The sequence below is a fragment of the Spermophilus citellus genome, assembly GCF_964194105.1.
Source record: "Spermophilus citellus genome assembly, chromosome: 13".
Lineage (NCBI taxonomy): Eukaryota > Metazoa > Chordata > Mammalia > Rodentia > Sciuridae > Spermophilus > Spermophilus citellus.
In genome coordinates this window covers 109,499,610-109,643,788 of record NC_138193.1, presented here as the reverse complement: position 1 = coordinate 109,643,788, position 144,179 = coordinate 109,499,610, and the positions used below count along the sequence as shown (strand labels likewise).

Genomic DNA, 144,179 nt, shown 5'->3' with positions numbered 1-144,179 from the left:
TGAGCCACCTCTCTACCCCCCACTCTTTATTTTTAGTACTGGGGATTGAACTCTGGGGCACTCAACCACTGAGCCACATCCCCAGCCCTATTTTGCATTTTCTTTACCGACAGGGTCTCACTGAGTCTGAGTTGACTTAGCATCTTTCCGTTGCTGAGCTGGCTTTAAACTCGGGATCTTTCGGCCTCAGCCTCCAGAGGTGCTGGGATTATAGGTGTGGGCTACTGCCACCGAGCTCGGCTGCCCACTTCTCTTTAAAGGACACTTTCTAAAGGTTTCGCACACTACCTCTGACTTACAGAACTTTGGGCAGAAGTTGCCTCAGGGCCCCACTTGCAGCAAGGAATTCTAGCAATGTAGTCTCTATTCCTACAGCCGGGAGTCAGCCATGGCCCAATCACCATCCACTGACAGACACCTAGGCTGGTTGCACAGGCTGGCTACTGGGAATTGTGCTGCTGTAAACATGGGTGTGCACTGTAGCACGATGACTTTGCTTCAGGATAAATACGGAGGAGTGGGATAGCTGGTCACACGGTGGCTCCATGCCTAGTCTTTTGAGGAAACTCCTTACTGATTTCCATAGTGGTTAGTGGTTGTGCTAACTTACAATCCCCAAAAGAGTCTAAAAGTGGTCCTTTTCCCCCACATTCTTTCCAGCATTTACTATTGTTTTATTCTTGCTGACTGTCATTCTAACCTGAGTGAGATAAAATCTCAGTGTAGTTTTAATTTGCATTTCTCTGATTGCTAAAGATGTCGAACATTTTTTTCATGTATTTGTTAGCCACTTGTATTTCTTCTTTAGAGAAGCATTTCTTTAGTTCATTTGCCCATTTATTGATCAGATTGTTTATTTGTTGTTGTTGGTCAGGTTTTTGAGTACTGGATAGTAACCCTCTGTCAGAAGAGTAGCTCACAAAGATTTCCCCACATTCTGTAGGTTCTCTCTTCACGTTCTTAATCGTTTCTTTTCCGGTGCAGAAGCTCTTTTTAATTTGATGCCTTCCCAGGTATTAACTCTTGGCATTATTTCTTAAGTTTTAGGGGTCCTATTGAGAAAGTTGCTGCCTGTGCCTCTTTGTTGGAGCGTTGACCCTGCATTTTCTTCTAGGAGTTTCATACTTCCTGGTCTAATTCCTAGGTCTTTAATTCATTTTGAGAGGTAAGGGTCTAGTTTCATTTCTTCTGTGCATGAATAACCAGTTTCCCAGCACTGTTAGTTTAAAAGGCTGTCTTTTCTCCACCTATGTTTTTGATACTTTTGACTAAGACCCTATGACTGTATCTGTGTGGGTTTGTCTCCGACTTCTCTTCTGCACCGTTGGTCTATGTGTTTGTTTTTATGCGACTACCATGCGGCTTTTGTTACTATAGCTCTATAGTATCATTTGAAGTTGAGTCATGTGATGACTCCAGCATTTTCCCCCCTTGGAATTGCCTTGGCTATTCTGGGTCTTTTATTCTTCCACATTTTAAGAATTTTAAGACTTTTTTTTTTTTTTTTTTTTAGTTTGGTGAAGAATTGTTGGGGATTGCATCGAATCTGTAGCTTGCCTTTGATATTATGGCCAGCCATTCTATCCATGAACATGAGAGTTCTTTCCATCTTTTAGTATTTTCTTCAAGTTTTTTCTTCAGTGTTCTATAATTTTCATTGTAGAGGACTTTCACTTTCTTGGTTATATTTCCATTTATTCCTAATTTTTTTTTGAGGCTATTGTGAATGGGATTGCCTTCCTGATTGTTTCTCAGCAGATTCATTATCCGTATATAGAAAAGCCATTGACTTTTGTATGTTGATTTTGTATCCTAAATTTTTGAAAATGTTTATCAATGTAGGAAAATCCAGATCATATCATAATCAGTTTAAACAAACGAACCGAATCTAAAAGACAATAGGCCATAAAACACCTGCTATGACTGCTCAGATGTGTGGTTGTGAGTGTATTATTGCCTTCTTCCTACTCTTTTTGATTTCCCAAATTTCTCATGAGCATAGACTACTTTCATAATCTTAAAATTGATGTAAATGATAAACACATATTAACTCAGGGACCAGCAGCCAGGGAGGCCCTGGTTGGCAGGGGTGGGGCCAGAGACCTGTATCCTTTGTCCTGGGCTGACTTTCAGGTTAGGGACAAACCCCTGGGGAGTCAACTGTGCCTCCTGCCAGTTGGAAAAGAACACAGGAGGTCACAGGAGGCCAGGACTGGATGGGGAGCCTGTGTGGTGCCAGGTTCTCGGAGTGTCCTGGGTGTGGGGCTGAGCCAGCCGACATTTGAAATGAGCCATTGCAAAGTGAACCTGGCTGCTGCTGCTGCAGGGCCTCTGCTCTGCCTGCCCCAGGGATGGGGGAGGGGGCTCCTGTGTTCTTCCCACAGGGCCTGGGGGCAGAGCCTGGAGGGAAGGATTCAGAAGGCTGGGTTCTGGTCCCAGCCCTGGGCCTCAGTCTCCCCACTTGTGCACTGGAGACTGTGTCTGCAAGGGGCCAGGACTGCAAGAGCTCACGCTGTTGTGCTCAGAACACGGATGAGCTGTGCCTGGTTCCCTCTGGGGCAACTGCTGGCCTCCCTTTAACCAGCACCACTGCCGTCCTAACCTCTGTACCTTCTTAGGGTGGTGAGCCCCCTTCCCATAGCAAATCCTCAGCCTCTCCAAGTCCCCTCCAACCCTCCTCACCTCACCCAGGCGCCCAGCAGTGGCTGGGCTGGGGAGTGGAGGAACATGTGGAGAACTAGGGTGGGCAAGATGGGGAGACAGATGTCGACAGCCCAGGTGCCAGCCTGCAGGGCCACCATCTCTGGGAATTGGTGAGGCCCCTCCTCAGGCAGTGGAGCCCCTGACCTCCGCCTGGGCGTAGCGAGTGAAGGAGCATTTTGCCTGCCCTGTCCCTGGCCCTGGGACTGGTCCCCGGCTCTCCCCGGCTCTCTGGCCTAGGGAGGCATCAGCCCGCTGTGTGCTGAACACTGGGGCCAGTCCCCAGGCTGCCCCATGCCCCATCCTCGGTGCAGTAGAGTGGTCACTGCCCGTCGTAACCCGGTGGCTGAGGCGCTGGACCCCTGGTTAGAACAGGCCGGGCTCAGGCTCCCGGTCCCTACCTGGGTCTTGCCTCCGGCCTCTCCCCTCCCACCCAGGGTCTGTCCTCGGGCGTCTCCCCCACCCCTCAGTCCCGCCCCGACCCTCCCACCTCCCACCCTGTCAGTGGGTCTCTCGGACCGACCCCTCCCGCCGACGCCCCGTGGAATTCCACTCTTGGGGCGGGAGCCCTGCGCCCCGGCCCGCCCCGGCCTCGGCGGGCGGCCCTTTACCGGCTGCATCTTTCATCCTCCCCGCGCGGCCAGGAACCAGCCCTACGATCCTGCCGACATGGTCTCCTGTCCCCACTCGCTGCCTCCCCACGGCCGGCCCCGGCGCAGCCTTCCGGGCCCTGCGCTCCCGCGGCCGCCGCCGGTCCTCGCCCCGTCCGCGCCCGCCCCCCGCTCGCCGGCTCAGGGCAGCCCGCGCCCTCTTCTCTCTGAAGGGCTCCTGACCCGTCCAGGCGGACGTCCGAGGAACCTAATGAGGCCAGCGCTTCGGTGCTCGGAATTGTGTGTTCATTTTTAAAATAGGGATCCCCAGATTCAGTAAGCCTCGGTCCCGGAAAACCTGGGACCCTTCTGTCTCCTAGGACGCGAGCAGCTGTCATGAAGCAGGCCTGGAACCGGTTCCCTGACCAGCATTTCGGTTCAACTCCAGTGTCCCACGTCCTCGCTAAGACCTGGAGGCTCTGACAGGCCGGACACCAGGCCCAGTCTCAGTCCGTGCTTTCTGCTCCCCTCCTCTCTCTCTCTCCCTGCCCCACCTTCTCTCCAAATAGAGGGTTTAGGCCCATGTGACAATCAGCCCATCTTCCTTATGTCCCCACCCCAACACACACAGAAGTCCCCCTCCCTGCCTGTGCATGTGTCTTCCCCTAGGAAGCTCTTGCTTGCATCTTTTCCTAATTGCAAAAGGACAGACTTCCTTGTTGCTGGACAGGCGCTTGTGCAGGCTTAAAACAGAGTATTCCAGGGTGTTGGCTTGGCTGCCTGGTTTCTGGGTCAACCAGGAACAAATTTGGATGTTCCTTTCACCAAACCATTGAGAACCTTCAGGTGTGTGCCACTGGGCGCCCCCACACACTGAAAAGACACCCCTTGCCCAACGTTCCTCAAGGCTGGACCTGAGGGCTAGACCTAGGGTGCTGCAGGAGGCCAGCCCTGGCAGTGGTCATGCAGAGCAGCTGTCCTTCCACGAAGCCCAGACTTTTCTTCCTCAGTTCACTGGTGCTCTGGACCAGATTGTGTCCAGTCCAAAGGATACACAAAGGTCCTAACCTTGTGCCTCAAAATATGACCTTATTTATAAAGAGGGTTGCTGTAGAATTACTTAGGATGAGGTCACTGGAGTAGGGTGGGCCTCCTACCCAATAAGACACATGTCCTTTTAAGAAGAGGGGAAGAGACGCAGACTCAGAGGGAGAAGGCTATGAGAAGACAGAGGCCAAGGCCAGAGGGATGAGCTCAAGCCAAGGAACACTCTACAACACCCAGAGGCTGGGAGAGGGAAGGAAGGGTCTCCCCGACCTGTTTCAGAGGGAGCATGACACTGCCAACACTTTGATCTTGAGCTTTGAGCCTCCAGAGCTGTGTGCATTTCTGTTTAAGCTGCCTGGTTTGTGGTATTTTGTTACAGCAGCCCTTGTGAACTAATACAGCTAGCCACAGGGTCTCTCACCGGAACACAGGGTCCGACCTAGTAAGAAATGACAGTGCATCAAGAGAAAGAGTCACCTACCATTCTACTCCCTGTGCCTTCGGGACCTCCTTCTGCCCAGCCACATACACCACCTCCCTGGATGACTGCTGCCAGTCACACCCAACCGCAGCTCAGCCCCCTGGCTCCCAGGACACTCATGTTCACGGTTACCTGGCATTTCCCATGTCTGACGTTCAGTCTAGAATCTGTTTCTGAAATGGAGACTAGTTACTTGCTGGTGAGAGCATGGCTCTCCTCTGTCCCTCTGGGCACTGTGCTACGGTTCCTTCTTGGGCTTTGCCTCAGGCTCTCCATCACCTTCTGGACTGGTGCAGACAGATGGAGTACCCGTGGCTCTGCTGGGCTCCCTGCAGAGGCTTGAACCAGGTAGAAGCCTTCTCTTGCTCTGGCCACAAAACTGAGAGCCTTGGACATGGCTGTTCAGTAAGTGGGACAGAAGAGTCACATGGAAATGTGGTATTCACTGTCTCCGAAATCCATAAGGACTCAATTCACTCTTTCTCCTTCTCAGGGTAGGATGCAAAGCTCTGTGTCTTGTCTCTCGTTTTGGGTGGGTATCCCAACGAGCTCCAGAACTGGCTCTGCCAGGAGGTCTCCTGCGGATCTATCATATCCTCTGTTTCTCATGTGTTTCCTCAAAGCATCTTCATGATGCTGGAACTTCCTGCCCCCAGGTCCAGGCAGTGGTCAGCGTGGTGCCCTCAGGGAGCTGCTCACAGCCCTGTGGACTCAATTATAGCGGGGAGCCAGAAAGCAGCCCTGAGGTGAAGGAAAGCTGCAGATCCCATGGGGTGAAGCAACGGCCCCAGAGCCCTCCATGGATGGGTGCAGGGACAGTGCCTCTCCAGGCCAGCCACTGCCCACCGGTGCCACAGCCAGGTAAGTTCACTCCAGAAGAGACCACAGTGGAACAGTGCTGCAGGTGAGCGGCCACCAGAATATGACTGAGCTTGAACAAATCCACCAAATCAAACTCACCTCCGCACGTTGAGTCTGTGATGATGAAAACAGATCTCTCCAATTCCACAGCAGGATGGTGCAGCTTTGGGCACCTTTTATAAGGAAAGGAGTTTTGGAGGCATCCACTTGGCCCTTCCCTCTGCAGCTGTCCTCCTGGGGTGAGTCAGGAAGCCAGTGTGGGAGTTCTGTCTGGGCTCATGTGCTCCACTGCACACCAGGAAATTAACCACAGAACGAGCTTCTGGGTCCATAGCCCTCACATGACGGCATTTGTAAAAACATGTGTTGTCATTTGACCCCTCATAAGCCAGGATTCTGACTGGGGGACCTAGGCACTTGTCCTCGCTATCTCTCCTTCAGTCGTCAGAATGCAGAACCGCCCCAAGTCTGTTTGCTCTTGCCCCCCCACCCCATAGCGAGTGCTGTCCACAGGCCCCCCTGGGAACAGTAAAGGTTAGCAGTGTTCACTTGTGGGGTTTTCTAGGAGAACTTCCTCCTATAATTCCAGCAGCTCCACAGTCTGGGGCAGGCATGAAGCCCTGTGACTCCTCATGGTGATATCTCGAGCCAGGTTTTTGCCTGTCAGGACCCTGGGGGTCCCATCACCAGCCAGTGCCAAAGGCTCTCTCAGGCCAGCTCTTATCGCCCCCTGAGGCCCGCCTCAGGCACATGCCCACATTTCTCTTTGGTAGCAGCCCATCTCGGTGACAGCAACCCCACAGCTGGCCTGGCCAGAGTGGAGTGGCCACGCAGCAGGGGAGAAGGGACTCCTCTGTGTCCTTGGGGCCCACCCCACCATTCATTCTCCCTGAGCGTCTGAATTCTTTGCTCTACCTCAGCAGAAGCAAATGCTGGAAGCTTGACTTCCTTTGCCACAGGCCAACCCTGAGTCCAGGGGTCAGTCAACCTCTAGGCCAAGCGAAAAACAGGCAGCTCCCTGACCTAGTCCTGGGAACACAGAATTCTGCTAAAATCACACCATATATTGCACAATTTTTGCTGTAGTTGTGCTACATTAAATAAATCATCCAATCTAAAATTATGTATCCTGCTAGTCTAACATTCTCAAATTCTTCACATATATTCTCTAAGTTTTGAGATAATGAATTGGAAACTATTGTTTCTTTCTTTTTTCTAAATTATTTTTTATTTTTGTGGAGCAGAGACACACCCATGCTTTTCCTGGAGGAGTGCCTGTCCTTATCTCCTGCATCATAGCTGGAGACAGGGGTCCCCAGGCGACAACCCACCGTGCTGCGCACAGGCTCTGGACCCCCTCGGAGGGGATGGAGCGGCTGCTTTCGTGTGCAAGCTCTGAGGGCTGCAGGAAATCAGGGTGGATTCCCTGAGGTCCCTCAGAGGATTCCCTCATGGGATTCCCAGGTTCCCTGACTTTTCTGGCAGTACCCTGAGGCTGGACGCAGCAGTGTGGAAACCAGCCTCCTCTGGTTCTAGGCCACTCTCTGCTGAGTGCCCTGGTTTTGTAACTATGCCTGGAGCTGAGGTTTCCTCTTTTAAACTCCCATGTAATCACACCTGGCCCCAGCCCCACCCCCCACAGCTTCTAGTGGGGCTCCTGTTTCCAGAGAGGCACAGCCACCACTGCCACTGTTGCATGGGAACTCCAGCTTCAGACGCCTGGCCCTCCACAGGGCAGGGGTGTCCCACTCCCCCCAGGCTCGGGACCTCCAGGCCTCCTGTCCTTCCGTCTGCTGCAATCCTCCAGTCCACAGGAGCCACAGTTCCTCCAGGATCCAGGCCTGACCATCGCCCCCTCCTCAGGGACTGTCCAGGAGAACGAAGATTTCTGATTCAGCAACATGTTAGCAGCTCGAGCCTCCAGTGCAGGCCGGGTGCGTGGGTAGGTGGGCCCAGGACCTCTGTTCATGGCCACCACATGAGAGCCTTCTTCTCTCTCCATGTTTGGGCCAACCCTCCGCTTAGAAATCGTTCTTTTTGTTGGTCCCACGTGGCTTTTGCCATTGACACCTGCAAACACACTCAGGTCCCTGCTGCGTCACTCTCTCCCTTGGCCAGAAGCCTGGAGAGTGTGCCCACCTCCTCCACTTGGGTCCTTCCAGTTGTGGGCACCAGACCGTCAGGTTGGGTCCTGAACACATGGGACAACAGAGCCAACTGGCTCCACACCACACTGCGAAGTGGCTTCTGCCATGCGGCCTGGTCCTGAGGGCGCCCTGAAGGGTAGGGCATGTCTTGGTTGTTGGTTTGAGTTAAGCCCTCCATTAAGTCAGCAGATGTTCGTTCTCAACAGTCCAGGGAGACCCTGAAGGCAGAGCTCTACCCCAGCTGACACTGGGGAACTCAAGGCCCAGAGAGCTCCAGGGATCTGTCAAGGCCAGGCTGGTCGGAACACAGCGCCCGTTGGGTGGTGGCCTCAGTTGCGGTACAGGCACTGCAGAGCCTGAGAGGCACCCTGGGCCAGGCCTCCCCAGTGGGCCGCGCTGGGTCAGTCTTTTCTTTGGGCTTGCATCTGTCATTTTTTCTTTAAAGCTCCCCAAAGTGGTTCTGGGGCCCAACCACAGCTCAGGCCTGACCATTCCCACCGGGAGGAGGAAGAGGGTGAATTAGATTTCAACCAGAATTACCCACAATCGTGACAATTCAAGAACCAATTTGCTCATGGAGGACACCTCAGGGCCAGGATCACTTGGGTACAGGCCAAGATCAGATCAACACAGGAAAAGCCGAGCAAGACCAGGCACGAGTGTAATCAGGGACTTTGACAAAGACGGAAGAAATGAAATATTTACACAAGAACAACCAAAAAAAAAAAAAAAACCCAGAATGCGTCATGGAGACTGTGTGTTTTGGCTTCAAGGCCAGTCGTGGGAGATTCTTGCTTCCATTCCTTCCGAGGGCCTCTGCTTTCAGTGTTCCGTTGCTGATTTTCGGTGGCAATGTTCTGGAGCCAGTCCTCCTGGGCCTGTGCTGTGCCGGTGTGCTCTGTCTGTGTCTTTCTCCTACAATGAATTCTGGTCAAACCCAGTGGTGGGTCTGGGGGTCCAGGCTGCCTGCCCAGCCCTGTTACTAGCAGCCTCCCTCCCTGGGCCCAACAGTGGGAGCCCCCAGCATTGGCCCTGCCCACACCCAGGCCCCTGCTGTATTTCATGGGAAAAAACCTGAGGCTGAGTTGATGGCCCTGCCCACACCCAGGCCCCTGCTGTATTTCATGGGAAAAAACCTGAGGCTGAGTTGATGGGTTGCCCTGCGTCCTGGAGCTGCTCCCAGCTGGCCAACCTCTGCCCAGGTCACTGCTCTCAATTCCTTCCACCCCAATCTCTTGCCTCTCTGGGATGGACAAGTTGTGTCCACCAGCCCCAGCTTCCTAAAGGAACGACTCATGTCGCGGTGCTCTGCTCAAGCCGGAGAACCCTGAAAAGCAGCTCCCCTCTGCAAAGCTACCTCGGGGCACAGCCCAGGCTGGACGTGCCCAGGGAGTCAGCGAGACTGGAGCTGGCACTTGTGGCCTCCTCTGGCGGGCTGGGCCACAGAGCCGCTAGGCCTCAAGGGCCTCGGGGCCACTTCCTCTCAGACTTTTGTCCTCAAAGGTCTGTTTTGCAGCTATTCAAAGGGTGGTACTTGGGCACCCTCCCTCTGGCTCCTAGAGACCTGGCCACTGCCACCTGTTGCTCCATAAACGCAGCTGATCTCCCTTGGCCGGTACGTGGAGCTTCTCTCCACTTCTGCAAAATGACGATGACCCCTAGATACAGGGCAACCACGAGATCTGGGTGTGAAGACATCTTGTGAAGGCAGAAGATGGCCATCCATCCTCAGCTCAGTGCTTCCGTTCCCAGCAGGACCAGACCCAGGCCCAAGCCAGCATCTTGGGTGACCCGAGGTTCTGATAGTTCCCCTGACTCTCCATGTTGGCCTAAGACACACATTTTCATTTCCATCATGTGACTTCAGAAAGTCAGGCGACACCCTGAGCCTCAACTCCCGCGGCCGTAAAACCAGGACAGCATCTCTGCCTCCACAGACTGTTGCAAAGCATGAATCAGGCAGAGCAGGTCAAGCACACGGGGAACCAACACACAGCCCTGAAATATCGAATGAGCACCAACCCCTTAAAGTGGCCCAGGGAGCTGCACTCGGCTCTGAGGATGCCTTGCTCCCGCTGCCGGTGTTTCCAGAGCCGCTTGAATATCTGCAGCCCCAGCAACCTGTGCCTTTTCTGGAAGGGGCTTTAAACTTATGGGAATATCACAATGATGAATGGCGTGGGTGATCCCCCTAAGGCCCAGTTCTGGGGGTGATTCTCTGGGGGTGATTCTCTCTCCAAAGGGACCACTGAAGAGGCAGCTGTTTCTGTCAGCACGGCCTGTTGCACAGGGGCCGCCACCTGTGCCCAGGGAGGAGAGGCGCCTCATCAGGACCCTGCCTCTCTCCTGGCCGCCTTCTGGGTTTCCTCCCGGATGGTTGTTAAGTGAGAGAGCAGAACAGTGAATCACCCAGTGAACTTCAAGGAGACTCCGTGGTCAGTCAACTCCCTGTATTTGACCAGTTTTATTTGTGCATAAGGAACCCCATGTTCATGGAGACTGCCCGCCAGTTCCTGGAGGTGGGAGGCTTCGGGTGGAAGGACACTTGATCTGCTCCCAGGGCAGCTGGGCCGGGCCTCTGAAAAGCACAGGGAGCCACTCATGTTTTTGTTCCCACAAGAACTGAACACAGCCACACAGACACTTGCACATGCCTGTCCCCAGCAGCATCTTCACAATGACCAAAACAGTGGGAACAGCTCAAATGCCAACTGGAAAAACAAAATGTGGTCTGCGGATCCCATGGAATAGCACTCAGCCAAGCCAGGAACACAGCACCGATACATAACCAGCTTGGGCAACGTGGGCGCCTCAGAAATACGACGCTCAGCAAAGCAGGGCAGACACAAAGGCCACAGCCTGTGTGATTCCATTTATACCAGTGTCCAGAGCAGGCAATCTGTAACAGGAAGTAGATTAGGGGTCACCTGAGGCTGGTGGGGAGAGTGAGACTTTGTCTGCTAAGGAATAATTTTTATTTATTTATTTATTTATTTTTTTTGGTACTGGGAATTGAACCCAGGAGCAATCAGACATGGAGCCACACCCCCAGTTCTTTTTGTATTTTATTTAGAATCAGAGTCTCCCTGAGTTATTAAATTGCCGAGGCCACCCTTGAACTTCTGCCTCATCCGCCCGAGCTGCTGGGATTATAGGCATGCACCAACGTGCCCTGCCAGGGATGAGCGTTTTTTCTAGAATTAAATAAAGATAAAAATATTCTGAAGATGGATGGTGCCGATGGATGTACTGCTCCATGAATATACTAAAAACCAGGGCAGTGTGGTGCCTGAGCTCTATCTCGACAGGGCTGCTTTTTAAAAAAGTGCAGTGAAGCCTTTTCTTCCACTACAACCAGGAACTGTGGCCGCCATGTGGCTGTCCCTGTGGGTAGCACGGATACCGAGTTGCAATTTGCCCAAGTGCCCCTTTCTCAGACCACTGACCTGCTCCCTTGCCCCTGCCAAGAGAGGGAGATTGGAATCGGAGCTGCCACAGAGCCTGGGGTGCCCAGTCAGCAGCAAGCAGAGGTCCCCTTCTGGCTTAGAGTCCTTGACCCAGCCAACATCGAACTCCAGGAAAGCAGAGCTGGCCGGGTCTGGGCAGGCATCCATTCATTCATCTGCCCCAAGTTTAGACCTAGATGTGGGGCCACAAAATGCACTTGAAAAAATAAACATGATTTGATTTGACCTTGCTCTTGTGACGGCTCCTTTCTCTTAGAAAAAGCTACAATTTGTTCTTTTGGGTTTTTTTGCATCACTGCTCAAATAAAAAAATCAAAAGTTTTGTTACATGATAAGCATTTCCAAAAGCAAAGATAAAGTCTGGAAGAGGAGCTAGGCAGGGGAAAGCTTGCAGCCAGACAACACGCAGAGTTATGGAGCCTACTAAGTGCCTCACAAGGCTCCACTCACCAGCCTGCTACCAACATCAGCTCGGAGGGTGACACCATCTCATGGTGACAGGAGATGTTGCCATCTGGTGAGCTGAGAAAGGCGCTGTGTGCTGCTCGTGAAATTTTTGGAGTCTATAATACTGTGAAAATAAGAAGTTGTGAATAACAGTACTCGATAAAATATCAAAAATAATTATTAATGATTGATTATCCCTTTTAGATAATGAAGGATTATTCCAATCTCAATTACAGGTACCACCGTATTTGAGCCTGTTATGATAAAGATGTATTGTTTGTGTAATCAGAATTTCAAGTGAATAAAGAAGTGAGGATGTGGACATAGATAAGGCACATCCCAGGTGGCTCTATGCTAGTTATGTCCTCCTGGATGCGTACTTGATTTCTCTGAGACTCAGTTTCCTCATCTGTTGATTTAGTCAACTCTTCATGGCTGTGACCCAAAGACCGGAAAAAGAACAACTTAGAGCAGAAAAAAAACAGTTTATTTTTGCTCAGGTTTCAAGGTTCAGTTTATGGTCAGTTGATTCCACAGCTCTAGGCCCAAGGTGAGTGTGAAGATGGCCTTAGGCCTGAGCCTAAGCAACTCCATTTTAAAACTCCAGTTGGAAACCTGCAGTCTCACCAGGCACACCCACAAAGCCCTCCAGTCTGGCCTCAAACAGGTTACTTCCCCTCGCCCTGAAAAACAGAGTGACGCCCCTGGCAGGCTGTGCTCGCCTGATAAGGGAAAGGAAAGAAGATCAGGGTGGGGACCACCAAACCAGATGTCCTGACCCCAGGGTAAATGATGTCACTGAGAAATCCAGTGGTAGCTGATGAGGATTGGAAGGGGGGTCAAAAGCCCCCGAATTTAGTATAAATAATAGAGCAAAGGAACAGGGATCAGCCAGTGGAAACAAGGATGCACTCGGGCTGGAGAGCCTGAGGGGACCTGACATCCCACCACTTGTCATCGTTCCTGAGTCTCTGCGTGATCCTCACCACTCTCCAACTCTACCGCCTCATCTGGACCTTGGTGAGAGCCACAACTCCTCCCTACGACCCCCCCCCAACCGGTCGTCCACTCCACGCCAGGAAAAGCCTGCCTTGGTTCCGGACCTGGTCACTGCGGTCTGAGTGAGTGTGCACCTGCTGGACACAAAGCCTAAGGCTTTTGAACTTAGCCTGCAGGGGGATGTCTGTCCTGAGCCATCATGATTAAGTGTGTTTGCAGTCCTTAGAATTAACCTAGAATAGTGTGCTGAGGATGGATTATGTCTATCGCAGTGCCTAGCATTAAGGACTGTCTTTTTCTTGATTAAGAACCTGTAGAGTGAAACTGTATTGAGTAATTTGAGTGAATAAAGCATTGAAGGGGGCAGAAGCGCATGGACATTCTTTATTTCTCCTCTCGTCTGCATACTTCGCAATTTTGCCCCCTCTCGACAGTAAGGCAGAACCTCATGGGGGAAAGGAGTGACCAAGGGAAGCGACCGGACAACCGGGAAGGAGAGCCGCTTACTAGGAATGAAATGTCAGCCCCGAGGGCATGGCGCCAGCGACCCACCTCCTCCAGCCACGCCATACCCGCTAATCCACAGAGTACATTGATTCACTGATTGGGTAAAGCTCATGTGATTTCATCATTTTCTTCCAAACCTTGGGTTACCTCACACATCCTCTCTGGGGGGACTCCTCATGTCTGAACCATAGCATCAAGGAATGCACGACTGCAGATTCTATAAGGTGTCATGCCCCGTGTACGGAAGATGTCAGGCCCCAGCAGGCACTCGATGTGATATCTAATAACACCATCTTTATAGAAAAATGCATTTCCTGAGGGCTAATTTGTTCTGGGTGTGATGGTGGTTATATTTTAAGACAGAAGACTTATCTCTGGAGATGCACATTGGAATGTTCACAAATAAAACAACATGACAGATGGAATTTGCTCCTAAACCTTCAAGGGCGTTCGGGTGGCTGTGGGGTGGGAAGCGTGGGAGAGGACAAAGGAGACCAGCCCTGAGCTGGTGATCTCATTAACCAGGTCACGGGTGTGGTTCTTCACTTTTGTATATTCCTGAAGTTTTTTAAAACAAGAGGATTTCTATAAATGTGTCAGAGCTCAGGACCTGAGGTCCAATGTATGGCACTTGGCTTGCCCAGAACTTTGAGCTTGGAAGGCCTCAGAGCCAAGGTCTCTCACTTTGACCTCTCCCTGCCTCTTCCCTCATTCTACCCCAAGGCAGGCCTTAGAACCCGCCACCGTTGGCCAACCAGGCGGCACGTGCCTGTGATCTCAGTAAGTCAAGAGGCTGAGGCGGGAGAATCCCAAGTTTGAGGCCAGCCTCAGTAACTTAGTGAGACCTGCCTCAAAATTAAAAAAAAATAAAAAGGGCTGGGGATGTGGCTCAATGGTAGGGAGCCCTGGGTTTAATCCCCAGCATGGAAGAAAGAAAGAAAGGAAATAAGGGAGGGAGGGAGGGAGGAAAGATGAAAGGACCAAAGTGAGCCATAGAAATCAGAACCCCTCTCCCCAAAGCTAGCCATAGACCTGAAAATATCACTCTGACCTTCTCCTACCTTTCTCTATAGGAGCTGGCCATAGGAAAATTCTGGCCTATTCTTCTGATAACTGACCATATCACCTTCATTTCAGAAGGGAACTGCCCCATACTGTGGAGGAAGGAATGGTACACAGAGAGGTCAAGAAGAGCTGCAAGAGACAGGCTCCCTGGTCCCCTCCCAGCCTATGACCAGCAGGCCACACCCTCTTTGGGACCACACACGTCTATAGGTAAGACACTGAGAAACCCGGTGTCAGGAAGAGGGACCAGGATGGGATCTACACGGCCACAGCCCCATGTGGGGTCAGGGCTCTGCTGCTGACCTCTTGAAATTTTTTTTAAAATATTTATTTTTTAGTTTTCGGTGGACACAACATCTTTATTTTATTTTATGTGGTGCTGAGGATCGAACCCAGCGCCCCGTGCAGCCAGGTGAGCACGCTACCGCTTGAGCCACGTCCCTAGCCCCTTTTGAAATTTATAAAACTTTAAAACACGATCCTCACGATTTTATTTTGTAATGGGCTTTGCAAATTCTGTAGCTGATCCTAACTGAGGTGGCGATTTGGGGCATCATTGAATCTGGAGAACATAGAAGATTCCTGGAGAAGGTTGAGGGGACCGGGATACACCACCTCAAATGGGTTTTCTGGGCATACGGATGACCTTGAGCTAAAGGCCACTGAGAACCAGCAGGAAAAGCTTTAAAAACCAGGCACAGGGCTGGGGTTGTGGCTCAGTGGTAGAGCGCTCGCCTAGCACATCTGAGGCCCTGGGTTCGATCCTCAGCACCACATAAAAATAAAATAAAGATATTGTGTCCAACTACGGCTAAAAAATATAAACAAATAAATAAATGGGCACCACAGGAACGCAGGACTAACGTTCTCCCTTGGCTCCTCCTCTGGACAGTCAACACAGGGGAGCGCATGGCTCAGGAGGAAACAGGAACCTTGAAGGAGTTGTACTTTTGGTCTTGCTTCTTAAAAACCTTCAGAGAAAAGTGCTGTTTCTTCCGTTTTGGATTTTCTCTGGTCTGAGACTTCAAACTGGGGCCTGCTTTGGTAAGTGACCTGGCCGCTGCCCCTGTGTCCCTAGGATGCAGTAGGAAGGAGAGGATGGGGAGCCAGAGGGTACTGGCATTCAGATGCGCCCCCTTTGCATTTTGGCTTAAAGCTATCGATGCACTTTTTTTCCCCCCAATAATAAGTGTGTGACTAAAGTATGTTATTAAAACTTTCTCAGGGGTTGTGGCTCAGTGGTAGAGCACTCGCCTAGCATGCGTGAGACACTGGGTTCGATCCCTGGCACCACATAAAAATTAAAACAAATAAAATAAAGGTGTTGTGTCTGACTGTTGTAGGGACAAACGAGGCCAGGCACCGAAGACAGCAGGAAACAGTTTTATTTGGCTGCAGCCAGGTGCAGAGGGCACAGCTTTTGCTGTGATCAATCAATCCCCTGAACCCTGAGTTCAGGGAGTTTCAGGGTTTTATACCCAGCATGTAAGGGGAGGGGCTCAGAAGTTCACAGTCTGCAGAAGTTCACATAAAAGCAGCTTTTACTTTCACTGTTCTGGGCAAGTTAACCCTTCAAGGACAACACCTGAGAAGGGGAGAGCTTCTTCTCCCCTTTCTTTCCTCCCCTGCCAGCTGTTACCATGGGCCCATTTGTAACTTAAGAATGTAGACATCTCTGTGAAGCCCAGCTCAGGGCCAGAGGCCTTGTTTGCACATTTCTTCAAAGTACTACACAGGATACGTTTGTGAAAACTAGTAAGGGGGTGTCCAGCACCTGGAGTACGGTATCTTCTTGGCCAGTGGCCAAGTAAACAGGGCGACACGAAAATAAGAAGTTTATCTACATTGGACTCTTTTGCAGAGACTCTTTTGCTGACAGTCCTAAAATCAGCCATGGTGAAGAGGGCTTTTCTGTGGAGAAAGGGGGTGCCACTTCATGACTACAACTAAAAAAAAAAAAGTCAGACCCGTCAGGATCCCCAGGCTCTGCATCCTCTGTGAGGAGGAGAGAGGAGTCCTGTGCTTCTGACAAACACTCCGCCCCCCTTACTGACCCTGCAGATCCAACCAGGGCCTCCTGCTGCCTGCATGGGGCTCACTGTCCTCTTCTTGGGAGTGTCCCAGGAAGATCTGATACCACTTCAGACTACCAGGTCTCAGGCAGCCCTTGTGTGTGAGTGTGGAGTGACTCAGCCAGAGGGAACGGAACGCAGGGGCACCCGCCCCCGCCTCCCGGTCACCTGGACCCCCACATGGCTGACTCTCGGCACATCTCTTTTTACATTACGTAAATTCTCAGTCCACCTGTTGTTCAGATGGTAGGCACCATTGTATCTGAGATTCTTGTCACTACTGTGTGATCAATAAGATTCCTCTAAAGACACCACTTTTTATAAAACATAACACGTGGCTGGGGCTGTGGCTCAGCGGTAGAGCACTCGCCTAGCACGTGGGAGGCTCTGGGTTTGATCCTCAGAACCACATAAAAATAATAAAATAAAGGTATTGTGTCCATCTGCAACTAAAAAATAAATAAAAAAACATAACACACCGAGAGGGTGACTTTTATTCTAGGATCTTTAAAACAAGTATGTTTTTAATGTTTTTAATATGTTTAATAAAGGCATATGTAACAAAAGAAAATAGGGCAAAAATTTCTTTTGTAAAGAGAATTTACATTTATAAAAGGTGTCTCTCTCCCACCTTTTATAAAGTCTGATTATTTTATTTTACTTTAGCTGGGGATGAAGCCCAGGGCCTGGCCCAAGCTCAGCTTGAGCTCTCCCACCAAGGTGCACCGCTCCACAGTCCCAAGAGGTCTCTTAACAATGGAGAAGGCTCAGGTGTAAATCTGCAGAACAACTCTCACTAAACACCCTTGTTTACTGTACTCTTCCTGGTTACCTTCCCTTAATCCAGGCCGCCCTCCCTTTGGTTTAGCCTGAGGTGGTATATAAACCCAAATCTGCCCGCCCTTGCAGTTACTCATCTCGGGCACTCCCTGTGTACTCCCAACATTCTTGTAAACTTCTGTTTGTTTTCTCTGGTTAGTCCATCTCTGCCCACGTAATTTGCAGGGCTGCAGGTAGAGAACCTAAGACAGGTAGAGGAAGAAGGTTCTTCCTGCCCTACAAAGTTGTATTCAAATACTGAAGTGCCCGCAGGAAAAAGTAGAATCCAGGTTCTTCAAAGCAGCCCAGGCCAGCAACACCAAGGCTGGTGGCCTGGTGGCAAGGAGAGCAGGATTGATGGGACCCCAGAGCAACTCACTGACACGAGGCACCTCGCTCCCCACCACTGGGTGTGCAACTAGAGGCTGAGGACTTCTGGTGACAGATGCCAGTTGTCACCAGGACTGGATACCTGGGACATCCCCGTGAGCCATCTGGTGAGGGCTAGAGAGATGGCCTCCTGAGCACCCACAGCTGGCAAGGGCATGCCAGGTCTCCTGAGCCATTCAGAGCCACCCACTCAGTGCCTGGCTTCATAAACAGAAAGTCTGACCAGCCACCTTCCGTTTTTTGGGACCGTCACCCTCCTCATACCCTTCCTTGCGTGGGAAACTGGCAGGCTCCCTGGCAGGCTCCCAGCGTGCCCTCTGGCCCTGTCACCAGCTGTGCTCGTTGTTTTATATGTAGCCTTGCTAGGCCCTGGGACTCAGCTAGGTTGGCGCCTCCTGTCTGACTGCTTGGCTATTAAAATCGGGCGGCCACCCTCCCCAGGTGGGCTCTGCTGGCTGCTGGTCTGTCCTGTTTGCAGGGCTGAGACGAGCCTGGCAGGCCAGAGACTTCCAAAGGGGACACAAACCAACAGCCTGGTTGTTCTGGAGCTCCTGGGAACCTTTCTTTAGGTCTTGAAGTAGCTAGGTCTGCAGGCCCTTCTAGCTCGCTCAGTGCATCTGGAGCAAAGAGGACTTAAGAGTAAGCCAGAGTCTGGGGAGGGAGACCCCAGAATGAAGAGTGGCACTCTTCCCTCATTTCTCAGGAGCTACTGTCCCAGGTTTCCCAGGCCCATCTTGGATCTGTCACTAAAAGTCCCACATTGTGAAAACCTTTCCGTTGCCCTAGCTCTATGACCTGGAGTGGGTGTGGGGCTCTGGGGGAGGGAGGGCTTGTCCTTAAAATATGCCCCCCACCACGCACAGAGTTTAGTTTGGCTTCCTACACACAGTGCACTGCAACCTAACTCTGTGTGTAAATGCACCGTAGCAGAATTTCCCTCGGAGCTGTGTTAAAAGACAAGACTGCAGATCTAGTGTTTTTAGATCTTAGTTTACTTGAGATTGTAAAATCCGCAGCAGTCCAGTTCAGAAGGTTCCCCCACCTCATGGGCAGGTTGTCCAGAGCCAGAGAAAAGGAAGTGATTCAAAGAAAAAAGGAAGTGCTTGAGGAGGGAGCCCTTGGTTACAGCCCGGGCGTCTTGTTTGAACCTGGTTTGAACAGTTGACTGAAACCTGTAGCAACAGCCCCACAGCCAATAGTGGTGCCAGGAGCAACAGGCTCCGCCTCCCAGGAGCCTGTGCCCTGTCCCCAGGGGGAGATCCCTCCAGACACCCCTCCCACATACCCTCCACCTCCCCAGGGTGAAATGAAGAGGTCTCCACAGACGGGGCCTGTGCTCCCTGCTCGCACTTTCTTTTCAGAAGCGATTTCCCTGAGGCCCTTCTGGCCCTGCGCTGGCTTAAGTCAATAGGATGTTACATTCCTTGACAAACAACCTGTACCCTTAGTGCCATTTTCCAGGTGAGGGATGTAAGACTCCTTCCTCCTGGTCAGAACACAGACTGTCCTGGAAGGGGGCTCTTGTGGCTTTTACCCAGACCAAAGATTCCAAGACCCAGGAACCCAGGATCGTTAAAAGCAAAGCCCACCAACATGAAATCTATACAAACAAGGGCCCATTAGAACCAGTCAGCACAGGTCACTTCGCATCTCAGTTCAATCTCACTGTGATGGCAAACGCCACCCGACACCTGGGTTCCACTTGGATACCTGTGGAAAAAACAGAGGCAGGAGGGACTTGAAAATCTGATGCCACCCTACTGTCACTCAAAAGTTGAGAGGTGGTACCTGGGCAAAACCCTCTAGAAACTTCCCTAAGACTCCACCAAACTGGGGAATGTCAGGTCCCTCTCCTCTTTGAGACAAACCTCCTCTCCTTGAGGGGTCCTTCCTTTCTCTCTAACAGACCTTGCTGTACTTTACTACATTTAACACCTTGCCTGACATTTTCTCCAAGGGACACACTCGAGCTGTGGATTCCCAAGATCACCAAGCAACAACTCCACACGCCCCACCCAAGCTCCTGAACCGTGAGGCATCTGGCTGGCCTATGTCCACAGAGGAGGGGCTCTGACCTTGGGAAGCCCCCGGGCAACACAGAAGTCCCTGTTATTCGTGGTGGGCCCTGACCACACCTGGATTACTAGGAGGCCACTCATGGAGGTCCCTTGGTAGATGTGCTGACCTGACAAGACAATAACTCAGGGTGGGACTTGTCACTCCAGAAAGGAAAACCGGTCATTGGATGTTGTGGGGCTTTGGCCACAATGTCGACCCCACTTAGCGGGAGGGACGAGCAGTGAGTTCAACCACATGGCCAGTGAGCCATCATTCATGAATATACAAGGAAACCCCAACACACCTGGGCTTCGAGGCTCAGGCAAACGTCCCTGCCTGGCACCACTCCATAGCGTCGCACTTCAATTCAGAGAGGGTGGTGAGACCTCAGGGAATACAGCAGCTTTGCCTTGGAACCGCCCAGGTGTCACCTTCTTTACCTCTTTCTTTGCCTAGTTCTGATTTGTGTCCTTTGCTATTAAAAAAAAAAAAAAATGCAGAACTATGACCCTTAAGTATGGCACTTTCTTGAGTTCTGAGTCATTCTAGGGGATTGTTGGAGGTGAGGGGCAGGTATGGGGACCCCTGAAGGTATAGCCAGTTAGCCTAAAGCAAGGGTGGCCTGGGATCCCTGAACGGGCATCTTGTGAGCTCCCTGTGTGGGGGACAGGCCTGTAACCTTGAGTTAGTGCTCCAGGTAGCTCCCCTTCTTGAGGACTCATCCTCTGTCCTACTTCGCAGTGACATTGACCCCTCGCTGGCTTCATGCCTTCTGCCTCCTCCCCCGGGCATCCTCCTCCAACCTGTAGTGAGAAAGGTCTCCTAAAAACTCAGATGTGGCCCACCCCCTCCCTTCTTCAGCCCCTCCTCAGCCATTTGCCCCTGAGTGACATCAAGACTCCCCAGCTCCTCACACACAGACTGGGGACTTGGCCTCTCGCTGACCTCTCTTCCTCCTGACCCCAACTAGGGACCTTCCCTCTGGCTACACTGTTGTCCTGGTGGCCTCCTGAACTTGTGGGCCTCACATAGGTCACAACTCACTCTGACCTTCAGAATTCAGCCAGCAGCGCACTTCCTCCTGGAAGTTTATCTATAGTGACCCTTTTCCCATGACTCACGGCCCCGTCTAGAGCCCCTGCCCTGCTGTCGGCACCCCCACCCCTTGATGTGATGAGCTGGGACAGGACTTTGGTGCCCTCTGGACTGATGGCCAAGCTGTGGGAGTCTCAAGGCCGAGGACTGGCTCACATCTGCCCTGTGGTTTCAGATGCTCTCGCATCAGCTCTGGAACCCAGTAAGCTCCCAGTGCACGTGTGTGGGATGAAGGACCGACAAGTCACTCCACCTCAGGGACTCTCCATACCTCCGTTTCTTAATACAAATATTTATCACTCAGATTGACAGCAGTCTCCATTTGGGCTATGAGTCAAGCTACGGCCACGCACAGAACCCTGGGGAACTAGCTCTCACCCATGTCTGTCCCTTCTTACTGTCCTGTGACATTTACGCATCACTTGTCCTCAGATGAGAGGACTGACTATGGATAGATGGATTATACTACTGGATTTTAACTTAGGTAATTGTTTTAAAATGAAGTGGCTTTGAAACAATCCATCAGGGGCGTGGAGTTCAGGGGTAGAGCACTTAACCTCATGTGTGCCAGTCCCAGGCATGGGTCCCGCACCCCACAAACAAAACAAAATGACCTGGGGGAAAAGATCCCCAAATTGAAAATAATCCTAATATCCAAGCCCATGTGAACAATAGGTGTGTTTAAAAAAAACAACTTTAAATTAAAATAAATATATATTTTTTATCTTTACCACCAGTTCCTCACACAGTTCTATTAAAACCTTTGAACTCTTCTGGGTAATGGGTCTTTTGATGCCAGTGAATGAGTCATGGGGTAGAAGGGGACACCTAGACAGCTTCAGAGAGGGAGCTGGTCACCAGAAAGACTAAGCCATGATTAGGGGGTTGGAACTTTCAGCCCCTGCCCCCAACCTTCAGGGAGAGGAGAGGGGCTGGAGCTGGAGTTGATCCTCAGAGGCCAACGATTTCATCAACTGAGTCTCTGCCTGAAGTCTCCATAAGAACCCCGAGTTAGGGGGCTTGCTAGTCTGTGAACACGTGCCCGGGCCAGGAGAACGCCACCTCCATCTCCACGGGGACAGACACTCCAGCTCTGGACCCTTCCAGACCCCGCCCCACACCTCCCATCTGGCTTTTCAGTGTCTCCTTTGTAATATAACTTTGACCAGAAGCAGCCCCTCTCCTGAGTTCTGAGTCTTCTGCAGAGTTACTCTACCAAACCTGAGGGGTGGGTGTGAGCTCGTGACTTTATCGTCAGCTGGGCAGAAATGTGGGTGGCCTGGGGACCCCGTTGGTGGCTGGCATCTAAATTGGGAGAAGTCTCATAATTTGGGAGTCTGACCCAACTCCAGGCAGACAGTATCAGAACTGAATTCAACTGCTGATCATCAAGTTGGTGTTGGAGAACTGGTTGTTGGTGGGGAAACCCACCACACACGAGCTGACGGAGCTGGCAAACGCAGGCCAGCACGACGGGGATCTCATCGGATAGGACAAGCCAGGCGTTTCCATTGAGGTGGGTTTGTATGTAGGGCAATTGCTACGAAGCAGCCTCCCTCTCTGCTCTGCGTCGGGGTAGCTCAAGACTGCAGGAGGCCACTTCCCTCAGCAACACACTGGAACTAAGCACCCAGAACCCAGGACCAGCCTCAGCCCTGAGCGTGGTGTGTAAAGTGTCCTCAAACCGGTTCTTCTTTTCTTTTCTTTTTCTTTCTTTCTTTCTTTTTTTTTTTTTTAAGTAAATGAGGGGCAGCATTTATTTCATAGGTTTGTCCCCAGAGTCAGCACAATATCTGGACATAGGACATGTTCAATGATCATTGTTTCTGTGCCCTCACAGTGACCCCTGATTGTCAAAAAACTTCATCCCAGTGACCCTCTGCCCTTTATTTTTTTATTTTATTTGTCAGAGCTGACAAGTAAAGGCCATCTCTCCACAGACGGAGAGAGGCCCTCTCCCCTGTAAGAGCTCCCTCTCTCAGTCTTCTCCTCACCCCATTTCCATTTCTTGGGGTGGTATATTACTCAGCTCTTTTTGCTGCTGTAACCCAGAGTCCTGACAAGAACAATTTTAGAGGAGATTTTATTTGGCTCTCAGGGTTTCAGAGGTCTCAGTCCATAGGCGGCTGGCTCCATTCCTCGGGGCCCAAGATGGGGCAGAACGTCACGGCGGAGGAGTGAGGTGGAGGGAAGCAGCTCAGGACATGGCACTGGGAAGCAGAGGGAGACTAAGCTTCGCTCACCAAGGACAAAATATACACCCCAAGGCCCCCCATGACTCCTCTAGCCATACCAGACCTGCCTACGTTACCACCCAGGTGTCCATTTGACTGGATGAGTGCACTGGTTGGGTTGAGGGTCTCATGACCAATCATCATTTCACCTCTAAACGTTCCTGCATTGTCAGACACAGGAGCTTTTGCAGGGGGACAGCTCATATCGAAACCATAACAGGTGGAGATCACTGATCACTGTCAATGCAGTTCTTTTTTTTTTTTTAAAGAGAGAGTGAGAGAGGAGAGAGAGAGAGAGAGAGAGAGAGAGAGAGAGAGAGAGAGAATTTTCATATTTATTTATTTATTTTTTAGTTCTCGGCGGACACAACATCTTTGTTGGTATGTGGTGCTGAGGATCGAACCCGGGTCGCACGCATTCCAGGCGAGCGCGCTGCTGCTTGAGCCACATCCCCAGCCCTGTCAATGCAGTTCTTGACAAAACTTTTTTTTTGTAGTGCTGGGAATCGTCTTGTGCATGGTGGGCAAGCGCTGTACCCCAGCTCCACTCAGCCCCAGGCTTTACGAACTCTCAACAACTTAGTGGAAAATGTTTAGGAACTCCTTTGGAGGTTTTTTTTTTTTTTTTTTTTTTTTCAACAACAACAAAAAGTGTCTAAGAGGCAGTATCAGTGGGCAAATGCTTATATGGAGTAAATAATGGAATACGAGATGGTAAGATACCAAAATGCACTCCTTTGTCACAAATACTGCTGGAAATGCCCAGAAAATACTCACAAACATTTGGCTGTTCATTAGAAAAAATTTTCAGTGGGAAGTTTCTCGACTGGATAAAACTACAGATGCTGTTATGTGTCCAAAAGGTCAGGTATCAAGGTTGAAGTCCATGAAGAACTGCTTTTCTTATGAGCCACTAAGGAATGACAACCAGAGGAGTTCTTTCTCTTCTGTAAATGATCTCTTCAGGTAAAACAATGTGTTATTGAAAAACTCAAAGCTGCTGGAGCTACATTTGACTTGGAATTAAAAAAAAAGGGGGGGAATTCAGGATTGGGCTACCAAGGTAATTCAGACTGGGAGTTCACTACCTGCACCCCCAAAGCAGGGAAAGGATAAGTCGGAAGTGCAGCCCACAGGAAGTGGTTAGCTTGATTAAAAAGCAAACAACGAAACAAAAAACTGGACTTTTAAACAGACAAGGATCTTTTCAATGTTTTGCAAGGAATGAAGAAAGTCTTTTGTTCCAGAAATTCAGTGGATCATGTGACAGACATTTAAAAGACCCATTGAGTTTAAACAAATAGACCTAGAACGAGTGTCCCAAATCTGCTGGCCCTTTGTCCACAGCAAGTGGTTCTTGGCACAGCTGTTGGCTCCCCAGCAAATTCTTAAAAGCGTGAGCATAAACGTACGTACGTATGTGCGCACTTGCGTACACACATACACACACACACACACACACACACACACATACACGCACATTCTGACACTTCAGGGAAAAGTGACATGCTCATCATCCTAAGAAAGTAACTGCTTTATCATATGCAATGGACCATTTCCAAAAACCTGTTAGGAAATGTTACATTGTTGCATGGGATTTTAAGGGAGTGAGCAGCTAATAATGTGTCAATTAAAAACTCTTTCATATCTGCACACTTTAAACAACAACAACAAACTTGGAACAGAGTCTCTAATCTAGAAATCATCCCAGAGAGAGAAGTGGTGGATTTTGAAGACATTATTAAAAATACTTTGCAAAAGTAGCAGTTAACAGCACAAATAATGGAAAGTTATTCATCATATTTTGAAAACAAACAAAAATCTTTGTATAACTGGTGAATTTAAAAGAGAAAGATAATTTTCTGTGGGTGAAAAAGAGACCCCTCTGCCTTCTGGCTCCCATATTGGGCTGTGTATTCTTCAGCTATGATGCTCATCAAGTCCAAATATTAAAATAAGGAATATATAAAAGCAACCTCAGCTCACTAAGCCTATTATTATAGCAGGATTATTTTAAAAAGAAGAATGAACCATACTCAATTGCATTATTTTCACCAACAAAATTTGATCATTGACATATTTGAGAGAAAAGCTTTTGTACCCATATTGAGAACAAAAATTAAAATCATTTCAAAATGTTGCTAACTGTATAGTAAGTCTGTCTAGTTCCATTTTTGTGCAAGTTTTATAAATGCATAATGGGTCAGAACAATAATGCATGAGTATAATTTACAAATAAAGTAACATGTTTGGCATAGTGGTGCAGACCCTGATCCCAGCTACTCTGGATGCTGAAGCCAAGGCGGAAAGTTGCAAATTCAAGTCCAGACTGGGCAACTTAGCGAGACCTGTCTCAAAATAAAAAATAAAAAAAGCTGGGGATGTGGCTCAGTGGTGGGATGCTTGACTAGTCTATGCGAAGCCTTAGGTTTAATCCCCGCCAGGAAGGCAGCATATACACATATAAAAGTTGCTCCGAGGACCTGGGGTTCTGGCTGGGTGGCAGAGTTGCTGCCTAGCATGTGCAAAGCCCTTAGTTTGATTCAAGCACCAAAAAAGCAAACTTTTTAAAAAAGTTGGTCCAAGACTTTTTCTGGCCAACAATCCCTCTCTCTTTACCCGTCCTTTGCAGAGTGACCTGGCCTCTCTCTCCTTAAGAGGCAGGCTTTTTCCTTCCCTCTGAACTTGGATCAATAGAATGGGTGGCACTAAGGCTCTGCGGTTTCTGAGGTTCGTCTGTAAGAGTTATGCAGTTCCTGCTGTGATTGCTTGGGAAGCTCCTGCTTGGGGCCCGTCCACCACGTTACTGTAGGGAGAAAAAGAGAGGTCCTGTCTCCCATGCATCCCTGCGATTGCCAGACCAGAGTGAAACCATCTTGAACATCCCAGGCCTAGCTACCACCTGGCAGCAATGACTCGGGAGACCCAAGCCACTTCCACATGGAGCTAAAGAGTTCCTCAGCGTGGCCCCTGGTCCCTGGCCCACAGAACTGGGAGCAGAGGAGTTGGTGGCTGCTGGTGGCCGCCAGGGTCAGAGGTCTTGACCGCACAGCAATAGAAGGCTGAGGGGTGAAGTCCACACTCCGCAGCATGTGGCATTTACTCCTTCAAAAGATGTCCGCTCCTTCCAATCTTCTAAAAAGTTTTTATTTATTTAAGAAATGGTGGTAAATTACACACAACAGAAAACCTGCCCTTTTACCCTTTCAGGTGCGGGCTCGGTGCCTTGGGTACTTCTTGGTGCAGCCATCCCAACACCGTGTCCAGAACTTCCTCAAACTGACGGCCACTAAGCGCCCCCTCCGCCCCCGCCGCCAGGCCCCAGGACCACCACTCCACCTTCCATCTTTATGACTCCCACACCTGGGGACTGCGTGCCAGGGGCCTGGGGCGTTTCCTTTGTGTCTGGCTTAGTGGGCTTGGCCTGGTGTCCCCAAGGTGTGCTCATGTGGAGCAGGAGTCCGAATTTCCCTCCTTTTAAAGACCGAATCAATTCTATTTGTACTTTCCCAGCTTCCCTCCTCTGGCCCCGTCACCACCTTTGCTGTTCCAGACAAACTCATCTGCTGTCCCCAAAGCGCCTCCCACACGTCTGCCTCGGAGCCTCCACTTCCCTCTGGGCTGCTCCTCTGTTCGTAGCCTTCTCAAGCCCTGTTCATGCCTCAGAGCTCATCCGACCCCACCTTCCTGCAGGGAATAGTCCCCCCCACTCCTGGGCTCCCACACACTTACCAGGTGCACCCGCAAAACTCCCGCGCCCCTGCCTGCCAGCCCATGCCAGCTCTCGGGGGGCCCTGGCATTGTTCCTCTTACGCCTCGAGGAGGTCAGTGCCAGGCCTTGCGCTCAGCAGATGCCGGGAAGTAAATGCAAATGTAGGGAAACAGGGAAACTCATCTCCAGTGGCCCCGGAGCTCCATCCACCCCGCAGCACACACTGTGCTGCCAGCCATTCCGCCGGCCCAGCCAGCTCCGAGTAGACACCGTGCAGATCGGAGGACCGACAGCACAAGGTCAAATTCCAACGGGGCCACTCTGGGGCTGCAGGACCTTGGTCAGCTTCGTTTTACTCCCTGAGGAATGAACAGATACCGTGGGATTCCGGGGTTGGCTGTGCAGTCGGCTGTGGGAGGCCACGTAGGGAGCGATTCACAGTCTGCAGCTTTGGAGTCGCATGGCACACATTGGGGTTATGGGACAGTTAATTTTATGTGTCAACTTGACTGAGCAAAGGGACACTCAGCTGGTAAAATACAAACTCTGGATGTGACTTTGAAGGGGTGTCCAGAAGAGGCGAGCATTTGAATCAGTAGACAGACTAGGGAAACCTCAGCTCCCGGGTGTGGGGGTCTCATCCCATCCACGAGAGCAGAGGACAGTGAGGCAGAGGGAGGGCGGAGCCACTCTCTGCTTCAGTTGGGACGTCTGTCTTCTCCTGCCCTGTGACATCAGTGGTCCTGGGCCTGGGGTCTTCAGACTCAGACCAGGATGGACACCTCGGCTTTCCTGCCCCTGCACCTTACAGACAGAGAACACGGGGCGTCTCCGTCATCACAGACTAATCACATCAGATCAATCTTTTTCTGCATTTTTCATATATTCTGTTTGTCCTGCTTCTCTGGGGAACCCTGGCACTGAAGGGAGGTCCCTAGATCTGTCACCTGGTGGAGGGCAGGCTGCCCCACCACCCTGTTTTGACATTTTCGCCCAAAGCCAGGTCCTTGTAACAATTGGAATTCCCAATGTCTTTCTCACCAGGGACCCCTTTTCTGATAAGCCACATGGTTGTAAACAAGTCCCATTCCCAGAGAAGGCAAAGGGCAGACGTCCCTTGCCCTTTTATTTTATTTTTTAATATTTATTTTTTAGTTATAGGTGGACACAATATCTTTTTTTTTATTTTACATAGTGCTGAGCATCGAACCCAGTGCCTCTCACATGCTAGGCGGGCGCTCTACCTCTGAGCCACAACCCCAGCCCGGGGTTTTATTTTTATTCATTCTATAATCATTTATCTATTTCCTGTCTCTCTCTTGCTCTCTCTTTTTATTTTTATTTTAATAATTATTTTTAGTTGTCAATGGATCTTTTGTTTTTTTTTTATTTATTTCTATGTGGCGCTGAGGTTAGAACCAGGGTGTCACGCATGCCAAGCAAGTGCTCCACCATGGAGCCACAACCCCAGCCTCTCTCTCTCTTTAATCTCCTTCCTTCCTTTTTTCTTTTTGGTGCTGGGGATTGAACCCAAGGATGCTCTACCATTGAGCTACATTCCAAGCTCTTTTTATTTCTTACTAAGTTGTCCAGGCTGGCCTCAAAGTTGTGGTCCTCCTGCCTCAGCCTCCCGCATTGCTGGGATTGCCAAGTATGTCCCTGCACCCAGCTCTTTTTTCTTTATCAGAATTTTGGTTTCTATTTAAGTGACAGAAGTAAGCAAATACATTTTGAAAAAACATAAACAATACAGATAACAGAGCTATGTATCCAGAAAAATATAAAATATCCCCTTTTCCCGACCTCTTAGGGAAAAGAGGAAACCCAGGGCTGGGGATGTGGCTCAAGCGGTAGCGCGCTCGCCTGGCATGCGTGCGGCCCGGGTTCGACACTCAGCACCACATACCAACAAAGATATTGTGTCCGCCGAGAACTAAAAAATAAATATTAAAAATTCTCTCTCTCTCTCTCTCTTTAAAAAAAAAAAAAGAAAAGAGGAAACCCAGGGAGAAAACCCAGGCCAGGGAGAGATTGTTGCTATAGGTAGCACAGGACACCACCCTCCCCTTGAAAATCCCACATAAGAGGGCCGCCCGTGGCTCCGGAGTTACTGCCCTACCTGTCCCTGCCCCAGAGTTTCCTCAGCAAGGGCAGGTTCTGACTGCTTTGCTTCCTTGCCCCGCCCTTTCTGGGCGCTGGCAGCCTGACTCTCTGCGTCTACCAGAGGACCCTGTCCAGGGTCACGGTCCCGCAGCGGAAGGCTGCCTCCCCACCTGGGCTGCATCTGCCGGCTGACCGGCCCTTCCTTCCTGGAAGCCCTTCCTCTCGGCGACTCTGACCCCACACGTGGCCTGGCTCGGACGCTCTGTTGACGTGCAAGGAGCTGCCCAGAGTGGCCTTTGGGGTGACTTCTCATCTCAGAGGTTTGACCTAAGAAGTGATATAATCCAGACCAAGATCAACAGAAATCGGGCCAAATTGAGCATGGCCTCCCTCAAACAGCCCTGTCTGGAATGTCTAAGAGGTTGTTTTCAGGAGAGACAAAGGCCAGGGCGGTGAGACAGCAGGAAGCCGGGTGCTGTATAAAGCCGGGTGCTGTATAGAACTCCCCCGGGCAGCAGGATTTTACAAGTTTAAATCAGATCAAATTGCTTACTATGTGCCACATCCTGAAAGGCGCACAAAGAAAAGTAAGGCAGTGTTTCCCTTTAAGGAAAATCACAGCTACACATTTCTGTCATTTGGATATATTAGCTATTAGATCTGTCATTCATAAGGTGGAAAAATCCAGAGTGGTGTCCTCTCACTTCCGCGCACACTGAGCCAAGTGCCGTGGCTCACATCTGTAATGCCAGCTACTTGGAAGACCAAGGCCAGGGCCATCTCAAGTTCAAGTTCAGCATGGGCAACTTAGCAAGAACTTGTCTCAAAATAGAAAATACAAAAGGCTGCGGATGTAGCTGAATGGTAGAGTACCCAGGACCAAAGCGAGGGGTTGGGCTCCTCCTGCTTTAAGTGCCTTCTCCTTGGCCCAACATGGCTGCTGGAACTTGGGCCATTACATTGACATTCCAGCCTCTGGAGAGGAGAAAGGGGATTGGAAGGCACATTCTCTCCTTAAAGGAACATGACTCCCAGAAGTGGCACACGTTACTTCTGCTGTGTCTCCTCGTCCATAACAGAGAGACTTGGTTGCATCCAGCTGGAGGGGCATGTGCTTAGGTGTGGGGTGTGTGTTGGAGAAGGGAGGGAGAGGCATGGGGCATGACAAGCACTGAGAAGTGACACTTGGGGCGCGGCGCTACAATTGCTGGAGCCATGGCTGCGTGGAGGCAGCTGGCATGGGAGAGGCTGGGCAGGGCAGGGTCCCAGGCTGCTTGTCCCCACTCCCGTCTTCAGACGGACTCATCCAGGGTACTGGTTCCGGCCTGTCTGGACAGTGGCGGTTCTCGGCCTCCACCCATAATAATTACACGCAGCAGCCTCAGGTCTGTTCTGCGCCAGGCTGAACGGGGGTGACGGCGACAGATTCTCCATTAGTACTTTAGAGGGTGACAGATGGCAGGTAGGTCCTGCACCCATGGGGAGCACCCAAGCCCTGCTGCAGCTTGAGGGAGGGGCGAGCTGTGCGCCGAGGGGCAGGGGCCTGGAGGAGCACCCTCAGGTGCACATTGCTGCAGGCAGTGGGGCCCCTGCAGCCCTGAGTGATGTGCACTTTGTCCTCGTGGACTCCACAGATCCCCAGGTTCTCCTGCCTCGATGGGGGGCCAGGCTGCAGAGAGAGGCCCCTGGAAGGGGGACCTGGGACCACTCCTGGCCCTGCAGGGCAGGCCACGTTCCGGGAGTGGCTACACCTCTGGGGGCGCGGGCAGCCCGCCCCACTTGCGGCTTTTTCCATATTTGCCCTGAACTTTCCTTCAAACAATGAAGAGGAAATGCTCTCAACCCAGATGGCCAGGATACACGTGTCCGAGGCTATTCGCGGGGAGGGAGCTGCCGTGCCAGGGCTGCTGCCCCGGGAAGGAAGCCGGACCCACGAGATCCAGGAAGCAATAATCCAGCACCCGCAGCCCTGGCTGCAGGCCGGTCACCTTCAGGCCACAACAGGCTGGGCGGCCTCCCTCCTCAAGCCCTGGGGTTGCCCTTCTCCATCAGACAAGCTCCACGGAGCTGGTCTGGGGTCCAGGGGTCAGGCTCTACGGCATGGATGTCCCTGACCACGCCTGGGCTCCCTCCCTCCCTGACCTGGGCGGATCTGGATCCCCCTTGCAGGACCCTCCCTTGCTACCCTGACTTACAGGACCAGGCTCGATGGGCTTCACAGGATTGCTCCTTCCACCACCCCAAATAGGGACACAAAATGCTACGGAGACCGGAAATTTGTCACTGTGGAGACCCCCTGGCCCAGATCAGGGATGGGCAGAGCAGAAATCCCCTGCTCTGGGGTCCCAAGCTCTCCCTGAACAAACCAAGTGGCTGTCACGAGGGTCACCAGGTGTGCGGGAACGCGGAACTCACACTGGGTGGCCTAGACCACAGGGCGGCGTCAGCTCCTGGCTCTGGAAGCCAGGCAGCTAGGAAGGGTGGGCTGGCTCCCGGGGCTGCCAGGGCAAACCTGTCCCAGGCCCGTCCCAGCGTGGGGCATTTTGCTGGCATCTTGGACACCCTTGGTGTGTCGACTGACCCTGGTCTCCACCCTCGTGTTCACATGGGCTCTCCCTGTGGGTGTGTCTGTGTCCTCAGTTTCCCTTTTAATGAGGACATAAGTCATATTACTTTGTCACCCACACCTTAATGACCAGATTTTAATTGGATTACCTCTGTAAAGACCCCATCTCCAATTAAAGTCACACTCAGAAGGACTGGGGGTTAGAACTCCAACATACAGCCAGGCGGGGTGGCCACACCTATGACCCCAGACCTCGGGTGGCTGAGGCAGGAGGATCTCGAGTTAAAGCCAGCCTCAGCAATTTAGTGAGGTGCTAAGCAACTCAGCAAAACCCTGTCTCTAAATAAAATATAAAAAGAGCTGGGGATGTGGCTCAGTGGTTTAGCACCCCTGGGTTTAATCCCTGGTACCATACAAATTCTGGGGGCAACACAATTCAGCTCTGTCACATGTGGGAGTCCCATGCAGTCATTGGGACATACTTTTAATAATTTATTGTTTGTCTGAAATTCAGACTCAACTGGGCATCTATATTTTTTTAAACTGGCAGCCCTGCTTTGAGCAACACCCACCTGTGAAAACAGCTATTCCCAACAGAACAGCAGAGATGGCTTTTGCTTTATGAAGTGATTAATCATAGGATGTCCTTAAATAGCAAATTCCTCCAGAGGCATCAAAGCAACAGAGTAAGGACCAGGCCACACTGCTGGAGGCGGAAAGCCCGTGTGTGTTCTAAATTTAGGACGGCAGTTGAGGGTCAGTTTACAGAGGATGAGCTTCAGGATTCCCCGCTGCTCCTGGGCCGGGGATGAGAGGGGCTCACATCAGGGATGAGCTGGTGCCCCAAGCCCAGCCAGTGCTTTCTGGGGGATAGGCCCATCTTGCCGGCCACTGCCCTCTTTCAGGTTGGTGTCCTCCTCTCTTGAGTCTCTGTGGCAGGGTTGTGTGCACCTAAGTCCTTCCTCGTTACCCCATGGCAGGGTAGCAGCTTCCAGGTCCTGAGTTTCAGAGTCAGGGGCATTTGACATCCTAGAGTTAGAGCAAGAAGGAATCTGAGTCTGGCAGAAGCCACTGCAGGGTGACAGGGAGAGGCCATGGGTGGCAGAGACAGGCAAGTGTGGTGGGAGGTGCAGGCAGGAAGGGCGGCCGCTGGAGAGGGCTCATGTCCCCTCCCTCTTGAAGACAGAGGCTGAGGACCCAGACCCACAGGCCACGAGGCTGAAAGTCCAGAAGCTGAGCAGCCCAGGCCTCGCTCTGGCCAGAAGGCAAGGCGTGCCCACTGCAGGCCTGGTGCCCACTCTGTCCCTGCAGGCCTGGCTGGCCTCCCCCACACCCAGTGGTTCCACATCAGGAAGGCAGAGCTGGCCGGCCGGGGCCCTGCTGACGATAGAGCTTGTCTGTGAGAGAGCCTGAGGACATGTCCATGGAGACAGGTTCAGTCTTCTTCGACTCCAGAAACCACTGTGGCCCACATCCCACTGGGAATAATGGCAAGCAGGTGACTCAGAGAGATAGCATCAGATGCGGTTAGAATTCGCCCACAGCTGGGGGATTAGCTGTGGTGTCTAATGGGCCTTCTGCAGTGGGACTTGGCAGCAATTAGACCAGGGCCAATTAGCAGGACCAAGCAGAAGCTTATGGGAGAACAGGGTCCTGGCACCTGCACCTGGAGCCGGGCCATCTCAGCTGTCCTGCTCTGCACTTGGGCTGACCAGGGAGACGGACAGCGTTCCTGCCACGCAGCCACAGAGGCCTGTGTGACCTGTGTGCTGGGCCAGCATGGCTGTGTCATCCTCTCACAGAGGGCTCACTCTCTCCCCTGCCACGCTCCTGCGAGTCACCCCACCCAGGAAGAGCTTAAATCCCAACAATGACAACCAAGGTCAAAATCCCTGGAACTCAACTCTGGTGGCAAAGATCCATTCAGTGAGAGGTTGGGATGTTTGTGCACTTGGGAGTTGGGCGTGACTGGCGTGGGTAAACCTGGGGTGTCCTCCAGATACACCACATGTGTGTGCGAATGCTCCTGTGGACGCCGCCCCCCTTTCACATCATCTGGCGTCCACACTCATTGCTTCCTTGAGTGAAATAACTCACAGAGACAAAACCTCGCAGACAAAATTCCTGCTCCTAGAGGTGACGGGTGTAGATGGTGATGGTGTAGATGATGTAGGTGATGGTGAGCATTCAGGAAGGGGCTGACTCAGGTGGGCAGCAGCAGGCAGTGGGGGGCTGGGGTGCTCACCAGGGTGGTGTGAGGGCAGGAGCCTGATGCAGGAACACCGGATCGGAGCGAGGTCTCCAGAGAGGTGGGACGGTGGCTTCCCTTCCTCTGCAGGCTGCTGAACCACCACACAAGCCCACGGATTCAGCACTCAAGGGCTCTCAAGCCATAGAGAAAAGACTGAGGAGCCTAGTCCAATGATGAGGGTGTCCAGGGTCTTCCCGAATGTTCCCTGGGGAATGAAGGAAGAGGGGGGCTCTTCAGAGGCTGGCTTTGATGTTTTTGTTTCTAGGCTGCACAGAAGGCCTCGTGTTGTTCAGACACCCTGCAGCCAGCCTTCCGCAGCACAGCACAGGGCGTCGGTTCCTGCCCAGGGGAAGCTGAAGGTTCTCGGGAGAAGGCGGCTGGCAACCAACAAAGCGCATGTCAGAACGGCAGCTCCAGAAGTCCCAGCAGCAAGGCTCCGCAGCAGGGGCCCCAGCACCCCGATCTTAGCCACTGCCTGCACGTCCTAAGCCAGGGAAATGCCTCCTGCCACCAGGCCCTGCGTCAGGGCACCCCCTGGAGACTGCCTGCTGAGCAAGTAGGTCCTGGAGGACTCAGCCCATCCTCCTTAGGGACCAAGGAGACAATTCCCCACAGGGGCCTCTGCCAACATGGGACAGCGGCTCTGAGCACTGGGGCAGGCAGCTGTCCTCAGTGTCCATTGGGAGTCAAGTTCAATGACTCATGGCTCAGAGTCAGAGCCCAGGGCCAGCCACACCCGGGCCATCTTGTCCCAGACGCACTTACCACAGTGGGCGGAGGAGCTCCGGCTTCTCAGACGTTGCTAGGACGAGGAAGGCCAGCCTCAGGCTGGAGTGCTGCTCCGGGGACCACGTTCCCACACGCCTGGTGGGGCCCGGAGCCCCTACAAGAATGTCAGCTTCACATACGCTTGTCACTGAAGCTACCGGCAAAGTGAGGAGCGAGAGGACTGGAAATACTGTGGCCTGAAGAAAGAGCCTTTTGTTTCTCTCACATAATGGTCTGGAAGGAAGCAGCCCGAGCTGTGGGGTGGCTCCAGGAAGCTGCTTGGGGACCCACATTCTTTCAACCCGTGGTTCTTCCCTGTCCTACAGAGATGTCCCAGTCTGCAGGGCTGAAACGGCATCACTCCATTTTGGTGGAGATCTCAGAGGGGAGAAAGAGGGAGGGTACCCAAGTCATCGCCCGTCAATCCAGTTACATGGTCTCTGTCACATCATATTGGCACTAGAGTGAGTCAACTTTTCGTCACTGTGACCAAAGTGCCCAACAGGAACAAATTAGAGGAGGAAAAGTTTATTTTGGCTCACAGTTTCAGAGGCTCAGTCCACGCTGGGCCGACTCCATTGCTCTGGGCCTGGGGTGAGGCAGAACTTCAGGGTGGAAGGGCTGGGGGGAAGCTGCTCTGCTCACGGCAGCCAGGGCCACGGGGTGGGGGGTCGGGAAGGGGCTGCAGGACAGATGCTCCTTCCAGTGACCCCCTCCTCCACTCACCTCCCACTGCCTAGTCCCTGCCCTGACAGTCCATTCACTGCCGCAGTCTTGGCTGGGCACAGAGCCACCACACAGCTTTGTAGATTCAAACAGCAATTCTTTATTCCCGAACTCACACCGGCCTCCACACACGTTCTGGGGCAATCCCAGTTCTGCTGCCACCCAATTCAACTCCTCCACGAGGCTTTCTTCCCAAAATGCTCTCTGAATCTCACGAGAACTCAATGGGAGCTCAGGCAGCAGGAACGCCCTAATTCCAGCAGCAATAATCCTCAACATCGAACTTCCCTAAAATCCAAGGTCTTAAACTGGGAACGCCCTTAACCCAAGGACCGGGATACTTCCTCAAACCTGATCAGCTCTAAACCCGGATCTGCCTTGGTCTTTGAGCAAGGTCACCTTACATGCAATGTCAACAGCGAAATCATTAACATGGGGTACGCTAGCAAGGAAATTTTGATGCGTCATTTCTACTTGGTAATGGCCCTCAGCAATTCACCTCTGAATATTCCTGCATTAACACAGGAGACTTGGGGGACACCTCAAAGCCACTCCCCAGGCAGCCTGGGCCATGCTGTGTGCCAAGCTAAAACAGGGGGCTCTTATATCCATGGAATAAGGAGAGAAAGGGCTCTGGACAGTTAGCTGTCTCGCCCCAGGTGGAGACCCCGACCACTGGCCTGGTCCCCAGCCCACCACGGGCCCTAACTCCACTGACAACCGAACAACTAGCCCCTGAGCTTCCACTTTTGCAGAATGGCATGCTGGCATCTGCCTCCAGTCCCCGGGGTTCCACACTGCCAGGGCTGGAATATTCTAGGCTCTCCGTAGTGTCGAGGAGAGCTACCAAGCCTAGTGTTTACCCTCTTGACCTCCCACACGGTCTGGTCAGGCCAGGAGAACTAAGGTGGCTGCACGCAGCGCTCCAGAGACCACCGCGGCTGCGCCAGTGCCCTCACCTGTCGACACGATGACCTGTTCACCAGGTTGTTCCTCTCTTTAGAGACACTGAAAGGGCTCCACAGGATTGTGCCACTGCCCCACGGTGGAGAGCTCATCTGACTCCTGTCCCATGCCCCGTCCCATGCCCCCACCCCCCGCCCACCGCCTGCTGCCCCCTAAGCCCAAACCCAAATGTGTCAGATCTGAGGTGAGGCGGCACATCATGGAGGAAGGACAAGACAAGGAAAGCTGTTCTGATGGCGGCAGCCAGGAGCAGAGAGAAACGGGAGGGTCCTCATGCACAAAGGGAGCCTTTCTGGCACCTCAAGTCCAGCACCGTCTTGTTACCAGGAAGACCCTTGAGCAGACTTTCCTCGGCTGGTGTGAAGGGTGGCAAGGTCCCAGCCCAGGGCTCTGCTAGTCTGAGTGCACACGCAGTTGCCTTTGGCAATACTCGGAGCCTGTTGCTGGAGACTCCGAAGGAGGCTGGCTCTCCAGGAGGCCCTGGCCCTGTAGGCTTACCTGTCCCTGAAGATACCTCCAGATGGTGCTTTGCAGAGATCAGCCTTTCCAGAGATGTGAGACCATGGCTGGAGTCTCCCACCTGTCTGGCCTCTGACTTCATTCTCCACATTCCAACTAATCTTTGGGCCACCCAGTTAACAGATGCCCTTCCTGGAACATGGAGTGGCCAAGACCCGGTTCCAGCCCACTCCCCAGCATGTGAATTTCTGCTCCCAGGTATATGTGCATGGACAGGTACAAACCAAACAGCAGAATAGGAGATGAAGGTCCTGAGTATATAAATAACTCCTAGAACTCAACAGTGACAACAATTTAAAAAATTTTAAATGGACAAAGGACTTGAAGAGACAATTGTTCAAAGAGGATAAACAAGTGGTCAGTACACACATGAAAGTATGGCCATGCTCATTAGGGAAACGTAAACCAAAACCACCAGGAGAAAGCACCTCGGACCCACCAGGATGCTACCGTCAAAACAATAATTATTAACATTAGTGATAATTAATAAAAACAGAACAAGAGGTGTTTGGGAGCGGTTGGAACCCAGGTGTCACTGGTGGGAATGTAAGTGGTGCAGCTACTGTGGACAAGGGTTCAGCTGTTCCCCAAACTCTAGTCCAGGCTGCCACACAGGTGAACCCTGAGGACAAGGTCAGGCGGAGTTAGCCAGATGCTGAAGGACCCAGCTGTGCAGCAGCACTTCCTGATGTGCTCACACCAGGCAAACTCAGGTGGGGTGGCGGCTGCCACACTGGGAGGAGGGAATAGGAAATCAGTGTTGAATGGGTGCAGTTCCAGCTGGGAAGATGGAAATGCTCTGTGGTGGACGGTGGTGACAGTGGCACAACACTATGAATGTTCCATGCTCACTGACAAATTGCACTTAAAAATGGCTAAAATAGCAGCGACACCCTCGGCCCCCAGGAAGGGACAGGCTATTTTTTTTGTCACATGAGTGGCAACATGAAGGGCTGGGTATGCGGCTGGCCCGCCAGGCGCTGGAGCAGGAATCAGAGACGTAGCCCAGCTCTCCCGCGCCTGCGGTCTCCCCAAGGCTGGCTTCACGCATGGAAACCACATTAGTGTAGGGAGGAAAACTCCGGTTGAGTCATTTGCAGGATGTGGGAGTCCAGGCAGGACTTCCAAACTTGGCAGCCTGGGAGGAAATGATTTGATATTTTATCCTCCCCTGTCACCTAGGTGCTCAGCGGGGACGACTCTGCTTCCTATCTTAAGACGTTTCCAAACAGCCATGCTCCTGAGCACCTCCACAAACGCACGTCCGGGAAGGAACAGGCTGCCCCGGCCCCGGGCCCTCGGCCTCAAGTACTCTCACAGGAAGCAGGCGCGTGATCTCCGGGCTGCGATTGGGCGCTGACCTCACGATGAACAGCAGTCAAAACAGGAGGCCGGGAGGCCACGGGGGTCACCCGCAGCGCTGGCTCGGGCTGGGTGTCTCTCCATGGCAGCCCTCTCACCCGGCCCACACAGGGGCCCCAGAACCAGAGCCACAGCCCAGCCTCCCCACTTTCAGCCCGTCGACCCTTCTCACTACCCAATTCTCTCTTGTCCCCCCCTTTTTTTGTGGCATTTCCAAGGCCACAGATGCCACAGAGCTGACTGACCAGGGACCTGGCAGGAAGGATGAGGACCATTTACAGATGGGACACTCAATTCCTCTGTCCTGAAATATCCACTCATCTCCTTTGTCCCCCCTCGGGCTCGGAAGGCCAGCTGGGCCCTCCCTCTGGGGTCCCTGGGTGTGCACATTTGGAGTCCAGGCCTGAGTCATGCTGAGACCAGGCTGTGGGCCTCCTGTCCCACAACAAACGTCTCACTGTTTGCCTATGCATGTCTTTATTTTTTTAAGTGGACTTTATTTTTTTATTTTTTTTAATATTTATTTATTTTTTTTAGTTATTGGCAGACACAACATCTTTGTTTGTGGTGCTGAGGATCGAACCCGGGCCGCACGCATGCCAGGTGAGTGCGCTACCACTTGAGCCACATCCCCAGCCCCTTAAGTGGACTTTAATTTGCTCCAACAGTTTTAGATTTACAGACAGAATTGAGATGACGGCACAGTTTCTGTGTGCATCCCACACCCAGCTTCCCCCGTTTCAACATCCCACCTTGATATGGAACACTCGTCACCTTAATAAGCCGGTATCGGTGCAGTACATTAAGTCTATAGTTTGCTCCGATTTCCTTAGGTTTTACCCAAAGTTCTTCTTCTGTCCCAAGGTCCCCTGCAGGGTACCACATCCCACCAAGTCTTCTTAAGCTCCACAAGGCTGTGGTGGTCTCTTGTGTCCTCTCTCTGGAAGCTTCTTAAGGGTGACGTAGTCTCCCACGCTCTGCCCTTGCGTCTCCTCACAGTGCCTAGCTGGACAGCTCCTGGGCTGAGTTACCCAGGTTGTGGACACTTTGTCCAGAGGGAGGACACAATGAGGCCAGGAGCTATCCTGATCTAATTCAGTGCAACCCGGGGAGCTGGAGGAAGAAACTCCCAGCCACCTGGTTTCCACAGTAGCAGGGCCTTGCCACTCACGTGTGGAGCCTGCTCCCTGACATAGGGCCTGGGACCTCCTTGGAAGCAGAGTCTCCACTGTGGTAGCATCTCGTCACAGTTTGATGACTGTCCTTGTGGACAGAATCCACTAGAACACATTCCTGCTGTCCTCACAGCTACGGTTAAGCTGGGTCTGCCCTGGACCAAAGCATTGGCGAGGCTGGGCAGAGCGGCAGGTGAGCACCCAGCCAGAGCACACCTGTGCCAGCACCACCAGGCCCTTCACCCACTTTATCTCATCCAGTGCCCCTGAACCGTCTGAAGGTAGAACAATGACGTCCACTTGACAAAGAAACCAGAGATGGTAACGCTGGCACGTTTCAGATACTCTCAGAGGCACATGGCTTCAGAGCTGTTCATCTCGCCTGAGCTGTGTGCTGTCTGGGCCTCCGTGGTCACCAGGCTCCCAGGAGCCTGAGGTGGGGCCCTGGTGGTGGGCAGAGGTCTGTGGGCCATAGGGTTTCTGTGGCTGCTGGGAACCAGACTGGAGCCCTCTCCCACACATTTGGAGACATTCATCAAGACCTGCAGGGCCCTGGGGCTGGGACTCAGGACCTCCTGGTCCTGCTAGGGCAGGAGTGGCTAATTTGAGATGGGAGGGCCGGCCCATGTTCTCAAGCAGCGCCCGGTGCCTGCCCCCTGTCCCCAGCAGCAGCTGCCTTCCCTGAGCAGCTCCCCTCCACTACGTGAAAGGTGATGACCCTGTTTGCTAGGCCAAGCCCCGAGGGGAAAAAATGACTTTCCAGCAGAAATGTCTTAAATGACTCCTCAAAGCTTCTCCTGGTCCCTCTCATGGGTGAAGAGAAGGCCCCAGGTCTGGAATAACACACCGTTAGTGGGAGCTGCCCCTCAGCAGGCCTGCCAGCAGGCACCGTAAGTGACCAGGAGGAGGGGTGGGGGCAGCTCCCAGCTCATTGTGCCCAGGGCTGGTGGTGGGCAGGCCGGCCCAGCCGCGTGTCACACTTGTGCCTGTGCGTCTCGCGCTGAGGTTTCTTCTCATCTGCAAAGAAGTCCCTGGCGTGAGACCCCAGTCCCTTGTCGCCCGTCCAGCTCTCCTTCCAGCTCAGTTCCTCTTGATGAGGTGGCCCAACTCCCTTTGGTCCCCAGCTGCCACTGCGAGGCCCGATATTCGAGGACTTCTGGTTGGCCTCACTGCCTTCAAATTCTGGCTCTGCCTCCCACCATGCAGGTCTTCACCCCTCGGCCCGGGGCTTCTTTGGCATACCCCCATCATAGGTGGGCGTCAGGGCCCATGAAACCAGATTTGAGCTTAGCGCCCAGCTGCCTCGCCCTGTTATCCTGGACCTTCCCCTCAGTCCTCCAGCACCCTCCCCTTGAGTTAGTGGTGCAAAGCCTGAGTCTCCTAAGTCTGCTCCAACCCACCTTCTCAAACAGATACTGAGGGGCAACTCCTCATGGCTGCCACTGAAGGTGGCCGGAGGGCTCCCTAGCTGGGAACGGCTACAGCAGTTGCCTCTCCACCTGGATTTTCCGACTTCCTTGTGCTCATGATTCCATGAATACCACTGAATATGGGTGCTCATGCTCCTCCTTCTGCTGGGGTGCCTGTGAGTACTGTCATAGTGACTGGGCAGGGATGTCAGCCCTAAGTACTGAGACAGGCACTCACCCAGCACTACTGGGCCCAGGGAATCTGCCACCTGGTGGCAGGACAACAGGACCCATGGATCAAGGTTTGTGAAGGAGCCATGGACCTTGGGCGGGGCTCTGAATACTACCTGTGAAAAGAGGATAACGAGGTTCACCAGACTTGGATGCCTTGTGTGGGGGTCCTGTTGTTGACGTTATCGGTGGGGTAGGGACTATTATCACTCCCATCCTACAGATGAGAAGACTGAGGACCAGGGGGGAAGAACTGTGCCTTGGGTCAATGAGCTAGTAACCAGAGGAGCTCAATCCAAACCTAAGAATCAGATGAGATAACACAGCATTTAGGACCAGCTTCTCAAGTCGCATCATCGGAGTATAGTACATGTTGTTGGGATGGTTAATTCTGGGCCAGCTTGACTAGGTCATGTCCACAGACTGAGCAAAGCAGAGAGCTCCTCCCAGTGCGTGCAGGTCTTACCTAACTCCTCGGGGGTCTGAACAGAAGGCGAGGTAGAGTAAGGGGGAGTCTGCTGTCTCTGCCTGACACTGAAGCTGGGACACTGGCCTTTTCCTACCTTCAGATTTGGTCTGAGACATTAGGCCTTCAGCCTGGTATGGTAGGAGCAGAACCTAACTGTTGGCTCTGCTGGGTCTCCAGCTTGTGTCTTGGGACTTCTCAGCCTCCATAATTTTGAGTTCATTCCTTACAATAAATTTCTTCCTATACATATGTCTCCTGTTGGTTCTTTGGAGCACAATCAGCAGCAATACCAGGACTGCCTTCATGCCAGGCAGCCCAGAGTCACCCTGAGCCTACAGAGTAAATTCACTGGTTCGACAATGTTTACAATGTGCTCAGGAGAGTGACCACAGGTCCTGCCCCTGCAGGGTGCAGAGACAGAAGTTAGCAGCCAGAAGCAACAGCTAGCTTTCGCCATGTGACAACTAGTAAGGGACGATGTGGCTCCCAATTAAGAGAAACCAGTGAAATTCACCTATTATGGCGAGATTTATGGCCATGCCTTTTAAACATGCATTTTTCAAACAAACGTGTCGTCATGGTAACCCTCTTAAAACAAGATGTGACCTGGCTTGGAGAACCTGAGAGCTAATTATAACAGAGCTTTGTATTTAGCTACACCTTTCTTCTGAGCTTAATGGGCCTCACTCATTAAGCTCACAAACATCCTCTGAAGTCCTTAGGGGACAGATACTATTAAACCCATTTTACAGATGCAGACACCAAGAAACGGGTGAGTTAAGTGACTTTGCCACTAACTGGCAGATCAGCCATGAGCAAGTCCAGGCCAGACCTAAGTCTCCTCTGTTTCCTTCTGTTTTTACGAATCAGACTCCATCCTGAATTTTGAAAGTCCTCCATCATTAAAGGATTAGTGTTTCCCAGGGTTGGGGATCAGCCATGGCTGGGGATCCCAGACTGTGCGGTCATCTGTGTGCGAAGGCTGCCGGGTCAGGAGCTGTCGAGGGAGCAGAGGTGGCAGGACCAAGACTGCAGAGCCCTGCAGAGGCCCAGGAGGCCAGCACGTACCCTTGTATTTCATGGGACAAGAAACTGAAACCCAGCTGCACCTGCCCCTGCCCCTCCTATGAATTCTCCACCTGTGCCACCCAGAGTGGCCAAAGCCCATTCCTTAGCATAGGTACACCTCGTCTTGGGCCTCTGCTGCAGCCTCATGGCCCTCAGGAGGCGGACCTGGGCCAGCCATACTGTGCTTGACGTTAGACATTCTCATTCTTTAGACCTACCTCAGACCCACTGAGCCAGAACCATATTCCACAAGCCCTTGAGGGCTTCTGAGCAGCTCTAGTTTTCTGCCTAGAACATTCTCCTTGGCCTTGTGGCCACCACGTTTTGCCTCCAGCCCATCCTGGTGGCAGCACGATTCATTCAGGCCCATGGCAGCTCTCCTCACCCGCAGCACCCATCGGCCCTGCGACGACAGGACATGTCTGTCTCCCTGTGCAGAGGGAAGCTCCAGGAGAGCAGGGCCCTCTGCCCAGCCACCCGACAGTGCCTAAATGAACCGTGCCTTTTGCCTCAGGTCATTGGGGGCCAGGAAGACAATGAGTCTGGAAGGTGAGTGGCAGGAAGACTTGTTCTGAGGACACTGAGATGGAGATGCCACCGGCCACATCTGGTAGGTGGAACACTGGAGAGGTGACCCCAGGAGGATGAAAGGCCTAAGGAAGAAATCCTGGAGCACAACCAGCTGGGGGAGTGAGGAGCCACAGACGCCGGACGGGAACCGAGGACAGACAAGCGAGCAGACAAGAGTCCAGTGCTGTGGAGGAGGAGACCAGGCAACCCTGCTCTGAGAGCTGGGGTGGACGCCTGGGGACTCAAGGTGGGCTACCAACAGGGATGGAGCGGCCACCGGGAGCAAACGTGTCCGTGGAACCCTGAGGGGTGGGAGGAAGGGAGATAAGGTATGAGGAGAATTCCTGTGAAGGTTTCTGGTCACCTGGGGAGTGTAAGCAGAAATGGAGTCCAAGAGTTACAGTCAGTCTATTTGGGTAGTAAGCAGTGATCCTCAACTTGGGTTTGGAGCCATTTGTGATTGGGGTCTCCTTTTTAGCTATTCTCTTTTGGAACTGGGGATTGAACCCAGGGCTTCCTGTATGTGAGGTAAGCATTTTGCCATGGAGCTACATCCCAGCCTTTAAAGCCATTTGTGGGATGTGAAATCAATTTAATGGGTGAACTTGGTGGTGGTGGGGAAGTGGGCAAAGGATTTAGAACAGGGAAGAGTCAGAACCTTGAGTCAGAACCATCCAGCTAAGCTGCTCCTCAGCTCCTGACCCACTGACCCTGTTACTGCAATCTGAAGCCACTATGTTCTGGGTTGATTTGTTATGCAGAATATATAACCATTTGTGGGTGTCACTAAAGGAACTGTCCTCACTCACTCTGGTCTTCACCTTCTCCTTCCCTGGATCATTCCCAGTGGGTATGAGCATGCTGGAATTTCTCTCATCTTAAAAATGCTCTTTGGACCTCAAGTCCTCTTTTCTGTCCCCATGTATCTAAAACTCCTCTTGATCATTTCTGGTTCCTTTCCCCCATCCCTTAACTATGTCAATTTAGGCTCTTTAGCACTGCAGCCTCTCTGAAACAGCTCTCAAGTGAGAATTGACTCTTTGGAATAAAATTTAATACCTCTCTGGTATTAAATCCCCTAAGGACCAATTCAATCCTTAGTCCTCTTTTAACTTACCTGAGTTATTCACTTAGTAAATATTCACTAAGGAGCTACTAGGTGCCAGGCATTGTTTTAGACATCAGATATCCAACACTGATTAGAACAGACCCCAAATCCCTCCCCACCCTTGCAGAGGATCCAAAGAGAAACAAGAGACCTCTGCAAATACTCATGGCGAGATCACTGATGTCTGAGACCAAATAAGTCAAAGTGATGGGCAGTGGGGGGAATAAAGAGGAAATAGATCAGCCGTGAACTACTGACACTGGCGCCGGGGACAGGGAAGCCATTAAACTCTTCTCTACCTTGGGTATGCGTTTGACATTCTCCCTAGAAAGTTTTTTTTTAAGCACTGTTATGTCAGGCATCATTTGCAATCCAGGCAATGGTGCATGCTGGCAGTGTGGTGTGGCCGCTAAAATAGGGTGGTCCTGGCCTGAGGCGGGTCAGAGAGCCACACGAGACAGATGGGGAGGAAGAGCACTCCAGGCAGAGGGAATTGTAACCACAAAGGCTCTGGCTTAATGCCCAGAATGTTCTAGAAATAGCAAGGTCAGGACCCTGACTGCCAGCAGGCAGAGGAGAGCCCAGTAAGGGGCTGGATTCTGCCGTACCCTGGGGAATTCTGGAAAGACAGACACGCTCTGACTCAATCTCTACCAAGAATCCCTCCTTACCCCCAACCCCCGCAGCCTGCTTCTGCCAGGGCTTCCCAGGTCGCCGAGGGCAGCTCCCTGTCCCTGTTAAGGCCATGCAGTCACGCCTGACTCTTCTTCCTTCCTGCATCCTCCACATTCATGCCACAGCAAATCCTGGAAGGCCACCTTCCCTCCCCACAGGGCCTGCACCGGCTCCCCCAGCCAGGCCGCCTCCGCTCCACTGGGCCTTCCTACACTGCATCCCCCATGGCCCATTCTTCTCTGGGCCTCGAGAATAAATGCTGTGGGCCATTCACAAGAGATGGGGAAACCCAGACAACTGTCTTAGGAACCTCAATAAATTCACTGCAGGCAAAACAAAACACCCCATAAATGCTACTTAGATGTTATTAAGATTAGCTCAAGTATGTTACAAAATTCTGTTTCTGCTCTTATAACAAATGATGGATGAAAAAGAAGCCAAATAACGGAAATTCTCTCTAAAATCTCACGTACAAAGGGGAAAGAAAATGAAAAATGAAATGACATTTTCATTGTTTTACCACATACTGATGTTTTCTAAAGTTACTATGTTCATTTTTAAAAAAATAAGTTTTACTCATTATACAAGGGATTTTTAAAAGGTCTTTTCTTTACATTTTTTAGGGTGAATCATAAGCAGGCAGAGTTAAATTACAGTTCAGTCATATAGTGAAACACCCTGAAGCTCATAGAGAAGACTGAGGCAGGTTTCCCAATATAGGTTCCAACTTGGGAAAATGTATATTAGTTACAAAATCAAGTTGCAGAACAGCACTCATAAGGTGACACCATGTACATTATTAAAACAGATGTGTGTCCTGTTGTCTACAGAATGTATCTTATTACCATGTTACAAGTTACCTCTGGGGAGGGGGATGAATTTATGATGGGTACATGTCACTTTGATAAAAATAATTCATTTTCAATGACACTTTCTAATTTAAGTACAAGGTGCACGTTGTAGAGAAAGGCCTGCGAGTCCAGAGCATACCTCGAGGGTCTGAGACTGCCAACTGCAGGGAGATCAGAACTAACCTGGGTCCTCATGTCCCGCCACGCCCTTTCCACCATCTTCCCCTCTCCCAAAGTCAACAACTGGGGTAAATAAAGAGACTCAGGTTCCAGGTGTGTGGCGTCAGAGTCAGCCATGGCTCTGAGGCAGAAACAAGAGTGCCACTTAGAACCCCAGCATGGTGCTAACACAGGAACCAGCCCCTGCGCCCCCAGGTTTAAGGCCGAGCTTCTCCTGCTACTTCATGAACACCCCTGGGGACACCTTGCTGACACAGACCCAGGAGAAACAAGGCCATTTTCTGAGGCTGGCAACTAATGTATCACAGGCATAGAAAAATGATGGAGCAGGGTACAAAATGTGCCTAACAATTTTAGAACAGGAAACGTCAAAGGCCTGTGGATTGCCAGCCACTGCAGGGATCATCCTGAGGAGGAGGTCTGTTTTAAGGGATCAATAGGTAGAAAAATCAGGGCAATAAGCGGGAGCAGTGGGGCCTGGAAGGCGTATTTATGGGACTGCTGGTCAGCAAGTTCTCAATTGTCCACCACAGACTCGGCTCAGTCCCTCCAGCTGCCCTTCAGGGATTCCCCAGAACCAAAGCAGAGAGGAACTTCTGCTCTTGAAAACCCAGGTTTTAAAGACCGTTGGGGGCTGGGTTGTGGCTCAGGGGCAGAGCGCTTGCCCAGCACGTGCGAAGCCCTGGGTTTGATCCTCAGCACCATATAAAAACAAATAAATAAAAATACTGAGTCCAACTACAACTAAAAAAAAAAAAAAAAAAAAAAAAAAAAAGACAGTTGGGCTTAGAGGTGCATGTGTGGCCTGAGGTAGGTGGAGGGTGTGGGAGGTGCTTCTGGGGCTGGAGCACCGTGGGCTGTACAGGGTGCTCCCTTTGCGGCCGGAAGGCCTCTAGCCTCATCTCCTCTGGGGTCAGGGGGCCTTCACAGGTGCAGAGGTGACTGAAAGAGCATCCTTAACAAAGCTGGTTCAACCCTGGTCAGTGGGGCCAAATCCCAGCCTTGCCCATGTCACCAGCCTCCAGGTCCAGAATCAGTCCCTGAACTCTGCTGCTCGTCTGTCCCTGATTCACAGGAGCCTCTTGAACGGAGTGGACGCATGCCCTCTGCTAAGTGCAGCACAGCTCCTGGACCTGTCACCAGAGAACAAGGAGGTCCCCAAGGAAGGAGGGAAGAGGGCCTGGGAGGAGCCTGGGCTCGGGAACTGAACCTGCAGCACCATCCCACCCTGTGACTCCCTCTCCAAGGTCTTCTAAGCTCCCACCCCTGGAGGAAGCCGTGCGGGAAACTGAGGAGAACTGGAGGCCGAGGTCCTGACCTCTGGGGTGGAGCGTGGATAGGAGCTCCAGGGGAAGATGATGGACAGGAAAGCAGTGGCTGCAGGGACTGAAATAGCCAGAGGACTCCAGAACTGCAGCTTGGGCGGGTGGTCTGGTGACTGCGCCTGTCCACACCCCCACTGTGCCAGACAGCACTTCACAGGCCATAGAAGTGGACATGTGACCCACATGTCCTCTGCCTGGGGAGCCTGCAGCAGCAGCAGAGATAACGGAGAGGAAAGAGAAACAGCAGAGAACCACACTGACTGACGAGGAAGGAAAGACGGGGAGAGGGCTGACTGAGTCCTACAGCCTGCCCGAGGGGCTCCTGAAGCCATGCGTCCCAGAGCATGGGGACAGGCACGAACCCTGCCCTCATGGCCCACGCCATTTCAAGGAGAACTCTATCCACGATAGTCCAAAGACTCACACAATTTTGCTTGTACATAAGAACAAAAACAAAAACAAAACCTCCATAAAAACATCTTTAAGACCACAACATGTGAAGAACTACAGAACCAAAGTTAGTTTCAAATTAATTTAAGGAATGGGTCTTTTTCTAAAAGAAGGTATCTGAACGAAAATATTTTATTTATTTTATTCTGGTTCTGAGGATTGACCCCAGGGATTCTCTACTACCAAGAGACGTCCTTAGCCCTTTTTATTTACTTGTTTGTTTTTGGGTTGCTGGGGATGAAACCCAGGGCCTCAAGCACGCTGGGTAAGCACTCTACTGTTGAGCTATGCCACAGTCTTCTTTTTCTTTTTTATTTTGAGACAGGGTCTTACTAAGTCTCCCAGGCTGGCTTCGAACTTGTAATCCTCTTGCCTCAGCCTCCTGAGCTGCTTATTTCAGATATGCTTATTTTTTGACATGTTTCCTCCAGCAAGCTTATCTCTAATTGTATGGGGGCTCAGGGTGGGGCGGGGAACCTACTCAATCTTGTATCAAGTTAAAAGAATAACCAGTAGCTTCCATTTCTTTTTTATTATTATTAAAATTAATTTATGCTGTTGGTATAAAAATAGTTTTAAAATATCCCAAACTAATATATAAGCCAGAAAATGACCTGTCAATACCAACTTATCAACTCAAACAGGGTCAATACACAGGCACCAGGTAACATGGGAACAATCCTTTCCAGGTGGCTAACTGGAGAATGGCAGTAGACAGGATGAGGAAAAATCCCCTAGAACATGATAAATCTTTTTTTCTGCACAGGAAAACTGTTCATTTCATGACACACCTTTAAAAACATTAAAAACAACCACCTGGTTTACTTGATTAAGCGTGAAAAGAACAATATTAGAAAACTTAGAAAAAGCACCCTGGGGGCTACTGAGTGGCGGAATGGCAGACCTGGCATCAAACTTTGACCAGCGCACACCAGTCCTGATGTGAGGCTTGAGCACTTGCGCTCCCTCATCTGACTTCATGTCCTCAAGAGGATCAGTTAGGAAGACCCTCCGAATCACATGCAGGCCATTTCCACGCTCAATGCCGCGACCGACCTCTTCTGGGTTTGGACCGCAAGTGACCGGCAGAACGACGGAGTTTCTTCCTCTCTAGTCGATGCAGCTTCTCAGCCTCCTGCTGCTGCTTCTGCTGTTCTGACTAAATGGAGAAAATAAGATGAGTGGAGGAAAAAAAAAGGCCAGTGCCTCTTCTGTGACCTCAGAATGCAATAGCAGAACCCCAGGGCAAGGGCCTGCCTCCCAGCTAAGGCTGCCCAGCCACTTGGTGTGGCTGCTGGACCTGGTTCCAACAAGTGCTGGAGCTGACTTTGCAGACAGGAGTGGCAGGACAAAGTCCAACTTCTCACTATGTTTTTTTTTTCTTTGCTGGGGGTGGGGCCTGGGGGGCATGTGCTGGGGAATGAACCCAGGGCCTTGCACACTGCAGCCAACCATCTTCCAGTGTCACTTTGAAAGCAGAAATTTTAAATGCCAGGCAAGAAGAGAAGGGCCCCATCACACTAATCTGATGAACCCACATGAACATTCTTGGTGTGCTTTAAAAAGGCCCCAAGAGCTATTAGAAGAAGGTACATTGCTTCTCACAGGCCTCCTCTCCCAGAAGCCTTCTGCTAGAAGTTAGAGCAATGAGCTCATACATAGCCCCACATCTTTTCTTTTTAAATATTTATTTTTTAGTTGAGTTGGATACAATAACTTTATTTTATTTATTTGTGGTGCTGAGGATCGAACCCAGGGCCACACATGGGCTAGATGAACGCTCCACCGCTGAGCCCCAGCCCAGCCCCACAGCCTCACATTTGATGGGGCTGGGGATGCAGTTCAGGAACAGAGGATGTAGCTTGCATGCACGAGGCCCTGGGCTCAGTCCCAGAGCTGCCTCACATTTGACGGCTCAGATGACACAGACCCTGCATGGGAGCCCAGCTAACCCAGGCAGCTGGTGGAAGTGTGTGTCTCTGCCTGAGGAGGCTCTGCCGCATTGAGGGTGCAGGGGAAAAGGCTGTCCCGCAGTCACGGGAAACCTGCACACCTACCTAGCTGCTCTCTCTTCTTCTATCCTGACCACCTTCCTGCTGTGCAATACAAAACGATCCCAATTCAACTTGGAGGTCATTTTAAGAAATTCTTAGGATTTAAGAGCCATCTTATTTTAAAAGTGACAATCACCCCAGTACCTTCCAATTTAAAAACAGGAGGAGACGCTTAGTCTCCTCCCTCCTGAAAGCAGCTGTCCCTCCCTCAGCACAGCCCAGCAGGGCTGCAGTGCTTCTCCTGCGCACTCCCACTCGACTTCTCCCACTCGACTTGGCTGAACCGAAAAGGAATTAGGAATGTTCAATGGCACTGAGAGAGTTTACATGAAACTTGGAACAGGCACCAAGAGTCACACTGAATGCAGTCCTGGCTTCAGGGATAAAAATTTGAGTAAACTGAAGAGGTTCTTGACTGAGAAGAAAAAGCTTTTATCACTTGGCCAGCCTTCTGGCTGCAGGCAGGGAAAGCTCCATAGATGAATGGATGAAGGACAGGGAGACGTACAAATGGCTGCTGAACATGAGACGAGACACTCAAAATCTGAGTCATTAGGGAACTGCAAAACAAAACCATAGCGGGATGCCACTTGCCCTGTGGAATGGCTATTGGAATAGATAAGAAAATAACAAGTACTGGTGAGGATTTGGGAAAAAGTCTGTTTCTCAAAAAGTTAAATAGTTAACCACATGAACCAGCCATTTTACTCTTTCTTAGGTATGTATCCGAGAGAATGAAAAATGTTCATCTAAAAACTTACACAGAATTTTCATAGTAGCATTATTCGTGATAGAAAAAAAGGGAAAACATCCCAAGTGTGTGTCAATGGATGAACAGAAAACCAAAATGTGGCATATACATACAATGGAGTATTACTCAGCCACAAAAAGGATATAAGTTCTGACTCATGACACACCACGAATAGACCTTGAAAACACTGTGCTAAGAAGCCAACTGCAAAAGAAAACACTGTATAGCCGAGCGCAGTGGTGCGTGCCTGTAACCCCAGTGTCTCGGGCAGCTGAGACAGAAGGATAGTGAGTTCAAAGCCAGCTTCAGCAAAAGTGAGGCGCTAAGCAACTGTCTCTAAATAAAATATACAATAAGACTGGGATGTGGCTCAGTGGTCAAGTGCCCCTGAGTTCAATCCCTGGTACAAAAAAAAAAAAAAAAAAAAAAAAAGGAAAGAAAACACTGTATGATTTTATATGTGAAGTGTCCAGAACAGGAAAATCTACAGAGATAGGAAGTAGGTCAGCAGTCACAACCAGGGGTTGGTGGGATGGGAGTATAGGGCTGCTGCTAAAGAGTACCTGGTTTCTTGTTCAGGTCATGAACATTGTCTAGAATCAGTGTGATGGTTACACAATGTAATGAGTCTATTAAAAATTAGTGACCTTTAGAAGAGTGTCTTTGGTATATAAATTGTATTTTAGGGGCTGGGGATGTGGCTCAAGCGGTAGCGCGCTCGCCTGGCATGCGTGCGGCCCGGGTTCGATCCTCAGCACCACATACCAACAAAGATGTTGTGTCCGCCGAGAACTAAAAAAAATAAATATTAAAAATTCTCTCTCTCTCTCTCTCACTCTCTCTCCTCTCTCACTCTCTCTTTAAAAAAAAAAAAAAAAAAATTGTATTTTAATGAGAGGTAGAAACTCATTCTTCTCTACTTGGTGCCTATATTTAGGACAGAGTATGAATGAGAAAATTTTTCAGAGAAATAAAACCATGTCATTTCACCCATCAGATAACAGAAAAGTATCTGAGAAGCTTATTTCTCCCACAGTTCGTAACAGGCCTTCCTACAGCCGGTTAAAGACCTCCATCTAGAAACAACCCAGAACAGGATCACCAGTGGCAAGAACTCACCTTGGGAAGCCAGGGTGCCCTAGTGAGCAAATGGGTCAGAACTAGCTGCTTCCTGGTCTTCTCTGAAGTTCACCAGAGTGTCAGGTGGTTCATACCCTTAGGCGGTTAGGACTTCTGCTTTATAAGGACATACCTCAGGCCCCCAGTTACCGGGAACACAAGATGGCTGGCTTGGCACCAGCACAGCCACTCTGGGTCACTAAGGCCTGCCTGCCTCAGGCCACCGGTAATTTCCCAGCACTGCTTCTCCTGGCTGTCGACCAGCAGGGGCTCTGGCTGTAGGGAAAATTCTAGAAAAGGCAAAATATAGCTTCCTCCTTGGGGAAAGCCTGGGAAGGCAGGCCTGAGGACAGAGCACACAGGACACTACTGGAGGCTGCTCCTTTGTAAATTAAAAATAAACAAACAAAAATGATCACAAAACTCAAAACTCACCCTCTTTAATGTGAATGTCAACTGTTTGCTGCCAACAGTGGTGTCTGATACATTCAATGTCCCATTTTTGGCTTCGAGTTTCAAACGATCTTCAAGGGTTTTGCTGTAGAAAGTTTAAAAGAATGTAGAAAGTTTAAAAGAATAAGCATAGTGAGGAGGACCACTCGCCTTCTGGCCCCTCCTGCTTCTCCAGCCCAGACTCCAAAAAATTGTAAGTGGCAGTACCAAAGATTTCAATGATTGCTACTTATCTTACTAAAACATATTTGTGAGGCCAAATAAATGCAAGGAGCAATCTATTTCTGAAGCCTGTAACTTACTGTAATGGTTGGTGGCGTGCTGATTCCAAGCATTTTTACTTAGGCCATGCACAATGGAGGTATTTGAATATTCTGGCAACTTGCCAGCTTTCTACAACGGAATGAATGCAATCTTAGGCCTCCTGGTCAAGCCGCCGTGAAGAGCTATGGTCCTTCTGACTTCCCCTTCACTCAGCCCTGACAAGTCATCGTCTCATATGGAGAGCAGCTCAGACACGGCACGCCGACTACACAGAGAAAACGGAGCAACCACGCTCCGGACAGACGCTACCTGATCCTGCTGTGCTCGCTGCTGGCTCTCTAGTGTCTTTTAACTTGAATTATTCATCCCGACATACTTTATCCTAGAGTTAAATAACACTTCATTTCTTGGTCATGTTTTCCAGACTCTTCTGGGCCACTTCAGACAACCCATGCCTGTAACTGTCTGTTGTGCCCTTCAGTTCATGATCACTAGAGTAACCGAGGAGGACTGCACTTTCTAATAAAGATGTTAAATTTGAATGTCAAACCAGTTATACCATATGCCATTGCATGCTGTTATAATAATGCTTAATTATGAATCAGAACTTTGGCCTTTTTGTTAACTTCCTTGAGAGGAGAAGAAACCTGAATGAAGCCTAACAATTAGACAGCTGATTCTTCTAGACTAGCTAAAGCGACACATGCCCATCCCTGTGATGAGACTGGGAGAGGACAGGAAAGAAAAGGGGGAAGAATGTAATTTTCTTTTCTATGTCCTCTTCAGACAAACACTTCCCCTTCGTCCCTACTCCCCCCTTGTGCCAATCCAAGCTGAATGAGCCTTTCAGTGTCGGGAATAAACACTAAAAAACTTGATGGAATTTAAAAAAGGGCTGATTTGTATGAAATGGTTGTCTTTTCCCTGAAATATGACTTTCCTAACTAGTAACTGAGTAGAACACAGCTCCTAGAGGATCCATGGGACAAAGCAATGCTCCTTTGAAATTCTGAAACTCATGTTTGATGTTCACACCATGAGAAATTTATTTCTAGTTTATAACTACGAGTAATGTACTAAACACATACCTTCTTTATGTAATTTGAGACATAAAGTGGTTAGCATAAAAGTGGCACTCTTTTCTAAGCAATAATGTTATTAAGAAGCACTTTTAAAGCACTTTTCATCTTCAAAGTTCTTTACAGACAAACTAATTAATCCTTTCAACATCCCTGAGACAGAAGTATTTATCCTTTATAGATGGAAAAAGGGAGGTAAAATGTGAAATGACTCGCCCCAGGCCATGCAAGGATCCAGATTCTAAAACCAGGTTCCAATGGCAGGACCTCTCCTTCCCAGTACTGTCAGACCATACTTGATTTATAAAGTTCTGTTCAGGAAACTTGTCCACTAAGTGTTCTAAATGACAAGTTTCCACATGACTAACAGAACAAAATTAAGATTTAATGCAGCCTTTTTTTTTTTTAAACAAGAATTCAAAAGTGACGTGCTGGGCTGCCCGCAGCGCGCGGGTGCACTGTCAGCCTCAGCAAATTCCTCAGCCCGCTCATCTCATTTTTGTTCTTTCCTTTAACAGCTATAAACTCTGAGCTTCAAAGCTAACAGGGATCCTGAACAGCTATGGAGCCACTGAGACAAAGTGGGACACAGAGAACACTAATTTGGGAAGAAAAAGACTTTTCAAGTAAATTGTGGGAAATTACTACTCTTTTAAGAATGACCTTATTTCCTCCATGATAGAGCATATAAATTCTCGTTTTCGCTCAATGTGCTTGCGACGTGCACTTGTAAAAACTTGTTCTGTCTAGGCTGCCTGGAGAGACAAGCGAGTGTTAGAATGAGCCATGGCAGGAGATCAGACGCAGACGGGGACTGTGTGGAGATTTCTACATAGGAAAGTTCTACTTCCTCCCTTTCAAAGTCGGTTTGCTGAATATGGCTTCTACCCAGTGGCTCAGCGCTTTCTGCTTGAGTGGCTCTGGTACAGCTGACTTAAGAGGGAGACAGACACCTCTTCAGAACCCCCAGGGGAGCACAGTGAGGAGGACTGCATGCCTCCGGCCCTCCTCCTGTCTCCTCCACTCAGGCTGCAGGTCAGCAGGCACGTGGGCACTCTCTACTTGATGGTAAAGTATGTTAGGGAAAAACGTAATCGGCACAAGGTGGGTGACAACAAAACCCCTTCAGATTGATGGTGACACACTAAGTAAACAGATCTGGGTTTAAAAGGCTGCAGGTGAAGTAAGATTACTTAGTACCCAACGGAGAGGGCTTCCCGGGCGTAGGGCTATCTTAAAATAATAAGGAAAAATGGGCATCAACTACAAGGGGAAAAAAGTCAAACCAGATACTAGATGCCCCAGGAAAGCTGAGGGACTTACTTCTTTGAGGTTTTAAAATACACACTCTATAATGTCTTCAATTAGAAATATTTAATTAAAAATTATGTTCCTCAACGACGTTTTTAATCACTTTGCAGGGAAGAGGAAGCAGAGGAGCAGGAGACAACATAAAAGTACATTCTTCAGAATTCAGGGGACTTAAGTGGAGAAATGAAACCCACGTTTTAAAAATTTAACCTTAAGTAGAAAAATCTTTCCCTATGCTATAAAGGCTGTTCAAAACTCTTTTCTTTTTTTAAAATTTTTTATTAAATATATATTTTTTTAAGTTCTAGTTGGACACAATACCTTTATTTATTTATTTTTATGTGGTGCTGAGAATGGAACCCAGTGCCTCCCCCATGCTAGAGCGCTCTACCGCTGAGCCACAACCTCAGCCCCCAAAACTCTATTTCAATGCCTTCAGTCTGCACAGGTACTTCAAAGGCTCTACTGAAGAGATGTAAACTCAAGCAACCATGCAATCTGACCCTCACCTCTGAGCATAACTAAAATTTGCCAGGGCTGCTAATGCCCACTGCTGGGAGGAGGGGATGCTGCACTCTGCTGGGAGTGCACAGGGCACGAGCCCCGTTGGAGGGTGACTGGCGGTGTCACACCCCCCTTTTGATCCAGCTAAGTCCATCACTGGAATAGACTGCAAAGAAATACGCTGTGAATTCATAACTGTGAAAAAGGTAAGAGAAATACGAGAAGCAGCCTGACTACTGCAGCTAGGGGAATATCACCTCAGTGGGGGCACACCCCCCATGGAGTCTGTGCAGACGCAGCAGACCTCATTGAAAAAGCTTGCCACCGAAAAAGACATCCAAATCTTTTTTCTGTGCGTGGTTCTGGGATTTTCTGTGTGTGGACCCTGGGATTGAACCCAGGGTCTTATGCGTGAGAGGCAAGCACTCTACCAACTGAGCTAGTCTCCAGCCCTAAGTCATACTTTAAATGAAAAGGGCACGTTAAACGATATGATAACCTGATGCATTCGTCATAAGAAAGAAAAGCCACAAGTACACGTAGGTGGGTGGGGATCTGCGTGGCAGTGCAGCAGCTGACAGGCTGGGAGAGTGGCCACACACGGCAAGGACCCGGGAGAGCTCACCTCAGCACACAGGCCGACTGCTGACAGAGCACTGTCCACACTAACTTGACACAAGATTCTCTTTTTTTAAACATTTAAAGTTTTGAATTAAATTATTTTCAAAATAATTTATGCACGATCAGTGTGGAAAATGAACTGAGGAGTAAAACGTGCCACCAGGAGCTGCTGAGCTCCCCAGTGAAGACAGGTCCTCAAAGGCAGGAACTGTCTTTAAAATCTTTGAATTTCTAGGACCTACCACAGGGTAGACACTTCAAAGACTGCTTTCATAAGAGAACTGAAGGGGCCACCCAGCAGCTAGTATTTACTACCCAGGAAGAGGAGATAGGCTCACTGACTGCAATGCTGGGCATTCTAAGGACGCGTCCTTGGTTCACCAACACAGGCATCATCAATGCTACCTGCAGGTCCTGCAAGGCTGCTCCAGGACTGCTAATGCCCACTGCTAGGAGGAGGGGATGTGGCACGCTGCTGGGAGTGCACAGGGCACCAAAAAGGGCCAAGTGCCCAGACCCTAACTCAGGCCAGCAAGCATGGACTTGCCAATCCTCGCTCCTTGTCGTGATTATTTCCACACAGGCTGACTTCTCTCCCCTGTGGCTCTGAAGAGCTATACCTCTCTTGGTGGCCATCTCCCTGGTTAGGGCTGCTGGTCCAATTTCTACCTGACTCCTCACCAAACCCCACCCATCAGTGGATTCCATTCCTTTCTCCACTTGCCCGTTTACTATGGTGATCCTCTCAGCCCACTGGCAAATCACCTCCCTCAAGTCATTGGATTGACTCCTTTTTCACTTCTAGGCTTCTGGGAAGCATCATGTACACTAATTGTCCACAATGTTCTTTAAATCTCCCACCTGTCGTCAGACTTGTGGTCTGACTGAGAAATGCTCGCGAGGAGCTGATCCTCCCCGCTCTCCACCCCTCTGCACAGGTACTTGCACGGCTCTCTCCTGGGAGACCACACTCCATGTCCCTGCGGCCCCCGGACAGCTCCTTAGGATTCACTGCCCATCTACTCCTTGGCCTGGCCTCTGAGTCTGAAGTCAGCTCTAAACAACCAGTAGCCGTGGGACAGCTCCGAGATTCAATTCACTACTCTGCACGCACCTGTACTGTTCTCAAGAGAAGTAAATGGCTTACTGGACTCCAGACTGCATTTCTGCCTCGGCTTCCCCCCAGCTCACCACTGAGCTTCAGGCCTTTTGTCTTTCTCTAGCTCTCATTCTCCCATGGTTCTGTGATCAATGTGTTCCACACCCCTTCCCCACAGTTCAGGCCCCCCTCTTCTGTCTAGGACTACTGTGACATCTGTGAGCTGATCTCTGTGTGTCTAGTTTCTCTCCCTCTGTTTTTCTAAAACTGAGATATTTTGCTACAGGTTTCTTGGAAATAGGGACCTTTTGCACCTCTGTTTTTACAACAAACACATACTGTGTTTATTATAAAAGTCTCTACATGATTGGCAGAGGGCTTGGGACAGATGCAACCATGTTACTCTGGAACAGTCTCATGGCTTTCCAGGACGGGCCAAGCCACTGCTGCCCATGCTCCTGCTCTTCTCGGGAAAGTTCCTCCCTCCCACCTCCTACCCTGTGCTGAGTGCTCAGGCCTGAGCCTCTCAAAAGACCATTCCAATGTGACCTCTCACAAAGACTTCCTTAATTTCCCCAAACTAAGTCCCCCTTTCCCTCTGCCCTCCCCCCAGGGCTTCTCACAGTTCTGAGTATACCTGCTAAGGCATGAGTCCCTGGGTCTAGGATGGCACTGGGCTCACGCAGGCTCCCGAGGAATGTTTCACACACACAGGGTGGTGGGGAGGCTGAGAAGTGGATGAACAGTCCACAAATACAGTTACCTAACTGCAAGGCACAAAAACAAGTGCTGACAGACGCATGGGTTTATTTGAAGGCACATGAGGATGCTGAGCAGAGAGGACGACTCACTTGAGCCACCATGTGCTATTTGCTTTTCCTTCACAGAAATAATTTCCAAGCTGGGCAGGTCTGAGTGAACACTTACACACAATGCACTCAACTCCATGCCGCCTTTTGTTGTCGCCTGTGGTAACTCGCAGAACACACAAACTTCAGTTCTCTGAAGGATAATAGCTCAATGCTTCATTAAATAATATTAAGATACTGCAAATTCAGGATCTGCCACAATAATCCAGTCATGACTAGACTTCAATAAGCAGTTTGTGCCAAAGGCTAGTAAATGGCAGGCTATTCATACCAGAGGGTTGTTACTTCAAACAACAGGATTTTTCTTCTTGGCTCACAGAAGTATCATTTCTTAAGCAGCTCTTCTTCTCAAGAAGAGTGCTTAACTAAGTAAGAGTGCTTAATTGCAGAAGGTTCACTCAGCTATTGTTTATTCTTAATACGACACTTCTATCTTGCTTATTTTTACATTAGTATTGTGCCCCAACCCATAGGCAGAAGGAAGAATGTCGTGTCAATAGTCATAGCCCCATCCCAAATACCAGTACCATGGCTACGCTCCGTGAGATATCACCCCAAATACCAGTAGCATGGTTATGCTCCGTGAGACATCACCCCAAATACCAGTACCATGGCTACGCTCCGTGAGATAGCACCCCAAATACCAGTACCATGGCTACGCTTCGTGAGATAGCACCCCAAATACCAGTACCATGGCTACGCTCCGTGAGATATCACCCCAAATACCAGTACCATGGCTATGCTCCGTGAGATATCACCCTAAATACCAGTACCATGGCTATGCTCGTGAAATATCACCCCAAATACCACTACCATGGCTATGCTCCGTGAGATATCATCCCAAATACTAGTACCATGGCTATGCTTTGTGAGATATCAGGGAAACGAACTATTTTTCAGCAGATCTTGACTGGGAGAGTTCCCGAGTTGGCTGACGTGTACTCAGGGCACAGAAGAGCCACCCTTTCAATGAGTATTTATCAAGTGTCTATTCTAAGTACTAAAACAGGAGCTAGAAACAAAGGAATAAACGAAGCGAAACAAAAATATCATATAACCTAACAACTCACTCCACAGACCCACCAGAAACAGAAGACCTCCCCTGTTTCTGAGGAGACTCTACATAAAATGCCTAAGAATAACAGCATTCCCAGTGAGGCTGCACAACTGCTGGCGACAATATAAAATGGCACAGCTCTCTGCACAACCACTTGGCAGTCTCTCAGAAGGCTGAACTATTGCTACATGACCTGCAATTCCATTCTAGGTATAAACCCAGGATAAATAAGAACATATGGCCAGGCAAAAGTATACCCATGTGTTCACAACCAAAAAGTGGGCAAAAGCCAGATGCTCGTCAATTGATAAATGGATAAATAAAATGTGATTTATCCATACACTAGGATGTTACTTGATCATAAAAATACACACTATAACATGATGGACATACAAACTCTATGCTAAGAGGAAGAAGCCAGACACAAAATGCTACATATCTATACAATTCCACTTCTAGGAGATATCAGAATAGGTGATCCCTGAAAACAGGAAAGCAGATTAGTGGTTCCCTAGGTCTGGGAGAGGGGAGAGTGAAGGCACGGGGTTTCTTTCTGGGGTGATGACAGTGTTCTACCATTGTGGTGACAATTGCTAAAAACCCATGAGCTGCATGTGTTAAGCAGGTGAAGTGTATGAAATATAAATTACACCTCCAGAAAGTTACTTCAAAAACCGGAGGCAGGTAGGCAAGAACAAAAATAAAACAAAACAAAACACCTTTGAAAGATGTCAGGAATATTCCCAGCTTCTTCACTCACCAACAAGTCTTCAGTTAATCAGAACCAGAATCCTGGGAAGCTTATGGATCTAAATGGAAGGACCCTATCATCTGGTGTCCTCGATTGTGCTAGAAGCTGGGGGAAGTGAAGAGGAGACAGACATGTCTCAGCCCCGTCTACCATGTCCTCCCCACCTTCACCTCCTCACCGTCTTCTGAATGGAAACCTGACTCTGGAGAAGTACAAGGCACAGAGATAGTACTGGCCTCACCTACCACCCACCTGCCCTACCCATTCCTCTCTCAGGACGGCTCAGCTCTTCTTTCAAGACATGTCCTGTGACCATCAAGCACAACCAAACTTTGTCTATCAAAGCTCCGCCTAGAGATTTTCCAACGGACTTGAGGACCTAGCCTACTCCTTGCTGAGACATTGACAACTGAAAATTGTTCAAACAATACCACTTCTTTTTGAAATTAGATTTTTTTTCCATGATGACAAACATTTATAACATACTGTTTTAACCATCTCAAAGGGACAGTTTGGTAGCATTAGTCCTCTGCTGTGCGGCCATCACCTCCATCTGCTTCCAGAACACCTCCAGTATCCCAGGCTGCAATGCTGTGTCCCTGACACAGAAGCCCCCAACACTCCTCCTCCAGCCCTGGGCAGCCACCCTCTGCTCTCCACTGCTATTTATTTGACTATTTTAGAATACTGTGTTGTTTTTTTTTTAATCTATTTTCCTGAAAAAGGCTTAAAATTTCTAGCAAATTTTCCAAGTGAACTTTTCAATAACCAAAAAAGCTGAGATGGGATAAAAATAACTGTGGTTCTGGTTTTTAAAAATAACTTTGTGTTAAGAGGCAAATAATTAGTTACCTCTAATTTACTATTTTTAAAGGTTTCAAACCTTGGGTCTGTACAACTTGGAACAAGACAAAAATATCTGTAGGTTAGAGAAGCTGATGGGAGAAAAGGACAACAGGAGGGTGTGCCTTTCTAGCTTGAAGTGCTCTCCCAGGTGTGCACATCCACATGCACAGGGCCCGCCCTGTGCTTTACTGCGGTAACTACATTTCAAAAAGTTAAATGAACAAATTAGCCAGGGACCAGCTCAGCTTCCGCGGCTTCACCTCCTCACAGGCTGCCCGGCCCTTCACCCCTGCCCCGGACCTGCAGTCCCACCACCCGAGGAGAAGCCCCGTCTCCAGGCTGGCTGCCACTCAGGTGGCACTCATGTGGCACTACTCACTTCATCAGCTTCTGCTTCGTGGCTGAGTCCTTGAAGCTCCTGAACTCTTCCCCTGCTTTGATCTCATAGAACTGGGGCTGCAGGACTGTCTGCTGGTCCTCCTGGACCTGGTGCTGCCATGTCCCCTTTCCCTCCTGCCGCAGGAGTCTGCGCTGCCTCCTGACTTCTTCCACCCAGTCTTTCTCATCATCTGAACTGTCGGAACTCTCTGCATCGCTGGGTTTTCCTTCTGGTTCTTCCTCCTCTTCCTGAAATTAAAAATGGTAAGCAGAGAGTTCCTTTTCCCCAACCAAATACCTGTCCCACCATTTTTTTTTAAATAGCATTAGTTCATTAGAGTACGAGACACCACCCCATCATGCACACTGCACAAGTACCTTTAATTAAATAGCTACACTCGTAGGCTGAAAGCCAAGCCCTTAGGATGGAATTAACGATACCTCAAGTATTCCTAATTTACATGAAAAATTTTATATTAAAGAAACAGGAGCAAAGAGTACGTTACTTTTTCACGAAGTTCTTGTTCCTCTAAGAGTCTTAGTTTCTTCTTCCTTTTCTCACTAATTTTTGAAACAAGTGGATTCAAAAGCCTAAATTCTTCACTTTCTTCATCTACTTGGAAGTCAGGGTTCTCAAACATAACTTTAAATCGATCATCGGTGAGAATACTAGGAAGGTTCTATAAGAAAAACAGAAAAAAGTATGTAAAAATTTAAGTTAAAATCTAAATAAAACCCGACCAGAAAGATGGCTTACAATTCATTCTGTTGTAAAGTTAATAAACTACATGAGGCATAAATTATAATCTCTTGTAATTTCTTTAGAACTAATTTCCAGAACTTTCTAATTGACTCTAGGTTTTATCTCCTACCAACAAAACACATTCTATTGATCTACTTGGCGACTGATCTATGGTACTTGGCCATTATACATAACGAGCTAAGAATAAACTCTTTTGGTTAACTTCGTGCTCAATACATCAGAAAGAATTTTCTTCAATTAATATTTCTAGTGCCAAGAAGCACTTTCAGCTGGGGGCTGTGGTGCCACCTGTATTCCAGACAGCAGCTGGGGCACGGGGGTCACAAGTTTGAGGCAACCTCAGTTAAGACCCTGTTTCAAATTATAAAGGGTAGAGTTCAAATTATAAGGGGTAGAGTTCAGTGATGGAGGGTTAATTAGCACACACCAGGCCCTGAGTTCAGTCCCCAGCACTGCAAAACAAACTACAACACCTTACAAAGAAATATACCTGGGGGGGGGGGGGTCGGGGGACAACATGGCTAAAGCACAGCTACGACACTGAACTACTCGAGTCCTCCACCTTCATATTCTATAAGTAGAACTATGCCAATGAGTTCAGTTGACACAGTGGGTGAGGACAGGGCGCAGTATACATTTACTGAACTCCAGTAAGTTTCTTGAAAAAACAAGGATGTTTCTGTCCTTACAGGATAACCTCACCGGATCTCTTCCCTGGGCCACTGAATTGTTCTTAAAGAATGCAGTGTATTCCCCATAACTGTGGCTGTTGAGACCCATATGGATAGCTCAGGGCTGACATAACCTCCTATTTGTATCATTTTAAACAGAAAGTTTCCTAAAACATATTACAAACTTACCTGTTCACCGAAACAGATGACAGCAACCTCAGACTGGGGCTCTTACTATTCCTTACCTTTAAGCCACAGGCCTGGAAACCAGGTTGCATCACCGACTGAGGACAGATGGCAAACCAGAGCCAACAGCCTTAAGTAGAACGGGGCCAAGCAGCCTGCGGTGGAATCCGCTCCACTGAACGGGCTTTATTTTATTGACTGTTTTGTACCTGAGTTCTGAACACTATTTGTGACAGATCTACACAAACACCTGGAGATGTTTAAGATATTAAGGAATGTGGCTTAATGCTTGTATATACCTAAAAACTGGTAAGGCCTTACCTAAAAATGCATGAGAGAGAGATTTCAACAAGTCTTCCCTGATTACAAGCTGCTTCTAAAACAAACTGAGGGCTAAGGAAAAAACCACAGGAAAGATCTAGTTCCTGACCACAAATCTCATGAGGGGAAAAAAAAAAAAACCTGCAACAAGGGTGCTACAAGGCCCCACACGAGGAAGTCCAGCAGAGACAAGGTGCTCAGAGAGGTGGAGTGACCCACGAGACACCCAGGAAGGCTCCAGGGGACACGGCATTTGGGAGGAGGTTGGAGGGACGAGTGGGTTTCAAAAGGCAGAAACGTGAAGAAAGACTGGGGAGTGGCAAGTCCTCTGATGACATCAGAAGCTGGGTAATTTAAACAGGCATTTCTGACCAAGCAGACGGTCAAGGATTTTAAACACCATGACTGTTATTCTAAAGCTTTTAGGGAGCCACTGTAGAGAAGGAGAGGACGAGGAGAAGGAGCTCTTCAGGGGTCTTTGCCAACAAACAGAACCGTGCTCTAAGAATGTAAGGTGGGCTGGTGAGGAAGACCAAGAGGCCACCCTAGGAAACAGGAAAAGAGGCAGGGTCTGAACAAGGGTGATGGGAATAAAAGGTGGGCAGACACTGTTCAGGAAAGACTAACTGAGGCACATTTCTGAGGTGCAGAACTAAGAGCTACAGCTACGGGCAACACAGGAGGGTCAAGGGTTCAAAGCAGGTTTAGAAGCTGGGTGCAGTGGCACATGCCTGCAATCCCAGTGACATGGGAGGCTGAGGCAGGAGGATCACAAGCTCAAAGCTAGCCTTCTCAACTCAGCAAGACCCTGTCTCAAAACAGAAAATAAAAAGGGCTGGGATGTTGCTCAGGTAAGCACCCTTGGGTTTAATCCCTGGTACACACACAAAAAGCAGGGTTAGAAATGGCTCTCCAGCATCTCACTGCTGCGACTGGACTAGACAGCTGTGCTACTGTGTTAGGAAGCACCACAGGAGCACTGGAAAAAGGGCATGGGCGAGTGAAGGGTAAGGACTGACGCTCCACTTAAGACTGGTTGAGGGTGCGACAATAGACAGTCATCTGACGCTAGAGGACTTCATCAGGTGTCAGGCAGTATCTCAGGCAGTGGGAAGGTGACACTGCCAAAGATCCAGATAATCTCAAGTCAACAGCCATGTCCCTGACTTTGAGTTAAAAAAAAAAAAAAAGCAATGGTAAAAATATTTACTAAAGTAATAATCACATTTAATAAGAGAGAAAATGTTAAAAAGAATGTTGCTGATTTTTTTAAAATAATTTTTTTAGTTGTAGCAGAACTCAATATCTTTATTTTATTTACTTATTTTTATGTGGTGCTGAGGCTAGAACCCAGTTCCTTAGACATACAAGATAAGCACTCTAAGCACTCTACCGCTTAGCTACGACCCCAGCCCCTGTTGCTGGTATTCTTGAGATGCTTTTCTTAATTTAAAATAAATTGCATTGCCTAAGATAGGCATGCTTTAGATGAACAATTATAAAATAAAAAAACTCCTGACCTAGCTATAAAAATAGTTCCCTCAGGGACTCTTCTTAGTCTAATTGTTTTCACAGCTGTCTTTTTAAAACAGGGGGGTGCAGGATAAGGCATAGTTAGTGATGTTTTGTAGTAGTAGACAAGTGTCTGGCTAGTGATCTCCCTATAAATACACACACACACATGCTCAACACCTACCACCAACGTGTGAAAAACATCTGAAAGCAGTGTTCAGACCAAAGCCCAAAGAACTGCATCTGTCAATCTGAGCAGGGTGGCTACCATTAACACTGTCTCACTGGAGTAACACAGAGGAATGCTCGCCTCAACACTCGTCCCTGTCCCAGAGGAAAAGGCAGAGAAGAGGGACTGGTGAGGGCAAGGGAAGCGTGCTAGTAACAGGAAAGGATGTAAAGGTTAGCACCCGAGGCCCGAGGTATTGCCCTGTCCATCACAGTATCCCCCAAGTGCTCAGCACCTGCAGAATGCTAGTTGCCAGAGGGACAGCCACCCTCCAAGCAGGGGGACCTGAGCAGCTGAGAGAAGACTTAAGATACTGACTGATCCTGGGCCTTCGCCAGACATTCGGCCTGCCCACCTCTGAGTTTTCATACTGCTAACTCCCTCACTCTTCACTATGAACAAGTAAACAAGGGTCACAAAGTAAAAACTATTTGAATTTTTTTCAGGAAAATTCCCTGGCACAACAAGCCCAAGTGTCCAGTCTGAAGGGCTTACCAAGCAGCCACAATGCAGGCCAGAGTCTAGCCCAGAGTGGGCACACAGCCCAGCATGCTCGCTGCCTGCCGGTTTCCTAGCTGCTTCCCAGGCTACCTCTCTTGTTCAGAGGGGCAGCTTCTCTGGTCACCTCCCGGGGAGAAGCAGCACGCAAGGGCACTTTGCCACTACGGCTGAGTACTGCATTTTAACATCACCTTTACTACACTCTCACCTGGAGAGACCCCTTGTATGGGGTATATAAAACATTGGAAACTCTACTCCTTCAGAAAACAAATTTCGTCTAATTCCTTGTCCAACATCGGAGTGAGGTGGTATGAATCCCCAGAAAAATGGGAAGGGAGATCCCAGGATCAGGTGATCAGTCCAGAAAGATCAAGAAGCAACTTCTTAAAAAAAAAAAAATGTATGTATGTGTATGTGTATATGTGTATATATATATATATATATATATAATTTGTTGATGGACCTTTATTTATTTATACGCAGTGCTGAGAATTGAACCCAGTGCCTCACACATGCCAGGCAAGCGTGTTACCGCTGAGCCCCAGCCCCAGCCCCTAGAAGCAACTTCTTTAGGAAGGTAAAATTAACACAATATCCGACCTATGGAGATGATTTGAGATGAGACAAAGATATCTGGTAAAGAACTAGTTAGTGGTTGGTCAGTGATAACTACACAGCATGTGAGAGAAACAACTGCAAACTCCAGGGTAGAGATTATGTGAGAAATAAAGTTGCCATCTACCTGTCTGGAAATACTATTTTACATAGTTATAACAGTGTACATGTCCAACACCGACAAAACTAAAATCACAATGTGCCTTTACCGGGAGCAAAGGTTTGTTTAAAAAAAAATGCCGGGCTGGGGATGTGGCTCAAGCGGTAGTGCGCTTGCCTGGCATGCGCACGGTGCTGGGTTCGATCCTCAGCACCACATACAAATAAAAATGTTGTGTCCACCGAAAACGAAAAATAAATATTAAAAATTATCTCTCTCTCTCTCTCTCTAAAAAAAAAAAAGATAAAAATAATGCCCAACAGTAAAAAGTTGAGGTGAAAGGAGGGAGGGTAGGGCGGAAGAGACAATAGACAGCCAACGATCTTTTTTCTTTTTTTTTTTGTACGAGGGGCACTTAATCAGAGCCACATTCCCAGCCCTTTTATACGTGTTGTTTAGAGATAGGGTTTCACTTAGTTGCTGAGGCTGGCTTTGAACTTGTGATCCTCTTGCCTCAGCCTCCTGAGCTGCTGGGATTACAGGTGTGTGCCACTGCACTCTGATTAGCCAATGATCTTAACAGAGCCCAGAGAAATGTTTTGTTTTTAAACTATTATGTATAAATGTAACTACACACACAATTTTTTTAAACTGGTTACCAAAGAAGCTTTAAAAATAGTATATTAAAAATAATATTTAGGACATTAAAACTATCTGATCTAATGTTACATACAAATGTCTGTATGTAAACATGCCTTTTTCCTAAAGAGGTGGATACTACTTTAATATAAACTCTCAGTGGTATTCAGTAATTCCTAAGGCTAAGACGCCTCTTCCACAATGTCCTCCTAGCCAGAGCACACATGGCCTGGGAACTCACACACTGCCTTGACTGAGCTGCTGCAGATCCAAGAAAAGGTGCAGTTACACAAGACTTTGCAGCACAGTGGAAAACTGGCAAAAAGGAAAGTTTTGCAGAAAGACACAGCTTGAACCCAAATCAAACCCTTACAAACAAAATCGATCACAGATACCTGCACTTCTCGAAGCTGCTCATGCATACCTAGAGCTCACTGTGTATTTGTTGAAAGAATCAATGTATTAATTCTTAGTTAGAATCCACAACACCAAGTTTAGAGGTTTGGACAAAGTCCAGACAGCGCTTATTGACACTATGTGGTGGGCCACTTCCCACCACAGGTTCAACATCAATTGTACAGTAATCATCTTACTAGACTTTTATCATGTTTTCAGGGTTGCTGATATTCAGGAACACACTTCACTGTCTGCCTCCATTAAATTTCAGTTGTAGACAAAGCAGAACATCCCCACAAGATACTCACTTACAACCAGGAGATATCAGAGTTCCTGGGGTTTTGAAGAGCACACAGTTCAAAAGCAAGACTGATGATCTGCTGAGAGAGTTAACCATTCTTTCAAGTACTCTTTACAGTTAGAAGAAAGGATTCTTCCTTAGTTCATGAGTAATCTTTAATGTCTTCACTTTATGGCAGTTTTCCCCACTGACTATGAAGATCACTTTGCGTGTATGAAGCATTCAAGTTCACTTCTACTTCCTAGTTACTATGAATTCTCAATCTTTTCCAGTTGTTCCCAACCTCAAAAAAAACTCCCAAAGAAAATGGTGGCAAGAGAGATGATTTCTCCTTCACCTTTATCTTCACAGGGTCTTGTGAAAAAGCTCTAGCATACCGCGCTGCAAGATCAACCTTCTGCAGTACTCCATCTGGGTGAGGACTCCTAAGCACAGATCACATGCGGAGCGCACACATCCCAGCAGAGGCAGCCCCACGCTCTCTCTGAAGAAGCTCCAGGACAGGGGCCGAGACTGCGGCTCAGTGGTAGAGCACTTAGAGGGCATGTGTGAGGTGCTGGGTTCAATTCTCAGCACCACGTATAAATAAATAAATATCCATCAAAATCTTTTATATATATATATATAAACAACACTCTAGGACATGTATATACAAAAACCACTTCTACTCAGCTTGTGAAATGACACAGGGAAGCTGGAAAGGACCTGGCCCTGTCATGTTCAGGCCTGGGTAACAGCAGCAGCAAAGTGGATGCTTCAGGAAGCGCTCATGTTTTAGACATTTCAAGGTATACATATCCAGTTAGGAAGGTGTACAGCCACAGTACATAGATGTAAATTTAAATACTAGTAAGTTTTCCTTTCAATATTGATATAGTATTCATGTAATGAAAAAGGAAGCATAAAAGTCATCTGTTTACTTAAGGAAGTAAGTAAAATTAAGATTCAAACAATATATTAAAAGAATGAAGCAAACTGGATGAAGGGATGTATTAGGAGAATTAGGAGAGTAAGGAAGAGAGGGAGGCAAGGATGTAATGAGCCTGATCCATGCAGAAAGCATAGCACCCAGAATGCCCTCATCTATCCCTGCATGTTACAGATGGAAAAACAGGGGCCCAGGGAAGCTGCAGGAACCTCCCAATATCACACAACCAGTGAGCGAGATGCCCAGAAATGACCCTGTCATTGAAGTCCCTGTGTATTGGGTAAGAGGAGAGTGAAACAAAAATAAGCATAAGAGCTCCATTATCTCGCATTCACTTATCTGGTTAAAAACCAGAGAACAGAATAAATAGACAAATACCTACTCAGGGCTCCTCACGGCTGGCCCAGGGCACAAGGTTGGGTCTAGGCTCCCACAACTCAGGCTAGTGCCCAGCCACACCTGTGCCTTGCCTGCTTGCTCTACATGCACGAGAAAACAGGACTTCATGTCTCAGGACAAACTAGAAAAGTCTTCTCACTTCTGCACAATGTCAGTTAGGCAAAGTGCCAACCCTCATTCATTGTACAACTGATGTGTGTCTACCTTCACACTAGAAAAAGGCAGGTAGACAGGCAGCAGGTACATGTCAGCCTGCACACACAATAGTGCAAGGTTAAGTAAGAGCTGGTTACCTCCAGAATCACAAACAAGTATAGTAAGCACGAAGAAAAACAAACTATCAGAATATTTAACAATAAAAGTAAGTAAATTATAAGACATACATAAGACAATATACAGCTATTAAAAGTATTCACAAAGAATTTCTAACAAAATGGGAACCACCTGTGTTATTTTATATACCCAGGATAAATATTTTATTATATTTTTGATCACAGTGCTTGCTATTATAGTTTATAATTTCAAGAGAGGACAAGAAGGAAATTCACTAAAATATTAATGATGTCTTTCCCTGGATAGAAGACCACGGCAGCCTTCTCCTGAGTATTCTACCTTCCAAATTTCCCATATTGAGCATATACCATGTTTTAGGCAGAAAAAAGAAAAAAGAAAAAACTACATGCATTTTTAAAGTAAAAAGAAACAACAACAACAAAAAGATACAACTTACTATCAAGAAAAGTATAGGGAAAAAACCTATCAATATTTCCTAAGCTTTATGAAATCTTACCTTAACTTTCTTTTTCCATGTAGATTTTTGTTTCTCCTCTTCTTCCTCTATTAATTTAAGAGCGAGTTCTTTGTTAACTTTTGGCAATTTCTAGAAAAGAGGGGGGAAAAAGCAAAGACATCTATATTTTCACTTTAAAAAAGGTTAGTAGTTCTGTAAGGAGTATAATTTCACAAACAGGAGATAGTGAATTCTTATTTCTAAAATCAATTACACTAGAAGAAATAACACAGACACAAGGGATGTTATAGGTAGGCCACGAGGTACAAAAATGGCAGCCTCCGCCGGCTACTGGGAGCGTGTGCCCTCCATATGCCTTTTCCCAGCATGTGAAAAATAAACGGGGAGATGCTGTATTTGACCAACATTAGCCATAGAGGGCCTAGGACTCATCCTGATCAACAGGAGGCCAGCAGGTCTGGCAATGAAGCCTCTAACTCAAATGCTAATACTGCTAATGATAAAATGCTAATAATGCTCACTGCACGGTTTCCTGTTCCCACATGATAGATTTCAAAAGGAATTCTAGATGTGAGTCTGACAACTCTCTGGATATCTACTGTTCTCTTGCACTCAGTGTTTTATGTTCCACATCACATCAGGCAAAACACAACTCTGACAAGTAGTATAAAAGGCCAGAGCAAAAGAACCCCTCTTAAACTTTTTGAGGGTAGCGGATATAGCCAGAGGGAGAGCACCTGCCTTCTATGTGCAAGGTCCTTGACGTGATCTCCAGCACCACACACAAACATACACATATTTTAAACAGCAGAGGAAAAGAAAAAAGAAACACTGAGGTAATTTCAGCAAACAAATCACTAGTCTTATCCTGTAAGGGTACATGCATATTTTACATACACATGCATACACAAACAGGTATTTTTACCAATGTTCAGTTATAAATATTTGTATGACTTGGTGACTGAACTTAATCAATGGTGACCAGAGACAGTGGAAGGTAGGAGCAGCCAGACAGAAAGCTCCTGCCAGGGCTGGCATCACACAGTACCATGGAAGCAGCAGATGGCTCCAGCAATGGTGCTGGATGCCCGTTTGCAGTTCCCAATATGTCGAGTCCATCCTCATTATACTCAAAGGGACCAGCCGGCAGCCCTTCCGCAGAAGCCTGGGTCTCCCTTCCACAGGACTCTCCTCTTCCCTGCTGCACAGCTCTGAAGTGGTAACTGCCTCTCCTATCCACACTTCAGTGTTCTCTAACACCTGATTAATATTTATATTAAATTCGCTTGACCAATATAACTGGTGTAGTTTGTTTCCTGACAACCTAATGAGAATTCCCATGATCCAGCCTGCGAACCTGCAGTTGTCTGAAAAACATCATGGGATTTTCTTAGTAGGGGTGACAATATTGGGCATTTTATATTATTTCTGACAACTCCATTCCCATAGAGTTCATAATGGCAAGACTGAGTGTCCACCTTCATAGTGAACAAAACATACCACAGTATAAATAAAATATGTAAATTAAAGACAAACAAAAAGCACCGGAGAAGATGGCAGATTTCCTGGGAAGAACACACGAAATGAAATTAGCTTTCCTCTCCAATAAATTCAATGGTTATGTACAATCTTTACCTTTAATTGGACTCTCTGTGCACGTGTTTCTTCTATCTTCTGTCGAATTTTATCTTTCCTATATTCTTCATAAGCAAATGGATTTACCATTGATTTCACCTTTTCAAAGGGAGAAAAAAAATTAGTGAAAGAATGGTATTTAGCAACATGTTTCATATATGCTGGGACTACTATGCCAAAGGACAGACATAGCCCTTACAAGTCGTTAAGTATATTCTATTAAAGTGCACGCAGAGAAGAAACAACTACAGATTGCTCATTAGCCCCTAAAACAACTATAGCTTTGTATTTACCTTGTGATATAGTCTTATATCCATGAAAAATCCATGCATATATGCCCGAAGAAAAGGTGATCCAATGAGATGTGTAAGTCCTGGGAAAAGTTAATCAGAAGAGGGAAAGTCTTTATGAAGCCTTGATTAAAACTGAACAACAACTTGACTGTAATATGATTTCACTTTGGAGTAAAATTTAGGAATCAGAATTATTAATTTTCAACACCTATGGAGAAAATTTAATCTACTTCATTAGTATCATTTTAAATATCTTACTAAGCATAACAATGTTTTTTTTTTTTTTTAAAAGAGGTCTTTATGAACTGTGACAAACTGGCAAACAGGGTTCCTTATATTAGTGATTCTCAGATTTTAGGAGTCTGCTAATTTAACTTAAAAAGGAATATTGGTAATCAACAGATAAGTTGCAACTTTGTACCGCAAAGGAGAAATATCATCTCCCATCATTTCCTAAAGCAAAGGACACTGTCACAACAGAAATGTAGAAAGGATATTAAGTATTCCCAAGAAAGAACAGTGGACAAACGTATGTTCACGTATCAAACACACTTATACACACCAAGACCTACATTATTTATTTATATTATAAATATATTTATTTATATTGTTAAGACCAACATTACATACCCACTTCATCATAGACACATAAAAGGTTCACTGCCAATCAGTGTCTGGAAACCCTGCCTTAAATGACACCTTTTGTAGGGTTTCCTAATAGATTACACTTGGAGTAGTGGTGCTGGTGGGCACATAAGGACTCTCTGCAAATGTCACAGATATTATTTATTAATTGTAAATACTCACACAGAATAATGTTATAAAAATATTTATCTCAAAGACAGACCATATGAGATATACCTACAAGAAAAGTAACTTTGTATAATAACAAGTAACTGTATTTCTAAGAGAAACATTACTCTGATTTCAAAATTTTAGGAACATATACCCACACCTCTGAAAATCAGGTACTAGGCAAAGTCACCTGGCAGTACAAAACAATATGCAGTACAGAGAAATATAAAAAGGGAATACTTAATATCCTTTTAGGATGATTTCATAAAGTAATCATAAGACTTGGCCAGAGAACTCTTTCCCTGGAATTCATTAGGTTAATGAAACCCCAGGAGTTGGAACTTCACAGTGGATTCTTATAAAAAGAGGGCTGAACTATGACAAAATGTACCATGTTAACAACCTAAATTTCTGTACCCATTATGATTATAGTTAATCTTTCCTCAGAATGATTGGTCTGATTGTCAAATTATTATTATAAGTTACAGCAAAATAATCTGTTTCCTTTATTACATTAAGTGTATAAAACTTCTATTATAGCCCAGGATTATTTCAGTATCAAATAAGGTCATAAATTAAAAAACAGCAGAAAGCTTTTCATATTTCTAAACACAATCTGACAGAAGCAGCATTTTCCAAAGATAGCTCCACAGAGTACTGGTCCTGAGAGATCTTCTAAAGAAAAAAAACTGAGGAATGTTTCATATACCCCTCCCAATTCCCCCAGGATTTATAATGTTCCACATTAATAGGTCTAAGATGTTTGCAAATTAAGGAATTGATTGAACTTTGCTTAACCTAACATCCACCAAACTCATCTGCCATGCTTTCTAGCATAACTGTTATTTTGTTGACTAATGTATCTATTTCTATAGTTTTTCTTAAATGGGCAATAAAGTTAAATTTGAACAAAATGTATCTAAACTTATAACTAATTGCTTTCCTCACTCAAACATAGTGAAGACTGAAAAAGTACCCAAAACATACTGAAGACAGTTTAAAGGAAAAAAAAAAATCCTCAAAATAAAATGACTTTTCCCTCTCCAACTTAAGGGTGTAGCTGAGTGTGACACAGGACATTACAAAGATTAATTATGTTGGAGATACTTACGAAGGTACTTCTGTAGAAGGTGCTATGTCACCCTATTTCATTCCTCAGTCATTTACTAAAGACTGAATGTTGTTCCTTCCTTTTTAGACACATTAAAAGTTAAATAACTATTCTGGTGTTAACTGGTATAAAATGATTCTGTCTGGACTAACTGCTATGAGATACAAGTTATAAATAATGCTTTAAGAACTGCTCAATTAATCTAATTATTACATGACTCTATTCTTTTAATATTCAACTGCTGTTTTCATCTAATTGTTCTAAAGGCAATGAAGCTGCCCAGACTTGTGGAGAAGGGATACTCTAAGTTTTCCTACTCTCAATAATTTGCTATGTAGTTCTCTGCCAACAACAGAACAAGATTAGCAAAATCTACCCTCTTTATCCTACAAAGGACTGCTGGGCAACAGGATAAATATGCCCTCCCAAGAGACTGGCCTGAGGTAAAAAGCATGGGGTCTGGGTTTAAGTCCCAACTCTGAAGTATATTAACACAGAACCCTATGCAGAGTTCCTTTTATCTTCCTGTGCTTAGCTTCCTTATCTATAACATGGAATTATAATAATACCTACTCTGTGGGGTTGTGAGTACTAACTGGATGATAGGCAAATATTTTCAAAACCTTATTTGCGGGGCTGGGGATGTGGCACAAGCGGTAGCGCGCTCGCCTGGCATGCGTGCGGCCGGGGTTCGATCCTCAGCACCACATACCAACAAAGATGTTGTGTCCGCCGAGAACTAAAAAATAAATATTAAAAATTCTCTCTCTCTCCTCTCTCACTCTCTCTTTAAAAAAAAAAAAAAAAAAAAAAAAAAAAAAACCTTATTTGCAACTTAGCACTTGGAAAAAAAAATCACTCTTTTCTTGATGTAATTTTTCTATACATGGCTAGTATGTTCAAAAAAATCATTTCTCCTTTAACATATAGAAAAAAAATCTGGAGATTGAATTTACCTAAAATTTTGTCTAAGCAGAGATTACAAATTTGGCAATTCATAACACTTTAAATATCTGATCTGATAGAGAGGGAAGATTTTGAAAATTAGATAAACCTGACCCAGTCACCTTTAATGTTCAAAACTAAAGCAAAGTGAGAAAATTTTCATAAAGATATTATAATTCTTTTTACCTAAATTTTCAAGATCTTTCTTGGTGACAAATTTGTAATCATCATAAACTGTGCTTTCTGGGTTCTCTTCTAATTCTTCCGTCAAGTTGTCTAAGAAGGAACACCACCGCGGAGCAGGACCCAAAACCTGTGGGTGTTTATTAAAGGTTAGCAAGTGCACATCTGTCCAGACTTAGTTACTTTACAACCATTTCCTTAAATACAATTTTAAATTCTTATTTATATCAGAAAAACTGAAAAATAACAACAGGTAATGAACAAGTATATAATGAAAAAAAAATCTCAGTCTGAGAATCAAAGATATTAATGGATATTCTTACATTAGAACTGTCAAAATACAGATCCATAATTCAGGTACTTATAACCTCCACCCATTCATCCATCACCTCCCTCACTCAAAGGTGTACTAGAATTATGCAAAAATATATTTTGTATATCATTGTTTTTTTTAAAAAATTTATCACTCATAATAAATAAGTCTCAAGTGAGAATTACCTTCTTTTAAGATTTTTCAACTAACTACTTAATTATATTCCATTCTTACAGCCTGCTTCATTTAATTCATTAAAAATTAAAAATCTGGAGCTCTGTGGGGGTAACCTGTAATCCTAGCAACTCAGAAAGCTGCAGCAGGAGGATCACAAGTTTGACCAATCTGGGCAATTTAGCAAGACCCTGAATCAAAATAAAATCAAGAGGTAGGGGCTGGTGAAGTGGATCAGTGGTAGAGCACTTGTCTAGCATGCGCAAGGACCTAGGTTCAATCCTCAGTACTAGAAAAAAAAATTAAAATTCTAGACTACAGTTAATAACAATGTATTGTATTACTGAAACTGCTGTGACTTTAAGAGACTTTAAGTGTTCTCATCGCAAAAAAACAAGAGTGAGATAATGCATGTTAACTAGTTTAATACATCCATTACACAATGCACAGTACCCCTATTTCAAAACATGCTGTACATGATTCATACAATATATACTATTTTTTTGTCAATTAAAAAATAATTAATTAAAACTTTTTTCCATACATGAAATTCTTCAAATGTAACATAATGTGGCCAGGTCCCACAAGTTGTCCCAATGAAAGGCTGAAGAACTAAAGCCTGAACAGAATTTATAACCAACTAACAAAACATAAGTAGTTAACTTTGTAATCCCACTATTTCCATTAACTCTGTGATTGTTGAGTACTCTTTGTTGATACAAATCTTTTCTTTTTTTTTTTTTTTAAGAGAGAGTGAGAGAGGAGAGAGGGAGAGAGAGAATTTTTAATATTTATTTTTTAGTTCTCGGCGGACACAACATCTTTGTTGGCATGTGGTGCTGAGGATCGAACCCGGGCCGCACGCATACCAGGCGAGCGCGCTGCTGCTTGAGCCACATCCCCAGCCCTGATACAAATCTTTTCTGCAATGCCCACCCTCAAGATCAACGCTTACTCCAAGGCAAGTCTGCTGGGTCATGGAGCAGACACGCTGCTGCCAAGAGAACGCTGGGCACAGACGAGAGGGACTTCCACTGATGACCTACCTGCCCATCCCAGCAGCAATTATTCACACAGGAAAAAACCCGGTTCATAATGGAAATCATTACACCTAGCTTAACCTTTGTTGAGAACAGAGGCAGGAGGAAGAGTTAAAGGAAAACAGCCCCTGATAACATTCTCTTCAATTTAACAAAGTAGACATTAGACATGGCCATACTAATTTTAATTATATTATTTTGCCTCCACCACAAAGGGTATAGGGCCCATGAACATGAATACTAAGTCTTAATGAGCATAAAAGGAGTCTTAGAAGTTTCATATTGGTGCAATTTGTACCATTTTTAAAAAACAAGATTTGACACACTAAGTGGTTTGACTCAATAAAAGACAAACCTTCAAGAAATACAAAGTATTTTTAAAAATCCAACGCACAACACTTTTAAAGGACCTGCTATATTATGCAGTTTTAGGACAGCAGCTTGAAGTCAACAAATATTTATACCCAATGCTACCACATATAAAGCACTTACTAAACCAGAACATTGGCCATGTGACTATGATCTTTCTGAAGGAATACAAAACCTAGCTTAACCTTTGTGGAGAACAGAAGAAATCAGCAGAACGGTGTGTGCCTGTGTGTATGTGACACGTGTGTATCACAGAGTCATGTATAGCAATGAACTGAGACTGCACTTAGGCAGAGGCAAGTGTGTCTGAAAGGACTTCAGGTCTGAATGAACACTTAGGCAAGCTGAAAATGTCACTGGGCAGCCTCTGAGAACAAATGCATGCACACACTTGCCACCACGGGGGGTGTCAGTCAGTCATAAATCTGTAAGAGCTAAGCTCTACCAGATGATGCTTACTACCTAAAACAGCAAGATTTTCTTTTAGACAGTATGAAAGCACACTATTATCACTTTTCTAGAATATCATGATCCAAGACACAGTCTTCTTGGGGAGTGAAAACTATGTCTGCTTTGCTAAGTGCTGGATTTCCAGCACCTAGAACAGTACCTTCCAAACTGTAGATGCTCGGTATATATTTGAACAAATAAACCCATTCATATTATAAAGGGCACATATGAATTTCATATATACAAGATACTAAAATGTAGAAGGTTTTCTTTGGCAAAAGTATTTTTTAAAGTGTTTTGGCAGAATTTAGATCTATTCTGATTCCTATGCAAGGGGACACCAGTTATCCACAATACTTCCCCCTCAGTATTCTCGGGAATGGCCATAACTACAGCAGATGCCAGAATGTACAGATGCTCAAGTTCCTCATACAAACTAACATAATATTTGCTTATAACCTGTACAAATCCTCCTGTGGACTTAAAGTCATTTCTAGGTTAATAATCCCCCAAATACCTGTACATGTTCAGTACAGATATAATTATTTTTAGAATATTTTCAATCTGTGGTTTTTGGATCTGCAGATGCAGAACCCACTGATAGAAAGGGCAACTGCAGCTTCATCTTTAAAGCAGTCATAAACATGGGCTTCAAAGAAAATGAAAAGACTGCACTGTGTGTACTGACTTCTTTTGAGGGTGAGGGGTAGGAGTAACAAAATATCAGACCAGATCTGAATTTATTTTTATATAGTCTTCTTTGATAACGTTCCATTCTTTTTGATTAGCTACCTGATTTTAATGAAATTGTTCTAAACTGCCTCTCAGGAGACAGGTCTCGTTATGATAACTAATCTTTGAAATCAGATTCATAGCCATTAAATTTTATGGGAGGAAATATTTCCATCAAAAACAAAATGAAAACTAGTGGTTGGCTTTATTAATCACATTTCCCTTATGCCTTTTCAGAGAGAAAAACAACATATCAAAGTGGAAATTACTGATTCAGACTGGGATTAACTGCGGGTTTTATCTGCACTGGAGTTTTCCTCAGAGGCCTACCATAAAGCTGCAAAAACAGTGGTCACCTTAACCAACAAGGAGGGCTTAACTCTGATGTGCTTACACTGACCACATATTAATGTGCAAAAACTCCTTGCTGTCTACAAAGCCATAGTGTGTTAAACCTCAACTAATTCTTGGAAATATATTAATTTACTTCTTAAATTTTGTTTACAAATTGAGGAAAACATTGTTTTAACCACCGATGGACTATAATTACCACATTAAATTTTCCAGGTTCTCTGGGCTGGATGCAGTAGAGAGGTACAGGCATGCCTTGCACCCATCAGGCCCTGGGTTTGATCCCCAGCACACCAAGTCAACCAACCAATCAATCTAGATTTCCTATATGTCATCAAATTGCTATATTCTATCCATTAGCCAAAACGGATTATTGCTTATTTATCTATATTTTAATGTATCTTAAGAATTTTGGTTCAGAAAACTGGGAGATTGTTCTACTTTAAAGTTATTATCTGTTAATGACCTTCCACTTTTAATTTATAAGAATTTCCTAAAGTCACAGGAGAATAAATGTAAAAAACTAAAAAGTGACTCATCAGATTGCTAGAAAGGAACAATGATAATCTGATCAACAATCTAACTGGAAATGCTTGGTCCCCAAACATGAAAAGAATATATACTTATTGAGGTGACTTTGGGAAGGTCTCAGCTATAATGCAGCCTCTTATCTGCTGTCCCAACTCGTTCAGGGAGAAGAACCAACTTTGAAGTAGATACCATCAGACCAAGACTATCAGCTGCCCAAGATGTGAATTATACAACACTTATGCAGCTCAGTGGTAGAGCACTTGCCTAGAATGTCCAAGGCCCTAGGTTCAGTTCCCAGGGCAATATACAAAAATATTGGGTGAAACCTGGGACAGTGGTCCATAGTCAAACCCACCATCATGTCTGCAGCAGAACCCATATAACTGCACCACTAGTTTGGGGGAAAAAAAGGCTAGCAAGAGCCTCACCATTTCGTTTCAGGTTTCAGTCCTAATAATTCAGATCAGGTCAGGTAAGGTCAGGTTTTGCCACCAGTGAGTTACAAAAATAAATTTCAGAATTTGAGAATTGTAGATAAGAGATGATGAACCTATGTATAAATATACATAGTAAAAATAGCTATATATAGGTAGAGCTGGGGATATAGTTCAGTTGGTAGAGTGTTTGACTCCCATGCACAAGGTCCTGGGTTCAATCCCCAGCACCACAAAAAAAAAAAAAAAAAAAAAAAAAAGCTATATACAGTAAATACATACTGAATTCAGTTGTAAGTAATGGAACACTATTATGATTAATGACAATTTTTCTAATTGTACAGTTTGCCTTTCTCAGGGGGAGAATGGGATTTTGCAAAATTAGATGATCAACTCTACAACACAAATTTAAAAGAAAATTTCTTTTTCCAACTTTTCCTCTACTATCGGTTGAAAGACCCACTAGCATTAGTGCATATTTTCAAATCCTGAAAGCCAAGTCTTTATTAAAAAGGATCTTGATCCTAGGACTAGAGAAACTAGTGAGAGCCAGAGGGAGTGGCCATGTCTTTAGGCAAGTAGTTACCTTGCAGCATAATGAGCTGCCTAATTGCACATCCAAGTTTACATGCATTTGCGTAATTATGAGTCATTTAAAGGTACTCTACTTGTGTTTTATCCTCTGTTCCTAAAAATCAGATTTGCAAAGGAGCAATTTAATGTCAACGCTCTTAAAGATTTATTTTTAAAAGGAGGAACATATCTTGTGTTCTGGTTTGATTTTGATTTAGCTTTTGCAAAAATAGGCACTGAAGTGAAACAAGAAAAATGAGACTAAATTAATTTTTTTTTAAAAGTAAATTGTTTATGCCACTGTCTCCTGGTAGGCAGATGGAGGAACAGGTCATCAAGAGGCTCTGTGAGCACAAACAGGCAAATGTGCCTGGGATGTAACAGCAAGGGGTGACTGACTAGATGTGCAAGCAAACACTTTAATACAATATTAAAACCAATATTTAGAACTACAAAGCTTTCTGTTAATAATGGCACCCTACCTCTCCCAAGCTTGTTAAAAGCACTGTAAATGATTATGAAAAGGAATTAAACAGGAGAAGAGTACAGTGGATTAGAGATCCCACTGGTGGGCAGGAGGGCTCAGGAGGACAGCAAGCTCCCTCAGGATATGGGGCCATCACTTCAAGGCCCCAGGTGTGGGCACATGGGTGGAAGCCCAGGCTCAAACAAAGCAGGTGACAGGGGCTGACAAGCACTTTGTTCCCACCACCCCAGTGGAGACCAGGGGACAGTTCTCTGTACAGGGGGAACAAAAGCTGCCCACATGGTGGGGGAAGTGGTAACTACAGGCACAGGTGACCTGAGCAGTGGGGCCAACCTGTGGATAAGTGTCTGCCAGTCAGACTGTGCCCCTCGGTTCCCTTTCTCAGCTCCTGGAATGCCAGAAACCAAGTGTATGTAGTACTTCCACTCCACGCAGCTGAACCCCTAATGCCTTGACTTAGGAGAAAACAGAAGGTCCTGGAAGACACCCCAAGACACTGACAACTCAGAACAGTCAATAGCTGAGGGTCAGAATGAAAACTGCAAGTGGACAAGACCTCCAACAGGCAGTGTAGTGCCTCCTCGTCAAGAACAATTAAGAACAGACTGACAGGCTGGGGATGTGGCTCAAGCGGTAGCGCGTTCGCCTGGAATGCGCAAGGCGCTGGGTTCAATCCTCAGCACCACATAAAAATAAAATAAAGATGTTGTGTCCACCGAAAACTAAAAACTAAATTAAAAAAAAAAAAAAAAGAACAGACTGCCAAGCCTGTGCCTGTAATTCCAGCAACCCAGATCAAGGCAGGAGGACTGCAAATTTGAGAGCAGCCTCAATGACTCAGTGAGACCCTGTCTCAAAATAAAAAATGACAGGGGCTGAGATGTAGCTCAGTGGTAGAGCACTTGCAGGCATGTCTAAGGCCCCGAATTCAATGCCCAAGTGCTGAAAAGAGGAAAAGCAAAACAAAATACAGTCCACCAATGGTCGCTGTGCACTTACTCAATCTAGAGAAACTGTGAGGCACTGTTTCCTTCACTGCACGTGAATAGTGAACAAAACAAGCAAGAACCCCTCAAAGGACTTCCATTCCAGAAAGGGGAACAGCAGACAGGGAAGGTCACAGGGTGGGTCAGAAGTAAGTACGGGGAAAATGAAGTGAAGAAAGCTGGGGGAGCAGATGGGAAGGAGAGGAGGGGCGGACAGGGAGACACACACCGAGGTGATGACTGGACACAGACCTCAGGGGGAGTGACCCAGAGACCTAGCAACTGCAAAGGACTTGAGGTCAGAACTGCTTGTCAAAAAAAGATCAGCCCAGCATGGCTTCCACTGGGAGCCAGGGAAAGTAGAGGTTGGATCAAGTGGGGTCCCACAGGCCACTGCAACCTTCACCTTTTAACTCTGGGGGAGACAGAAACCACCAGAGGGCTCTGGGCACAAGCAAAAGTAATGTGTTCTGACTTGTATTTACAAGAAGCACTCTGGCAAAGGCTGGGGACTTGCTTGTTTCAGGCATTCAATCATCAGCTGACAGTCAAGCAAACCAAGGGTAGGCTCCAGTGGCTACATACAGCAAAGAAGACAGGGTTTACAGAATTAGTCCAGCAGGGACACTAAACAAACAAACAATGACAAACCCTGGGTAGGGAAGAGATGGAGTTCCACGATTTCCAAATTACCTGATTTAAAACATTTAGTTTTCAACAAAAAATTACAAGGCACACAAAAAATCAAGAAAGCATAGCCATGTACAGGAGTCGGGGAAGAGCCAACAGGCTATCTTTAAGAGGCAGATTCCTTTAGTAAGTCAGAAAGACATTCAGCAACTGATGAATGGATGGACAAGATGTGTTGTAGTCACACAATGGAATATCACTCAATGATCAAAAAAAAGGTAAGCAAAAACAGACCACATGTCACATGATTCCATTTAAATGAGACGTCAGGAAATGCAAATCCACAGAGACCTGAAGGAGATCAGGGGTTGATGGAGGTTGAAGCGGTAGAGTAGGAGAACACGGAATAATAGGTAAGGGGCTGTGTGTGTGTGTGTGTGTGTGTAATGAAATGACCCGGAATTAGACAGTGGTGCCCATGGTATACTAAACCCACTAGATTTATAGGTTTTCAGTTTAAAAGGGCAAACTTTGTAGTATAAATTATCTTTTTTTAAGGGGGGGGGGAGAATTTTAATATTTTATTTTTTAGTTATCGGTGGACACAACATCTTTGTTTTGTATGTGGTGCTGAGGATCGAACCCGGGCCGCATGCATGCTAGGTGAGCGCGCTACCGCTTGAGCCACATCCCCAGCCCATAAATTATATCTTAATAAGCTGTTGTTTTTAAAAATTTTAGTTAAGGATCACACTGTACTACTTTATCATATCTCTTTAGCTGCCTCTAACCTAGAAGGTCCCCTCAAGCTTCCTGCCTGTAGGGTCATCTACACTGGCTAGGAGTCAGGACAGCTGACCTGCCAGCTCCCCAGATTGTGAATTTTTCCTCACAATTGCTCCTCATAACTAGAGCCAGTTAAGAGTTTCTGGCAAGAATCTTGCAGAGGATGCTATGCCAAGAGAATACTTGAAACCGTTTCTTCAGTAAGTGGCTCCGCATGATTAATATTTGTGAAGTCATGTGTTTATCATTTTATTTTCATAAATCTTTATACTTCTGTATTTTTTCATTAGTTTTGAATTTCTGATATAAAATGAGGTTCCAGGAAGGATTGTCTGGGGATCTTCTCTCGAGAGCCAGTTAGGCTTAAGTTCCTAAGCTACCCTGCGCTATACAGAGGAGAGGCCAGAAAGATGCAGGAAATACCTGCTCACATGTAAATAAACTGCAAAGACAGGGAGGCAAGGGGTGGGCACACCTCATTTCTTTTCAATAGAAGATGATAAGAAATGACCTTTCAGCATACTTATCTGAAAAGACTGAATCTTGTTTCCTTATTTCACCAAATGAAAAGAGGTTAAAAGCAATCTACTCCTTTTCCTTTTTAACTTTTTAACATTTACTTGAAGAGATAGAATTTGTAAAGGAAGCTTTGGGGAAACCAAAGTAACAATTTATTGAAAACTAAACTCATATATCCACTGGTGGTTTAGGAAATTTGACCTTCACCGCATTCAGAACAGGCAAGCTTAGAGAAAACCAGACACTCCTGCTAAATTTAGGAAAGGGAGAAACAAAATTAACCTTGGATGAACTATTATAGTTTATATGAGCAAAACTTTTATTCAAAATCATGAAAGTTCTTAAAAAATCTCTTAAAGTTCTGTCTTAAGTATTCCAAATTAGATTTATTTAACCTAAGTTATTCTAATTCAAGGTAGAAATGTATAAACAAGCCAGGCACAGTGGCACATGCCTGTAATCCTAGCAACTGGGAAGGCTTGAGGCAGGAGGATAAGGCCTGTCTCAAACGTGTCTCCAAAAAAAATTTAAAAAGAAAGAAAAATAAAAAAAAGATATGCATGTGTATATATGACTATAGTCTCATATACATACATATATATTCATACTATAGTCATATATATGCAGATGCATTTTCAGTATTGCATATACATATTCATATGTATATATAGTCAAATATATGACTGGGAATGTAGCTGCGTGTCAAAGCACCACTGGGTTCAATCCTCAGTACTGAAATGCATAAACAATACATTAATTAACACTGAAAAATCCTCAGCTTCCATTTTCCTCCAATGCTGAAAAACAAAACAAAGACTAACACAGTCCCAATCTTCTTCACAGTCCACTATTAGTTGAATAAGAAAAACAGATGTTTCTTTGCCCTCTCATCCATTCTTTCCTGAAGAGCCTGACCTTACACCTCAGTATAAACAACCATTTGATGTTTATCGTCATATAAGAGTTGAAATTCCAGAGCAGCTTCCTAGGGTCTGCATTAACAATGACTCTAAGCAATGTTAAAGTCCTCTGCCTCTAGCCTTTTCCTCTTCCAATTTCCTAATTACACTAAAAACTCGGCAAGCACACACACACACACATTGGGTACTAAAGGCACTAAGCCAATTTTATCACAGGAGAATGCACTTATCTCTTTGATCACACACCTGGTAATGAGCACTCTCCAAGATCTTGTTTAGTTACTTTACTCCTGCCAAGAGTCACAGATGGCTTAATGCATTACCCTTGGGTAACACATCAGCAGTTCCGGTTTAAGCCGACTTCCTTGCAGGCAAAGTGTTGATTAATAAATTTTCAGTGTATTCTTATTGCCTTCTAAATCTTAATTCTGAAGGTTATGTAAAAAATAAGGCTATCGTAATATTTAAAAATACCCAGGGACGGAAACTAGGCAGAAACAACGGAAGTCTAAAACTTTAAAAAGGTTCTATGAACACTTGAAGGCTCCACACCTTCACAGCGCTATTCTAAGAAGGTCAAAAAACATGTTGCCATCAGTTAGCAGTAATTTGTTATCTCCAAGGGTCAGGTACAGAACTAGGAAATCCTGAAGAACACACTTCAAATTCAAACAAAGTAAGATTTCCCACATGTCCCCTACATAAAGGCAAAGGAGAGCCTGAAAAGAACTCAATTTGGTCTCAGTCAAATAAAATCTGCAATAAGGAAGAAAGACCCCCTGACTTGATAAGGGGTACAGTGATAGGTCTGGAAAGAGAAATTCAATCTCAGAGCTAAACTCAAGCAGCACATCACAGACCTGGAAGGGGCTCCAATAATGAACAGCACTCTTTAGGACAGGTTTACAAAAAAAAAAAAAAAAAAATCATGACTTTTCAACACCAAGAAACTTTTTTCCCCCCAAGGTCATAGCAAGTAGCTTAAAGACTGAACGTGACTCTGGAATAGTTTAGAGCTGCATTGTCCAACACTCCTACACTGTAGTCAGTAGCCACATGGGGCTATTCATATCAAAACTAATTAAAATTAAAATGAAATAAAATTTAAAACCAGCCCCATAGGCACACTGACCATACTTTGAACTCAACAACCACCGGTGATTAAGCAGCTACCATACAGGACAGGGTAGGTGAAGAATCTGCTCAGAAACACTGGTGATCTGCTTTGGTTCAGAGAATTGAAAAATGCAGGTGTTTAGTATCCTTACTAGGAAACCATGCAAATAAATTATGATACATCTATACAACAAAACACTATGCAACTATTAAAAAGAATCAGCTCTGGGGCTGGGTTTGTGGCTCAGTGGCAGAGCACTTGCCTAGCATGTGCGAGGTGCTGGGTTTGATCCTCAGCACCACATAAAAATAAATAAATACAGGTTAAAAAAAAATCAGCTTGATGACCAGAATGATATTTTTAAAATGACTAAAAAAAAGTCTTTCAGAAGAATAGCATGACAATAGCTGGATTCTGTTATGCATACGAGAGGGTGTGTTGTATGAGACTTCCCTCTGCAAAGAATGTCTACCAAGGACTTCTTCTTAATGGCACTGGGAAGAGCAATGATGAGAGACTCATCCTTTCTAGAACATGTAGTTTTGCAATTTTTTTTATTAGAGCATTTTTTGCCTAAAACAAAACTAATAACACCTAAAAGGATTCAGGCATGGGTACCACAGGTACAGACATAGAGGGCAAGTTGACAAACTGCTACACTGCCAATCTGAAACACCCTTTCAAATACTCCTGGTAAAGAAGCAGAGACCCATGCCATGACTTGGGACTAAGGCCATCAGTGAACATCAGGATCAGTACTTATGTTATTAATGAGATGAGACCTTCAGAGTTCAGATAATAAAGATGATTTTTTTTTCCTCCAGAGAAGTCAAGAACCTAACTCACAACCTTTCATCTTTCCATGTAGATAAATCAGAAAAATGAGGACAATTCCCTCCCAGAAAGCAGTTTAACTCTCTCAAAAGGACAGAGAACTTGACAATTTAACATTTCCAAAACCAAGTGTAGCATCTGCTCTACCTCATCTCTGTGAATGGTGCCACTGTAGCCATTAAATTCCCCTCCTCCTCACTCACCATCTCAGAGAATCAACAAACACTACCAAGGTCCTTCCTCAATACCTCTTTTCTCTCTCACTGCTTGTCCTAATCAATTCTGATGTGTTCTCCTACCACCTTTTTCCAAAGTTAGCCACAGGTGAATAATCTAATGAATACATATGATTTCACACCCCCATAATAAAACCTTTCAAAGGTATGCTGCTCTACTTAAAATCAAAAGTAAAAATTTCAACATGGCACAAAAGGCAGAGATTTGAGCCCTGATACTTCTCCAGTACTATCTCTTGCCCTCACCACCCCCTGAAAGACCCAAGTTTCTTGTAAACAGACTGAGCTGATTAAGGTTGATCTGTCTTATTTTAATTTCCGGTGTAGAGAATGGTCTCTTCAATTCTACCACAGTTCTTCCCACCTTTATTGTCCAATTCCAAAATGTCCTTTAAAATTCAATCCAAACCTTACTACTTCCTCTAGCCCTCCTACTTAAGGGAAGGTGACTTTCTTATGTGCTCTTGTAAGAGCGTGTATATTCAAGTCCCACACCACCTGCGCTGTCTGTTCCTTTACTAGATCATAAGTGCCTAGGCAGCAAGGTGCACATTAAAATGTCGTTGATACCCCAGGCCTTAGTGCAGGCAAATGAAAGACGCCCACCAAGTTGCCCATGTAATGAATGACCCAGTCCCTCCAAAGACCAAAGTTGTTAATTAATTAACATAGGCTATCACCAAGCCCTAAAAGAAAACACAGACAGCATTTTTTTAAATGATCAATTTAAAAATAAGTGATGCCTACAGATTGAAACAACACTGAAATACCACTCTACACCTACCAGAATGGCCAAAATGCAAAACATTGAGGACATCAACTATCAGCAAAGACATGGACCAACAGGAACTCTCATTTGCTGCCAGAAGAAATACAAAATGGTACAGACATTTTGGAAGCCAGTTTGGCAGTTTGTCACAAGAAACATAATGCTACCATATGATCTAGCAAGCAGGCTCCTTGACTACTTACCCCAAAGAGGAGAAAACTTATGTGGACACAAAAACTTGCACCTGAGTGTTTAGAGCAGCTCTATGTCTACTGCCTAAACTAGAAGCTAGCAAGCGGGCCTTCAATAGGTGAGTGGTAAACAAACTGGTGCATCCATACAACAGATTAAGTAATAAGAAAGAAACAAGCCATTAAGTTACAAAAAGGCAGGGAAGAGGCTTTTGCATGATACTAAGTAAAAGAAGCCCATCTGAGAAGACCACATACTATGATTTCAACTTATGACATTCTGGAAAAGGCACAATCAGGGAGATAGCAAAAGGTCAGGGACACCCGGGTGTATGTGTGGGCTGACCAGGTAGGGCAATGATGCTGAATAATATTGTAATGATGGATATGTGTCTACACACTGTCAAAATCACAGAACGCACAGGCTGTGGACTTGGAGCAAAATGATGTGCTAATCTAGGTTCACCAAGTATACCAGACGTAGCATTCTATTGTAGAATGTTGATGGGGGGTGGGTGTCGAGATCCATCTGTGGGCTCTATGTGGACTATCGACATCGCAGCCAGTGAGGGGATAGGTCTGGCACTAGGCATGTCCCGTGGTACCCCCACAAGGTTAGACCACCTGATGCAGGTGAACTTCCCCCTCAGCTCTGCCAAAGGTCCCACACAGCACTGGGGATGGGGTGACCTGCTGTAGCCGCATAGCCCCTCTAAGATGAGTATGACCTAAGATGCCAATCAACCTGCTGACTGCAAGACTTCCCAAAGCAAGATTCCATCCTGAATCCTTATCCCTGCCTTTGATGTACCCCCTTAAATAAACCAGGGGAGCCATTTCCTGTTGGCCTATCAGGGGATCCACCTTTTTGAAACTATATTTCCAACTTTGTCTTTTGTTCTTCACTAATTATTCTAGACCTTAATTTCTTAGGTGGCTTACACCTCCTTGGCAGGAATAAGAACCCCCTAATGAGGTATTGGCCGCCTCCCCGTTGGGGGGGGGGCATAAAAACTCTACGATCTACTCAACTGTGCTGTGAACAAAGGTTTTGCAGTTGACTAAATGAAGGGATGTGCAGATATACAAGAAGCATGGGTAGGTAGATCTAACCCTCCTTTCAGTATGCTGCACTACAAATATTCACATATAATTTTTGCCCACCCAAGAATACTGTCCTCTTTCTCAAGAAGGTAAATACATAAATAAGCCTAGCTGAAGATATGTACCCACATAAAGATCAAGCATTTATTCCCATTTTATCAATTTCAACAACTTCCTTCTAGAAGCGCTAGTAAGGTCAAGCCCACTTCCAATACCAAAACAAGCATGTAGGAGAGCTGAATAGAGAGGCAATGGGATGGGCAGATGAAGGGTTCCACATACTTCCTGTCACTTTTATGTATATTTGAAACTTTTTCATTAAAAATTTATAAAAATAAAGTGTTAAAAAGAATGTGACAAGAAAAAAAAATAAAATAAAGTGTTAACAGTATTTTCATTTCCTCAAACCAGCACGGACTTAATGAGCGCTTGCAGCAGTCCAGGCACCTGGGGCACAAAGCTGCTGCTGCGACAGGGGCTGCGCCCAGCAGTGGTCGCCCAGCAGTGGTCTCAGCAGGCAAACTTTCTTAGAATCTGAGAACACTGAATCAAAGTAAAGGCACTGCAAGTCCTCAGACTTTATTATTTTCTATACAAGCTGGATATTTTCAAAGAACAGGGCGCAAATGTCTTGCCTATCTGTATAATCTGCCTTGCTGCCCCCACTTCCCCCCGTTTTTTTGTGGTACTGGAAATTGAACCCATGGGTGCTCTACCACTGATCTATATCCCCAGCCTTTTGAGACAGTCTAAGTTGACAAGGCTGGCTACAAATGCGATCCTCCTGCCTCAGCCTCCCAAGTAGCTGGAATTACAGATGTGTGCCACCATGCCCAGTTACCTGCTTTCTATTGTTAAGGGAATAAAACAAAAAATAGGTAATGGGCATATTAATCAAAGAGAGTGCAACATGATTCTCATATGCAAAAACCAATCACTACGTGAGCACAATATTCTATCCCTGCCACCTGACTGGCCACACCAACAGGACAATGGAATCTGGAGTTTACTTCCCAATCTATCTTATCTAAAACAAGAAGAGCTAAGGGAGCACAAAGGGAGAGGAAAAGTGAGAGGCTAGAAGCCAGGCCTCTACCACTAATAGATTCAAACCAGTGAATGAACAGGAGGTCGTCACTTATTTTCAAGATAATGGACAGCTAGACATTCACCTGTTTAATAAAGCAAAAAAAAAATTATCATTTGATATATTAAACTAACGTAATACAATATGCCATATGTACATCAAATATTTCCATATGGAAATTACATGAATTTTTGCCCACTCAGAACTGAAATAAACTTTAGAATATGTTACAGGATGCTCAGAAGATTACTTCCTGATTTTCACACATTAGTGCTCTCTGTATATTTACCATTCTTGTGCCCCAATAATTGTGATGGGAAATGGAGAGGATTTCCTTTGTTGGAAAAAATGCCATAGATACTGTTACTGGCTGAGAGTGTTTAGATTACATAGGAAGCCCCATTTCCCCTCTGTAAAGTCGCAAACAACTTGTCTGCACTGCAATAGCATGTGCACAGCCACCTGGCATCTGTGCCTTACTTCCCATTCCACAGTCATGAATATGTAAGTGAAAAACCCCAGACAGAGCAGAACTGCCTTACATAGCAATTTCATACATAAAATTCCATTATGACAGGTTTATTGTAAACTTGGGTTAGTATGGAAAAACACTAAAAAGCAATACATTTCCCTTTCTGTTAATCAGGAAAAGCGAGTGAAAATGTTTCGAGTTTGGAATCTAACCTGCTGGGTTTGCTGGTAAGTACCCCACATTTTTTCTCCATAAAATTAGATCTTTTACCTTCCATAAGGTGTCTTGTCCTTCCAGATCTTTCCTACAGGTTTGATTTTACATCAAACATCCCTTTCTTGGATCATAAAATGAAGCATCTGTCCCCTTGCATTATTATGAATCAAGACATCTAAAAAATATGCATCTCTGAACTCAGTTTAAAGTGAATCATGTTTTTCTCTCAGACTGACTTTTCTTCCTGTAAGTAGCTCCCTGGCCCTGGTCCAACAGCTCTTCCTAGAGACTCAGTAATAGAAAACCTCTTCACCCAATGCCCCAGCATTCACTCCAACTCACTATAGCGCCTTTCTTTCAGGATTTTATTTTTTCCCTACATCCTGTGATAACACAACTCTTGGCTGAGCTTTCTTCAACTCACAACAACCAGGACAGCCTGGGTAGCATTTTGTCCTTTTCCACCCCATTCATGGGAGGGACTGTTGCCAAATCCTACTTAATATTATACCCTGGGCTTAAGACCAAAGCCTGTGGGAGGCCACCTGCCCAGGAGCTAAGCATCCCCTCTCAGCCTTGTGTAAAGTGAGTGTCGGTCTGGCATCGCATGCGACTTGCTGTTCGAAGTAAGTGGCCTTCACCTTCGCTCTGCAAAGAAGTCTGCTTCAGCTCTGGACTTGGGCATTACCCCTGCTTTGAAACCTTATCCCCTGCCTTATTTGTGAAGAATATTCTATCGAAACTCCTTTGTGTGTCTCCCCACCTCCCCCCATAAAAATAAAGAGATTCCGGGGGCACACTCTCTTGTCTTCTAGCATGGAAGCTGACCTTAAGGTCACAGAGCTGTCCTATCCTCTGTGTCCTATGCTTTCTCACTGTTTTCTTAGCTTAATGTTGCAGCCAGCTCTTCTGATCCCAGCTCATCTCATCAGTGCAGGTTGCTGGCAAGAAAAACCCCTACATCTCTCTCTTTTTTGTAATTAACATGTTGCTCCTAAGGCCCATTTCACCCATTACTAACTTAAGTTGTGAATCTTTCCCCTTCTCCTACTCTACCCATTGTATTTAATGTTTCTCAAGTTCAATTTCATTGGTTTAACCTCTTATAGAAATCGGGTTCTAAATCAAGCAGAAGGACTAAATGGAATACAATTAAAATAAACTTGAGAATTCCTTTGGAATAGTTTCCTCTGGTGTTGGAGTGACACCAGATACAATGAATAACTTTCATCCTGTGACCATGTCACACCAAAAAAAAAATCCCACGTTGCAAGTTACCAAGAGCACACTCAAGGTGGCATCACCATGCGCTGGGAAATAACAGCCTTTTTAAACAGTATTCCTCACCTCAGCACAGAACACTAGAAAGAACAAGAGAACTGCTTTCTCGGTGCGCTCCCCATAGGATGCATAACTAGCACCACTGGAGACACAGCAGGCACAGGAGACTGATAGCAGATGGCAGTTGCTCTGCCCTCTCAAGACATAATATGCCCATGGAAAGGCACAGGTGGCCTCATCATTCAAACCCTTAGAGAGTATAAGTGTATGCTCCTGCTCTCCCTCTCTCCCTGTCCAAGAAACCAGGGTTCAGAGAGGATTAAGAACTCATTTAAAGTTACAAAATTTCTAAGTGGCAAAGGTGGTTTTCAAACTCTGGTCCAACTAATTCCAGTATCTAAGTTCTTCGCTGTGATGCAGGGTAAGGAAATGCCTCCTAGATCCAGTTCTGCCACCAACTTGTCATCTGACCCTGAACAAACAACTTGAATCCTGGCTTAGGGGACCTCAAAGATCCTTTCCAATTCTAATGTTCTAGCTTCAAAAGCTTCCCTTTCCTATGTGTCTAATTTACGCTCTGTCTTGGATATTCTTTGTATACTGGTCAATTCCTCAGGGATAGTTTTCTTTGCATCTGGTACAACTTCAAGAGAATATGTTGTTAATGAACTATATAACAGTAACTTCTAACAAAATTACTTCTGTCACCATGTCTAACATCTATCTGCTTAAATGAGCATTTTTAGGTAGAAATTTTTAGGATTTTACATGGACACCTATATACTCAGAGCCATTTCAACATACACCAGCAGGCCAATAAGACCACTCACCTGGGCGCTCTGCACAGTATCTTATGAGCAAACATGCATGAGCCACGGTTGGCTTTGAGAGGGCAGGGATCGATAGAACCCATCATGGTTAGTGGTCACATTTAAACTCAAATCCTTTTTTTTTTTTTAATGTATTGGGGAATCCAGGGGTACTTTACCTCTGAGCCATATCCCCAGTCCTTTTTATTTGCTAAGACAGGGTCTCACTAAGTTTCTGAGGCTAACCTTGAGTTTGTGATCCTCCTGCCTCAGCCTCCTGAGTTGCTGGGATTACAGGCATGAGCCACAGCCTTCACCCAAATTTTAAGGAGGAACACACACACAGCACTTCTAGCACTCCCTTGGAAAGCACAGGAAGAAAAGTGACAGGTATCGTTTACAATCTTTTAAACAGGTAAGTCTATTGTGCCCTGCAAGTAAAGGCAACTTTTCACAAATTCCAGAAAAGCTACAACAAAAGCCCTTGCTTCCATATTCTCCTTTCATATTTTTCTAGGAAAGAGTGGTTAATCTGTGCTGCTAAGAGGCACAGAGGCCTGGTCAACCGTGGACATAAAGTACAGCAATAGGCATATGAGATATGTCAGTGAGGAAAGAGAGACTGGCTGGCTGTTCCAACTGATCAACTGTCTTGGAAAAGCAAAACTGCACTGTTGGCCACTACTCACTCTGCTGTTCTCCAAAATTTCCAAATAGTGTCATTTACCATTTTCCCTAGGTGTGTATCATCATTAGATAGAAGACTGAGTCCTTGGTCTTAAACTTCAAAGAGTAGAAAAAACATATACATATACAATATCTATGTAAGAAGGAAAATGATAGAATATCTACCTGAAAAAGACTGATGTTAAGTACTTGACCCTGGACTGCCCTAAGCATTTTCCTTGGCCACTGAGCCCCAGCGTCCTTTTTCTTAGCACCTAGCTGTATGTCTGCTGGCCCCTCCCATACTGCGAGCTCACAAGGGCAAGGGACAGACTAACTCACCAGCACATTCCCAGGGCACAGTGCTCAGTGCATCCTTCTGAAACGCTGGCCTCCCATATTTACTTTATAATATAGGAAAATCCAAAATAAAAATAGGAAAAAGAGCAGAGAAGTTATCCACCTAGGATTTTCAGATACTTAATTTCAAGATATTGTCAAACCTAATATTAAACTAAACCAACATTTAATTTGGATGGCTGGCAAAGTGACATCTGCTTTAAGAGTTAAAGAGTGAGGCTGTGTTCTTAGCCTTCAGGAAATGTACACCACAGCATGCCAGAACACGAATATTTTAAATACTGGACTTGAAAAAGATGTCATCTATAAAGAGGATCCCACAGATATGACCAAAAACTAGCCACAAAGAGACAATCTGACATAGTGACTGAGTTTACAACTAAACAAATTCAATTCACTACATACAGGGCAGTTAAAATTGTTTGTACCCAAACTTGCTTTTGGCACAAAAGTACTCAGAGAAAAAATACTGATTAAAAAACAAACAAATTCCAACACCTAGTTTTGTTTCATTGTTAAGCAACAACAAAAAATGTTCGAAACTGCAATTATCCATATATTTACCACAACATTTCTCAGTCACCTGAGAAATGGCTTTCTCAGGTGCTTCCAGATGCTCTTAAGCTATTGCTCCCTGCCACCTTCAACACTGTGCAGCATGTGCTGTGCACTGCCTCTGGCTTTGCATGTCTCCAGAAGGGTTGTGTGTGTGTGTGTGGGGGGGGGGGTGTTGTTTTGAAGTTCTGGGGATTTGGCCCAGGGCCTCATACATGCAAGGGGAGCACTCTATCACTGAGCCGCACCCCAGCTCTGTGTAGTTAAAAATTAAGGTAAGCAAGTGTTTCCCAAGACTTCATCTTTTTCCACACTCAGTCTCCTCTATTTTCAAGAGAGAGTTTGGGGTGTTTTATGAATTATGCTGGAGGAATTCAAGGACCATTTCATACTAGAAACAAAAGCACTAGTGTAGGTTAGATATCATCCTTCCTGTTTCTAATTCTGCCCCATCTGCAGGGACTTTGGTTCCAAAAGTACTTTCCAAGTTTTAAATTAAATAGTAAATGCTAAAATAATCAATCATTATGTTTTGTTGATTCATTATAAATAAAACATTTTAGCAGATATAATATACAATTTTTTCCTAAGAAAAAGTTTTAAAATAAATACCTAACAGCCAGTATAAAACCTGGGTGCAGTGACACTGCATATGTATAAAACCTGGGTGCAGTGACACTGCATATGATCTTTATAGCAGCTTAAATTTATATGTTTAGAACAAAACCAGAAACTTACATGCTTTGCTAACTCAATCCTTTTTGTTCTTCTAAATCAAAGAGCTTTCAAAACAATTAATAATACATTTTCCTTTTACACATCCACATTACCAAGCAAGCAGACACCCAATGACCAAGTACCCAGCAGCTGCAGAAGCTAACTGTGCATCAGAGGCTTGGAACTTGCAAACATTTCTACAGCAACAGTATCAACCTCAGGGCTGGGTTTGGGGGTGGGTGCCACAGGGGACTGGATTCCCTGGAGTCTATACAGCTGCCAAAGGTGTCCGTTATGACACACTAAGCTGAGATTAAATTAAATTTTAGAGGAAAACAAAATATCCTGGCATTAGTCTCTGGAGCTGAAAATGAGTTAGACTCTGAAGCAAGCAAGCAAACAGCACCTCAGAGTCCCACCTCTGAAGGAAAAAAGGAGGTCACTCAGAAAATGGGACAAGTGCTAAAAAAAACCCATTTGGTTGCCCAGGACTAGTTAGCTACTTAGCTACTGAAGTGGCAGCAGGTAGTATAAATCAGGAACTGCCTTAATCTACAAAGACTTCAGGTATTCAAGAAAGACGGTATCAGAAAGGCAAAACTGAACAGGCTGAAAGTATATTGAGCTGTCTTCATTTTTACATGGCCCAAAAGTGGGGTGGAGAGTATTTCATGCCTGATTTATAAGATATTAATACAAATCGGTCCAGACTGCCTACACTTGGCACAATGTCTTAAACACACACTTCTCTGGTTCCATAGGCCTCAGATGAAACTTCAAGCCACATATCAGCTCTGTGAGTCTGATAAAATCTTATGAAAAATGGCAGCCTTTCAGACCCCTGGGCTCTCTGCACTTTGATGGAGTATTACAAAGAGCAGGTTCCAAGCAAAGACAAGTGCTGCTATAAAACATGCAGGGGCAGCAGGATAGAGGCCTGGTCAGGAGGGAGCATGGCAGTGCAAGCTGCACACAGCACTCGACTTTGCAGGAACTGAGCCACACACACAGGCAGCAGGCGAGGGCGCTGGACTTTTGTCACAGCTTCCTGTTATGAAGCTGAAACTAAAGAGTCCTATGTTACATTGATCTAGAGAGCAGTTTCTCACCACCTGGCTATTACCAGCTCCTCTCACTCCTGCTGCTTCAAGTTTCCATCATTTGGAACAGCAACAAGAACCCAAAGAAACAGACCCAGGAAATCAGAAGTCTCCTACAGTTCTAACATAACATATACGTCACAAGCCAAGCAATGAAATATAATGGAGGTAACTAAAAATGCTTTTGGTAATTTTAATACCTTGGCACTATATTTTATATTTCTAAGGTTAACTTAAGGAACCCAGATACAAATTTGTATAGTAAATACAATTTCACATGTGTAACATTATAAATATAAATTGAAAGACAATACATTCAAATATTAACAGTAGTATAACATCCAAGTATTACTAGTAGTGATAGCAGTATCAGGATGATTTTTGTACTTTTTAAATTAATTTAATTAATTAATATTTTTATGACAGAATGCATTACAATTCTTATTACACATATAGAGCACAATTTTTCATATCTCTGGTTATATACAAAGTATATTCACATGTCTTCATACATGTACTTTGGATAATAATGTCCCTCACATTCCACCATCATTTCTAACTCCATGCCCCTTTCCTTCCCCGCCCTATCTAGAGTTCATCTATTCCTCCCATGCTCCCTTCACTATGAATCAGTCTCCTTATATCAGAGAAAACATTTGGCACTTGGTTTTTTGGGATTGGCTAACTTCACTTAGCATTATCTTCTCTAACTCCATCCATTTACCTGCAAATGCCATGATTTTATTCTCTTTTATTGCTGAGTAATATATTCCATTGTGTATATATGCCACATTTTTTTTATCCATTCATCTACTGAAGGGCATCTAGGTTGGTTCCATTTTAGCTATTGTGAATTGTGCTGCTATTAAACATTGATGTGGCTGTGTCCCTGCAGTGTGCTGTTTTTAAGTCCTTTGGGTAAAGACCAAGGAGAAGGACAGCTGGGTCAAATGGTGGTTCCATTCCCAATTTTCCAAGAAATCTCCATACTGCTTTCCATATACTTTTAAAGCACTGAGAAGAGAAAAATGCATAGACTGCTTGCAAATCAAAAAAGCTGTGTCTATTTCTACCAAAGGTCATTTTATAAAATGCAAAAATATCAAAGAAAAATAATTCCTAATATTCTTCCACCCTTCGTGGCCTGGGGATGACCTCAGCATCCACACATTTGCCCAAGCAGAAACCAGGGTGTTGTCCTTGATCCTTTCCTCTTCCTTTGCCTCACACCAAATGATCATCAAGTCTATCCTACAGCCTCAAGAGCCCTTCCGTTTCCGCCCCACTGCCCCAGCTTCACGTGTCTTCATGGAGGGCTTACTGCCAGTCTCCAAAGCCCATCTCCACCCCACACAGGTGGATCTGGCCTGCTCAGCCCCTTCTGAGGAAAAAGCCTTGCCTTCACCTCCCTGCTAGTCCATTTTTGACATGGGGAAGAGACCTAAGATGAAGCCGAAGATGAGAACATGGTAAGCTCTCTTTGGAGGAGGATGAAGACAGCTGTCTTCCCTGACTTACCTCAAGCTGGTGTGTTCTGCCTCTTCCCACGGCTCCCCAAAGGGGCAGAAATGGGGAGAAAATGAGGTAACCCTGGGTTGAGGGGAGGCATTTCTTGTGATCTACATAAGTCTTAACCACTGAACACCTCTGAGATACACCACTGGACACTTCAAGGATTACGAACCCTCTGAAATGACTGCCTGCCAGGTTGGACTTCTTTTCCCAAATTATCTTAGCGCTAAAAAGGGAGGCCCGGCGCAGCCGGGCAGGCACTCTTGTCCTCCTGTAGACCACCCCAGCCCGCTCCTGTCCAACCCATTCTCCTCGTGGCAGCCAAAGTAACCTTTCTAAAACACACATCTGATCCTATCACTCTCTGCGAGGACGCTGCCAGCACTCCGGACCCTTGTTCCTATACCTGGCCATGAGACTCTTCCTCACCTGGCTCTTCTCCCTGAGCACTGAACTCACCACTCCCTCTCCTGCCAAGATCCCCACCCTTTCTACATCCCACTCAACCCACCCCTCCATCCGGCCCACATAACCAACCCTGAGTCTCTCCACGTCTCTCCTGGGCACTGTCACACTGCCAGCACACAGTACTGTGCCTGACACGCAGTTGATGCAACCAACATACACTTGTTCAACAACCAACACAAGGAAAGGTAGGTCAACTGATGGGAATATGGAAGCCGCTGAGCCCAGGAGAAAGGAACACAGGTAAACCCAAAAGTTCCAATATGAGTGGCCTTCATTTCATTACCAATCAAAAGAAGTATCACAAAGTGCTTTCAACATTGGTTTCCTGAGACCACAACAACTCAAGTGTCAGGTGGAATACTTCACATAGTTGAGCTACTTCAAAAGAACCATCATAAGTAGAAAGTAATTTCATCAATGGAGGTGAAAGAGGTCATGGAGAGCTCACCTCCCTCAAGTTCTGATCTGCATATCCCCCCATTTTTCTTCCCCCCATTCTCAGTAATTTAATGCCAACTTTATACTCTGTATCCTTTTGCTTTGTAAATGACATTCCTCTATGTTTCTTTTCACTATAAACTAAGAGGTAAAGTGGGGAAGGTTCTGGCATAAAAGAAGAATGCTTTAAGGAGGAAAGAATCAGGGCAGATTATCAAGGGCCATGTCGACCCCGGATGGGTCTCGCTTCTTTTAGACACAAACTGCGCTGGTATGACAGGACAAGTTCAGGCCTCCAGATTTAGGTCTTTTGATCAACAGCTAAAAGTTTAAGATTCTGAAATGCTTGAAACCAAGAATAACTCTAAAGGGTAAATACTTAGAATGTCTACTTTAACACGATATAAAACAGTTTCCCGTAAGAGTGTCTGGACTTGACCCGTTTCAGGAGGCAAACTCAACCCACGAGTGAGTCTGCTGTGCGTCACTGACACAGCCACACAAAGCCAAGTCCCCACACACCTGTTCAAAACTGACCCCTTCACTCGCCTTGTTATTATAACTCTGACTTGTATTTCTTACCGGAATGTAATAGATGCCCATCTTGGGGGTTTCATTGGCAGTGAAAAGCATTCCTAAAAATAAACACACGGGGGAAAGTAAACACACGGGGAAGTAAACACCAGGGGCAGTACCCTTCTCTACTCAGGGTCTCATTCCGAGAGGCCTGCGGCGCTCACTGTGCAGCGTCCAGCAGAAGCACCACGCCTGGAAGCCAGGCTCCCCTGGAGCAGGTCCTGGCTTCAGCTGCTGCCCCTCCTCGACACAGGACCTCAATCTTCAGAACGGCAACTCCCCCATCTGGGAAACACCAGGCTGTCCTAGCTAAATTCACAAGTTCTCACCATGAGGTGCTTAGAGTTACACCAAGTTTAGCAAAATGCTCAGTTTCAAACAGATGAATTAAAGGTAGTTTGGTGTACTATTTTATTAGAGTAATAACGAGGAATTAAGAAAAACTTCTTTCTGTAAATTAGAAAGAATGATTAGTTTAGTCTCTGAGGGCTCAGCACTGTGAGCAAGCACGACTGAAGGAAGGCCAGTTTTCTGAAATTCCGTAAATGACTCTCCGTAACACTAGTAGCAGTGACTACCTAAAGAGCCGTTATTCTTTGGCTCTAGACTATTTGATACCAAGGTATTCAGATGTCTCAGTTTTGTTATCTTTTCTCTTCTACTTTTCAATACATCCCTCACCTCCCAAGTTTTCTGGGGGGCAGCTCGTCAATGAGGTGAGACACACCTGCTGAGCCTCCTCGTAGCCTCGGTTCCAGACTGCTGCACTCTAAAACTGAACTCAGCAAACACTGGGCTGGTCCAGGATAATATACTGAGCACTCTCACATAGAGTATCTTAGCAAACACACAACTCTCTAAAAAAGAAACATCATCTAGTCCTTTACCAGAAACACTTGAGAAGCACAGAAGCACTGCCTTGAACAGCTCAGACTCTGAGAACAAAACTGCACCACAGGGACAGCAGGAATGGGCTCCCCCTGTGTAAACTCCTGACTGAAGTGAGCACGTGATTTCCATGAGTTCAGAGGACGCTGCTGTAGGATAAAAAGCTACTTTACGTTTAACAGCATGCGTGGTCTCCGACAGCCCTGTAAAGAAGGCAAGAAAGCTGAGGCTGGGATATTGGTGTAATTATTAACCCTGAAGTAGGTCTTTCTTGAGCCCAAAGCCCATCTTTTGTCTCTGCCAATGGTTTCTCAAACCAATGATCCTTCTTCCAGAGGTCTGGACGGGACTCAGACACACGTAAGCTTTCTAAGCTTCCTGTGTCATGAATCTGATGCACATCAATGTCACAGAGTCCCACTGCCTCTGTAAGTGCCCTGACCTGCACAGAGCAGCTGCTTGACACATGAGAACTGCACAGAGGGCTGAATAAGCAAGAAGAGCGAGGCGGTAAAAAGAACCAGAAAGGCAGAATCATTTCTCAATATCCTGAGCACCTTACTACTAGAAAAACATTCCAAAACAATCACCATGATTAGGCTTTAATTACTCCAAAATGAGTAAGTGAGCAGATAAAGAAACGAGGAGGTTTTAGCTTTTCAAAAATATGATTAAGCTCATAGTGATTAAGCATAAAACATATGGAGTGGCGCGGAGGGTGAAAGGTGTGGCAAAGCAAGAAAAAGCAAAGCCTGTGAATCAACCATGCTCAGGCCCAAGCCACTGGGAAGAGGTGAGGGACTCATCTGCCCGCGCCTGCCGTCGCACAGAGCCCAGCAATGATTGGGCCAGCTGGTTTATGTCTGATGACTCTTGTAAGTTATCTGACAATACAATGTTCCTCTGTCCAAAATGTCACTTCTAAAAATCTAAGAAAACCATACTTGGTAATAGAGATTCCCGCTAACAAGCGAACCAGCCTCATCCTTACCAATTCGGGGACGGTCAGCTAGCTGCAGACTGACCTCAGCCTGTAGCAGTCTTGCATCATTTTCATCAAAATATTTAAACCTAAACTTCAGCCTTTAGACCTCCCTGTCATTTTAGATAAAAACAGAGCTGGAGGAACTAGTTAAACAACATCTTGAGAATCAATCATACATGTCCAGGAAGGGGACGCTCTACAAGACTGCTGGCCTGATCTTAGAAAGGTCAATGTCATGGAAAAGGGAAAAAAAGATGGGGGAATGATCTGGAGTGAGGTTCTCTCACTACTCTCTGCCACTCTTCAGACTGTCACTCCCTCTCCAGCCAATCCCACTCCTCGCCCCTGTCCTAACCTCAGCTCACCTGCTTCATTCACTTCACACTGAGTCCAGATCCTTTATTTTATTTTGCAGTACTGGGAACTGAATTCAGGGCCAAGCAGAGGCCAGGCAAGTGCTTTACCACCAAGCTACCTTCCCAACCCACAGCCCCCATCACTTCAATAACCCAACTAGGGTTGCAGCATTATCACCTGCAACGTATTTCTGAACTCTCCAGGATGCAACTACCTTCCCACTGTATAAGAGCCTTCAAACTCTCACAGGGGAAATGCAAATAACAAGATCCCTAGCTACTTCTCTCTCTCTTAATGTGTTAACCAGGACAAGCCCATTTCAGAAAGATCCTAACCAAAGCCCTGCCACACACCAGCAGGGTAACCAGTCCTGGCAAATTATCCAATTGCTTTGATCTAAGAGGTAAGAAAAAACAGACAAAAAGAAAAAGCCAGGTGCATAGTGGCACATAGCTATAATCCCAAAATTTGGGAGGCTAAGACAGGAGGATCACAAGTTTGAGGCCAGCCTCAGCAACTTAGCAAAACCCTAAACTTAGTGAGATTCTGTCTCAAAATTAAAAAATAAAAAGCACTGGGAATGTAGCTCAGTGGTAAAGCGCCCTTGGGTTCAATCCCCAATACCTGCCCCACCAAAAAAAGACAGACAGACAGACTGTGGGTCACTGAATATGTAGGGTTATAAAAATAATAAATTTATATTACAGCATCCAGTATCCAGATTGATAGTATCATAGGATTCAATTAAGTCTCAGTTCTTCCTTTCCTGTTCCAACCTCTGTGATACCTATACTTTCTGATCAATGCTCACTGAAACTCTCATGCCTAAAGTTCTTCTGAGCTTCAAAAATTTTAGTTTGTTCAGGGTTACTTGTCCACTCCTATGACATTTTCTCTGCTGGCTCCTTCTCTCTCTAAACAATCCTCCTGTCTCACTCCAAACATTCCTCTTTGGTGATCTTACTCACTATTGCTTCTTCTGAGATAATCTCTATTTACATGCCTCAAAACTTTCTCTCTGCATACCTGTTCATCTCTGGATAGTTGCTACAGTGCACCAGATGCAGCTCTTTGGTGAAGGTCTGTGGCCGATGCAAGGCTTGGTGCATGAGACACCTGGGAAGGATGTTAAGAACACATTTCTGGGCCCTATCAGTCAGTACAACTAGAAGACACAAAGGCTCTGCAGCTGAAAAGCTCTCCAGGTGACTTTGATGGGCCACCAGGTTTGAGGCTCACCAGGCACTCCCATTGTCCCAATACCACCTACACTCAAATGTTAGAAAAGAACCCATAAACTTTCTCTCCTCTTGCTGGCTCACCTGTCCTCCCTGTCTCAACTCCAAGCACCACTTCCTGTCATTTTAGTTTCAAACCAATCCACCCTTTACCAAAACAAGTGCTCTGATGACAGACAGACCCCAAGTCACTCAGCATGTCACTTCTAGACCTTCTCCACCTGTTCCCACCTCAAGTCCTCCCAGAGTCACCACAACTCAGGTGTGAAGTCTCCCATCCTCCTTGTTATTCTTTCACAAAGATTGTATACAATCCCTCAGTGGATCACCGACCCCGTCTCCCTCTAATTCAACCTCACTCACTGCACCAAACTCAATGCCAAACAAAATCTCCTCTAAGGCTCTTCTCTTAGTACTCTGGGTAAAAAGTGTTCCCTCTAACGTGTGTCCACACATACATGACCGAACTCTTTGTGCTCTGCTATGTATACCTGCATTAGAATTATTTGTGTGTGCTCACACCTGGAATATATCACTTCAAGAGTAGAAACTGTTCTTATTCTTCTCTCATACCCCCAAAGTCTTCACATTGCCTTGAATGTATTGTTCAACATGGAAATCTATCATATCGTTTTCTGAACGGCACACAACAGAGAACAAACCCAAACCCCATGGCTTCATGAGCCATATGTGTATTATTAGGCAATTCCAGCCTCCTCCAATCTCTAACCTCAATTTCCACCCACTATTACTAATCACATAAAAGAGTTAAGGAGCACACCAAAATAGCATTTCACCTGCCGCCTACCTAAATATTGTTACTAGTTTCTACTAATAGCTAGGTGGGATGAGGACTGAGTCATTAAAAGTACCTTCTTCTGAATCATGCATATCACTTCCTGTTCTTTATTCTTCCAAATAAAATACCCAATACCAAGTCAAACTCTATCTTAAGAAGTAAAATTAGTTTAAAGCTAAAAAATGTAAAGCCAACATTTGTCTCACCAAACACTGTGTGCTACATCATACGTACCTGAGTTGGGATACAGGCAAACATCATTAAGGTCATGTTCTGGTTCCAAGGAAGTAAATATTTTCCCCTAAAACAGTAAGCAAAGAAGGATTATTTAAATAGTTAAAGATAATTTTTAGCAATGTCACATAAAGAAAATGGAGATGTAACTCAATCACCTGCTGCTACATAAATAAAACAACCTAACTGAAGAAATCTATATTTAAAAAAATCTTAGAGAATTTGTGTATTAATTTATCAAATGTTCCCATTTTAGAGATGAAGAAATTGAAGCCCAAATTGGAGAGGTGACTTGTCCAAAAAAGCCCCAGGGTTTTAAAGATGATACCTATATGTTGAAAAGGGGCAAAGTATAAAATAAACTGCACATCAACTTTACAAAAAATTTGCAACTTTACAAAAAATCTGTGACATATTCCCAACTTAATTTGTACTCAAAGAACCCAGAGGAGAACAGCCACCATGGTAAATGAGGACATCTGCCATTCCTACACTTCAAATTCAGGGCACAAGGGACCAAGAAAATGGATGTGAAATACAAAAGAAGTCTACAAATACATAAGGCCTGAGTTATTATGTAGATAAGGCCAAAATATTCCTATTTTAAATGTGAGGTAGTGTGCTATATTTAAAAAAGGAGGAAAGTAAAAGAAAAAACTGACAGAAGAAGGTGGGTGTGGAGAAGGGCGATGAGAAAGATAAACAAGGCAGGCAAGTCATGCAAAGCCAAGCAACCTGGGAGTTAGTCAAGAGGAAGTATTTAGTCATAAGAAACAAAAAATGCCAAAGTAAAATTTACTGTAGCAATTACAGTGTGACGGTTTGAAGTTTTAAGTTGCGATGCTGAAGAGCTCTGCCAGCTCTTGCAGCTATTAGTTTTTACTAGAAGACCAATATCTGGCCACACGAGTCCCCAGGGTGGGAGGGAGTGGCACTGCAGCCAGGCAAGGGGGTCACTTCAAGCTCCGTGAACAGCAGCAGCCAACAGTGACACTCACACAGCTCTCTCTCTCTTCCTTTCCAGGTTCCTAAGATAAAAAGGAAGTGGAAAGGAAGGAAGGGAAAGGAAACTATAATAGAAAAAGAAGGGGTACCACAGTTACAGAAATCCATACTGTGGGAAACTCGACGCAGCTGAAGAGTCTGGGGAACACACGCTAATATCTAAATTGATAAGCTGCTGTCTTTAGGTAGGACAGAAGCCAGGCCAAAGTAACTTCCTCAGCATCAGTATGTATGGATTTTTTAAAATAAAAACATATGCATTTGTAGTAATTTAAAAAGTGTTTTCTTTCATTCATTCATTCAGGGGGGCTCTTTACCACTGAGAGACAGTCCCAGCCCTTTTTGTTTTTTATTTTTGAGACAGAGTCTGGCTAAGTTGCTGAGGTTGACCTTGAACTTGCAATCCTCCTGCCTTAGCGTCCTGAGTCCCTGGGATGCCACCCTACTGCAAGAATAGTGTTTTTAACACTGAAGAAGTTTGGACTGCCAGAAAAGCAGCAGAGAAAATCCTGATCTAAGACACGCTGAATCTTCCTGAGAAAGCAAACCTCCTGCAAACTCAAAGCCCACAGTGCACACAGCTCAACTGATTCCTGGGCACTTATCAGGGTAATTGTTCCTGAGTCACTTCAAGAGTCACAAGGAACTCACAGAACTAGGGCTCAAGAGGCAAAACCCCCTAAGAACAGCTCTAAACTTCCAGAGCAAATGCACAGGGGGGAAAAAAGGTAAGTAAGTTCAACACTTCAGGAGTCAAAAAGTGGAACTTAAAAAACCAAATGGTCTGAAAACTAGAAACAAGGGAACAAGATGACAGGGCTGAGCTCTGCAGCTTCCTGTGAGACCAGCAGCTACCTCTGGGTGATGAATGCAGAGGCCGTGGGCCTTCCACCCACCCTCATCTCAGGGATAAGCTCTGTAAAAGTGACACTTTTTTGATTTTTTAAACTACAGATGCTATTTTGCGGTTATTATGTTATTTTAAAAAACAAATTTAAGATTATAAGTTTCTAATTCATTAAATGCAAAAAAAAAAAAAAACTAATAGACTGAATACATTTTTTTCCTGACTTACTTGATAAACTTACCTTCTACTATTTAAAATGAAAAAAGCAGGGGATGGGACTGTGGCTCAGAGGGAAAGTGCTTGCCTCATATGTGTGAGGCTCTGGGTTTGGTCCTCAGCACCATATAAAAATAAAACAAAGATACTGTGTCCAACTAAAAATAATTTTTTTAAATAAAATTAAACAAATAAATAAAATGAAAAAAGCAGAAGGGGGTTAAAGCCAGTAATACTGGATTTTATTATTTTTTAAATAACACTAAGAACCAAGGGAAGGGATATCAAAATATTCAAGAGAAAATATTATTTTTTAAGAAAAATATTGTTAAAAATCGTTATAAAGGTGCCGCCTCTAAAAATCCACCTGTTCAAGGTGGGAAACGTATAAAACTGGGATTTACAATAACACTGACATGGAAAGATAACTCATGGTCCATGAAGAACCTTCCTTGGGTGGTGACAAAGGCTTAGGATCTCAGGTATAGACTTTTTAAAACAATGGTTTTCTATCCACCTAACTCAACATCAAAAATGCACCCCAGGACTAGCAACCCTGGAAAACCTCAGGAGAAGGTGCAAGTACGACTGCTCCTCTTAAGCACAGACATCACATAAGCACCTGGCCTCCTCCTAGGGCTCCCGCGTGGATCCTCATAATCTCCTGCTTAGGAACCCACATCATTCAAAAGAGGCAATGGGAGCACAAGAGCATTGGGAACACACACAAATAAAAACGGGAGTAATTCCAACAAAAAAATACATACTGAGTTCTTATTCCACATTTTGATAATTCGAGAGTCTGCAGACAAAATCAGATCTAATGACTCCTGGAAATGAACTGACTTAATGGGTAGACCATACTGGTGATCTTTAACTAGCAGTGGCTTATCAGAGCGAAGATCATATAATAAAACCTGAAAGAAAAAAACAAGTTACTTCTGTTGAAACAAACTAAACCGTTTACCTTAGAAAGAAACATATGGAAGTTAGAATGATAGCCATTTGTTTGTTTCATTACCTTTTCATGAACACAGTCAACACCCTTACTCAGAGTCCTAACATTACCAGCAATAATCTAGTGAAGTCTTTTAAATTACCCTTAGAATGTATAGTTTATGAATTCAAAACTGAGAGTCATTTTTTACGTACACTAAGCTTGAAAGCTTCTGATCTATACTAAGAAAGAAATAACTGGAAGTCCATAATTATTTTTTTCATTTGTTAATTCAACAAATATACACACTAAGGGCCTACTATGTCCAACTGCTGCTATCGCAATTGATGTGTGAATGAAAGACATAATGAAACAAGCCTGGGAGGTGAAGGCCGACAATGGCAGCATGGCACAACTTCGGTAGCAGGGAAATCTCTTCTAACCCCTGTTGTTAGAGGCAAGGGGGCCTAGGGAAGGTAGAATCTCAGTCCTGGGTGACAGGCCCCCTCTAGCACAGGATGATAGAGGCAGTATCTATTAAAGGTGGGTTTCAGGTCTCTTGTGGACTTAAAGAAAACTTCCAAGCATGTGGGCTCTGCCTTCAAGGAAAGACAGACCTCAGAGTAGCCCTGCTGATGGAGGTTCTGAGGGTCTCACTGCAAGGGATATGGCTAACAGTGCTATGTGACCAAAAGGTCCCTTGCATACACAAATCTTGAAAGTATCTCCTGACCACATTTCCTGTTTGCAGGAATTCTCAGGTCCTTTGACATGTGTTTAAACCCACTATGAATTTCCAAGAATAGGAGCTGGGCAAAATTCTATATTTCCATTTCTTGACCCAGATCTCTGTTCCACACTCTCTGGAAAATGCCATTCCAAACCTCTACCAAGAAAACCCCTGGGCCCTCCTGGCCAAATTACAGTGTTACATTGTGTGCAGGCTCTGACAGACATGCATGGGACAGCAAATTCCACCATTATGTACAATTACAACGCACCAACAGAAGAATATGGGGGGAAGTGCCTGTGCCCACCCCACTGTTATCTCTAACTCCACAGTACTCAGACAACGCACAGGGGAAATATTTCTTCTTTTGTTTTGTTTTGTAGTATTGGGGATTAAACTCGGGGTCTCATGCATGGTAGACAAGTATTCTACCAGTGAACCACACCCCACCAGCCTCCTCCCCCCCACACACACCTTTTTTTTTAAATTAGAGCATTGTTTGTACATGCTAGCTGGGTTCATTTTGACAAAATCATACATGCACAAAATCCCACATCCCTTTTAAGTTTTTGAGATGGGGTCTCACTAAGTTACCCAGGCTGGCCTTAAACTTGTGATCATCCTGCCTCAGTCTCCTGAGTAGCTGGAATTACAAACATGTGCATCATGCTTGGTTAAGTCAAGCTTTCCTCAGGTATTAGAAGAATCCAGCATTCTGGAGTATCCTCACCACTCAGGCCAAACTTTAATGTCCCATTCTGTGTTCCCACAGTATGATTCTCCTGACACATGCTTCTGAAAGACCAACTTCCATATGACATTTCAACTTAAACATTATTTACCTGCCCTGTAGATGTTCCAACTGCCATGGTCAAAGCACCATTAAATTTCAAAGCAGAGATGGTTGGTAAACTGTTTATCCTGAAAGGCAAAATATTCATGTTCCATGAATATACTGTGAAACCTCTTTCTAAGTAACAAAGTCATTGCTAAACTTCACTTCAAATCTAATAGGGAGCTGGGCACAGTGGTGCACACCTATAACCCCAGCAACTCAGGAGGCTGAGGCAAGAGGATAGCAAGTTCAAGGCCAGCGTTAGAAACTTACCCAGACCCCGTCTCAAAAAATAAAAAGGGACGGGGATAGAATTCAGTGATAAGAGTACCTCCAAGTTCAATCCCAGTACCAAAAAAAATTCTAATGGGGAATTTCTAGCCTTTTGTTTGGAGGGTAAGTGCAGCCACACTTTTATAATCAAAATTTGAAATACATTTTACATACAAATGCAATCTATATTAACCTTCCATTTTAATTAAACCATGATAAGGTATTCTCAGAAAAAAATCTGTTTTTTACTTAAGGAGAAAACAATTTTATTTTTGGACTTGGGTATACACATTTTCATTTCATAATTTGCTACATCCAGGTAAAACAAAAGATTATCTCCAAATAAGGACCCTAGGATCTCTAAGAGTATCAAAGACATCTCTAGAATGCGCTTCTTACCCACCAACTGGGAATTTCTGCACAAAAAGCAATTATCCAAGTGCAAACAGTGACGGACACGACTCAGAAATGGACAAGCGGGGGCAGGGTCTCACAAACTGGACCGTGAAGCTTTGCGTTTCCTCTTTCCAGCCAGCGCCGAGCCATGGGCATCTCTCGGGATAACTGGCACAAGCGCCGCAAGACTGGGGGCAAGAGAAAGCCCTACCACAAGAAGCGGAAGTATGAGTTGGGACGCCCTGCTGCCAACACTAAGATTGGACCGCGTCGGATACACACTGTCAGAGTTCGGGGAGGCAACAAGAAGTATCGTGCTTTGAGGCTAGATGTGGGGAACTTCTCCTGGGGCTCTGAGTGTTGTACTCGGAAAACAAGGATCATTGATGTTGTCTACAATGCATCCAATAATGAGCTAGTCCGCACCAAGACCCTGGTGAAGAACTGCATTGTGCTCATTGATAGCACACCATACCGACAGTGGTACGAGTCCCACTATGCATTGCCCCTGGGCTGCAAGAAGGGGGCCAAGCTGACTCCTGAGGAGGAAGAAATATTAAACAAAAAGCGGTCTAAGAAAATTCAAAAGAAGTATGATGAAAGGAAGAATGCTAAAATCAGCACTCTTCTGGAGGAGCAGTTCCAGCAGGGCAAGCTTCTTGCCTGCATTGCATCAAGACCAGGACAGTGTGGCCGAGCAGATGGCTATGTTCTAGAAGGCAAGGAGTTGGAGTTCTATCTGAGGAAAATCAAAGCCCGGAAGGGCAAATAAGTCCTCCTCCCTTCTGTCTTAGCTCATGTAATAAAGGTGTTTATTGTTCAAAAAAAAAAAAAAAAGAAAGAAAGAAATGGACAAGCATTCCTGCTTTCCATGTCTGAGTGTCCTTGGCCCAGGTCCATCAGGCTGCTGGCACTGAGCAACAGCTTTGCCTCTTCTGCCACCCAGAGCCTCAGCCTGGAACCGCCACGGAAGTGGCTATCAGAAGGAAGCCTGAGGCTTTGCCTCCTCTTCAAAGTGAACCTTGGAAAATTCTTTAGCACACTGATACTTTTTTTTCTACTTACTCAAACTTTGTTTCTTATTAAAATTTTGCCATTGTCTTCATAAAAAGTACAACAGAATTATTGTATTTTGCAATTTTTGTGGTGAATGAGAACTTTGGTCCATTATATAAAACAGGATATTGCTGATGAACACCAAAGTCACTGATCTTTGTTCACTTACTTTGTAACCAATTTATTTATCTTTCATATTAATTAATTCTCACAGGTTTTCAGTTGATTCTGTTGGGCTTCTCAGGCAGACAACAATTTCTCCTACAAATAATGATCTCCTGCCACCCCATGCATATTTACACTTTTTTCTTTCTTTCTGTATGGACTCTACCTTCCAGAACTTGTTAAATAATGGAAGTGGTGGCTTACAAGGTTTGTAGGAAAAAAATAAAATCAAGCAATTAAAAAACAAAAACACCTAAAACTGAATCAGTAAGAAAACTACTTTTAACATTTTCGTATACCTCCAGATTTTTTCTTCTGGCTGTACACATGTTCATTGTTCTTCTTACACAAATGTGAAAAAATTCTACAGGCAACTGTGATTTACTTTCCCACTGCACCATATACTTGAAGCATCCTTCCCTGTTAAGTATGCTTCTGAAACAAATCTTAAAAGGCTGAACAGTAAACATGCCATTGATGGATGCTTTTCATCTACAAATTCAATAACAGCAACTAGATCAAAAAACTATTGTTCTATATAGAAAGAACTTAGAATAATGCCCAGTAATATGTATTTGCTATTATTTCTACCAAGCTTTATTTAATCAATATCCTCTGGCTCTTTCTAACACTTTAAAATTAGTAACAAGAAAGCAAGCTGTGGCAGCCATACCTATAGTCCTGGCTACTAAGGAGACTGAGGCAAGAGGATTGATAGAGCCTATAAATTTGAGGCCAACCTGGGCAACATATAAAAACCCATCTCAAAAAAAAGAGAGAGATGTTAGTAACTGCGCTATGGTGGACGCCCTGGGCTGAGGAGATGGGAGAATGAGCAAGTGAGCAGACATTTAAATGGATACTAGGTTTTCTGTAAAGACAATTTAGCAACATATTAAATGGCTTTAAAATATGCTGTTAAACTCAGCATATTTCAGATTCTAGATATTTTCCCTCAGAAAATAATTACCAAATTATAAACACTCAGCTGATAGCAACAGTGGTCTGGTTACTTAAAGATATCTTCCTACATATACACAGGTCATTTTTACTTTCCTTTTTGTATTTCTAGAAGTTTTTAATAATTTTTTTCACTAAGAATAAATTTTAAAATAACATTAAAAGAAAAAAAACTCCATCATGACAGCTAAAAATACCCTACCTCTAAGACAAAAGAAGCCAGTAAAAAATGTTTGTGAATCAATATTCTATTTTTTTAAATAAATAGAATAAATACCCTCTTGTTTCTAAAGACCACAGTTAACAAAATATATTTGTTACAGGAATTGAACCCCAGGGTCTTGCACATGCTAGGCAAGTGTTCCACCCCAGAGTTATATCCCCAACCCATCCCCCACCCCTTATAATTTTATTTTGAGACAGGGTCTCGCCAAGTCTCCCAGGTTGGCCAAACTTGTAATCTTCCTGCCTCAGCCTCCTGATTCGCTGGGATTACACATGTGCACCACCACCACTGCCCAGCAAGATTGTTTTTTTTTCACATCTCTTCCTTAGATTTTCTATAATGTTACCTCCATTGCAGTCACTACATTAAAAGAAGGAACAATCTTAAGACAGATTACAACAACCTGTCTTTCTATATACTTTTTCCTAGATGTAACAATCAGAACTTATTCCAGAACCCAAGCCTCTATTCTACCTCAAGGAACAGTCAATGTTTAAGAGTAAGAGAAAATTAGTCTCTGCTTTCTAGGGAGTAGGTAAAGATCTTTAAGTTACAATCAATTTTTTTACCTTCCAAAAATAAGCAGGTTTCTAATTTGCTTTCTTTCATGCCTGTATGATAAAATATTAATGTGCATTTTACACTGATTTATTCTATTAGTAAATATAGGAATGAATTTTCCAATTTAAAATTACTTAATATTTTGTATACCACACCAAAATTAATGAAGTTGTTTGTTTGCTTTAATAAGACTCAATAAAAATCAGGACAAAAAAATGTTTCTATGCTCACTTTAAATCTCATAATAAAAAAAGGTGAAAAAAATTATTCTTTATTTCTCACATAGAGAAGAAATACATATTAGAAAGATACATCTTCCTAACTTTGTGATTCTTAAAATTTTGTAATAATTCAGAGAGTTCACAGTCTTTATATCCTGGAGTCATCAAACACCCACATTCCATATTATATGACTATAAAACATACCTAAAATCTTACTGAACTGAAATGAGGATGAACTGGTAAAGGCACTAGAACCCAGAGAAAAGGCAATTTCTCAACTGACTGTGGCAACAAATCCCATGTTAAGGATTTGCCCAAGAGTATTCTCTACAAGAGTTCACACATGCACAGGATGACACCACTGCCACTCTGATGAGTGGGAAGAAACAAGGGCTTTTTCTTATTATTTAATTCAAGTCTCTATTCTTTTGTGTTAGAGGTTTTTAACTTCAACTATGTACTCCTCTTCTAAATGTGTTTAGTGTAGGAATTAGACAAATACGAGCAAGAAAAAATTAAAAACTTGCTTTCCTTCACCTTAGCATTCAAAGCACATCTTTTTGCCTGTTAACTGGAGTAGTACGTCCTTGGTCATACAGTAGAATCAGAATATAAATCTCTATAATACACTAACAAATTCCACAGAACTAAGACATCTGTGTAGTATTTGAGAAAGGAATTCTATTTGGCTAGGCACAGTGGTGCATGCCTGGAATCTCAGCTACTCCAAAAGCTGAGGATCACATGATCGAGGTCAGCATGGACAACTTGAACAACACCCTCAAAAAATTTTTTAAAGGCCCGAGGACACTCAGGACACTTGCCTACTATGTGCAAGGCCCTGGATTCAATCCCTAGAACTGAAAAGAACGAAAGAACGAAAGAACGAAAGAAAGAAAGAAAGGGAATGGAAGGCAGAAGGAAGGAAAGGAGCAAAAAAGAAATTGTATCTGAATCAGCCACTTAGTCAGCTTTTACATGAGAGCATTTTTATGTAAAACAATTACAGTCACTACAATTTTTCCCTAAAGAGTTTAATCCTGTAGCAATTTATTGTAATTTCATATTGATACATTTGCTTAAATCAGAAGGTTCATATTAATTATATCACAAATTAACTTCTACTCACTCTGAATCTGCTGTGACACTATTTAACGCACAGTCTAACAAGCCGACTCTATTTCGAGTTCTTGGGTCCCAGCACTCCACTCGACCCTACACAAATGAAAACCAATTTTAAATGAAAGTTACTACTACAAGAATTTTAAACACATTCAAAATAAGCTTTATTAACACTGATTATCTCATGGGAAATAAAAATTTAACTTTTTACCTTATGCCCTTTTTAGTACTGTTTAAATATTATTTCATGAGCTGATTTCCTTTTTTAATTAAGGAAAAAACTGGTCATAAGTTATCTCTAGAGTATGGGATTTAGTATCTGGAAGGTATAGAAGTATACATTTTTTGTTATATACCTCTGGTATATGTGCATCTTTTTAAACTCTTGAGTATTTCTCATTATCCCAATGAAAAAATGCAAATCTGGGGGAGGGGGAATATATATATATATATATATATATATATATATATATATATATATATATATATATATATTCCCCCCCCCCCCAGTACAGGGAATTGAATTGAAACTAGAAGCACTCTGCCACTCAGTTACATCCAAGTCCTATTTACTGCTAAGTTGCTCAGGTTGGCCTCAAACTTGCAATCCTCCTGCCTCAGTCTCCCAAGTCACTGAGATTACAGGTGTGTACCACCATGCCCAGATATCTAGAAAAATTCCTGACAAACATGAAGCACCCTGATTCAAAGTTACTATAGTTTAAAAGTACAGTGTGTGTTCGATATTTGTTGAATGCTACTATATAACACATGACACCATTCTATATACTTTTCTAGTTTATGTTGTTTTTATATAGGTTATTTCACATGAATGTCATCCACACTTCTGAAGAGTTGCTAAGGTAAGTACAGTCACATATTGCTTAATGATGGGGATACAATCTGAGACCCACATCACTGGGCAATTTTACCCTTATATAAACATTATAGTTTATATTAACACAAAGACAGCTACAGCATCGCTGGGCCATAGCCCATAGAGTCCATCATTGACACAAATGTCATTAAGCAGCTTGTGACTGTATTGCTGTCTCAGCAATGAAGAAACTCAAGTCTTAGGAAAAACAACTAATTCACAGACATGAAGCCATCTAATAAATGAGAGTTGAGATTCCAAAAAATATTGCCTCCCATAAAAAACAGCGTAGCTGTCTGCAGTGCTCCTCTTGGGCCAGCAATCCTAGGGCAGTGGCAGGTTGGACTTAGCTATCTACACCTTCCCTCAAGTACCCAGAACAGTCTCTGTGGCACCCACTCTGATGCATGCATGACCAGAACAGTCAACAGTTGTGGAGTAGCCATGTCTCTGTGTACAAAGGTCAATGTAATATGCAAACAGCAAACCAGGGCCATTACCTCATTATCATCCTGCTCTGAGGAATCAAGCAACTGTCTTTAAATAAAAATTCCATCCACAATCAAATGTGAAACAAATACTGAAAGAAATAAAGTCAGTGATTGGGCAAAGAGCAGGGATATGGGGGCAGGAAAGATGGTTGAATGAGATGAACATCACTACCCTAGGTACATGTATGACCACACATATTGTGCAACTCTACACTGTGTACAACGAGAAATGAAAAGTTATGCTCCATTTGTTTACAATGAATTGAAATGCATTCCTCTGTCATGTATGACCAGAAAAAAAAAAAAAGGAGAAACGGAAAAAGAAATAAGGTCAGCACACGCTTACCTCAATTGTTCCTGTGGCAAACAAGCCATGCACTGAATTTATGTCACAAACATTGTTCTCCCTAAAACAGTAAAGCAATAAGGAAGAAAATACTAGTTAGCATCTATTTTTGAGAAAAGAGGTATTCAATAAACTTTCTAAACAAACATTTAATACAAATTCCACAGAAGATGTGCATATTCTCTCATCACCTGCAAGTGAAAAATGAAGGAGTTAAGCCTGGGCTAGCAGCCACCAGAGCTTCCAGTCCCCAAGGTAACAGGTAACACCCTGCTTACCCGGTGACAGACAAGACAGGCTTTCCTTCTGAAACACTATTCCATCATCTAGAAAAGAAAGGGTCATTCTGCTTTCTTCCAAGGCAAGTCTCAGGAACACAGGCTATCACTACAGCAATCTTGAGACCCGAGTATGCTGATCTAAGCCTCATTTTCATTCTCTATCAAGTAGATATTTCACCTACCTCACTGGATTGTTGTGAGGACTAAATGAAAGTGACTGCAAAGTGTTCAGCAATATACATAGTATGAAGACACACAATACACCAGCTTTTATTATAATAAACAGGAAATCATGAAACTAAAGAGCAGGTAACGTTTTGTTATGCAATAATGTATTGTGAAGCTATAAGCTTTTTTAAAAAAGAAAATAAAAGCACACCATGCATGGTGGCACATGACTATAATTCCAGCAATGCCTATAATCCCAGCAACTTGGGAGGTTGAAGCATCAGGATAGCTGGTTCAAAGACAGCCTGGAAAATTTAGCAAGCCTGTCTCAAAATAAAAAATAAAAAGGGCTGGATATGTAGCTCACTGGTAGAGAGCCCTAGGTTCAATCCTCTGTACCGCAAAAAGAAAAAGAAAAAGAAAGAAAAGCAATTCAAGCCAACATGGAACAAGTTTACTTGTTTTCATAAATCACTGTATACTCTTCTAATATTTAAAAATATTCTTAAAGCAATAAGACAAATTCAACAAGTTCTTCCTTCACACAAATGAGAAACAATCCAGCTCCTATCCTGAACTCACTGTCTGGCCTTGGGCAAACCACTAACTCCTCTGATACTAGGCTGCTCTCTCTGTAAAGTGAAGACACTGGGACCTACTACAATATCTGATGTCAGTTTAAAATGAGCCGATATAAGTAAAATGGCAGAATAATGCCTGGCATGTGGTGTTTTCATTCTCATGGTTATTTATTATTCAATAAGATGATAACAATAAGTTCATTCCTAAAGAATTTCTCTTTGAATAAAATGTAAGTGTAGGGCTGGGGATGTGGCTCAAGTGGTAGCGCGCTCGCCTGGCATGCGTGTGGCCCGGGTTCGATCCTCAGCACCACATACCAACAAAGATGTTGTGTCCGCCGAGAACTAAAAAAAAAAAAAATATTAAAAATTCTCTCTCTCTCTCTCTCTCTCTCTCTCTCTTTAAAAAAAAAAGTAAGTGTAGCTTATAGTGTATGATAAAAGGAAAAATTTTAAAATCTCAAATGTCTGCTAATAACATAAAAAATAAAAATTTAAAAAATTATACAATAATCAAAATTTTCCAAGTGAGAAAATGTAGAACAAAACCAAATCATAAATGAAAACTTAACACAGCAAACAAAAATATCAAGCTGAGTGTTTCTGTTTGTTTTGTTGTTGTTGAGCTCGGGGGATTAATTCAGGGCTTCATGCATGTGACCCAAGTAGGAAGCCAATGAGCCTTATCCCCAGCGATAAGCTGAGTCCTTTCAAAGGATTGGACTCAGCTTAGGGCTGGGGAAGTTTTAAATTGAGAATTGAAATTTTTAAAGAAATCACCAGGTCTCTTAGTGAAGGTTTTGTTTAAGAAAAAAAAAATTAAACTAAGTGGAACAAAGTTCTACTTAAATATAATACAGGTTATCTGATTAAAAACTTGAGCACCTAGCACCATCTCCTGGTCAAAATAAATACAGCATCACTTCAAACAATACTCACGCAGCATTAGTTTGTAGAGGATTCAGATATCGTCCTTGTTCTAAATTTAATCTGTAAACTTCAGAGCTGCAAAGAAATGAAGAAAGCTAAAAATATGGCAAACTACAATAAACTTTTATTTAAATAAATGTAAATTTCAGAACTACATACATATATCACTTATAAAATATATGCATGATTAATTATCAACATAACTCATCACTTTCCTTTGCAAAACTGATAAAAAGATTTATTTCAGATCTAAAATATATTCATCTTATTTACAAACCCATAATGTATAAAGGTAAGTTAAACTATTTGTTGAGGAAATATCATAAAGTAATTAGACTATTTACAAATAACACAGAAAATGCAAGATTCAAAGGTATATATATCTAATATAAAATAAAAGATTAGAAGGAAATACAACAAAATACTAGCAAAGGTTTCCTCTGGGTTTATGGATGAATTTTCTTTTTCATACTTTTTTTACATTTTCAAAATTTTCTATAAGAGATAGGAATTTTCTTTTTTAATATCTTTTTAGTTGGACACAATACCTTTATTTTATTTATTTATATGTGGTGCTGAGGACTGAACTCAAGGCCTTACATATGTTAGGCCAGTACTCTATTGCTGAGCTACAACCTCAGCCCCTGAATTTTCTTTTGTATTTATAAAAAGGTGACACTTAAGGATAAGAAGTTTTAGAATACTATATAACAGGGCTAAGAAATGGACCTCACCAACAAAATTATCCTACTAGGTTGCAGATATAGCTCTCTGTATTTAGAGAATAGGCAACAGAAGTCAAGGGTGACATCCTAAATGATTTAGTCTCCTTGAAACATAAAGCAACTTAAAAGCAGGGATCATGTATTATTCTTGCGTAAAGCTGCTCCCAATGTTTTTTAACTAGAGTCCATAACCACACATGACCTCAATTACAAAATGGTTCAGAGAGAAATACATTACTGATACTGAATAAAACTTAAAGCAGAACTACAAGTTTGGAAAAATAAAGAGAAATCTGGGAAACAGAGTAAAATAAACAAATATGTATCTTGTACATTGTGGCAACTGGGCTATAGTGAACAGGCTTATATTTCCTAACAGCATTTCCTGCTTTAACCACTGTAACATAAAACTACCATAAATACTTTTAATGTTAGAATATTTTATTAAGCAGAACAACAGGTATTAAAATGTTACCATACCTCTTATACACAAAACGCACCAGTGTGTAACTAGTAGACTTATTTTTGGCTCATTCCTTGGTTTCTTTTTTCTTTTTTTGGTACTGGGGATTGAACCCAGGGGTGCTTAACCACTGAGTCACATCCCCAGCCCTTTTTATTTTGAGACAGTGTCTCACTAAGGTACTTAGGGCCTCACTAAATTGCTGAAGCCCACTTTGAACATGTAATCCTCCTGCCTCAACCTCCCAAGCAGCTAGGATGATTACTGGCATGCACCCACCACACCCCACAAAGATTTTTTTCTTTAAAATAATAACCATGTATCACTTTATCTGTTAAGGCTATTTAAACAGAGAAACTATACAGGAAATTTATTAAGAGAAATTGTTTGTGAAGTGAAAAGGAAAAAGAAAAAGAGTGAGTAGATCCAATACCTTGCACCAACAAAGTACAAATCACAGGATGGATAGTGATAAGAGAAATCTCTCCCAAACTTTGGTATTCTGGTTTTGTAGTAAAAACCTGATTGTGAATGAAATTCAATATATCTATCATTATGTAAGAAGACAATCTGAAAATAAAAGAAAATCACTTTACTTAGGTTTCTACATAAAGTTTTTATTTCATCATCACCAAAGCAAGAAAAAAAAAAAAAAAACTGATCGCTCTCACACTTATTCTCTCTAAACACACAGACACCCCACACACTCCAGTGGAATTAAGAATCACAACCCTGGGCTGGGGCTATAACTCAGTGGCAGAGGACTTGCTTTGCATGTAAAAGGGACTGGGTTTGATCTTCAGCACCACACATAAATAAGTAAAAAAAAAAAAAAAAAGGCCCATTAACAACTAAAAATATCTATTAAAAAAAAAAAAACTTAAGAAAAAGAATCTCTGTTTCCTGATGCCTTCCTGCACCTCAACATCGTCTGTGAGAGCCTTTCCTTCTAACCAACAGAACTAAGACAAATGCCCTTCGCTGACGTGGCTCCAGCACATTCTAATGTGGAGTGATGTACACTAGTCGCAAGAGCACCTTTCTGCTTCACTGAAGAACACATTCTAATAATCCCACACAGTCACACAGTTTGATAAACTCATTTAATTTTAATGTACTACAAAGGTAACTGAAAACCCTACAGATAGCATTTAATTGCAAATTTGTCAATATTAAAAAATATATATTTTAAAATTGTATGTCCCCAAAATACATGAAAAAAGCTACCACAGATAAAAGGATAAACCGAAAACTCAGTTCTCAGAACTAAAGACAATATACGAACCATGTCAGGGGCTGGGATTGTGGCTCAGCTGTAGAGCGCTCCCCTAGCATGAAGCATGTCAGCTAAGAAAATTCAATTTTCCTTCAAGTCGACTTTTTTTTTTTTTTTAATGGTGCTGGGATTGAATTCAGGGCCTTGCACACAGTAGGAAAGTGCTCTACTATTGAACTGCACCCCCAGCCCTTCCTCACAATGCCATTTAACATCACTAAATAATGCTTTTATTTTAATAAATTTATTTTAGCTGGTACATAAAAATTATAGATATTAATGGGACATCATGATGTTTCATAAAAATTTTTCACTTTAAATTGAATAAAGGCTTTATTAACATTTTCTAATTGTAGAAAATGGCCATAGAATTGAAAGATGGACCAACAGCATAAAGAAAAGCAAACAAATAAATCTGTTTAATTGTGTTCTGAATTGTACCAGAAGACACCACAACCACTTCCTGGGTCAAGAAAATGAAATGTACAACAGTGCTAATTTACTCTTATGATTCAGATAGCAAAAACAACCTGGCAACAAACCTAAGTTCAAAAATCAGAATTACAAATCTAGTACATAAGATGGTCTATAAAAAATGACTGCTTCCAATTCTTAAAAATGGAGATAAAGTCTTATCAATGGAAAGCTAAATTAGACAGGCCAAAAGTCATCTCTACCTCAGTTGTCCTAAAAAATACTACACATCACACATGCACCAAACTACAAGTATATTAAGAGAAAAAAGATAGGTTATCTACTAATACACAATCTTCTTTAACTGAAAATTGAATATCTTTATCCTTATAAATTCCACTCACTCATTCCTTTAATATAACCAGCACAAATCCATGCTGTCAAACATACCTTTGAATAGTCATCTGATAAAATTTCAAAGGTGACAACTGAAAAAGAAGAAATAGGGGAAAAATGCAATTATCAATCAACATTCTTTAAAAAAAAAAAATCTTGAGGCAAAGATTCTAATTCAATGCAGAAATTATACAGAAATACTGTTTAACCCATACAAGAATAAAACTGCCACGTTGCCCCCAAAATAACAAATGGAAAATTCAATATAAACCATCTAGATTTTTATAGAACGAAGCAAATCCACAAAATATGACTTCTAAATTTTGTCAGTATTTTACCCAGATGTTCAAAATAATTTTTAAGACTTTCAAATATACATTTAAAAACATTTTAAATATTGATTAAAAAATGATAATAGAGCTGGGGTTGTAGCTTATGGTAGAGCACTTGCCTAGCATGTGAGGCACTGAGTTCAATCCTCAGCACCACATAAAAATAAATAAATAAAGTGCCACGACACTTTTATTTTATTTAAATCAGTCAGGGTCACTCAAGGTGAATTTGAGTTGGCACGAAAATAATTACACACAGACAGAAAATACCCTTTTTTTGGATCCAGTGACAGCTCTCGACCTTAGGGGTCCTTTGGAAAGACAGAGAGCCACCTGGATTCTTTATTCTTACATAGGGGGCACACAAGGGGAGGTTCCATGGAACACTCTATCCCAAAAAAGATTAAGGAACAAGAAGGCAGCCCACTCCACGGGTAACACCCACTTCCAAAACTTTGCTCCTCTGCTGAGGGGAGATGGGGATCCTCCTGCTTCCCAGTTAGGGAAGCCAGTCTCCACATTTCCATTGCTCAAAGCTAGGGGGCGCTCAGCTCCCGACTATAAAGGTAGTGTGCCCATCTACAACTAAAAATATTTTAAAAAAGGGTAACAGTAACTCTTTACCTATTCATAGTTTATCTGCTAAATAAAAGTAAAGAATGAAAACCACTGTACTAGTGGCACACAGAAGTTCTAGTTTTCAAAAGGCAAAGGGTGAGACAAGTTAGAATGCGCTTGTAATTCTAAGGAAACTCCCCAGGGTGTGGTGGTACACACCTGTAATCCCAGCAACTAGGGAGGCTGAGGCAGGAGGATCACAAATTCAAGGCCAGCTTCAGCAACTCAGTGAGGCCCTTAGTAACCTCCCATTAACTCCTTTTCCCTTAATCCCCAACACAGGGCCAGCTAATAAAAGTTGAACTTCCCCATTTTAATGTGCCTTCCATGCTTGACAGAACCTGAGAATGACTCTCAGTGACCTTTACTCTAGTACAATCCTTGCTCCTCTGCGAGTGTGGGAGGACCCTGTGACTTGCTGAGACACCACTCCTCTGAAATGTTACCTTATATATCAAAGGGGAGATTTATAATCATATGAGCCTATAGAAACAGTTTCCTTTTGCTGGTAGTGAAGGGAAAGTCAGAAAGATGCAAAGCACTAGAAGGATCTAATGAGCTGCTGCTGGCTTAAATGTGGAGGTGACCATGGGACAAGGCATGCAGGCAGCTTTAACAAGCCAACATAGCCAGCTGACAGCAAGAAATGGGATCCCCAGTCCTACAACCACAACAAACTGAAGTCTGCCTGAGTGAGTCTGGAAGCACAGTCTTATGTTCAGTCCTACAAACAAGAGCACAGCTGGCTGGCAACCTGATTCAGCCCTGAACACAGGACACAGCAGAGCCTGGAAGGACTTACTGACTTACAGAACAGCAAGCTGCTAAATGGATCTTTAAACCACCGTGCTTGTACTAATTTGATACATAACAATAGAAAACTAATATACAACTGTTGTGGTTTAGATATGAGGTGTCCCCCAAAAGTTCCTGTGTGAATGCGGGACTATGTCAGAGGTGAAATGATTGGATTATGAGAGTTGTGGGTTGATGGGCCCGAGCTAGTTCTAATGGACTAACTGGGCGTGGCTGGAGGAGGTAAGTCACTGGGGGTGTGCCCTGGAAGGGTGCATCTTCCCTGAGGCCCCTTCCCTACTTTCTCTCTGCTTTCTGGTCACCATGAGGTAGGCAGCACTTTACCATGCTCTTCCACAGTGATGTCCTGACTTGCCCTGGGCCCAGAGCAATGGCCAACCACTGAACCAGGAACCAAAATGAACTTTCCCTCTTCTAAATTGTTCTTCTCAAGTACTTTGGTCACAGTGACAAAAACTAACTAGTACAACACCCCATTTCTATTTTGAAAGGCAGAAAAGTAGACAAATATCAAAAGTTATTTTTACAAACTCAAAGTTATTATCTTACTCACCTTCAGAATCTAAACACCTTTCAAACTTCAAGGATAACTGATAGGTGTCATAACACCGAACCCGGGGTTTATATGTTCCTATAAAAAAAAAAATTAAAGTGATGTAAAACCTAAAGATAGACTTTTCATAGTCAGTATCCTGTAGAACTAGTGAGGTTACCTTTTGTTCAGAGGTAGGCAGTATTCATTGTGACCAAATCAAACAAAAGGAACTAACTTAAAAGCACTCCAAGAAGGAAATGAGCAAAGGACAAGCAAGCAAGTCATGGAAAATGAATTACAAATAAAAGGCCTCAGGAAGAGCTAATGAAAGTAGACTGAGACCATGAAGCCATTTTTGTCCACCCCAATGGCAAAGATGAAAAAGATCTGTGCTGGTGGGAGTAGTCTGACATACTGCTGCTGAACAGTGTAACTGTCACAACATCTTCAGAGGACAATCGGGCAATACCTGTAGGATATGTCACGTCTATGCACCTTGAAACTACATTTCAACTTACACAAACTGAATCTAAAGAAACATCCTCAAGAATGTATCAAAGATAGGAAGAGCAGTTGCTGGTGCACTATTTATAATAGCTAGAAACTGAAAGCAAATAAAATGTCACCTGACAGGAAAATGCTTAAACAAACGGTGGCAAATCTACGCAAAGGAACATTATGCACCTCATAAAGAAAGGAACAGACCCGTAACCCCTGGGGTGGAAAATAACACGTCCTGCAGAGGGAGAAAACAGAAGGGAGTGCCACAGAAGAGGCACTCCATTCTGTAGAACTGAACGCTGGTGGTGGTAGTACTCTGTGCAGGAAAAGGTGGAGGAATAAGTACTGACTTCATAATGAATGGTCTATCTCTGAGCAGTGCAATTCTGACGACTTTCACATTTTATGCTATGTATTTCTGTAAGTTTGTGTTCTGTATAAATTTATCACATTGGCAATGAGAGGAAAAAAGTTGGTTTTGAAACAAAAAATCTTAAAAAAAAAATGAGACAGTTTTGTTTTTTGGCATGAATCAACACCTAAGATTTCAGGGACATAGTTCAGTTGGTAGAGTGTTTGCCTTGCACACAGAAGGCCTTGGGTTCAATCCCCAGTAACTAACACACACACACACACACACACACACACACACACACACACAGGAAGGGGGAATACCTTGGCAGTAGAGAGTCCCTAGGTTAAATCCTCAATACCTCAAGAAAGCCTAAGATTTCATTTTAAAAAAGAAAAGTTCAGGGCTAATGATACAGCTCAGCTGGCAAAGTGTATGCCTACCATGCACAAGGGCCTGGGTTCCATCCTTAGTACCGTCAAAAAATAAATAAATAAACAGAAGTTGAAAAAACAGTAAATATACTTGGAGCCCACTGTTATATGATGACCATTTAAAAAGATCTGTACATTTGAGTGTCTGAAGGGCCATATGGAAGAATGAATATATGCGGGGCCTTCATTCCCATTTTGTTTGTTTTGGTTTTGTTTTTGCTTTTTATTTTTTTATCATTTACAAGGTTTACATGTTTTACTTTCACCATCACAAAATATGTGACAAAAAAGATAAACATAAATAAAAGCAGTCCTTCTATTTCCTATTTTTTTCCCCTCATTCCCAAGAACAATTCTGGGGTTACGCAGGTTATGTCCATTTGTCAAAGCTCAACAAATTGTAAATCTACGACATACGCAAGGCTGGAAATGCAGCTCAGTGTTAGAGCACCTGCCTAGCATAACAAGGCCCTGAGCTCAATCTCCTGTACTATACCAAGCACGCACACATACAAAACCTCCATGTATTTCTAGTTAATGACATACACGCTAAGGTACATACAGGTGAAGTAAGCCAATACTTACTACTTGCTCTGAAATGCAACAAAAAACAAGATAGAGCCAGGCACAGTGGCACACACCTGTAACCTGTTAATTGGGAGGCTGACAGGAAAATCACAAATTCAAGGCCAATCTGGGTAACTTAGCAAGACCCTGTCTCAGAAAAAGGGCGAGATGAGCAGGGTACAGAACCCCTGGGTTCAATCCCCAATACAACAACAACAACAAAAACAAGATGGATTGATGGATGCACAGAAAGAGAAATATAGGTGAGACAGCAAATAGTAAACGATTTATTTATTTATTACTATAGTCTACTATTAATTGCAGAATCTAGGCAGTAAATAACTGGGTGCTCATAGTACAATTTTTTTCAATATTTCTTTATGTCTGAACTTTTTTACAATAAAATGTTAGGGTAAAAAAAGTGACCTTTCCACCACAGCATTTCATGCTATGAAATGTATGTAAATCATAACCAAAAAGATGCTTACCAGTTGCTAAAATATACTGTCCATCTTTTGACACCTTAATAGTGGTACACACAGTAGGCATTTCAAAATCCTGAATAAGTTCAATTCTCCTACGGACATCTACAAAGAGAGAGAAAAAATAACCAGTTTATTTATTTATTTTTTAACATAACTTTATTTTTTATGTGGTGCTAAGAATCGAACCCAGTGCCTCAGATATGCTAGGCAAGAGTTCTACCACTGAGCCACAACCCCAGTCCCATGAATCCATTTTGTTACACAAGAGAACAAGGGAATGGGAGAATTAGATTAAAATCAAAATCTGTAAGTATTAGAGCAGTTATTTTTGTTATCTTTTGAATTAAAATTTTAATTTTCTAACTTTAGTATTATATAAAACCTACTCTTACCTTGTGATCTTTACCCCACATCTGGAAACCCATCAATCTTTGATTTTTATACACTCAGTTTTAAATGAAATATAAGGGAAGCCAGGTATAGTGGCACACACCTGTAATCCCAGGTTTAGGAGGATAAGGTAGGAGGCTCACAAGTGCAAAGCCAGCCTCAGCAACTCAGCAAGGCCCTAGCAACTCAGAGAGACCCTGTCTCAAAATAAAAAATTAAAAGGGCTGTGGATGTGGTTCCATGGTTAAGCACCCCTGGGTTCAATTCCAGGAAGGAAGGAAGGAAGGAAGGAAGGAAGGAAGGAAGGAAGGAAGGAAGGAAGGAAGGAAGGAAGGAAGGAAGGAAGGAAGGAAGGAAGGAAGGAAGGAAGGAAGGAAGGAAGGAAGGAAGGAAGGAAGGAAGGAAGGAAGGAAGGAAGGAAGGAAGGAAGGAAGGAAGGAAGGAAGGAAGGAAGGAAGGAAGGAAGGAAGGAAGGAAGGAAGGAAGGAAAAAAACAAGGAAAGATAAATTTTTTATCCATGACAAAATGTAATAGAGAAAAATGTAAAGAAAATCTGTCCACCAATTTCTGATTTCATAATCAGAAATCTTACATTCTGATTTTTCCCTGCTGTCATTAAGTTAAAGAATCAAAATATTCCCATTAATACATATAATTATGATGTACCAATAAAAAAAATGTAGGGAAAAAATTATATTACAAAAGAATCAAAATCTTCTGTTTATGTTCATACACTCTATGTGTATAATTCTTTCATTCAGAAAGAAAAATGCCTTATTTCAAAAACAGACAAACAGATTTAACTTAAAAAGATTCTGATACACTGGAGAACAAAACAACTGCTGGAATGTCGCTGAGCACAGTGGCACACAGTGACTCAGGAGGCAGGAGGATCAGCAAAAGCTTAGTTGCACTAAGCAACTCAGTGAGATGGTCTCTAAATAAAATACAAAATAGGGCTGGAGATGTAGCTCAGTGGTCAAGTGCCCCTGAATTCAATCTCTAGTACCCCTCAAAAAAAAAATTGTTGGAATGTTCAAAGAGGTCCTCCTTGGGCCTCGAGTTCTCATACATCTTGCTGATTGTGGCAAGACTGCAAGGCACTGCCACTCTTATATCTAGACCATTTTTCAGGGTTATTTATACAGCTGGAAACCCTGACAGATGCAATCATATGTCCCTTTTAGACAAAGAGCAGGCTTCCTTACTGCCTGCTATAAAAGCAGTGGTCTTCCCAGCTCAGGGCGCCTCAGCTGCAACGCAAATCCACTGTCTGGGGAGCACCCATCTGCATGGTGCTGAATATCCCCATGGGACTCTAGTGGAAATTATCATGAGTATGCTGACACTCACTGCACTTGCTGTGCTCTAAGTAATAAAGTCTCTATCTCTGACCCAGGAAGTAAGAGGTTAATTTATTAGTTTTTAAGTAGAATAAAATCAAATCCCACACCTCCCAGGAACATATCAACCACAACAAAAAGCTTCTTAAAAAGAAAAAGGCAAAAGTGTTTATTTTCCACTACAGTAGTCCCTTTGCATTTTGTAACTCCTTACTTACAACAGGCAAGCCAGAGCATTATAATACGGATCACTAACGTCACTGAAGCAGAAAGAGACAATACTCACCAACATCTTTCTTCTGCAGTGCTCTCTTTTTCCTATCAGACAACCACTTAAAGAAAATAAAGAGATTGTATTTTAAAACAAATTCACCTAAATAGTTTAATGCTTACAAAAGTAGTAATACGTTAAAAAATTCAAACCTGATAGGAATATATACTCCTACATAAGATGAAAATATTCTGTGATCCTAATACAAATACTGTGAAGAGATGTTGTGGATTTTTTCTTGTATATGCTTACATACATTAGACAATGAGTTTCTCAAACTCCTATGTTTCACATGAAAGAAAACTAACTCATCTAAACAATGTAAGGGAAAATAGTAAGCCTCAAATATGTAACTTATATATGGAATAACTGCATCTATTTAAGTGAAAATTTTACATAAAAGTAGAAAGTCTGAAATATCTCTTTTTTCATAAAGAATAAAGCAGATAAATAACTGGCCAAATAGCTGACTGGATAATAAATAAATGGTAATTTTACAGTCATACTCACTGATACCAGGTTTTGTTCTATACCCCAGCCTAGCAAGCAGCACAATTCTGTTGCCTAACTGGGTGACAAGAGGAAGCACTTGTCAATTATGATTATCCTAAAGCAATGGCTCCTGACCAGGGCAGTTCTGTTCCCCAAAGGGCATTTGGCAATTCCTGAAAATATAGTTGTCACAACTGGGGTGGGGGTTTATCCTCCTGGCATGCAACAGGTCGAGACCAGAACAATGCCAAACATCCTATGATAAATGCATAAGACAGGCTCCAGGAACCAAGAACTGACCAGCTCAAAATGTCCATATGTCAATAATGGTGAAGAAACCCTCCCATAAAGGAAAAGAAAAGCAAAAGAAAAATGAACATATGTCTCTTCTAAAAGCACAAGTCAATGTATATCCCCTATTCTATGACATAATAATCTTCAGGACTCTCTGGTTATGCAGATTCACCACTCAAGTCCCTAAGTGACACCTGAGGCAGTGTCTACATGAGGAACAAAATAATACTTTGAAGAGCCTGATTTTGAGCCAGAGCTCCCTCCCATCTTCTTAGTGGACTGACACAGATTTATGCCAGTGATTGTATTACTCGGATTTTACTTTAGGCAGTAATATTGTAATTAAAGGTTCTGTTGAGTACATTTTGGGGCATTCAATGTGTTCTTTTACATCAATTTATCACAAGCAGAACAAAGGTATATTACCAAGGTGCCCCCCCACCGTATACTAGAATACAATTTTCTTAGAAGTTTTGCTTACAAAGGCAAAAATTCATAGAATCATAGGGCTCATCCTTTTGAGCAAATGTGTGGGGCAAAGAGGTGAAGACTGAGATATACTTCTACATGGGGGTCTGGGACCTGGAAGGCCAGGAATTCTCCACACAGTGAAGATGGGAAGGAAGAAAAGTTCATTCAGGAGTTTATAAAAGCTGACAGCACACAGGAAAAGGAGTCATCATGGGACAAGAAAAAAGAAGCCTAAAAATGTTTCTAAAGTTCATGAAAGAACCAAAAGCTTTCACTAAATTAAGCCATCCTCTCTATATTCTATAAAGTTATAACTAATAAAGAATTGTACTACGTGTGGTAGTGCATGCCTGCCATCCTAGGTACTCAGGAGGCTGAGGAAAGAGGATCACAAGTTCCAAGTGTGGGTGACTTAGAAAAAACCTTGTCTCAAAACAAAAAATAAAAAGGGCTGGTAAAGCATCCCCAGTACAAAAAAAAAAAAAGCACCTTACCAAATAATGTAATCAGAAACCTAGCCCCACCCCCTTCTGCACCCCAAAAGCAAGCAAGCTCTGGGAAGGCTGGTGGTCTCACTATCACTGCATAGGTGCCTCTCTCTTGCTGGAAAGGGGTCGGGGGAAGACCCTATTTACTCTTACATTTGAAGGAGGTAGAGCTAGAATGTACACTACTATACAAGGTTCCACTTGATACTTATTAGAACTTCAAACTTTCAATATCAAAAATAAGACTTCCCCACTCCCAACCATTCATCACTAAAAGCACTTTTTATCATCTGAAATTGTTTTCTCATTTGCTCATTTGTTCATTATCCTTTTCCCCAACAGGGAACTTTATCTAACACGTTCACCATGTACCCAAACACTTAGAGCTGCCTTGGCTAGAGATGTGGCCCAACAATAGAGGGCTTGCCATTTGCCCAGCATGGGTAAGGTCCTAAGTTCAATTCCCAGGACAGAAAAGCAAACAAACAAACAAACAAACAAAAATGGAACTCTCTGCACATACTAACTCTCAACAAATGAGCAAAATGAGAAAGATCACCTGTGTTATGAACAACTGGAAGATGAGGAATCAGTTAAACCATTGGTTCCAAATTTCTCAGTGATGACAGGTACACTGAAGAAGATCTACATTGAAGTAGAGTTACCTTTATTTTGTTTTCCAAAGGCCGGACTCCACCCAATAGTGGCATACTATCAAGTGGTACATTTTGAAACCACTTTCTAACAAGTGCAGAGTCTTGAGAATTTTGAGCTAAGGCTGTAAATTTTCACCTTCCTAAGAATGGAGACCTGTGAAAGGAAATGAGCTTCCACAAAGTTTTCTCTCCCTGGAAGTGCTTGAACAGAGGCTTAACTACCACTTATAAGAACTAAAAACCAAGCTTCAAAGCCTACTGTGTGACCCTGGATAAATCATCTTTCCCCTGGCGAGAGCTTCGCTGAATACTTCAAACATGAAAAGACTGAACTAGTACTACCGATTTGTCCAGGCCTTTCCGACTTCGACGTTTTAACCCCATGGAATCAAGTTCAGCAAGATTCGAATACACTGTCCATAAATGCTACAGGTGCAAAGTCTGGATCTCCCTTGTCCACCGTTGTGACCCTAGGACCTCGCTCATAATAGGAGCTCAACAAAAACGAACGGATATGAAAACCAGGAGAACATTCAAATAGGGGAAGAGAGTTCTGTCAACCCATCTGTCCACGTTTTCCTGCTCGGCGTGGGAATGGCTGTGGACATGCACACAAGCCCAAGGGACGCGACCTCTGTTCTGGTGAACCTCACAAAAATTCCAGCAAAGCTCTTCGACCCTGATCACCTCCCGGTCCAGGTTCTGGTGCGGTGGCAGTAGCGCCCTTATTTACCAGGGCCGACGAGACCCCCAGCTCACAGCCACTCGCCCCTGGGCCTCCACGAATCGGGGTCCAGTAGAGGCCCCGCTAAGCCAGGCCACGGCCAGGGCCAAGGAGAGCGGCGGCTGGTGGGCGAGGAGTGCCCCCAGGAGCTCCAGAGTGAGGGGCGTGGACGGACTCACCTCGGGAAGGGACTTGCCGCAGCTGAGACTGTAAATCTTCACCTCGTTGAGGCTGGAGACCTGCATGGCTGCACCAAGAAGCGACGGCACCTGCCGCAGTCCCCGCTCCTCCGACACCTGAGCAGCACCCCAAGAGAACCCAAGCGCGACGCGATCTGGCGCACGGCGTGCGACGGCCGGCGCGGGGAGATGACGCACTTCCGGGCGCCGGGACGCGCACTTCCCGGAAGTGGGAGACGTAAATCACCGCGTTGGTGTAGTGGGTAGAACCTGCGAGGCCGGGCCAAGAGGCGCGGGCGGGCGGCTGCGCTGTTGCTGGCACGGCCAGATTCTGCTCTTTCACCTCTCAGTTTCCCGAGGTGCAGGAAGTGGTCTTTTGGTCGCTGCCGCTAGCCAGGCCAAGATGTCGCAGTCCTGGGCAGGGGCGGGTGGGGTCAGCGAGCGAAGCCCACCGGGCTGCGGATTCGGAGTGGGCGTTGGTTTCTTGTTGTCGCCGTTCCGTTTTCACTCCTCCCGCGTTTCTGTCCGTGGGGAATAGCTGGCTCCCAAAGCTGCAGTGGCGCCCGCCTGTGCTCCCAGCTCCTTGGGAGGCCGAGGCAGTAGGAGCGAGGTTCCTGACCAGGCCTGTCTCCAAAAGGAGGGTGGGAGAGGCCTGCGTGATCCCCAGTAGCAGGAAGGGGGAAAAGGCGTGTTAAATGTTGTTTTTGTCTGTACTTAACATTCATCTGATGAAGGAAGTAAAAGAAGAAAGCACACAGAAAAGGAAAATAGTAAAAAGAAAAAAAGAGAAGAAGATGATGATGATTGAGGGAAAAGTGGGTTTGAACCTGATGTCTTTTGAGGTGGGCGTGACAGCACAACTCCTCAATACCGTATTTCTCCTTTTCTGAAAGTTTTTACGAACTTCCTATGCTGACTTTTAATACACAGAAAACTGCCTCTGCTGTTGTCTAATAGGAGGACTTGAGAATTCTTAGACGAAAACTGCAGGGCAAGTGCAGGTTAACACTAGTCCTTTTGAAAGTGGAACATTCTCCACTTCCCTTACTAAGCAGTGTTGGCATCTTCCAAACCATAGATTGGAGAAATGAGTGGATTCAAGGTTCAGTGTCCCAAAATGCATGGTAGCTCTACTACTCTATATAGTCATTACTTACAATAACTTAGTACATAGTGCCTCAAATCCAAAGGGGGGTTTTAAAAGTCATTTATTTTCTCAAAACTAGAGCCTTCTCTGATATCCACATCCCAGTTCCTGCCTATTTGAATATCACCAGGATGGCTTACCAGCTCCACACCTAGCCTGTCTACAATTACCTTCCTTAGTTGAGCTCATCTTGACCTTCTATTGTACTCTCTTGGTTAATTGTATTAGCAGTGTCTTCACAACCACCCTCAACCCACTCCAATCTCTGGTCCCCACAGTCAGTATCTAAACTGTGTCATTTTTAATTCTGAAATATTCCTTCAAAACTCAATTCCATTTTCACCCCTCCTGCCCAAGTTCAAATATCCATCATTTTTGAATTAGCACATTTCCAACTGATCTCCCTACATCCTTTCTTTGAAAATCCTTTCACTGCCATACTTCCTAAAACCCAAATATATCATTTCATCCCCCTTGCATCTGAATTAGGCTGAGCATTTTTCATGAACTGTATGTCATTTATCCACATTCTCTACCTTGCCCAGCCACCACTACCCAGTACCCGAGAGTGTCTGGCCTATATTAAGCATTATCAAATATTTACATTTAGCATCATAAGTAGGGATAAATTTCTAAGCTCTGTCCTTTTTCCTCAAATCCAAGACCCTCACTTACAGTTAAAAATATCACTGGAAAAAACAGCAAAATAAAAATGTGGACCCTCATTGCTAGTAAAAATGTAAATTGCTTGGGCTGAGGCTGTGGCTCAGTGGTAGCGCACTTGCCTGGTATGTGTGAAGCATTGGGTTTGATTCTCAGCACCATATATAAATAAATTAAAGGTCTATCAACAACTAAAAATATATATTTAAAAAGGAATGTAAAGTGCAGCTGCTATAAAGAACAATTTGGTTGTTCCTTAAAGACCTAAGTGTGAAATTATTTTTTTTATTTTTATTTTTGGTTGTTAATGGACCTGTATTTTATTCTTATGCGGTGCTGAGAATCAAACCCAGTGCCTCATACATGTCAGGCAAGTACTCTACTACTGAGCCACAATCCCAGCCCACTAAGTGTGAAATTATTATAATAGAACATTGAAGATCAGACTCTGGAACTAGTCTGGCAGGGTTCAAATCCCAACTGCGATTTTTAGCTGAATGACCTTAAGTACCTTAACCTCTGTGTGCCTCTGTGCCTGAGTAAAATGGAAATAACAATAGTATCCGCAGAAGTTACTATGAGGATGAAATATATTCTTTTGTACTTGGAATCAAGTGCATGGCATATAATAATCATGGAAGCATTTGTAAAATAAAGCTGAAAATAAACGCACATAACTAAATAAACAAAATTTATCGAAATGCCATTAGCATTTCCTTTTTTAACATAAAAGTCATCTAAAGCACACAGCGCTGGGGATGCAGCTGTGTGATACAGCTCTTGCCTGGCATTGTAGGTTCAGTCCCCAGAAACACAAAAGTGTACGATGTAAGGAACTCTTGTAGCCTCACAGAGTTGTGTGACCATCACCATGGTCAATTTTAGAACATGCCATATTGTATCGTTACCTAACAGGGTGAGGACCTCTGGGCTAGGCAACTGCCTGGTCGTCAATACGGGGCTGACCATCTGCTTTTTTCAGCAACCACTGACCATACAAATTCTCAGCCTAGATGCTCTCTCCATGTCACTCAAGGTTTGGTTGTTTTTGTTTTTTTATGTTACAACTATCTTTGAAGTTTTCGTCCAAATTCTACCTTCTGCCTGAGCCTTTCTTTAAGGAAGTCCTCAGGCCTGCCCTCCTCCCTAGGGAGGCAGTGTACCTTCATAGACCGCAGGCTTTGTAGAAATGATAAAATCAGCTTGTCAAACAGGCATAACAATAGAAAATGCATATTTTCCAAAATATGCAGGATGGCTTTAAAGAAATCTTGAATGATTTTACACACACGTGCGCGCGCGCACACACACACACACAATATTTTATTTCACAAGAATGTGTAGGAAAAGCCCACTGGAATGTAAAACACTTGGAAGTGTTGTAGGTGAGATTTCTAGGTATATCTTCTGATTTTGATAATCAAGGGCCCCAGACCACTTTGCCTCCCTCAATTCAATCCTATTTCCAAATCCCTAGATGGGCCTGCCGCTTCATTAGTGTTGGTGTCATTATTCTGGCTTTGAATACTTGCTGATCTAGACTCTAAAATACCTCCCAGATCTTCCTACCCAGGCCCCACCAGCTCCTCAAAACTCACCTGCTAAATTATTGACTTGTTTTCTTATGCTTCACTCTATAAATACCTTTACATCAATTACGATTTTCCTGATAAACTTTTATTACCAGAATACAGCCTGCAAGTGCACTAATAGTGAGCTCAAATGTAGCACTCTATTAAATGTCCACACTGGATAGTTGCCATCAGGCACTAGGGTTTCCTCAGGCCAACAAATCACCTCGAGGCTAATAAAACTGTCATTTTTAAAGAGCCCACAAATCTTTATTGCTCTTCAGGTGGGCTCTTTCTGAATGTGTTGTCACGCTCTTATTCCCTTTCCCCATCCTGTTGGTTTCTATAGGAATATACAGTGATGTCCTGCACTCACATGTCCCCCCACCCCGGGCTTCTGCAATCCACACAGACCCATCTTGTTTCAGATGTTCCCTCATTACTCTCTCATCCTTGGATTTTTTTTTCCCCCTTGGTACTAGAGATTGAATCCAGAGGCACTCTACCAGTGGGCTAGACACCCCAGCCCTTTTTATCTTTATTTTGAGACTGGGTCTCACTAAGTTTCCCAGGCTGGTCTCAAATTTGCCATCCTCCTGCCTCCGCCCCCACCCGCCCCCACCCCTTTAACCCCACCAGTCACTGGGACTGCAGGCATGCCCCACCACACCCCACCTCACCCTTGGATTATCCTAGTGATTTTGAAGCAAACCTGTGTCAGTTGTCTTTGTGGGTCACAATGTACTTGTGTGACCTCCCTCCTTCATACAGAGCTGACGACAGGATTGGGCCTTGTTCGTGTCTGTGTGCCCAGTGCCTAGTATAGGGGGCATTCTCAGTAAATACTTATGGATAAAAATGAACCAGTTGTCTCCCTGTCTTAGTCCATTCCGGTTGCTATAACAGAACCCCTTAAACTGCACGGCTTCAGACAACAGTAGCTTCTCCGTTGCTGAGGCTGGGAGTCGAAGACCATGATGCCTTGGTTCTGGTGTCTGGTGAGGTCCTGCTTCCTTCTTAGACGTCTTCTCTCCATGACTTCACAGAGCGGAGGGGACAGTGAGCTCCCTTGGGCCCATTTTAGAAGGGGCCCAGTAAGCTCCAAAGAACCACCCCCAATATCATCACCTTGGGGTTCAAGCCATGACACTCCTTATCCTGACCTGCTTCACACTCCATGCATTTCGGCCTCGGTGATATTGAAAACAGCATGCTCGGGGCCTATGGTTCCTTACTGTGTCAAATACAGCCACTTCCACCCTTGTCTGTCCCAAGCAGTACAGTTAAGTGTTGGGAAACACACTCCGGGGACACAGCGTTTTCTCCAAGATGAAGTGCTGGGTCCTCAGAGCCAGAGCAACTTCCTCTCCTCAATCACTGGCCTGAGGGTTTGACCTACTTCTCTCCTGGGCTGCTTCCATCGAGGACACGGCTGTAATGCAGGATGCAGGGTGTCTCGTATCATGTCTAACACAGCATCCAGTCCCCAGGCACCAATGAACTTGACTGGAGTGCTGTACTAGATGCTACTCTTGGGGCAAGGTGAACGACACTGCCTGGGTCTGAGCACTGGCTCTGCCTCCTGTTACCTGTGGACAGCAAATTAACCCAACCCTCTCTGCCTCTCCATCCTCATTTCTTAGATGAGGATGCTAACAATACCCTCTTCAGAGGGTTGTTGTGAAGATCTATAAGTTTTTGCCATTAATCATTGAGTCCAAGCTGGTTTTTTAAAATATTTTTTAGTTGTTGATTGACCTTCATTTTATTTATTTATATGTGCTGCTGAGAATGGAACCCAGTGCCTCACACATGCCAGGCAAGTGAGCTACCCCTGAGCCCCAGCCCCAGCTCCAGGCTGTTTTTAACAATCCAGAAATCTGGATGTGCCCTGTGTGCCAGTGTGTTTAATTGGCAGTATTTTTTCCTCTGGTGGTATATGAAGTAAGGGTCCATATTATAATTAGTGGTTATTTTGGCATTATTTTTTTAAGAGAACCATCTTACTTTGTTGCCCAGGCTGAACTCCAGGCTCAAGTGATCGTCCTGACTTACCTTCCTGAGCAACTGGACTACAGGCACCATCACTGCGCCTCTGGATTTTTAGATTTAGCAAAACACAGTACAAATAAAAAGTGTGTTATATTAAGCACTATGCAAGTCTTGGCTAGTAAAGAACAAAAACATGAAGAAAAACTTACTAGTTTATAGATTCCAACTAACCTAAAATGTTCTGGTGTTAGCTGCCATTCCAGAAACCTTTAAATTACACTGGGATTCCTCTACGAGGGGCCAGTGGGAGGCCAGGTCCTGTGTACTCATTCAGGTATCAGATTCAGTCTCCTCTGCTCCCACTGCCATGGGAGGCCCGTGCAATCCTTTTTTCTGGTCTGCTGTCACAAGAGAGAGTGTCTCCATCAAGCACATCTGATTGTGGCACAATTCAGTTCTCCTACAGACAAAAGAACACATATGAAGATCTTGGTGGCTCCAGACCCTTCAGCACATGGCCCCTTCTTCCTTGCCCAGCCTGTGTCCCAAGCTGCCACCTACCCCCTGCCACTCACTACACTCTCCCCAAATCAGAGTTAGAGCTTGGAAACCATGAGAGCTGGGCATTGTGGCTCACGCCTGTAATCCCAGCAACTCGGGAGGCCATAGCAGGAGGATTGCATGTTTGAGATCAGCCTCAGCAACTTAGCAAGACCCTGTTTCAAAAAAGAAAAAAAAAGACTGGAGATGTAGCACAGTGGTCAAGTGCCCCTGGTCTCTAGTACCAAAAAAAAAAAAAAAAAAAAAAGGAGAAGAAGAATGGGGGTCGGGGGAACCATGAGACCCTCCCTCATACCCTTCATGCCTTTCCTCCTGCTCATCTGGCTACTACTAAAACCCTCCCTGGCTACTAGGGAGGTTGAGGCAGGAGGATCTCTTGAGTCCAAGAGTTCAAGACCCACCTAGGTAGCAAGAGCCCATCTCATAACAGAACAAGAGACAGAGAAAACTCCCCGCTCTACACACCTGGGTAATGCTCAGGTATGTCACCTCCAGGACTCCCTATGCCCAAGTTCTTCCCATGTATGATCTCGCTGCACTGTTTCTCCCACCAGAGTTTTACAGGTGTGTTCCCCAAATAACCTTCAGGGGTCTTTTTTATTTTGATGATCGTTTTAGCAATTGAGATGTGCAAGTCTGATTCTCTGGTTAGCCTTGTTCTAAGAAGTGCTGCTGCTTGATTTCAGTGCCAAGTTCATATTTAAAGTTCCAGGTCACTGATGCCACGTGCCACTACTTTTATTGTCTTGGTTCAATGGGAAACGGGGATGGTAGGAATTAATATCACAGGGATAAGTTTGAGCCAAGAGAAAGTCAAAGGGCGTCACAGGGAGAGAGAAAGCAAAAGGTCTCTTGCCGTAGCAGTGCTACTTATCCATTTAGCAAAGAGGCCTCTGTCTTTCATCAAAACAATATGAGCCCGGGCTGGGGTACTTCCACCAAGGAGCCCTTGCCCAGCATGTGCGAAACCCTGGGTTCAACCCCCAGTACTGAAAATAGAAAAGTGAATCTTTTATCAATTTGAATTATATTAGTTAATTTGAATTATATTGGTTTGGAGTTTTACAATTTTGCTTTAAAACAAGTAATAAAGATTTCCCAGAAAATAATGCAAGTGCTAAATGCATAATAAGTTGTCTAATGAAGTTCATTTTTATTGATTTGTGTGTGTGTGCTGAGAATAGAACCTAGGGACACATGTCTGCTAAGCACTGCTCTACCACTGAGCTATACCCTAATCCATATTTGTACATCTTTAAGTAGCAAATTGCAAACAATTAAGTCTTTTTTTGTGGTACTGGGGGTTGAACCCAGTGGCACTTCACCACTGATTCACAAAATTTTTTTTATTTTGACACAGGATCTCACTAAGGTGCTTGGGCCTCACTAAGTTGCTGAGGGTGGTCTCAAACTTGTGATCCTCCTGCATCATCCTCCTGAGTCACTGGGATTACAGGTGTGCAAAATTCAAACAAATAAGTCTTAAATGCAACACAGTGTCCTGTATTGGATCTCAGAACAGAGAAAAGACATTAGCAGGAAAATTGGTAAACGTGCAACACAATCTACACTTTAGTTAGTAGAATTCTACCAATGTTAATTTCTTAGTTGTTTTGATACTGGGGATTGAAATCAGGGACACTTTATTTTGAGATAGAGTCCTGATAAATAGCCCAGGCTGGCCTTGAATTTGCAGTCCTCCTGCCTCAGCCTCCGGATTACAGGCCTGGGATCGCTGGCTTGTGCCACCATGCCCAGAAAATTATCGTGGGGTGGATGCCAGCATCTCATTGGGGGTTCTTTTTGCCCAGGGGAATCCAAGCTACCCTAAAACTTAAAATCTCAATAATTAAAGAATAACAAAACACAAATACTCAGAAATATATTTACAAAAGGCAAAGCCCCCAATAGATCTAGTCCACATGGGTTCTGGAACTAGACAAAGAAAAAATGGCTCCGGTGGCTTATTTAAGGGGGTACATCAAAGGCAGAGATAAGGTTTCAAGGGTGGAGTCTTTCTTGGGGATGTCTTGAAGTCAGCAGGTTTATTGACATCTTGGCAGGTCACACCCATCATGGGTGCTGTGTGAGATCTTTGCCAGAGCTGGAGAAGGAGGTTCACTGGCGTCAGGTGGATCAATCCCTGAGGGGGTGCTACAGGGAGTTCCCAGTGCCAGACCTGTCCCCTCAGGAGGCTACTATGTGAAACAGTCCAAACACACCCCATGGACAGGAAGTGACAGAAAATTTCTTAGTTTAGATAAATAATGCCATCTTACCCACTATGTTTACAATAGGGGGAACAGGAAGGAGGACAAACAGGAACTCTCTTTAGTATTTTTACCAGATTTTATCTACATCTAAAATTATTTCAAAATAAGTTTAAAGAAAGAATTAAGTCAACACTGAGAGTCTGAGCTGTCCACTTATAAGACTGCACTCGGTTCAAGTTTGAAGAATACTATCTTTTATTTAGTTATCCATAGCCTGTGGATTCCCAAACCACAAGATCTGTCATCAGACTTCTGAAACTTTGACAATGCCTCACCCTGTAGATGCTCCATAAGTGTCTATTAAGAGAATTAATGACACTAATAAAATAATCAGGGTGTATTGTGTGCACAGAGGCATTCTGAGTCAAATGTTATACAAGTTACCTCATTTAACCTTCGGCCCAATCTTGAGGGAGGTGGTTTTAATTTTCCAATTTTACACATGAGGAAAATGAGACATGGGTTGGCAAATTAGAAACTTACCCAAAGACGTTAAAATCGTTGGATCTTTATAAGGAGTTTATGAGAAATACCATTTGCTCAATTTTTTCCATAGGTTTGAAAGCTCACAAAGAAAAACAGAAACAAACGTGTCCTACTGTCCCCCAGAGAGGCAGATTTCAAAGGCTGACTGGGTGACGTGGGCCCTCCTTCCTCCCCGCCCCCTGCCTTCTCCTCCTCTTCCTTCTCTCGCCCTTTTGCTATCCATCGCAGACCACTCTCGCTGGTTGATTCAAATGGAAAAGAAGGTGTGGAAGGCAAGTAGAGTGTCCCACAGATCCTTCGGGAAGGCCCAGAAGCAGGCTTAGAATCCATGAAGAAATGAGGGAGGCGGGGCTGTAGGGCCTGGCAGGAATCCACCCTGAGGACACCACTGTCATCCCCAAAGGCCCTGGCTCCACAGCTTGCTGCCCAGCCCCAGCTTCAGAAGAGTGCTCCTGTCTGTTCCTCGGCCAGCTCCAGGGCAGCTGAGAAGCAAGAGCCATGTTTGCAGCGTTTGCTGAGATTCTTTATGGACTTTGGGCAAGAGGGGTTCAAATGCTGGGCAGTCACAGGTGACAGTGTCCGCTACCACACACTCTGGGCCTGTGGTCAGTGTGAGTGAGTGCTTTTGGTCCCCTTCCTTGTTTAGCATACTGCCCCAGGAGCTGCAGGCTCAGGGATTGATTTCCTGTTCTAAAGCCATACATGTGCATTTTTCCTAGAGAATAGATGAAGTTCTCATTAGATTCTTCAAGGGATTGGGACCCAAATAAGAAACAAGCCCTAGCCAACTTCAGAGGCCCACACCACACCAAGGAACACTTCACACTGAGGCCAGTTAGGTTGTCATTGATGGTATCACCCAGCCCAGGGATCTCCTTTGTTTCTTCTAGAACCTGCTTGTTTGCTTTATTTACTTATTTATTCATTCATTCATTTATGTATTTATTTTTGTACCAGGGATTAAACCCAGGGGTGCCTAAATACTGAGAACATCCACAGCCCCTTTTAATCTTTTATTTTGAAACAGAGTCTCACTAAGTTGCTCAGGTCCTTGCTAAGTTGCTCAGGGGCTGGCTTTGAACTTGAGTTCCTCCTACCTCAGCTTTCTGAGCCTCTGGGATTACAGGGGTGTGTCACCACGCCTGGCTAGAAATTGCTTTCTTTCCAGGCAGCATTACAAGAAGCTTATGGGGTCTTCCAACTTCACCCTTAACAGACCCTGAATCTTCCCCCTCCCTGATCTCCTTTATACCATTTAATGGGATCATCAAACATATTCACTTGTTCACCCTCCACATCAGGTCCACCAGAGAGTCTGACCCACTTTATCTCCAAAGCAGACTTTCTGTATTGCTGCATCACCACTTCCACGCTCCATCCAAGCCACCCCACCTGCGGCCTGGCTGCTTCCAGAGCCTGCTGGTTGGTCATCCAGTGTTGACTCCTCCCAGGGACAGTCAGTTCTCACCCCAGCCCCCTCAGAGGAAGCTTTTAAAAATAGTGCATGATGCTGGGGATGTGGCTCAGTTGTAGAGCACGTGCCCAGCACGTGTGAGGAACTAGGTTCCATCCCTAGCACTAAGAAGAAAAAAATAGTGCACCAGGTATTGCTTCCTTGGGCAAAACCCAGAGCACCTGCCTTTGAATCTAAATTCTTTTCTGTGTTGGCAAGACCCAGCACAGCCTCGCTTCGGCCTGTCTTGCTGGCCTCACCTGGGAGGTTCCCTTCTCCGTTTACTAGTTTCCATGCCTGAGCACCTTAGCACTTGCTGTTCTCTCTGCCCAACAGGCTTTGACTCCAACTTTTCCATGGCTGGCCACTCTGCACCATCCGGATCCCGGCTGAAATGTCACCCCCTCAGAGATGCCTTCTGAGACCCAAAGTGTCCCCTCCCACTGCCCAGCAGCCTCTATCTTTTTTTTTTAAGAGAGAGTGAGAGAGGGGGAGAGAGAGAGAATTTTTTAATATATATATATATATATATATATTTTAATATATATATATATATATATATTTTTTTTTTTTTTTTAGTTTTCGGTGGACACAACATCTTTGTTTGTATGTGGTGCTGAGGATCGAACCCGGGCCGCACGCGTGCCAGGCGAGCGCGCTACCGCTTGAGCCACATCCCCAGCCCCCAGCAGCCTCTATCTTGTCGGTAGGTTCTATTGTCTTCTTTGCACTAATGATTGGAAATGACATTGCTCTTTGACCCTTGTGCTTTCCTCTATGCTCTAAGCCCTGTGAGAACAGGCACCTGGTCTATCTGAGCACTACATGTGCAATGCTGAGAACAGAACAAATAGACATATTTATTGGATGAATGCAAGGCAGATGCTGATCTAAGGGATTACCAAAGACCTGGTTCCTGTCCTTCCGACTCTTGCTGATCTCAGTCTTTTCTGTGCTGCTCAGATCCCTGTCCCTCTGTCTGCTGTATCTGATTATCCCTGGAGAACTGGGATGTCTAAAGAACTGGTCAAGGCTTGCCCACCTTGGATTCCAAGCCCACCCACCTCCATTTCCCTGAATCATCACTTAGCTTTGCTGGGAACCTAAATGTTTCCTATTCCTTAAAAATACCATGTGCAGGGCTGGGATTGTGGTTCAACGGTAGAGCGCTTGCCTAGCACGGGTGCGACCCGGGTTCGATTCTCAGCACCACATAAAAATAAAAGCATGGGCTGGGGATGTGGCTCAAGTGGTAGCGTGCTCGCCTGGCATGTGCGGGGCGCTGGGTTAGATCCTCAACACCACATAAAAAAATAAAAAATAAAGATGTTGTGTCCACTAAAAAATAGATATTAAAAAAATTCAAAAAAAATACCATGTGCAGGAGCTGGGCACATGGTGCTCAATGGTAAAGTACTGCCTAGCATGTGTGAGGCCCTGAGTTCAAACCCCAGCACTGCAAAAACAAAACAAAATACCATGAGCAACTGGACTAGTTTTCTATTGCCATGTAACTGGTGACCACAAACTTGGTGGCCAAAAACAACACCCATTGGCTAGCTCACAGTTCCAGAGGCCAGAGGACTGGCACAGCACCACTGGATTCTCTTCTAAGGGGATAGATGCAGAGAAGCCTAGGTGCTGGCCAGGTGAGTTCTTATCTGGAGAAAAATAAGCTTCCCAGCTCATTTTTTTTTAAAAAGAGAGAGTGAGAGAGGAGAGAGAGTGAGAGAGAGAGAGAGAGAGAGAGAGAGAATTTTTAATATTTATTTTTTAGTTCTCGGCGGACACAACATCTTTGTTTTGTATGTGGTGCTGGGGATTGAACCCGGGCCGCACGCATGCCAGGCGAGCGCGCTACCACTTGAGCCACATCCCCAGCCCCTCCCAGCTCATTTTTGTTGTTGGCAGAATTTATTCTTTCACAATTGCAGGACAAAGGTCCCACTTCCTGGCCAGCTGTCAGCTGGGGCCACATGCTGTGCTGCAGCTCCCAGAATTCATTCTCCCAGCCTTCCCACATGGTGTTCTTTCAGGCCAGCCGACGGGGGCTCCAAATCTCCTCCACACACAGTAGGGAAAACCCTGCTGTCGTTCTGCTTGTTTGCCTATTTGTTCCTTTGAACCCAGGGATGCTCTATAATTGAGCTGCATTCTCAGTGCTCCCTGCCCTTGTTTTTCTTTTGAGAAAGGACCTCTCTATGTTGCTCGGGCTGGCCTCAAACTTGTGATCCACTTGTCTTTGCTTCGCAAGTTGCTGGGGACAGGGTGTGCGCCACCGTGCCTGGCACTTCTTTCATTATGGAGATATGGTCTGAGAGTGTTAACCAGGTAGCTCCAAGTCCTGGTAGCTGGGACTACATCCTGTACCACCTGGCCAAGCTTAGTTCTCTCATTTTCACAGGACAACAGAGAACAACTTTAGGAATCTACTTCTTTCCCTCCTGATTTTTGTTCTTTCTCTTCCTTTCATCAGCCAAACATTCAGTGGACCAAACATTAGACTTTGGCACATTTTAGGAATAAAAGGCTGGAGTGAACACAGCCCAAGGTCCACGGAGTTTCAGAGAAAGAGAAACAAGGCCAAGGAGCGTGACAATAATCAGCCTAGAAGACCCTTTAGACTTGGTCGTGAAGATCCTCCTAGGACCCGGGCCCCAAACCAGACCACAGTAAACACACAACCCAGCCACCAATAGAGGACATTCCCTCGTTCCACTTTCCACCTTACTCACAAATCTATCAGCTGTAAAAATAAAACCAATTGCAAACATCTGCACCTTTCCTGTCTGCATGGGGGAAGACATTTGGGGTTGTTTAAGGTATAAAATCCTTTGAATAAGAATATTGTCAGATATCTACTGAGAATAAGCACAGGCTAACTGTACCGTACAGTATACAAACTGGCCACCAGGAGTGAACACAGTTCACAGTGCCCGAATGCTTTTTATAGACTTGACCTCTGTGAGGAAATTGGTGACTGAGGTCGCGTCTCCCTCGTCGTCATGGGTTTTCACAGCTGGGTAACTGGACTGTAACGCTAGGGAACATTCACCTCTCTCAGAGCATTTGTCACAATCAGGTTGTAGCAAAAGACAAAAGCTATTGATTCCAGAAGAAAACAACTTGCTTCCTGGGTGACTTGCCTGGGGCCTTCTGAGCTGTCAGCTCCATGGAAACAGAGGCAATACCAGCGTGAGGTGTCAAGGCCCTGCTTGGACGGGCCCACACCTGGTTGAACACCCTGCCGTCACCTCACAAGTGGTCATCCAGTGGGAGGGGTAAGAAAACAAGTGGGGGGGGGGGCTGGGGATGTGGCTCAAGTGGTAGCGCGCTCGCCTGGCATGCGTGCGGCCCGGGTTCGATCCTCAGCACCACATACCAACAAAGATGTTGTGTCCGCCGAGAACTAAAATAAAATAAAATAAATATTAAAAATTCTCTCTCTCTCTCTCTCTCTCTCTCTCTCTCTCTCTCTCTCCTCTCTCACTCTCTCTTTAAAAAAAAAAAAAGAAAGAAAGAAAACAAGTGGGGGAGATACACAGAGACTGGGAGAAAACATTCCCAAAACATACATCTGAGGAAGGACCAGTGTTCAGGATATACAAAGAACTCCTAGAACTAAATAATCAGAAAAAGAATCCAGTATAAATATACCAGTGTATTAATAACCAATAAGCACATGAAAATGTCCTCCATATGATTAGTCATCCGGAACATACAAACTAAACCAACATGAGCTGACATTACACACATACCTGAACAGCTAAAGTTAAAAATGCCAGCAATAGCAAGTACTGATACAAGGCAGAGGTACTTACCCAGTGCTGGTGGGTATGTGACTGAGCACAGTCACTTTGGAAGACCTAGGAATGATCTTCATAAGTCGAGCACATGTGTGCCAGACGACCTAGCATTTCACTCCTAGATATACACTTACCAGAAATGTGTATGTGTGTTCTCCAAAAGGCAAATACGAGCATGTTCACAGCAGCATGATTTACCGAGGCCCAACACTGGAAACAGAAGCCCACCAAAATACAGTATGGTGCATCAGACAGTGAATCCCACACAGTGGTGAAAATGCAAGTGATTGTCACACCCAAGACCAAGGAATCTCCCAGGCATAATCCTGGACGGAAGAAGACAGGTCATGAAGAGAGACACTGTGAGGTTCTATTGGGACAGGCAGAACGAATCGATGGTGAGAGGTCAGGATGGGGACTGGGGGAGGGGAGTGGCTGGAAGAGGGCAGAGGAGCTTCCGGCCTCTCCGTTCTTGACAAGAGTGACGATGGCTCAGCCAGATGCAGTGGTACACGCCTGTAATCCCAGCTACTAGGGAGAATGAAGCAGGAGGATCACAAGTTTGAAGCCAGCCTCAGCAACTTAGTGAGACCCTGTCTAAAAATCTAAAAATATAGCCAGGCACAGTGGCACACGCCTGTAATCCCAGAGGCTTGGGAGGCTTAGACAGGAGGATTGCATGTTCAAAGCCAGCCTCAGCAACTTAGCAAGGCCCTTAAGCAACTAACAGATCCTGTCTCTAAATAAAATATGAAATAAGGCTGGGGATGTGGCTCAGTGGTTGAGTGCCCCTGAGTTCAATCCCTGGTATGAAAAAAAATAATAATAATTATATATATAAAGGGCTGGGGTTGGGGTTGTAGAGCACTTCCCTAACATGTACTCTGGGTTCAATTTCTAGTACTGCAAAAAAGAAAAAGAGTCCACAGCAAAATGGAGAAGGTGGTACAGGCAATTCCTATGCCCATGCCTCCCCCACGGTTGACTTCCACCATGCGCCACCTTTGTCACAACGGATGACTTACACTGACTTGTCATGACCACCTGAAGTCCATACCTTACGTTAGGATTGCCCCTGGGTTGATGCATTCTGTGGCTTCTGACAAACGTGCAGCAGCACCTCCCCACACCACAGTGTCACAAGGAGTAGTTTCACTGCCCTAAACATCTGTGCGCTGCCTCTTCACGCCTGCAGCTTCTGGAAGTTATACACAGTACTGTGAGAGCAGGGGGGATCTCCCTGCAGCGTGCACCCAGAACACAGGGCTTCTTCATCTGGAGTTCATGACATGGGTTTGGGGGACCCCAATCTTCCTTGAATATGTTGTATGAAAAAATCACATACGGGTATAGTATGCACTGTTTTTTGTGGGGGGATGAGAGATCAGAAGAAGATCAAAGGAGTCTCAGCCACCCCCCTCCAAAAGGTCTAAGCCTCTAGTGCAGAGTAAGAGGGCAGCAGGGACACTGGGGACAACGTGTAAAAGGAAAGAGCATCCCGAATACCCTGGTGGTCACCACAGACACAGGAGCCGGAGCAGATCTGGGGGCGCGGGAGTCACAGAAGGGAGCAGGTGGACTG

The 144,179-nt window shown here is 45.0% G+C and overlaps 2 protein-coding genes across 2 annotated transcripts; one reads left to right on the top strand and one right to left on the bottom strand.

The window, feature by feature from the left end:
* Positions 1-45,062: 45,062 nt before the first annotated feature.
* Positions 45,063-128,813, bottom strand: NOL10 (nucleolar protein 10). Its single transcript, XM_081265462.1, has 21 exons — positions 128,646-128,813; positions 125,357-125,402; positions 123,340-123,438; positions 121,016-121,093; positions 118,751-118,788; positions 117,044-117,180; positions 115,432-115,497; positions 113,463-113,523; positions 111,756-111,841; positions 106,775-106,853; positions 105,033-105,182; positions 102,198-102,264; positions 97,703-97,755; positions 73,897-74,023; positions 70,860-70,939; positions 70,567-70,665; positions 68,971-69,060; positions 61,126-61,299; positions 60,621-60,868; positions 51,823-51,925; positions 45,063-48,622 (listed from the first exon to the last, which is right to left on the bottom strand). The coding sequence occupies exons 1-21, from the start codon at positions 128,709-128,711 to the stop codon at positions 48,503-48,505; spliced, it is 2,067 nt and encodes a 688-aa protein (XP_081121588.1). The 5' UTR covers positions 128,712-128,813; the 3' UTR covers positions 45,063-48,502.
* LOC308632352 (small ribosomal subunit protein eS8-like) lies at positions 107,554-108,285 on the top strand. The gene has a single exon (XM_081264404.1). It carries the CDS (start codon positions 107,585-107,587, stop codon positions 108,206-108,208), a length of 624 nt encoding a protein of 207 aa, XP_081120530.1. The 5' UTR covers positions 107,554-107,584; the 3' UTR covers positions 108,209-108,285.
* Positions 128,814-144,179: the final 15,366 nt, after the last annotated feature.

Excerpts from the sequence above, each read along its gene's own strand:
- LOC308632352 (XM_081264404.1), top strand. The coding sequence starts at position 107,585 with ATGGGCATCTCTCGGGATAACTGGCACAAGCGCCGCAAGACTGGGGGC.
- NOL10 (XM_081265462.1), bottom strand. The coding sequence starts at position 128,711 with ATGCAGGTCTCCAGCCTCAACGAGGTGAAGATTTACAGTCTCAGCTGC. Across the intron at positions 118,789-121,015 it reads AAGGTGTTTAGATTCTGAAG|TTGTCACCTTTGAAATTTTA; the intron begins GTGAGTAAGATA and ends CTTCTTTTTCAG. Across the intron at positions 61,300-68,970 it reads CATGGAAAAAGAAAGTTAAG|AACCTTCCTAGTATTCTCAC; the intron begins GTAAGATTTCAT and ends TTTTTCTTATAG.